Below are 144,179 nucleotides of genomic sequence, written 5' to 3'. Positions count from 1 at the left end.
AGTAAAGTCAAAACATCCAAAAAAAAGTGCCCACCGAGCCTGCCTGGAGTTCAATCTTTTAGCGGTTCTAATGTATTCCAAATTCTTATGCTCGGCCCAAATGATAAAAGTTACCCCCGACCCTTCTAACCAGTGACGCCATTCCTCCTATGCTAACTTGACTGCCAACAACTCTCAACCAATATCATAATTACGTTCGGCAGGGGACAAACGAGACAAAAACGCGCACGGATGCATCCTGTCATCTGCAGGAGAACGTTGGGATAGCACTGCACCTACCCCTACCTCTGACGCATCGACCTCCACCACGAACTGACATGATGGTTTGGGGGTAATTAAGATGGGGGCTGAAACAAAACGGCCCTTCAGTTTGGCAAACGCAGCCTCCGCTGCGTCTGACCACCTGAACGTCGTTCTGGGGGAGGTCAAGGCGGTCAGAGGCAAGTCTAGTTGGCTGAAATTGCGAATGAACCGCCGGTAGAAATTGGCAAACCCCAGAAACCTCTGTAGGGCCTTACGGGAATCTGGACTTGGCCAATCCACCACAGCCTTAACCTTCTCAGGATCCATACGCATTCCCTCAGATGACACGATGTACCCTAAGAAAGGGACAGCCTGTGCATGAAAAGCGAATTTCTCCGCCTTGACAAAAAGCCCATTCTCTAGCAGCCTCTGAAGCACTCGTTGAGCATGCTGCACATGCTCCAGGAGAGAAGAAGAAATAATCAATATATCATCCAGGTAGACATATATGAACTGATCGACCATATCTCGCAGCACGTCATTGACAAGTGCCTGGAAGACTGCTGGGGAGTTGGACAAGCCGAAGGGCATTACCAAGTATTCAAAGTGCCCCCTGGGGGTGTTAAAAGCAGTCTTCCATTCATCTCCCTTCCTGATGCGGACCAAATGATAAGCATTACGTAAGTCCAATTTAGTGAAGATCGACGCTCTCTGCAACCTCTCGAAGGCTGAAGACATCAGCGGCAAAGGATAAGTATTCTTTACCGTGATGCTGTTCAACCCCTGGTAATCAATACAAGGTCGCAGAGATCCGTCCTTCTTCCCCACAAAAAAGAACCCCGCCCCCGCTGGAGAAGAGGAAGGGCGAATGAACCCCGCTGCTAGAGAATCAGAAATATATTTCTCCATAGCCTCTCTTTCTGGGCAGAAAGTGAATATAACTTGCCCTTAGGCGGAGACGTACCTGGCAGTAACTCTATGGCACAGTCATAGGGACGATGCGGAGGCAGAGAAGCAGCTCGAGACTTACTTAACACTTCCCTCAGGTCCTGATACTCTGTGGGCACGTTTGACAAATCCACTGCTTTCTCCTGAAACGCAGAAACAGAAGAACAGGCAGACACAAGACAGGTCTCATGACATTTACTACTCCACTCCAACACTGATCTCTGCTGCCAGTCAATTTTAGGGTTGTGTCTTATGAGCCAAGGGTGTCCTAAAACAATGGGTGCGAGGGGGGAGTCCAGAATGTAGAAGGAGGTAGCCTCAGTGTGGTTGCCAGATACGATGAGTGAAACGGGTCCAGTGGTGAATGAAATGTCAGGTAGGGCTTGGCCGTTAAGGACGTGAACAGAAATGGTGCGGGTGAGAGGTAACAGGGGAATCTGAATTTTGAGTGCAAATGTGTAGTCCATGAAGTTACCTTCTGCCCCGGAGTCCAAGAGTGCTTGACAGCTGTGAGTGTTGGCTGACCATCTTAGTCTTACCGGGAGGAGCGTAGATGTTGATGAGGTCTTCTGAGCGGAGATCCCACCCGACAGTAGCCTCAGATTTACTGCCAGGCTTGCCCTTTTACCGGGCAGTTGTAAGCGAAATGTCCTGCCATGCCGCAGTAAAGGCAAAGGCCCTGGGATCTCCGCCTCTCCTTTTCCTCCCGGGAAAGCCGAGCTCGCCTGACCTGCATGGGCTCCTGATCGTAGACGGGGCTGACCGCATCCCCGCCGCTGGATCGCGTGCTCTCAGCTGCTCCAGAGAATCGAGTGGGTAATCCAAGCCGTTCGACTCGAGAGAGTCTGGAATCCACACGAAGTGCCAGTTCAATCAACCCATTGAGTGTGGTAGGTAAGTCCAGAGCGTAGATCTCTCTCAGAGTCCGGAACTCGATAGCATAATCCGATACAGATCTTCCACCTTGTTTGAGGTCTGCAAGGATCCGTGCCGCTTCTCTTCCCGCGGTCAAACACCTTCTTCATTTCGGTGGCGAGTGTCTGGAACAAGGCACAGCATGGATCTTGGTTCTCCCACACCGCCGTCCCCCATAGCGCTGCCCTCCCAGTCAGTAGTGGAAGTATGAATGCCACTTTGCTTTGTTCAGTGGCAAAGGTCCTGGGCTGCAAAGAGAAATGCATCGAACAGCGTGTTAGGGATGTTCTGCAATAGTTAGGCGCACCGTTGTATAACTCGGGGACCGGTAGGCGGGGCTCTGACTGGGAAGTGCTCTGTGATGGTCCAGGGGTGGCGCAGTGGAAGCTCTTAGATGTTGCAATTGCTGGGTGAGCTCGGACACCTGCACCACAAGAGCTTGAATGGCCCGACCCGACTCGACCCTCTCCTGGACATTCATCCGTGAAATGCTGGCCCTGATAAATTCCTCCAGAGGAGAAGAGGATCCGCTTGCTGCTTCCATCGTCAGTTCAGATCGTTCTGTCATGATACAAGAGGCGGAAGCAAAAATGCAAGTGAACTCTTTATTTTGAGTAGAATAAGTCACAGAGAAGTACTGGAGCTCAGGTGGGCTAGTGGTGCAGGGACTAGATGGTCAGCATGCTGGTGAAGACAGGTGACGGTGAACATCCAGACGAGACGACGAGAATCACAAGGACAGCGAACAGGAACTAGGAACCGGAACAGGACTGGAACAGCACATGACGAACACTGTGGACACCAAAACAACGATCTGACAAAGAGAGAAGAGTGCGATGAGTTTTTAAAGGTGAGTGAATTGGCAGCAGCTGGTGCGGTGAATGAGATCTGCTGGCGTGCTGATCAGTAGTAACGAGCGGTCACGCCCACTCACACACAGAACAACAAATACACAGGACACGAAGAAACCAGTGAATTCATGAACCGTGACACTTATAGAGTATTGACACCACAATGTTGGATTAATCATGCACGTTTTGTGGGCTTTACCTGTCCAGCATGCTTCTGGCACTGTCTTTGTGGTTTCTTCCTTCAGTTCTGCACAACTTTGATACCTGAAAAATACATGCCATAGTCAGGCGGGTAGTAGTATATGTGTCTGTGTACATGTGTTTACAAACCTTAAACATTGATGCCCACTGACCTGCAAGTTTTCTATCACTAACCCTTTAAAACTCTTTTTTACAGCAGTTTAAGTTTTTCCCTGTAGTGCCCCCCACTATCTGTCTATGCCTCCAAAATTGTCTGCCACAACTGACTTCATATCAGCACAGTGATAGCTGATGTAACTAAGTAGCCCAGTACACACATTAACGTACTCGCTTCGCGCCCTTCTTGCCACTTCCCGCCGAAATGGGTGTGGCCCAACCTATAAAAGGAGCTCGAAAAGGCTGACTCACCTGATTTATTTCATCGCCGAAGCGAACCAGAGTGAATCGTGCGCACGGCAGAGAACGCAGTACTCGTTCGCTCTTCTAGAGAGAACCGAGGTTACGTTTAGTAACCGAGTACGTTCTCTTACGAGAGCTCTCTCGTACTGCGTCTTTGCTAAGACGCTACGGGAACCCAGTGTAAAACGCCGTGCACGCAGGGATCACACACCAATAAACCTGAAGCAACGCCCAGGATTTACAGTGCACAGTCACCTGAGGGGCTCACAGAGAGTCCAGGACAGAAAAGGGAAAAAGCCCTCCGTCCCATATCTAGCAGCATCCGTAGATGCGGCAATATGATGTCACACAGCCGAGGCAAGGCCTGACCAATGTGGCAATGCGGGTCTTACGCAATACTGCCCATATAACAGTCGGCAGCGCATAGCGCTTGTGAACTCAGAATTCCCCTCAGGGCCCTGATTCGCCTATACCGACAGCAGCCTTGCTTGCAAGGCGGGAACCTCCAGGTTATAGAACCTGATAAATGTAGACTGCGAGGCCCAACCTGCCGCCATACATATATCCTGCAAGGAGATCCCAGTAGACCACGCCCACGACGAGGCGATGCCTCTTGTGGAGTGTGCTCTGACGCCCAACGGGCACTGAAGGCCCCTGGAAGCGTAAGCTAACGCTATGGCGTCAACTATCCATCTGGATAGAGTCTGTCTCGAAACAGCCATTCCCTTGGAACGCCCACCGAACGAGACAAATAGCTGCTCCGTCTGCCGAAAGGCAGCAGAGCGAGACACATAAGCTCTTATAACCCTGACAGGGCAAAGAAGACTCGAGTCTCCATCCTCCCCTGACACCGGCAGGGCAGACAGGGCAATAACCTGAGCCCGAAACGGTGTGTTGAGGGATTTCGGCACATAACCGTGCCTAGGTTTGAGTATGACCCTTGAGTCATTGGGCCCAAACTCCAAGCACGTCTGGCTCACCGAGAGCGCGTGCAAATCACCCACACACTTCACAGAAGCGAGAGCCAACAAGAATACTGTCTTGAACGACAGATGCTGAAGGCTAATCGATTGGATAGGCTTGAAAGGGGGACCTTTCAAGGCCTCCAAAACCGCCGCGAGGTCCCACATAGGGACTGACGGAGGTCTGGGAGGATTCAGCCTCCTAGCTCCTCTGAGGAACCGGATGACTAAATCATTCCTTCCTATTGACTGACCGGACGCCGTTTCAGAAAACGCCGCGATGGCAGCCACATAAACTTTGAGCGTGGATGGGGCTCTGCCCTTATCCAACAGCTCCTGAAGGAAGGAGAGGACCTCCGTCACCTCACAACTAAGGGGTGAATAACCTCGAGCTGTGCACCAGCTGGAGAACACCGACCACTTCGAGGCATACAGACGTCGTGTCGACGGAGCTCTAGCCTGAGTGATGGTATTTAGCACTCTCACTGCGAGATCAGCGGGTAACCATTGAGTGCCCATACATAGAGGGACCACAACTCCGGTTGAGGGTGCCAAATCGAGCCCCTGGCCTGCGAGAGGAGGTCTCTCCTCAATGGTACCGGCCACGGGGCGACATCTGCTAACTGCATCAAATCTGGGAACCATGGTTGGTTCTTCCAAAGAGGTGCTACAAGCAGTATTGAACATCTCGTTTCTCTCACCCGTTCTATCACCTGCGGAAGGAGGGAGACGGGAAGGAAAGCATAAAGCGGGCAGCACGGCCATCTCCGTGACAGCGCGCTTTCGTTCTTGGAAAAGAACGCGGGGCAGTGAGCGTCTTCGTGGGACGCAAAGAGGTCCACCTCCGCCATGCCAAATCTCTGCCACAACAGCCGGACTGTTTGCGGGTGTAGAGACCATTCGCCCGTAGGAACATTGCCTCTGGACAGCCTGTCTGGACCCAGATTCTGCAGTCCAGGCACATGCACTGCTCTCAGCGAGCACACGTTGCGCTGAGCCCAAATCAGGAGGCGTTCCGTCAGCCTGCACAGGTTTCGGGACCCGAGACCGACCTGGCGATTTATGTAGGACACCACGGACATGTTGTCCGAACGGACTATGACGTGGTGATCCTTGATATGGGGACAAAAGCGCGTCAGCGCGTTCTCCACTGCCAGCATTTCCAGGCAGTTGATATGATGGAGCTTTTCCCATTCTGACCCTAGGCCAAAGGACGGTCTGCCTTCGAGCAGCGCTCCCCATCCCGAAGTGGAGGCGTCCGTCGACACCATTTTCACACTCGGGGAAGTCCCCAGGCTTACACCTGATCGGTACCAGCCGTTCGCTGTCCAAGGTGCTAGAGCCGCAACACAGCTCTGATCGACCTTGAAATGCAGCCGGCCAGACGCCCACGCTCTGCGCGGCACCCGAGCCTTCAGCCAGAACTGCAGGGGGCGCATGCGGAGCAGGCCCAGCCGCAGAACCGGAGATGCTGAGGCCATGAAACCCAGCATCTTTTGACAGTGTTTGAGCGACACAGTCGCGCCACAGCGGAAAGAACTCGCTGCACGCTGAATGCCCATCGCGCGCTGTGGTGACAGCTGCGCCGTCATGGAACACGAGTTCAGAACTATACCCAGAAACAGGATCGTCTGACTGGGGTTCAGCGAACTCTTCACCCAATTGACACTGAGGCCGAGCTTCTCGAGGTGATCGAGTAAAACGGCTCTGTGGTCCATGAGCTCCGCTCATGATCGGGCCAGAACCAGCCAGTCGTCCAAATAATTCAGCACTCGTGTGCCTCTGAGTCTAAGAGGAGCGAGCGCTGCAGCCATGCACCTCGTAAACGTACGAGGAGCTACGGACAAGCCGAATGACAGGACTGCAAACTGGTATGCCTGGCCCTCGAAGGCGAATCTCAAATATCGCCTGTGGTTTGACGCTATCTGTATTTGAAAATACGCGTCCTTCAGATCTATTGACATGAACCAGTCCCCTCTGCGAATCTGCGCGAGGAGCTTCCTGGTCGTGAGCATTTTGAAACTGCGTTTCATCAATGCCTGTTCAGCTGTCTTAGATCCAGTATGGGCCGGAGACCCCCGTCTCTCTTGGGCACCAGAAAGTATCTGCTGTACAGCCCCCCCTCGCTTTGAGACACAGGCTCTACAGCCCCTTTGCTCAACAGTTTTGATATTTCGGCCCAAAGTATGTGTGCTACTTCTGTTTTGACCGTAGTTTCGACGCGCGCTGAAAAGCACGGTGGGCGTCGAGAAAACTGTAGCGTGTAGCCTCTCTTTATAATGCCTAGCACCCAATCCGAAACCCCTGGAAGCACTGACCATGCATTTGCATGAATGGCTAAGGGCTGGATGCGAAACGCGCTCTGTTGACTGGGCAACGGCGGCGCTCGAGTGTGCTGCGCATCTGAGGCGGGGAGCGCGTTGATCACAGCGGGCAGATCGCTCTTCCTCGACCCCGTTCCGGCGCTTAACCGACTGGAGGGAGGCTGAGCGGGTCCCGTGGGACTCGATATATCTGCGAGTAACCGTGGGCTGCATGTGTGCACTTTTACCACTTTAAACTCGCTGTCTGCCTGTGCAGAATGTACGTGCACGGGCCTCGTTTTTACAGAAGCCCCGCGCCGTATGTGACATAGTGTATGTGGGCACTGGGAAGTGGGCACGTTTACTATGCGGCGCGCTCGACCGATCTGTGTCGATCTTATGTGCGCTAGCCCTGTGTGCAGGGCTGTGCTTATATGTGGAGATGGGCACTGGGTAGTGGGCATCGTCACTGCATTTATAGCACCATCGGCCGTGGCCGGACGAGCACGCACAGGTTTCGTTTTTACAGAAACCACATGACGCGTGTGACATAGTAATAGTGGGCACTGAGGGGTGGGCACGTTTACTATGCAGTGTGCGCGACCGACTTGAGTCGACATTATGGGCGCAGGCCCTGTGTGCAGGGCTGTGCTTACATGTGGAGATGGGCACTGAGGAGTGGGCATCGTCACTACATTTATAGCACCATCGGCCGTGGCCGGACGAACGTGCACGGGTTTCGTTTTTACAGAAACCACATGACGCGTGTGACATAGTGATTGTGGGCACTGAGGAGTGGGCACGTCTACTATGTAGTGCGCGTGATCGACTTGAGTCGCTTTTATAGGCGCGAGCCCTGTGTGAAGGGCTGTGCTTATATGCGGAGATGGGCACTGAGCAGTGGGCATCGTCACTACATTTATAGCACCATCGGCCGTGGCCGGGACACCAGAAATTACACCTTTTTCGGGAAATATCTGGGTAGCCGTGATAACGGTTTTCGTGTGCAGGCAAGCGGGCAACCGTACAGGCTTGCGCATTGCAAACAACGCTGAAACAGTCACAATCTCTGGAAACTGAAACAGCGGCGCGCTTCGGTGACAGCCCGGCCGCAGCGGAACTCGTACACCGGCGCTTTGATGAAGCAGCCATCGTGTGTAGTGCCGACGCAGCGTCATGCAGCATGCGTAGATGGCTTTCCCAGGATGGCTTCGGGGCTCCCGGCCTCACCGTAATCCTCTGCCGCGGTCCCCGCGGCGCGGGGCGACGGCCAGTAGAGCGAGAACGGGGGTCTCGAGCTGCGTTGCTGAAGCTGTTGTGATAACGGCTTTTGTGTGCAGGCAAGCGGGCAACTGTGCAGGCTTGCGCATTGCAGAAAACGCTGAGACAGTCACAATTCCTGGAACTGAAACAGCGGCGCGCTTGGGTGAGAGCTCGGCCACAGCGGAACTCGTACACCTGCGCTTCGATGAAGCAGCCATCGTTAGTAGCGCCGACGCAGCGTCACACAGGAGGCTTTAGATGGCAACACCGCTTTTGCCGCCGTCCAGCAGAGGGCGGACAAAGGTGCGTCGCTATCGCCTGTTCCACCGGCGGAAGTGAGTGGTAGTTCCTGTTTTTAGCATCATCAGTGTGGAGAATGCTAGTGAGACAGACGAACGAGTTCGTGCTGAATATGGAGCGTTCCAAGCCTTCGCCACCTCTTCGTGAAGCTCAGGAAGAAATGAGGCGGGCTTTGAGAAGTACGCTCATCCGAAAGGGAAATACCATCCAGCCGGGAACGAGAGGGGGGGGCGCTGGTGCAAACCACTCGCGGCCGAGACTCATCGCGGCCAACACGATCATTCGCCCCGGCTCCTTCTCGATGTCAGCTCGTCTGCTGGGCTTCTGAGCAGAAGGCGCGAGATCCTCGGAGCTCGCCCAGCCCTCACTGCCCGAAGCTAGCAGAGAGCGCGTGTCCTCTTCCCCCGACGCGGCCCTGAGATCGACTTCCTCGGACGACGCGCCGGCAAACAGCGGGCGCTGCCCACCGGGAAGCGATGCAGGGGGGGCCGGTGAAGCAGGGCGAACCGGCGAGCTCGGTTGAGCTGAAGACGGTTCCGGAATCCGCTGGAAGCGATGCTTTTACGGCGCCTCAGCGCAGCGGAGAATGCAGGCTCAGAGAAAAAGGCCAGGCGAGTCCTCAGAGTCACCATGGCAACAGCTCGCAGTGGGGGCATCCGCCGTCAGCGAGCGAGCGCTGCATGATCTTCACCCAGGCAGGAGACACAGATGACGTACCGGTCTCCCTCGCTGAGTGGGGCTCTGACGAGCCGCAGGAAGGCATCTTAAAAAAGACGCGAGCTCTTTTACGAGTGTGTGTCGCAGGGCGAACACACACACACACACATAAAGAACAGCTTGTATATAACAGGATTGAAAGGATATAGGCGCCGGATAGCGCAGCAGGAACGGCAATGGAAGGCGGCGATGCCAGCAGCTTCAGAATGGCTCGTCCTGCTGATGTGCTTTCTCAGACGGCGCTTGCTTCCTCCGTGATCCAGCGATGCGTGAGCTTCGCTGAAGAGATGAAAAATCAGGTGAGTCAGCCTTTTCGAGCTCCTTTTATAGGTTGGGCCACACCCGTTTCGGCGGGAAGTGGCAAGGACCTTATTGGTCTGATGTTGCATCAGCCCGCGCTCGATAGGCTGTGCAGTTGCCGCAGAACAAGCCAATGAGCGAACGAGCCGTCTCGCCTATGGCTGTGTACTGCTGCAAATGCGCTTTACAAAAATACAAAATTAAGGATAATTTTTTGCTTCAGTATTTCGTGAAAAGAGACTTTTCCCGTAGCGTCTTAGCTAAGACGCAGTATGAGAGAGCTCTCGTAAGAGAACCTCAAATGTACATGGATTAATACATTCACCCTTACCATTTTATTATATTATGTTTTCTGTTTGTACTGTTTAGATTTGAATATTGCATTGCACATCTGAGCTATTTGCACTATTTTAAAACTGCTGCAACTTTTTATAATTGATCATTTTATATTGCCAATTTAATAATTTTTTATTCTTAAGCTATTCATTTTCTTAATACATCTTATTGCATTGGTACAATGACAAAGGTATTCTATTCAACTAGCTCATGCAAACTTCTGGCAGCATGTTACAACGTGTTTGGCAGTTCCTGTGGGAGTGCATTATACCCAGATTCATCTGAGGAACAATGACTTCGCTACCAGACTTAGACCAACAATGCTACAGCTCCGATATCGAAGAAACACCGAGCCAACAACACTCTGCAGACTCGAGACACTTCGGACATGCTGACAGCCCGTATTTCAACCGCTTACAGATCGACTATTCTCCAAACACTGAGATGCCTTTCCCAGTTCTCCAGATGGACTTTCTCACAAGGATCACACAACACACATTTTTTGGAACAAAGCAATTAATTTATGGCAAAGCTAAAATAATGTAACTGTATTTTTAACCTCTGGACCTGTAATCTTAAATTTCTTTGCACATTTTCAACATCTATTTCTATTCTGTGTGCTGTTTTCCACTCTTAATGTAATTTTTTTGTTTCTTTATGTGGATTTGGGAAGAAATACTGTATGACCTCATTGTAAAGGCTTAACAATTTTGTTGAATAAAACAAATGAAATCTTATTTAAATAGAGAGTCTGTCATTATGATTGTTGCTTTAATTGGGTTGGTCGCAAAAACCTGCAAATTTTTACAATCGTACAAAATGTGTAAGTTTCTAATATAATTAAGTTCTTTAATCTCTCTCTCTCTCTCTCTCTCTCTCTCTCTCTCTCTCTCTCTCTCCATAAAGTCTTATGGTTTGAAGTAGTTAAGATCAGATAAGTCAACAGTGATAGTAAAGCAATAGTGAGGCGCGGAATTAGGAAAAAAAAATTGTATAAGGGACTGTTCGTTATTTATTTAAGGGGCCACCGGAGGAGTTTTTATGGAATGATATTGCGGACATTATTCAAAAGGCATTGCAAATTGTATTTGCAATTGCGTTTTCAATTTGTGGACGCATAAAATGTGACATAATCCAAACGCAAATCGCGCATTACCGTTTTCATTTTCGATTAAGTGAACGCACAGTGTCTGCCAAATTTAAAATGGAAATGCAAAGTCCGTTTGCAATTGTGTTTTCCATATCTTACGAGCTATGAGCCTGTCATATTTAAATAGCAATATTAATTACCACATTTGCCTTTTCACTCTCTCTGCACTGTGCATGTAAACTGCCAAAACTCAAATGGAATCGCAATACCTTTTGCATTTGAATTTCCAACGTCTACATGGAAACCTGTCAATCAAGTGACAGGGGTGGGGCCATTTTATGGGGCTTGTTTGCATTGGGAAGTGACGATCGTACTAAAATGTACCATGTTTTTACTGGGGTAAATATGAGTTAACGATAGTGTTTATAATTAAGCCACAGTAGCCACAAATGTACAGTTGTCTGAGACGTTATGAAATGTTCTTTAATATCATGAACCATAAAATGTAGTCAGTGTTCTGCTATTGTTTATTTTCATAATAGGTAAACACAGGCCACAAGTTAAGATGGTCACAGATCTGGTGCTGACTCAGTGTAGCTTGATAGCTGAGTGGTTAGTGACTGTCATCTCCAACGGCATACCATCTTTTAGCGCGTGTTCGAAACCCGGGCCAACACAGACGTTCTTTATTTTTTTGTTTATCCTACTAACTTCAGCCGCTGATTTCGGACTTGCATCAGTAGTTCAGACTTTGTGCATTCGACTCAGGAGTGTGATGTCTGCGAGGACGCAGGTCCGGTAATTCTGCAAACAGCAGCGTACTTGATAACATGTCAGCTCGCCTTGACTACTGCAATTTTCCTCACTGTATGATCGCCCGTTTGGCGGCTGAAGTTAGTAGGATAAACAAAAAAAATAAAGAACGTCTGTGTTGGCCCAGGTTTCAAACACGCGCTAAAAGATGGTATGCCATTAGAGATGACAGTTACTAACCACTGAGCTACCAAGCTACACTGAATCAACACCAGGTCTGTGACCATCTTAACGTGTGGCCTGTGTTTACCTATTATGAAAATAAACAATAGCAGAACACTGACTACATTTTATGGTTCATGATATTAAAGAACATTTCAGAATGTCTCAGACAACTGTACATTTGTGGCTACTGTGGCTTAATTATAAACACTATCGTTAACTTATATTTACCCTAGTAAAAACATGGTACATTTTAGTACGATCTTCACTTCCCAATGCAAACACGCCCAATAAAATGGCCCCACCCCTGTCACTTGATTGACAGGTTTCAGTGTAGACGTTGGAAATTCAAATGCAAAAGGTATTGCGATTTCCATTTGAGTTTTGGCAGTTTACATGCACAGTGCAGAGAGAGTGAAAAGGCAAATGTGGTAATTAATATTGCTATTTAAATATGACGGGCTCATAGCTCGTAAGATATGGAAAACACAATTGCAAACGGACTTTGCATTTCCATTTTAAATTTGGCAGACACTGTGCGTTCACTTAATCGAAAATGAAAACGGTAATGCGCGATTTGCATTTGCGTTTGGATTATATCACATTTTATGCGTCCACAAATTGAAAACGCAATTGCAAATACAATTTGCAATGCCTTTTGAATAATGTCCGCAATATCATTCCATAAGTTATGAGATCTGTTGTCAAAAAAGACATGACCTTCCCTTCGCCACCAATAAATTTTTCTATGACCCTCCAAAATGATTGTGAAAAAATGCATGACCCTCCCCGATAATTAATTGATTTCTGTACTGGTTTGCGCTTGGCAAAGATGTTCAGAAGCCACTGTTTTTTAACAATGAAAAACGTCAAACCTCTGCGTACGTTACACATCGCACCCCACTGTTATTGTGGCCATTTCAGTAGATTTACTCGTTGTGGAAACACAATATAAGCAACACTTTCTGCATACTCATCTAACGTTACATGAAATATAACAAAACATTACCATTCAACAAAGCACATGGGTATAACAAATTCAACACATTAACTGGTTGCTATGGACTCGTAACTAGGCTTCCTCAGTCAGTATATTTACCTTTAAAAGCTGCCGAAGTTGAACATCCAAAACTCCATTTCTCAGACGCGCGTCAATTTGGGAGCTTGCATGTACTCCTTCCTTCTCAAATGCCTTGAAAATGATTTTTTTTACGAGCTTTTACGAGATTGTACGTGGGTCATGTGACATGTGGAGTATAAAGCATATTTGAAAATGTAATTCTAGCATTCGGTGTAATTCTATTCAAATTTAATAGTATCAATACTATTGTTAAAAAAAAACAGATTATTTTTTATTATTGTTTTAAATTAAACCGACCCATTTTTTAATTCTCGCGACTCACCCTGAGGGACAACCTCAGCAAGACAGGTAGACAAGGCTACCAGGTGGCTCCTCTCAGTTACCATGCAACATGTACGGGAGAGTGTGAGTCTGAAGACTGCCCCTTCTTTGAAAGAGCGGCAGCTCTTTTCCGCAGCCTTGGGGGCCAGACTCACCGGAACATGTATGCTCCCTCTGCTACAGGCTTGCCACAGCTGGGTATGGCAGAACGGGACAGAGAGGTCTTTGAGAATGCAGAGGGCACCGCAGAATTAGCCCACCCACATTCAGAGGGTTGCTTTGCAGAGGAAGTAGTACAGTTAATCAAAGCACTCTAAACTCAAGGTTTTGTTTCAGCATTTGTGTTTGTTAATGTCTTTTCGTTCATTTGAATGATACACTGTTTACAGTACTGCACTTTATATTTAGAGTTGAAAAAAATGAGGAGAGGGAAACCAGAAGAGCCCAAAGAAGTCTGGCCAGCGAGACTAAGCCCAAAGCAATGTTCATTATTAAAGTTATCTTTTTGTGATAGTAAAAATGAAGATGGTCTAACAGACAAAATGTTCTTTTGTTTTATTCACCGGTCAACTTTTTGCTGATTAAAGCCAGATGTCATGCATCTGTATGCCTATTGTTGTGTGAGAGTCCTCATCACTTTTGTTGTGAGTCTTGTGACAGTATGAGAATTTTGTATGCCATAAATATGGTCCACTCATGTCTATACATCAGGCAATCAGAGATGGAAAGCCTAGCTTCAGTGGAAAAAAAAAATAGCCTACAAACATTACTACAATACGCAGCAAGTGTTTAAATATATGAGATACAGCTCAAATAACTATTGGGAAACAGTAGTGCAGTAAAGCATATAGTTTTATTAAGAGGTAATGCATGTCTGGGAAAGATCTGTAGAAATACAGACAAATGCGTTCACAAACACAGCATAATGAACAATACAACAGTGCACAATGCACAAAGGTCTAACATCTTTTTTAAATTCTGAGGGCATTATAAGAGGTCTCAAAAAACCTTAGAAGATATAATCTGTGTTCACTACCTTCTGTCTCAGTCTACCAAATCTAGATACATTTGGCTCCTTTTCTACAACATCACTGTCAACATCAGCAGCATCACTGTCGCCAACCTCTAAAACTACTTCATCTTCACTCTCGTCACTAGACAAGTCCAACTCTGACTCAGTGTCTGAAGCAGGGTCATCAGTTGGAAGAGCTGCAAGATCACTGAGAACACTTGAGCAAACAGTTTTGCCTATGTGAGCTCCCACCATCTCTAGCTTGATGCTCTTTCTGCAAGTCTGTTGCATCCCATGTTTGGACAAATACTTGTCCAAGTCTGAAACGCGCAGTTTAGATAACTGACCCTGTCTGTATAGTTCCTCCCAGTCATAGTCATCATATGTTTTCGCATTTGACTGCACTTTTGTCATCTATTTCAGCAGATCGCTTGGCTTTCATCAAGTCCATGCGTTTTATATACTGCACATATTCACGTACACAACGCTCTTCGACCACATACTTCTGTGAGAATTCTGAGATGGAGACTGGATTGTCTAGCTGGACGTCCCTGCATCCAACAGCCTTCGTAAGTTGAGCACATGGTTGAAAGTCATCTGGCAGTCGACCATCAACTGGGGTTCTGTTGTAAGGGCAGTACTTCAGAGCTGGCAGTTGTTGGTGGTCTGGATAAGGTCTAGGGATCCTTGTAATTGGTGGTACAGAGAGGGGATTTGAAGAGCAGAAGTCACAGAGAGCCCCTGACCCTGATGAATGGGAAAAAGCAAATGTCAGTATAACATTCTCTTTACAAAACTCATGTTCAACAGAGTGTTTTCCACCTTATTTATAAACAAATTCATTTTTTCCCTCCAAGATTGTAAATAGTGTCTATAGGAAGAGATGGCAAACAAGAGACAGGGATGGGAAAATGCTGCAGCACTATTATTTTCATTATGACAATATAGACATTCCGAAATAGGCCTTGTTTGTTTTTTAGTTGCAATGTTAGATACGCATTTTGCAGTAAATAAACAAATGTCACTTCTGGTCCCCAATGGAATTCTAGAAAGAGAAAATAATGTACTTAACATTCAGACAAATGAAATTATGCAGCAAACTCACCTTTGCAACTTCCCTTGAGGAACTCCACGTACAGTTCACCAATCTCAAAATGTCTGTCAATGAAGCTTTCTATCTTCTGAAAGTAATTATGGCCTGGAACAGCTGATCTCTGGGTCTTGCCACTTGTCATGTAACGCTGTAGATACTCACGGTTGTAGAAGAACTGTAGTCCTGAAAAAGATGTACACACATATTGGTCCTTTACTTCTCACAGTCAATACATATGGGGCAGGGGACTGTAGTCCCCTGTCAATAATGAATAGCAGATTGTTGCAGAGTGCCCCAGACTTTTACTTTGGTAGTCAGTGAGCTGAAAAGCCCAGGTTTTACATTTACGCATTTGGCAGACGCTTTTATCCAAAGCGACTTACATTGCATTTCAACACACATTTTAAGTTCCTATCAGTTCTTGCTTTCCCTGGGAATTGAACCCATGACCTTGGTGTTGCAAACGTGAACACTCCGTTTAAGCTTTTATTACTTTATTGCTCCATGGTGAGCACCAAACTCATCTGTGAATCGAGGCTAAAGCGCAGTGTACCTCAAAGGTTTATTTTCCTTCTGGAAAAAAAAGGGAATTAATGAAGCTCATACCTGTTTTTTCCACAGTGAATGCTCTGGTAAATCCTGCTGGGGCAGGTGACTGGTCAATTCTGAGTCTGACTTCTTCTGCCACAGCCCAAGCATTGTTTTCCATCATCTTCTGTGCATGATCCTGAAGGGCTGATCTGGTCATTGTGGATATGTCGGTTCTGTCAAACCATGGGTCTCAGAAAAGATCTGCCACTGGATTGTACCTCCATCACATATTGCTTCACCTGCAATTAACAAAGTTCACTCTCAAAATGTACTTTTTTTTTTTTAAACACAATTTTAAATGCACCCCTTCACCAACTACCCTCTTCTGTCCACCACGCCTCTTTTCCTCCACAAACAATGAATTCCCCCTTGGTCTCAGGGAGCATGAACTGTTTGTAAAGGAAATTTGTATAGACCGTATAGACGGGCCCTTTTGCTTGAAAGGTCCATCAGGACGAAATGAGTTTTGTAGGATATGACTATAGCACATTTACCCAGGCAAGCATTCAGTCTTTCAGCTTCATTTTGCCCAGAATCCTCCCGAGCTCTGTGAATTCAACACCGTAGGTCCGTTGAATGAATCCGGATTTTTTCTGCTGCTCTGAAACGTACCTGAAAGACATTTCCATTTTCAAACTGTCAATATTTGTATTGAGGAAATTTTCACAGACATAGAAAATATGAAATAAATATGCATGTAGTCTGTTGACTGAAAAACGTACCTCAATTTGAAACACCAACTCCAGGTCCAGCATCTGTCAGCTCAATGATCTGGGGACAAACCATGGGCATTGGGGTGAGATCCAGATGTTTCAGCAAATCTTGGCAGGACTTCATTAATGGCCTGTAGCAGTCCCACGCATTCTTTTTTGAACTGGAAGCCAGTGTCGCTACAGCATTCTCAACTGCAGTCACTACACCAGATACCTGACTAATGACCTCACTCCCTAATGCAATGCAAGCAGCAGACAGACAGTCTTTGACTTGAAACCACTCCTGTGTGCCTTGTTCCAGTTGCTGTTTGAATGACTTCAATTGCAGGTTGGTGTATGAGCGGAAAGGGCAGTCTGGTCCCTTTGTAACACACTTTACATCAGCTTCCATTCCATTGTCAAGGAAGTATTTTGTGGCATCTCTGGTCCGACAGAAGAGCTTTCTCACATCCTTCTGGACCGCTGTCCCAGGAACCTCAAAATCATCCGGGCACTCCCTCCTGAGATGCATATAATTGGAGGCCCAAGTTGTCCCATGGGTCCCGATGTAGGCCTTTGGGTGGACTACTGCCATACTGGAATCATCTGAAGATACCAAGGTAGTGGCCTCCAACTGAGAAGGTTCTTTCTTGAGCAGACTGAAAGCAGAGGGTGTGATGTACATGGAAGGCTCTGGGAAGTCGTGAACTGGTAGCCTTTTTGCAACCTGATCATCTGTGGGTTGGAGAACCGATAGTCTCCTTGACCCATGAAATCCCTCTGAAAAAATAAGTAGTTGTGACTCACCCACCCATTTACAGTGGTGCACATTAATAATACTGTTTCAACACAACAAACCTGAGGTTCCAGGGCGAAGGTAAGCCTTGTCGTCCATGCTGATGGCCACAGCAAACTTTCTCATCTCCCCAGCCTCAACTCCAAACAGATGCTCTTTGGCAAGAGAAACGCGTTTCCTCTGATGGTGAGTGCATTCATTTTCTCTTTCCTCTGTTTTTGGAGGTTTCTTTGAGCACCAGAGTCCTAAACCCTTCTAAAGAAAACATTAAAACAAAAATATACTATCATATTTATCTGTAAAGAATTAAACATCACATAGTTTAATGAAAAATAGTGGCATACACCAACAATTTAAATGAATACACATTCTTTCAGTACTCGAACCACACATGCACTAACCAACAAACACACATACAGTCAGTCGCACATACACACTGACTCACATGTGCAGACAATAAAGCCCTAGAAATGTATATTGAGACCTACATGTCTCCTGCTCTGAAGGGATTTCAGACATCTTGCTCTGGCTCTGCTATGTACTGTGGACACAGCACGAATCAACGGTAGACCTAGTCTCAGCCTTCTGTAGTTGGTCAGTTTCAGCAGATCCCGCGACTTCACTCTATGATGGGTGTAGAGTACGCTTTCATGCAGACGACCATGAACTGTTGCTTTGTCCTCTGAAAATAGCAGAGAATACAAAAATCCTGGTTGCTAAGTCTTCCATTAATAGTTTTTAATAGCCATAGTTCACTATAAAAACAGTATTATGATAAAGGTTTACATTTCTTAGGAAAAAAAAAACAAATACGCATGTAATTTACTTACCTATACACTTAGCCAATCACTTCTCATCCTCCTCATCCATCATGCTTTTGTGACCCGCACCTCGTGCCCTCTTCTTGATACGCTCGTCTTCCGCAATCTGGTCTGCCTTCCTTTTCACGGCTTGTTTGAAACACTGCCTGGTGTACGGTGTCTCAGCTGCCTGTATATGGAAAAAATAGCACAAATGCTTAATACCACAACAGGTATTATATTGCATCAACTTTAAGCTGTAGTGAACGGCAACACATTACACTCAATAGGCATCATTATGAAATGGTGCTGATTATTCCACTTTAAATGTCTCTGAAGATGTAGGCTACTCACTTTGAGTTTTCACATTCTCTAATGTGTCCTGCAGAAAGCTCCTCTCATTCTCTAGATCACCAAACCTTTCTGGAGTCCATCTCATGGAAGCTATTTGTATCTGCTCCGTCAAAGCATTAACCCTGGCCTCCAGGGTCTCTATGCGGTGATCAAGCCTCTGGGAGACAAAGACCTCTGCAGCTGATTTGCTGGCCTCCCACTTGTCCAGTTGTTCCTCGAGATCTTGCAAGAGTTGTCTCGCTCTTATGGTAGTCATGCCATGCATTTTTCCAGCACAGACTAACAGAGCAGTGGCAACTCTTCGATCATACTCATTGGTCATTGATTCAATGAGCCAGTGTATCTAGTGGAGAGAATAACAATATCAATATTGAGTATTGTATGAATGCAGTAAAACCGGTACACTGATTTAATAGCACACATGCAGTGTTACTCATTTCTGTCATGTTTGAATTTCTAGGAACAATTTCATTTTGTATTTGCTGAGCTGCTTTTATACTAAATGCAAATGCGGAGGAAAAACTGTGCAGGGGTGTCAACACAGACAGGGCATGAAAGGAGGGAAAACTATGGGAGGCCGTTTGAGGCGAAACCCATCGAAAACTTGTGATACACACTGAAACACTTGCGATACACACTGAAACACTTGTGCGTATAAGTGAAACACTATATATCTGTGCAAATATATAAAAACTTTGAAACACTCTCGTGTGTGAGAGAGCATTAACATTTTCAGTGTGTCCGGAAGTCATTTCATTGCAACCGGAAGTTATACTTCTTCGGTTTTATGGCGGGTAGCACCAAAGTTAGGTGCATTATCGCCACCTACTGTATTGGAGTGTGAACCAGAGTTTACCCTTTCAAAACGTGAGAAAAATAATAATATAAAATAAGAAATATATATATATATTTTTTTTACATAAATACAATTACACCCACTAACCGGAAGTTATAGCTCAAATATTCTCCTCATATATTCTGACTAAATGAACTGAAGGACACGGGAAAGAAAATGTAAAAAAAAAAAAAAAAAAAAAGAAAAAAAAAAAACAGAATTGGCAATAACACACGAGTGATCACATACGAAAAAGCCTAGTGTAAAGAATAACAACAAATACCTCACTTTTTAAACAAGTTTGGAAGGAGCCATATATGTGGAGAATATTTGAGCTATAACTTCCTGTTGCAATGAAATGACTTCCGGACACACTGAAAATGTTTATGCTCTCTCACATGTGAGAATGTTTGAAAGTGCAGTCTTTGTGCAGGCACAACAGTACGTGGGCAATTACAGGGTATATGCAAAGAGTTTCTAAGTAACTGCATGTCTTTCATATATTTGCAAAGATAAATGGTGTTTCACATGTATGCGTAAGTGATTCACTTGTACGCACAAGTGCTTCAGTGTGTATGGCAAGTGTTTCAGTGTGTATGGCAAGTGTTTCAGTGTGTATGGCAAGTGTTTCAGTGTGTATGGCAAGTGTTTCAGTGTGTATCGCAAGTGATTCACTTGTACGCACAAGTGTTTCAGTGTGTATCACAAGTTTTCAATGGGTTTCACCTCAAACGGCCTCCCATAGAAAACAATCTGTATCCGTTTTATGTATTGTAGGAACGTCAGTATACATACAATTATCTCTCTCACACACACACACACACACACACACACTTTATCATCTAATGAAAATTAATGTGATCCCACAAGAGTTTTATATACATGGATACATTTAAGGATTTGTTCAAAGAAATGACTGATTCTTCACCCCATTGATCAGATCATATCTGAACACCGAGGCTGTATACGTCATCCATATACGTGCTTTGTCGTCTTTGACAAGCTGCAGGAAAATGTTTTCCATTGATGCAGACCCGTCGTTCAATATAATCCACTGCTTGCCCGTTCGCCTATATGTTAAAACAGGTATCCCATACTCGGGATTCAGTATGCAGTCCTGGAACCATTCTTTTTCGACTGTTTGTCTCTCAAAAATGACGCAAACAGTTCGAATGCAAAATCCATGTGCAGTACACCACCTGGCTTGTCTTCATAGGGTAACGTTACCAGCAACTCCTCCAACACCTCTGGACTCCCCGCAATTGTGGACTGTCAGATTTATCTATAAAATAATCTATTTTTTTTTAAGTTTCCTCACCAGAGAGCGTCTGGAGTGAAACCCTTAAGTTGTTGTGCTTCCAGCTTGCGGTAAGGATGGCTGAAGCGAAACAGTCGTTCCGAAGCTTTGCGAGATCCTGAAGCGCAGATGTGTCGAAACACTGATCCGAAGCGTGATTCGAAACACCCATGTCACGTGACTATGACCAAACGAAGCCTCGAAGTGTTTCACTAATTGTTTCATCAGGTGTGGTCCGCCGATTCAGCGTTTGATTGGAACGGTCGGGAACAGACCACACAATCGCACATCTGTATAAAAGTGAAATAAACGCATTTTGACCTCGTGGGTTTTTGTGAGAGGAGTTTGACTTTGAGATAGCGGATTTTTGGTGATATAGTGACATAGTGCGATTTGATTAGTTATAGGCAATTTAGACTTACATTTAAATTTACACAACACATTGACTGAGAGGCTAGAGACAGACAGAGTATACATATAGTGACACATTAATAGATACATAGATATAAATATATATAGACAGATTAATAGATAGATACATATATAGATAGATTACAGATACATATATAAATACATATATTATAGATAGATACATATATAGATAGATTATAGATACATATATAAATACATATATTATAGATAGATACATATATAGATAGATTATAGATACATATATAGATACATAGATTATAGATACATATCTAGATACATAGATCGATTCATATATAGATAGATAGATTTGGATAGATAGATAAAATGGAAGCTCCCCAGAAGAGATGCCGTACATCTGTGGTGTGGGAGCATTTCCATTTAGAAACCCCAAATAAAGTGAGATGTGTGTATTGTGATCGGCAGCTAGCCTACTGCAACAATACATCATCCATGATGCGCCATTAGAGGAGCACTCATCCTGCCATTTTGCAGGGTGCAGAGGATGGCATTCCCCCTGTACCTAGGCCTGCTACTGACACTGCTGGGCCATCTAAGCAAGGTATGCATTGTTTGGGATATAATTATAATTGAAATATAATTACAACCTTTTGGGACACTGTTTATAAAGTTTATAAGTTATATAAAGCACTGATTATAAACACTGGAAGGTTTCCAAATAATGAACCAGTAGTCTATACTTTTAATAGATGTGCACTAATTGAAGCTGTATTTTTCCAATGTATTTGTCTGAAAGTATGTTTTGTCTTCTCTTTTAAAAGTCAGACAGAGGGAATTGGATGAGGCTCTTATAAACATGGTGGTGAAGGATCTGCAGCCCTTCACCATCGTGGACGATGAGGGATTCAGGACATTTGTGAACAAGCTTGATCCAAGCTATGTCCTCCCATCCCGCAAGGTGCTTAAAATAATGGTCAGCGAAAAGTACAACAAAGCCAAGGAGAAGACAATGGAGGACCTACAAAAGGCCGAATTTGTTAGCCTTACAGCTGACATGTGGTCCTCCATTAATATGGATGGATATCTTGGTGTGACTTGCCATTACATAACACCAGAGGCAAAAATGGCAACTGTTGTACTGGGTGTAAGGAGGTTTTACCAAACCCACACAGCCCAGGATCTCATGGAGGCTAAAGCCTTGCTAATGGCTGAGTGGGGAATAACCTCCAAAGTTCAGTGCATGGTGACTGACAATGCATCTAACATGATCCTAAGTGCCCAGCTACTCCACCTTCGCCATGTCCCATGTTTTGCTCATACTTTAAATTTGATTGTGAAAAAGGCACTAGATCAAACCCCAGTCATCAATGAAATACGCCAGAAGGCCAGAAAGATAGTGGGGTTGTTCAGATCCAGCTGCAAAGCAAAGGACAAGCTTGTGGAGATGCAGAGCTTGATGGGAAGACCAACTCTGAAACTGATACAGGAGGTTGACACGAGATGGAACAGCACATTTGACATGCTACAGTGCTTGTATGACCAACGTGAACCAGTGGCTGCTGAACTTTCCAACTTAAACAATGATACTGCTCCCCTGACAAGTATTGATTATGACATTATTGAACAATCATTGTCAATACTGCAACCATTCAAACTCGCAACAACAGAGATGTCAGAGGAAAAGAGAGTGTCTGCTTCAAAGCTTATACCACTGTACAGGATGTTGCAGCACAAGCTTGCACGGAAAAAAGGAAATGCTACGCAGGAATCAACTGTTCAATTAGGTAGGCCACAATGACCATACTACCCATGTGATTGGCCATAACTGTCATATTATTGTCATTATTATAAATATGTGTTTCTCCTGTTTTGGCTCATAGGCTCACATCTGCAAGAAGGTCTGCACTCCAGATGTGGAGGTTATGAGAGTTTTAGAGCCTTGGCACTGGCTACATTGCTGGACCCAAGGTTCAAAAATGTGGCATTTGGAAATGCTGCCAAAGCCCAGGAAGCTGAAAAGCATATCACACTGGAGTGTGCTTCACTGATGCGTTCAAACACAAATCCTGGTGAGCAGTTTCAGTCTGTGTTATGTTATGTAATCTGAATCATGAAATATAATATATCCTTCATATATGCCGTCAGTTTAGGATTTGTTACTAATTGCTGTTTTCATTGTTATTCAGACCCAGAAATGTCAACATCACACCCATCATCATCATCATCATCATCACCATCACCATCAACACCAGTAGAAACACAGGACAGTTTATGGGAACTTTTTGATACTCGCATCCATCAAACCAAGATGATACACAATGCTACAGCTGATGCCACAGTGGAAGTGAAAAAATACATCAACGATGCGTATTTGCCCAGAACTCATGATCCACTAACTTACTGGAAAGAGAGAGCAGTAATCTTTCCTCATTTGTATCCCTTACGAAAAATAACCATGGTTTTATTATAGTAAAACTGTAGTAAACCATGGTTTTTTGGCGTATTGACTACCATTTGTATAACCACAGATTTACTACACATACCATGGTTAAACCATGGTTAATATAGCAAAACCATGGTTAATTTGTGGTTACCATGGTTTAACTATAGGAACCATGGTTTTTTGGTTTTATTTGTAGTAAGGGATGTCCTTGCAAAAAATATCTTTGTATGCCAGCAACAAGTGTCCCTTGTGAGAGGATTTTTTCAAAGGCTGGAGAAATTATCTGTAAAAAAAGAAGTAGGCTAAGTCCTTCCACAGCAGATAAATTAATATTTTTGAATAAAAATCTCTAAAAAAGTGAGACATTGTGGCTTGATTTCTTTTATTAATATTCATTTTTCATGACCAAAATAACATTATGCACAGTGAGGAGCCTATAGGTTACAAGCTTCACATATTAGAACATTATAATAATAAAAAAACAACACATTTTTTTAATGGCTCGTCAAGGTTGTTTCAGATCAACACCTGCAAGTGACCACTAGGTGTCACCGTTGAGACGGGTGTCGGATTGATTCGAAGCCTCGAAACAATATGGCACATTTGGTTCAACTGTTTCATTGGTTCACGAGGCCTCGATTTTGCCATCACTAGCTTGCGGTCCGTACTTTCGTCCTCAGAATGTTGTGATCCATTTTGAAATAAAGCGCAAGCAAACCTGATTGTTGGGGTGGGGTCAGGTGTTGTGCATCAATGGGTGGATGGTGCGATTTTTGTTGGGTCAGACCCATCTACTAGCGATTGGGGGGGGGGGGGGACTGAGGGGAGCTACATGAAGCTACATGGAAAATATGCACTGAAAAAGCCACTTTGAAATGTTGATTTTTTTTCATGAATACAAAAGTTGAGTGACCCTCCCCCTAGACTAAAAAAAAGTTTGATGACCCTCCCCTCAGCAAAGAAAAAAAAGACATGACCCTCCCCTATTTTCCTCCGGTGGCCCCTTCCATAAATACCGAACGGTCCCTAAGATGATTTCAACATCAAATCCTTCATATGAAGATGAAACAATGTAAATCAACCACATCAAAATAGTAAATGATAAAGTTTATAACATTGATAACACCAATGAAAGGAAACGTCAGAGTGTATTTTCAAATGAATGATTAACTTTATTGATTATTGATTTTATTTGCACAGTTTTAGGTCTTGCACTAATGCTTAACCCTGAAATATAATATTTAAAAACATGTCACAGAAAAGTGGTGGCCTGTAAGATGAAGAGTTGTTTTTTTATGTAAAAAAAAATTTATTAAAAAAAAATTATAGAGCCAAACTCTTTCATATAATTTAGTAATTAAATAATAAAATTATGTTATGAAAATACTTTTTCACAATTGAAAAGTCCAGCAAACCTATGTTTGTCTACAATCCACAAACATATGCTTTTCAGTTCTGTCTGGCAACAAGTTTTGCATTGCTTTTAAAACCTCCGATTGGCTTGTGTTTCTCATTTTGTTTGGCCTATGCATGCCTGTCAAATTGGATTTCTCCATTTTTTCCAAAAGTCATACTCAACTAGTTACATTCAATGAAACATTAAACTAAAATTAAAAAAAAAAAAGAGAGGGTAATGTGCACCTTGTCTCCAAAAATTTGATTGATGAGGGTCATAAAAGCCATATGTTCTGGACACCTGTTTGTACACCCCCCTCCCCTCCTTGTACAGCCCAGTGACCTAAATATGAACTTATGAACCCAAGAAGGAATTTCGGTGGGAGTTGTGTTGGGATCTATGTGCTTTTTAAACTCTGAAAAGGGGTGAAATCATGAAAATGGTATAAGGGAAGTTTTTATTAATGTTTTAAGTACACAGTGCATTTCAAGAAAAAGGTTATAAACACAAACAGAAATGGAAACAAAACCAGGTTGCTGGTTATTTATCTAAAACAACTAAACAAGTCAAAAAACTATCAGATACGTTTTGTTAAGCAACACGTGAAAAAGACGTGAGAGCTTGTAGCATTGCAGTTTAAAAAGGGAGAAAAACGTTGCTAAAGTTGTTACAAATTAAAAAGAAAACTAGGTTACTGGATATTTATGTAAAACGACTAAACAGGTCAAAAATATCAGAAAAAGGTTATAAACACAGATGAGACGGAAACAATGTAATGGTCGGTTTTTTTGTACTTGGTAGTGTAAAAACGGCGTTAAAGTTGTTACAAATTAAATAAAAAGAAAACCAGGTTACTGGTTATTTATCTAAAACAACTAAACAAGTCAAAAACTAACAGATACGTTTCGTTAAGCATCACGTGAAAAAGATGTGAGAGCTTGTAGTATTACAATTTAAAAAGCTTTTTTGTTACTAGTTAGAAAACTAGGTAACAGAGTTTTCGCATTTGTACCTTACCTCATACTAAAAAAAGAAGCAAATGTAAAGAAACGATACAAACCAGAAAAGTTGGCGTTTGTCGTGAGATCTTTTTTTCTTTTGTTTAACTCTCTGTCAGTAACAGTCTCGATTTTTAAAATTGTAGTTAGTGGTAAAGTACTGCATAGATTTGACAAGTATCTTGTCTGATGTATTTTCTTTGAGATCCGCGTAAATGCCTACCATATTTTTTCTTTTGTTTTAATTTTTCATCCCGACGTGACAAACGCCAACTTTTCTGGTTTGTATCGTTTCTTTACATTCGCTTCTTTTTTTAGTATGACGTAAGGTACAAATGCTAAAACTCTGTTACCTAGTTTTCTAACTAGTAACAAAACAGCTTTTTAAATTTTTAATACTACAAGCTCTCACATCTTTTTCACGTGATGCTTAACGAAACGTATCTGTTAGTTTTTGACTTGTTTAGTTGTTTTAGATAAATAACCAGTAACCTGGTTTTCTTTTTATTTAATTTGTAACAACTTTAACACCGTTTTTACACTACCAAGTACAAAAAAACCGACCATTACATTGTTTCCGTCTCGTCTGTGTTTATAACCTTTTTCTGATATTTTTGACCTGTTTAGTCGTTTTACATAAATATCCAGTAACCTAGTTTTCTTTTTAATCTGTAACAACTTTAGCAACGTTTTTCTCCCTTTTTAAACTGCAATGCTACAAGCTCTCACGTCTTTTTCACGTGTTGCTTAACAAAACGTATTGGATATTTTTTTGACTTGTTTAGTTGTTTTAGATAAATAACCAGCAACCTGGTTTTGTTTCCATTTCTGTTTGTGTTTATAACCTTTTTCTTGAAATGCACTGTGTACTTAAAACCTTAATAAAAACTTCCCTTATACCATTTTCATGATTTCACCCCTTTTCAGAGCTTAAAAAGCACATAGATCCCAACACAACTCCCACCGAAATTCCTTCTTGGGTTCATAAGTTCATATTTAGGTCACTGGGCTGTACAGGGGGGGGGGGGGGGGGGGGTTCAATTGCCAAGGAGTACAGCATTCCAGAGAGTGCACAACCTTGTTTAATGCCCCTGTTAACACTAAAAGGGGCGGGTAAACCACCATTGATTTTTAGCATACTTTGAATGTCTCTATATAACACTTTAATTGCTCCAATAAAACCTGGACCAAAACCAAAAACATCAAGGGTGTTCCAAAGATATTGGTGCTCAACCCTATCGAAAGCTTTTTCCTGATCAATGGAGATCAGCCCTAAATTAATGCCCAAAAGGCCAGCAACCTCCATTACATCTCGAACAAGAAATATGTTATCAGAAATAGACCTACCAGGCACACAATGTGTCTAGTCAGGATGTATAATGTCCCCCATCACTTCTCTTAATCTATTTGCCAGAGTTTTAGAAAAAGAATTCAGATCGGAGTACAACAGGCTCACTGGTCTCCAGTTCTTTATTTTCCTGAAGGTCACCTTTCTTGGGTAGGAGAGTAATCACAGCTCTCCTACAGCTCACTGGTAAAAGACCTTCAGCTATGCTCTTATTGAGAACATCCAAAAAATCCTCACCCAACACCTCCCAAAAGGCTTTATAAAACTCAATTGGGAGCCCATCAATTCCTGGAGCTTTTCCACTCTCCATAATCTGCAATGCTTTCCATTGCTCTTGTGCACACAAAGGCTTCTCTAGTGCCTCCTTTGACTTTTTTGGAAGCTTCTGTAAACCTTGATAAAAACTGGCAGACATTTCCTCATCATCTTTATATTCACTCCCATACAGATCATGATAGAACCTATATATATATATATGTTTGCATTCACAGAAATCTTATACAAAAACTACAGAAGTATTTTACAAAAAGTGGGTAAATTTTAAATGATTTCTTTTTTTCTTCATTTACAGACCTTGCTATTTTCACTGCATTCAAACTAAAGTTGATGTTGTCCTGTAGTTCCCTATCTGTCGGTCACTACGAGTTATGTCGAACGACATATGGGGTCTCACTTGGGAGGCCAATCATCTCTGAATTTAAGAGAAAACGCCAATGAAAATTGGCTAGTGGATTAACACGCCTGAGCCACTCCCCGTGCCAACGGGTATAAATAAGGCGACAGGTGCATCCACTTATTAGATTTTTGCTTCGGAGCCGAGTAGTCGATGAGAGCAGTCACTACAAAGCCATTCATCTTTGTTTTAAAGAAGCTGTTCCTGGTCGATGTGACGGCGCGGTACAGCGGTGTCCCTGTGACGGCGATTCCCCTGGGCGCTTCGGCTAAAAGAGACAGTTTTCTAAAAGAGCAAATCACGGACGATTCGCGTCTTTTTCAAGATGCCGTTTCGTCCGTGTCCTTCTGGATGCGGTCGTTTCCTGTCTTCGGTTGACGGTCACGAGCGTTGTCTGCAGTGTCTGGGCGTCCAACACGCTGAGGCTGCGCTCGTGGATGATTCATGCGTCTACTGTGGGCGTATGAACATGGCAGCACTGCGATCGCGTCTCTCACTCCTCAAGGGGAGTGCAGCAGACCCCTCTGCCGCCACCCGTCCCGGTTTCTCTGGCTCGAGCAGAGGACCGCCGGCTGGCGCTCTGGGAGATCTGAGGGTTACAGTGAGAGCTTCTCCTCCGGGCCAAGCCCCACGGACCTCTCGCTCCTCCCGCAGCGCCTGTCCCGTGCAGCTGCCGATTGATTCTGCTGGGCCGTCTCATGGCGGTCCCAGCGTGTCTTTCGGTGCGCCGCCCGAGGATCAGATGTCGATTGCTGCATCAGGGGATGGGTTATCGACCTCTGAGGATGAGGATTCGGCGGGGCTGCCCCCCTCAGGTGTTGTCGCTGCTGCCGAATCTGACTTGGAGTTGTCGGCCATGCTTGCCCGGGCAGCCGTGAGTATCGGGCTGGAGGTGACCACAACTCCCAGTCCCGAGCCCTCGCGGCTGGATGATTGGTTTCTCGGCGCGGAACGCGGCTCGCAACCTCGTTCTGCTCTGGTGCCTTTCTTCCCAGAGGTGCATGAAGAGGTGATGAAGTCGTGGACGGCCCCTTTCACGGCCAGAAGCCGCTCATCTCCCTCTTCCACCCTCACCACCCTCGATGGCGGGGCAGCCAGGGGGTACGTGGATGTTCCCAAGGTGGAGAGAGCGGTTGCGGTGCACCTGTGCCCGCAAAACGCCGCCACTTGGAGGAATCGTCTGTGTCTCCCATCCAAGGCCTGTAAGCTGTCCACCAGCTCCGCCCCGTGCTAAGAGTTCTTCGAGGCCGGTGCGTCGAGCCCCGCGCAGGAGAGCGGCACCCCCCGTGTCCCCACTCTGGGAAGTGGGCATCAGAATCCTCAACTATCTCGACGACTGGCTCATTATGGCCCGGTCCTGAGAGGAGTTGTGCGATCACAGGGACTTCGTGCTCCGGCACCTCAGTCAGTTGGGGCTTCAGGTCAACCGGGAGAAGAGCAAGCTCTCCCCTGTGCAGAGAATCTCTTATCTCGGTATGGAGTTAGACTCGGTGAGTATGATGGCACGTCTCACCAGCGAGCATGCCCAGTCAGTGCTGAACTGCCTGAGTTCCTTCAGAGGCAGGACAGTGGTACCACTGAAACACTTTGAGAGGCTCCTGGGGCATATGGCATCCGCAGCCGCGGTCACGCCGCTCGGGTTGCTTCATATGAGGCCACTTCAGCACTGGTTGCACTCCCGAGTCCCGAGATGGGCGTGGCGCCGCGGTACACATCGTGTCACCATCACACCGATGTGTCACCGCCTATTCAGCCGCTGGTCGGACCTTGCCTTTCTACGGGCCGGCGTGCCCTTAGAACAAGTGTCCCGGCACGTTGTTGTCACAACAGATGCCTCCAACTCGGGCTGGGGTGCGACATGCAACGGGCAGGCAGCTTCGGGGTCCTGGACAGGACCTCGACTGCTTTGGCACATCAACTGTCTGGAGTTGCTGGCAGTGCATCTACCTTTACGACGGTTTCGTCCGCTGTTGCTGGACAAGAAAGTGTTGGTCCGCACGGACAACACTGCGGCTGTTTCGTACATCAACCGACAGGGCGGTCTACGATCACGTCGCATGTCTCAACTCGCCCGCCATCTCCTCCTCTGGAGTCAGACGCGGCTCAAGTCGCTGCGCGCTATCCACATCCCGGGGGAGCTCAATCGTGCACCCGACGCGCTCTCACGACAGCTCACTTTCCCCGTGGAATGGCGACTCCATCCCCAGACGGTCCAGCTGATCTGGAGTCGATTCGTGGAAGCCCAGGTAGACCTGTTTGCTTCCACCAAGTCCTCCCACTGCCAGCTGTACTATTCCCTGTCCCAGGCCCCCCTGGGCACAGATGCACTGGCACACAGCTGGCCTCGGGCTTTACGCAAGTATGCGTTTCCCCCAGTGAGCCTGCTCGCACAGACACTGTGCAAGGTCAGGGAGGACGAGGAACAGGTCTTGTTGGTTGCGCTTTATTGGCCCACCCGGACCTGGTTTTCGGAACTCATGCTCCTCGTGACAGCCCCTCCCTGGCGCATCCCCCTGAGGAGAGACCTTCTCTCTCAGGGGCTTGGCACCATTTGGCACCCGCGTCCAGATCTCTGGAACCTCCACGTGTGGCTTCTGGACGGGATGAGGCAGACCTAAGTGATCTGCCCCCAGCGGTGGTAGACACTATCAATCAGGCTAGAGCCCCTTCTACGAGGCAGGCCTATGCTCTGAAGTGGAGTCTGTTCACGAATTGGTGTTCTTCTCACTGAGAAGACCCCCGGAGATGCCCGGTCAGAGTCGTGCTTTCTTTCCTGCAAGAAAGGTTGGAGCGTGGGCTGTCACCCTCCACCCTGAAAGTGTATGTGGCTGCCAATGCAGCCCATCACGATGCAGTGGACGGCCGGTCCCTGGGGAGGCATGACCTGATCGTTAGGTTCCTAAGGGGTGCCAGAAGGTTACATCCTCCTAGGACACCCCTGATTCCCTCCTGGGACCTCTCTATTGTCCTGGCGGGACTTCAGAGGGGTCCCTTTGAGCCGCTGGATTCAGTTGAGCTTAAGTTCCTGTCTCTCAAGACATTGCTCCTGATCGCGCTCACTTCCATCAAGAGGGTCGGGGACCTCCAAGCATTTTCGGTAAGTGAAGAGTGCCTTGTGTTCGGGCCGGCCTACTCTCACGTTGTCCTGAGACCCCGGCCTGGATACGTGCCCAAGGTTCCCACCACTCCCTTCCGAGACTAGGTGGTGAACCTGCAAGCGCTGCCACTGGAGGAGGCAGATCCAGCCTTGGCGTCGCTGTGTCCCGTAAGAGCGCTTCGCATATACGTGGACCGCACCCAGAGCTTTAGAAGCTCTGAGCAGCTCCTGGTCTGCTTTGGAGGTCAGCAGAAGGGGAAGGGTGTCTCTAAGCAGAGGTTGGCCCACTGGATAGTGGATGCCATCGCCTTGGCTTACCATACCCAAGGCGAGCCGTGCCCCCTGGGAGTGAGGGCCCACTCTACACGGAGAGTGGCCTCCTCCTATGCACTGGCGCACGGCGCCTCTCTGGCAGACATCTGTCGAGCTGCGGGCTGGGCGACACCTTACACCTTTGCGAGGTTTTACAACCTCCGTGTGGAGCCAGTTTCTTCCCGTGTGTTGGGTAACAGGTAATTGGCGGGAAGGGCTGGCTGGGAGTCACGCTTGCTGCGCCATTCCCCCTAACACAGGGATGTGAGCGCCTTTCTTCTCCCAGTAGAGTTCCCCGGTTGGCGTACCCTGGTCGAGCATCCTCCAGCACCCTTGGCAGTCAGACTTGGCGGAGCAGTCTGTCGCCAGGCCCAGTACTGGCGTTAGCATGCCCGGAGTTCCGGTCAGCCCCTGTACTGGGCTAGGTGTTCATATGGCTTGGTTCCCTATGGGTAATCCCATATGTGTATTCTTCCACGGTAAGGTTTCCCTCTTGGCAAACCCGTGTCTTCCCTTGACAGACCCGTTCTGTCAGTCTCTTCTGGCAGCCGTTCCATCCCTACTCCAAGGCAGGACCTGCCTCAGAGACCCCTTCCATATGTAGTACTGCCCCCTGGGTCAGTCCATATCGGTATATCCACATGTCACCTCCCTACGGGTAGGATGTGGTCTCCGTAGCGACCTTTTCCTAAGGCTCGCTTCCCCATTGTCTTGCCAGCTGAAAGAACAAATAGGGAAGATTTGAAGCAATCTTTCTCTGAAGGTTGAAATCCCTTCCATTAACTTCATGTGGGCGGAACAGCAGCGTGGCCTTCTCCAGCAGCGATGTACTCACCCTTTGGCCCCTTCGGTACCACGGTCAGTGAATTTGCGCTGGGGCTTTGGGAAGGTTACGACCTTAAGCGTAGCTTTTGTGACACGCCAGGGCTTGTCAACAATTACAGTGCCACAGGGTTGTGACGATGTTCAGGTTGTGGCGTTTTCCATAGGACCCCATATGTCGTTCGACATAACTCATAGTGACCGACAGATAGGGAACGTCTCGGTTACGTACGTAATCCTCGTTCCCTGATGGAGGGAACGGAGACGTTATGTCCCCATGCCACAACCTTGAACCGTTCGCTGTTGCCGGGACACGTTCTCGGCTCCTCAGCGTAAAACCTAATGAGTGGATGCACCCGTCGCCCTATTTATACCCGTTGGCACGGGGAGTGGCTCAGGTGTGTTAATCCACTAGCCAATTTTCATTGCTGTTTTCTCTTAAATTCAGAGATGATTGGCCTCCCAAGTGAGACCCCATATGTCATTCGACATAACGTCTCCGTTCCCTCCATCAGGGAACGAGGGTTACGTACGTAACCGAGACGTTTTCTCATTTTGAAAATCTGATCAAATATTCTAGAAAACCAACCAAATATTCAAATACCAACCAAAATGCATATATGTTGTGCAAACTTCGTAGCTAGACAGATCTAACTGTTTAAGGTTTAGGACTATAGGCTACTTGTGGACACAAAAAAAATTCTGAAATAAACCAAATAATGAGAAGTATTGGTCTGGCATAAGTATCATTGCAATGCTGCATTTATTGGTTGAAATGTCTAATAAAGTGTTGCTTGCCTAAAACCTCTAGTCATGTTCAAACAGTGTAAATAAGAATGATTTCCCTGATCAAATCTGTTGAGGTGGTAACACATTATAATAACAATTAGTCAAGTAGACACAGATAATAAATTGCATTACAGCAATAATTTGTAAGCACAAATATTTATGCCAGTTGCTTAAATAGTGTGATGTAAGTTAAAGTAACTAAAATACAACTCACAGCTCAAATTGTGCAATTAATAACCCAGAGGCCATTACAGAACATCAGGGAGATTATAAGGCTACACAAATAAGCATTATATGAACTTATATTTAAACAGAAAAGTTCTAAATAACATTAATAACAATTACTTAAATTGAGAGCAAACAAACATTTGCTTCTTTTTCATCAGGAACGCAAAATAACTTGCAGTGATCACAAGCTCACATGCTGGAATGATGAGTCAGGTGTATTGAAATGAGTGTATTGAATGTAAAGTGTCATATTTCATAATATAAAGACAACTATATTGTGAAACTTAGATACTAGTGGTGTAATAAAAGGGCAAAGACTCCGCTACACTACATAATATGAACTAATAATAAATAATACTTAAATATTTAGTTCATTCATATTAGATAAAGTGATTTTACATCTACTAGATTTGTAACATTTGTGTATGTTAGCAGTAATGCTCTATGAACTATCAATGAAGTATCAGTGAACACCAGTACAGTAGGCCAGTTGTAAATGAAAAAATTAAGCTTTGGTTAAATTACTCAAATTTCAAATTTTACTTCTCCGAAACTTAGGAACTCATTAGATCCTGGTAAAAGTCTTTACATAACTAATTACTTTAATTTTAATATATTTCAGACTAGTTGGCAGACAGCAAATTCATTCATTTCCAGTTGTTTTTAAATTGTTTAACTATTTATCTTCCATTGTCCATATATTAAATTACAGGGGCTTGATAAAAATACAGAGATTACAGATTTTATTTATGAATTTATGTTTTCGTTTTGTTTTCATTTTTGAAACCAGTAGCTATTCCTCGTTCTGGCCACCAGAGGGACACAATCAGCCATTCAGAAAGACTTCGAGGACTTTAAGATGTAGGCCTGAGTGAAAATTGCTTCGATTCGAAGCCATCTCTACATCTAGACAGAAATACATACATAGACTTTTAATATTTACAAATAGAGAAGTCATAATTTCTTTAATTAATTACATTTTTTATATCTCTTGCTGATTTCTGTCATTATGAATCCTCTTCTGGCATGGGATATTACAGTAACCTATACCCCACAATATTACAGCAGAAATATCCTGTGAATCTGAACCGGTGATGTCTGATTTGTGAATTAATCACTCTTTTGAGAGGGTTCTTTTGCATGAATAGGTCACATGAGTTCGGACAGACAGCACACTCACCCACTGAATCATTTGTAGCGGTTTCTCTGTACTAACAGGTTACTTCAGAGCGCAGAGGACAGACTGTTTGATGACGTGGATGTTGACCTGTACTCTATTAAAACCCCAAAGCGTCCAGTCTTCTGCCAGCGGTGACGAGGGTCTTGAAGTTCAACACCTGCGCGTGCAGCTTGTGGACCACTTAATACAGGTAAGACTTTTTCCTTCTAAGAGAGAGAACAGTGTTGGATTGCTCTTTCTTATGCGTATTGTTATGAATATTATTAATTAATACTATATCATGCACTTTGCTTGAAGTAGCCTAAAACTTTTATGGTACGAACTTCAATACAGGTTTAATGAGGTTTGACAAGTTGAGGACTTTTGGTCGGTTAACGGGCTCAATATGTCATCATGTCGTGTTAACTTGTAGATTAATAACATGACTCTTATTTTCGGATCTATTCATTTCTTAATAAAATAGTAAAAAGTGCAATTCAACTTATAATTTGATATTTGGGGCAGATAAAGTAAAAATGTCAAACTGAATCTCATAACAAATATCTGAATATCATAACAATTTTTTTTTTTAGTTTGGCATATCTTTTTGAAAATTATTTTTTATTTAATTTTATTTCTTGTTATTCTAATACTTGGAAAAACAATGGTCCACTAAATCAAAGTCATGTGGTGCCAACAACATTCATAAAAACACATAAATCTTAATATAATAGAGGACCTAAACCCTCATGACAAGGTCAAGTCTCTACCTTAAAAAAAATAATTATATATATATATATATATTAAAATAATGATTAAAGTTCCCGCTAACATGTACTGAAGGGATGATTACTCTTTCCTTGATGGTATAACATTTTCAATCATTATTAAACTTTTTCAAAACACACCAACATGATTGCAAATAGTACATTTCTGAGAATTTGACATTTTCACTTTAAACTAGAGTTAAATCGATTTTTCTATTTATTTTTCTTTTCTTTATCCTGGACACTCTTATTTGTATTTGTCCCATAAATTTAAGCTTGTGTGATTTGTTGCACTGAACAGAAAGGACTTGATTTGATGTAAGAGACTTTAAAGTTTGGAACACAAAAAAGCAAAATAATAATAATAATAATAATGTAAGCAGTTCTGTGAAAAAAAATATGACTCTTCCTCTCTTGTGATAAAACTAAAATAGAAAAAAATCCCATTAGAAAAAAATTAATTTAATTGAAAATAGGTCAGAATAACCTCAAATAAACTACGCACAAATGGGTTGTTTTACAAGGACTGTAACAAATGAACACATGAAAGCCTACAGACTCATTAAAATGCAGTGTTTTCACCCAAAGACATTGCACACTGAACAAACTTTTTGCCAACTTTCCTAAGAAAAGAACTTCACTATATGAACATTTCCCAGATGCTTGACACACTCAGAGCATCTTAAAAATAAGCACATAGCTGAAGTTTTGCACTTGGAGAATTGTGATGGTGCCTCATGGAGCTATTCATTGCTTCGTTCTGTCCTGATTATGCCAAGAACCGGACAATCTTTGAACAGTTCATACCAGTCCTGCAGTCAGCATGAGCACCAGCCCTCAAATACACCGGCAAACTGATCCAACCAATATCCAGCTCGGACAAAGGTATGTGTTTAATATAATTTTTTGAATTAACTTGCACTGTGATATCTTCATCATGTCTTCATTCTGCACATTGATATTTGAGTCATTTTATGTGAGTCAAAATGATTAAAAAAATCAATGCATTTGGTTAAAAAGAAAAAGGTTACAGGGTGGCATTTACAATGTATGTAAATTAGTTATTTATTTGATGATTTAAAAGCACAAATGTGAAACTTACAGTTTAGGAAAACATTAATTCAGCTTTTTCATGTTTATGGTGCTTCATGGCAAAAATGTAAAAAAAATTGAATATTCCTTTTAAAATGACAACCTTAGTTTGTGTGAAGTGATGTTCAACTAAGGTTGCCACAGACGAGAATAAGATGTATAATGTCTTTTTTTTTTTAAGAGTTTGGAATAACATTACATTGTCCTTTTCACCAAACACAGAATCAAAATGAGCAGCAGAAATTAAATCAGTCCATCTGCCAGTTCTGGCACTCTTGTTAAAAAAAGAACATTAAGTATCTTAATTAGTTTAAAGCAACCTAATGTGTCCACTCACTTGTGGCTGTTATGTCAAGAACTGAAGTGAAAGATAAAATAGAAGTTTCCACAACTGCTAAGAATTCACACATTTTGTGTGCCCCCGTTTGTCAACAAAGTTGGCAATGCTGTGGAGTGGTTACAGTACGTAATTCATGGGTATAGCACCAAGAGCGGGGTCTGACTGCAGGGAGAGCTGGTGTCCACTGCTATCTAACAGAGCAGAAATCTGTGTTTCAGCTTGGCCTGTTCATCCGTGACAGACCTTATGCAGCAGGATGTTGGAGATGGATTTTGTAAGTAGAGTAACTATTTGTTTAGCATATTTAGATTTGGAGATCAGGATTATGTTCTGAGCTTCTAATCCTGTTGTTCACATCATCACATTTTTAGTCATTGACCTTAGTCATTATCTATTCAATGCAGCAGAGAAAAGGAGCATTGAGGAGGTTCTGGCAGGTGCAGAATTGGCCCCAGCCCAATCTCTGTGGACTACAGAGCCCAGCGTATCAGTTCAGCTGAGAATGGATGAACTTTGTCCAGAACAGCCCATCACGGTGCATCAGATGTTTACCAACTCAGTTCAGAAGTACGGGAAGCTGACCGCTTTGGCAAGCAAAAAAGGAAACAAGTGGGAAAAAGTTACCTTTTTGGAATATTATCACCTCAGTCGAATGGCCGCCAAAGGCTTTCTAAAGGTGATCTCAGAGCAGTTTTTTAAACACTAATTTATACATAACATGTTCTTGTTACAATATTTATTTGCACAGCTCATTCTCATGTAAGTTATGAATCAGATATAATTAAATATTTGAACATTTTCCTAGCTTGGTCTGGAGCGGTTCCACAGTGTAGCCATCCTGGGATTCAATTCAGCAGAGTGGTTTACTGCTGCTGTTGGAACTGTCTTTGCAGGGTGAGAAAAAAACCTGTAGGTTTTTTAAATTTTATTTTAAGCTTAAAATTTCACACTTGTCATTTTTGGTTTTGCTAAATTTGAATTGTACTGCACAAATGAGGTGCATCTTCTTCTTCTTCTTCTTTTTGTTTTGTAGTAAGGGTCGGTTTCTCTGTCCAAGTTCACATAATAGAATGGTTAAATCGAGCATTTGAAGGATAAAACAAAACGTGCTGTGCATCACCTTTTGTCTTTTGGATCATGCACACAACACAGAGGCCAAATGTATTCTGATTAACACATGTTGGATGAAGCCAAGCTTTTGCTTTTTTGTGTTTCCATCATTTTACTGATGACTGCTTCTCTAATCTCAGAGAGTTCAACACAGGATTCACAAAACTCTTGCTGTTAAAAAAGATGGCTCAGTACCCAGTATATTTGAACCAGCTGGCTCCACTGAATCACAACCTACAAGTATGGTAAACAATAGACGTTTACATTTTCTGTCGAGTGTTCAAAATGGTCTCATCTACGTTAATGCTACCCGAGCATTGGAGTAAAGACTTTGTAAACCTCCTTCTTTGTCTTTGTGCTTTTGTGTGCAGTGTAGCTGTGACAGAAGCCTTTTATATTGTTTTATTTTTTCAGTTTGTCAGTGTTTTTTGTTTGTTTTGGTCAATGGATCACTTTGCCGCTGTCCACCTGCCCTGCCTTGAGCAGGGGAATCTCTCCCTCGAAAAGCATGTCTCTCCCATCAGACCATGTTTCCAGATGACTGTCTGTGCTCGTTCCTGCATGCAGGACTGAACACTGCCACATGAGCACAGTCGTCCAGGGAGAGTCTGCCTTAACCGTCTGCCTCGCGGATGAAGACGCCAGTCAAACTCCCAACCCAGTGCCCAGATAGTCACCACCCCATTGCACAGAGCGTCTACCTGAGCCCACCGCAGATAGAGTACAAGGGGATGGAATAAAGCCCCTCCCACACTTAGGGTTAACTACAATTGGCCTCTGAAAATATTTTGGATAATTTCTGGTATTGACCTGTGCCATCTGATTTTCCACTGGTTCCTTCCAGCCCTGATTTCTTGAATCTCCCGAATTTCCGGAGATTCTCTGGCTCCTCCTTCCCTTATAGCTCTACTTTAGTCCTCAGTCACTCCGGCTTCACCACGGTCTTCCATGTCGCCGCCTCTGCCTCAGTCCCCAGAGCCACTGACTCTGCCTTGACCCTCAGTGTCACCCTGGCACTTCACTCTGTCTCCTCCTGGGCCTTCTCTTCCATTGGCTTTGTCTCTGTCGGTCCCTGGTGTTGTCAGCCTTACCTCCAGCATAGCTCCTCCCTCCTTAAATGGGGTGCCACCGGGCATCTCCTTGGCTCCTACCACCACCAGCACCTCTCTCATTTCTTTCATTACCACCTTTGGATCTCTGTTCAGTACTCACAGTCACCAATCATCATCAACCTAAACCTCCTTCCATCAGTGAATTGTCGGCGCGGTGTTGCACCTTTTTAGGAGGGGGCATTCTGTCACAATTAAATTCATTGTAGTTTGTTGTAAAACATGGAACAAAATATCCCAAGATTGCTAAAAATACCCCTGGGTTAACAATCTCAAGTGTAAAAAGCTTGTTTACACATTGGTCAAGATGTTGCAGATGCCATTAACATCAAATATAACCTTAAATGAACTTATTAAAGTGGAAATAGAGTATTAGGTATAGGATCACTGCCCTCACATCTATATTTTTTGTTTGTGCTAGGGGTATAGTGGCAGGTATCTATACCACAAACTCACCAGATGCCTGCTTCTATGTTGCTAATGATTCAAGAGCCAACGTAATTGTTGTGGAAAATCAAAAGCAGCTGGATAAGATTTTAGAGGTAATATTAAATCTACTTTATTTTCTAAACATGGACCTCATTATAAACAGTGAACAAGCTGATTAATACTCCTGTTTGTCTTGTTAGGTAAAGAATGAGCTTCCACACTTGAAAGCCATAGTACAGTATTCTGGATCTTTGAAGGAGAAGTTGCCCAATCTCTATTCAGTGAGTGTATGATATATAGAGATCCACGTAAGTCAAAGTTACCCAAAGACTTACCTTAAATATTTGACTCTGAACAGTGGGAAGAGTTCATGGCACTAGGACTGGAAGTCTCTGATCAAGAACTAGATGAAGTCATTTGTAGCCAGAAAGCCAATCAATGCTGTGTACTTATTTACACCTCTGGAACAACCGGATCGCCAAAAGGAGTAATGCTAAGTCATGACAACGTAAGCTGCTATGGAAAATTACATTCACAATCTAGCAGCAATGTTGTGTTGCAGGTTATTGACAATTTTGAATTCTGGACTCTTACAGATCACATGGACAGCCCACCATGCAAGCAGGGCTGGAGATATGCAGCCAGCTGAAATCAGTCAAGAGTCTCTGGTCAGCTACCTTCCACTCAGCCATATTGCCGCTCAGATCTATGATCTCTGGACAGGGATCCAATGGGGGGAGCAAGTTACTTTTGCTCAGCCAGATGCTCTAAAGGTAAATGTTCAAGAACAGGACTTTTTTTTAGCTTTAGGTCAGGGCACACAGTCCTGCTCCTGGAGGGCCACCTTCCCATAGAGTTTAGCTCCATTCTGCCTGCCTTAACTTTTCTACTAATCTTGCACACTCTACTGGACAATGAAAACCCTGCTTTAGATGCTGTAACTGGTGTCATCATCAAATATTAGTGTTTTAGTCAAAACCAGGCCAGGACCTAAGTAGATCGACTCCAAATCAAAAAAGAGCCCTGAAGTTGTTTGAGATCCAAATACTTCTATAGACTAAAAAGAGATGGATAACGCATCTCCAGTTCCTCTTCTACTATAGAAACTGAAGCCAAAAAGTCCAAGTATGGCCACTGTCATCTAATGGCAAAAACATAATTTAGAGCCCAAGTCTGTGGAGTAGCATTTCATTTGGAGCCTGAGTCCCCTCGCCCAAACTCCAACAGACCCAATCATAGACACAAGCACTGTTTTTAAAGTATCAAATAACTAACAGCAAATAAATTAGAAAAATTAGCACTTGAACATCAGTGTGATAAGAACTATCTAAAATGTAAAATGTAATGTTCTCTTTTAGGGGAGTTTAGTAGACACCCTTCGAGAGGCAACCCCTACAGCCCAGATGGGCGTTCCACGTGTTTGGGAGAAAATTATGGAGAAAATCAAGGAAGGCATTTCACGGTGTGGATACATGAAAAGGAAACTAGTGACATGGGCCATGTCTGTTAGTCTGGAGGCTAATCAAAGGCCTACCAAGTATGTCAATCATTTTACAGTATATCTTTGTCTGTTATGTTACATTCATGTTATTTGAACTTTTCTTGTTTTTATAACCATTGTCATCAAATCAGGGATGAGAAGTCATTCCTCTTTACTCTTGCGGACAGCCTGGTCTTGCAGAAGCTTCGTGCCGAGCTGGGCTTCTCCAATTGTGTGAAGTTCTTCTCAGGAGCAGCCCCCATTGGAAGCGAAACTCTTCAGTTCTTCCTCGGCCTCAACATTCGGCTTTATGAAGCCTACGGGATGAGTGAAAGCTCAGGACCCCACTTTATGTCTGGGCCAAAAGCATACCAGTTTTCAAGGCAAGCCCTCTTACCTCAACTTACAGGCTGAGTACCTTCAATCCGAAGGCCAATAATCAACAAGTTTAATGTGTAACAATTCCTTAAACTCTTCTAGCTGTGGTAAGGTGGTTCCAGGCTGCCAATACAAACTAGTAAATATAGATGGTGATGGCATTGGAGAGGTGTGTTTCTGGGGCCGCAATGTCTTCATGGGATTCCTCAACCTGGAGGACAAAACAAAGGAGGCTTTGGATGAAGATGGATGGCTTCGGTCTGGAGACTTAGGAAGGGTAGATGAAGATGAGTTTCTTTACATCACTGGAAGAATAAAAGGTGAAGGATGTTATTTTGAATCATGAGCATTTTAACTAGCTTCAAGTTCTCTTTAAGTGGCATTTCCATTCAATCGCTTTCTATTCAGAGCTTATAATCACGGCTGGAGGAGAGAACATTCCCCCACTTCCCATAGAGGATGCTGTAAAACAGGAGTTACCAATCATCAGCAATGCCATGTTGATTGGAGACAAGAGGAAATTTCTGTCCATCCTGCTAACGCTAAAGGTAAACTATGCTTTGAGATAAAATCTGGCTTCAATGCCTCCAAAAGCATATAGGTTAATCCACTCTTCCTCCGCTTGGATAGTGCACAATCAATCCAGAAACTACAGAGCCCACTGACATTCTTAGCTTGGAGGCTGTGGAATTCTGTCAGCGGCTTGGTAGCCAATCGACAAAGGTGTCAGACATCATTGGTGGAAAAGACAAGCTAGTTTATCAGTCCATTGAAGAGGGCATTGCACAGGTCAATTCAAAAGCAACCTCAAATGCCCAGCGCATTCAAAAATGGACCATATTAGGGAAAGATTTCTCAATTGTTGGAGGAGAATTAGGTGAGTGCTGTGAACACTTCTCAACAGATATCCAATGTGAATAAACAATTATGTATTTCCTGATGGATCATAATTTCTATTGAACCTGGAACAATATTCATTACCAAAGATAATAGAATTTGTTACTTTTCAGGTCCTACAATGAAACTTCGTCGTCCAGTGGTGTTGCAGATATATCACAGTGAAATAGAGAGTTTTTACAGAGACTAGATTACCTTGACTTTTCTGTAACTCTGTTAAAGATAGTTTCTTTTTTTGGCCAATCATATTGTAGAAATTTATTTTTTAATCTAACACAAACTGCCCAATTTTTTTTTTCATTACTATCACTAAACATACTGTTAATTGTCTTCAATGTAAATTGGATGTTATACGTTTAATATTCCTGTTTTGACCAGATCTTAAAAATAAAACTTGTGCTTTGTCCATATACTTACTGTATATGGTAATCTAATCTAGTTTATGCAGTATTATAAGGATCATATAAAAAGTGTTCAGTAAAAAAAGACTTTGTCGTTTTGTCCATAAAATAGACATATGTATACACATATACACATATATATATATATATTCCATCCACAGTCATATCTCGATGGTACAGTCATTTCACAACTGACACAGCAAAGGTCAAGAGCTGTTTGAATTATATTAATTGTTAACCATAATGCAAAGTTCATACCTGATGTAAAAGCTTAAGCATAAAAATGTTAAGCATATTAGCATTAAACAGATTAACCACACTTTAAAGAAAAAATAACAATAAAATAATTCAAAATACCGTTATGTATTTAAGCACCTAATATTTTGATTCCGGTCATGTGACAGAAAGGCACATTTTCAAAACACATCAAACCAGAGTAAATGTCCAGGCAATAAATACAGATTATCTTAGATTATGTAGTTCCTTTTAGACAGTTTAAAACAGCTCACAAATAGTCACTGAAGGACAAGAATTTAAGACAAAAGAGAAACAAAAATGCAGACACCAAGTAGAATTGTGAGCAGATATCAGAATGATGCGAAGATTAAATCTTTTTTTTTTTTTTGACCATCAGTTCTTTAGGCATCAGATCCGAACATAGACACTAGATAAACCTCAATCCATGTCCTGCACTCTTCGGCAGATGTCAGCTGTGAACTCTGAGCACTTAGCATTTCCACCGAGGTCTTTGGTCAGAACCTGAAATATAAGATGGGCAATAAACATAAAAATATGTTCTGTCTTGATGGTAGAAGCTAAATTCATATTCATTTCCAAATGACTGATCCTACCTTCTCATCCCGAATGGTGTCGAAGCAGGCGGTCTCGATCTTTTTAGCGTGCCCGTGTAGTCCCATGTGGCGCAGCATCATGACAGCACTCAGCAAAAGAGCAGTGGGGTTCGCCAGGTCTTTGCCTGCGATGTCGGGGGCAGTTCCGTGTACCTAACATATACAATAAAAGGATTATGATACATGGAATATTTCTATTCATCATCAATCACTCCATTGTAAAGCTATTGCATCATCCTCCATAGTTCAATACATACTGATTCAAATATAGCAACACCATTGGCTCCGATGTTCCCACTGGGAGTGACTCCAAGACCCCCAATCAATCCAGCACACAGATCACTGAAACCCAAATCAAAGGCTGATGACACTTGCACTCCATAGATAATCATATCACATATACTTATATTATATGATGCTTCATAAAGTCTCACCTCAAGATGTCGCCATAAAGATTTGGCATTACCAGTACATCAAAATGAGATGGATCTTGCACCATCTAGTGGATAATCACAAGACAAAGCCATGTATGAAAGATTGTATTAAAATGAAAAGGTGATTTCTGAGTCACTACATTGAGTATTTCTTCTAATACCTCGGTTTGAGAATTATTACAAACTTGATCATCATGAAATTTAAATTTACATGTGGAGGGGGACCACATTTACTTGTAATTGTTGATGAAACTACAGGAAAGCCAAACCCAAAGTGTATTTACTGTGTGTGAAGCGACTTCCATTAAGCCCAAAATATAATTTTCAACAACTGAAAGCAATGCAAAAGATTTCTGTATATTCCAGATTTCACTAGATCTATTTAAAAAAAAATTCTGTAATTACAAGAAATAAAAAAAACTATCTATTTTATAAAATATTTTGGTTTAAATTTTATTTTAAAATTAGAAAAATTTAATAAGTCAAAGTTGAAGTACTAAAACTGAAATAAAAATGATGTAGTTATATAGAAAAATAAAAAAAATGAATAAATTGGCAAAAGCACTTTTCCTATGTTTTTTTACAGATGCAAGATGTGTACAACAGGCCTAATGAATTAAGTTGTCTTGTAAACATACATTGAGACAGACTGTATCCAGATACATCTCAGTGAATTTCACATCCTTGTAATTCTCAGCAACCTCTCTGCACTTCCTCAGGAACAGACCGTCAGACATTCGCCTAGAAGACATCACTGAATTAAGCAGTTTATCTTACTATTATTTTGTAGTTAGATACAAAACAAGACATTTGTGACCAGTAAAAATCTTCATAGCTACAGCGTTACTATGTGATTTGTAATGCTCACATGATGTTGGCTTTGTGAACGGCCGTGACACTGGTTCTTTGGTTATTCCTGGCGTACTCAAATGCATACTCAGCAATGCGTCTGCTGGCCTCCTCTGTGATCAGTTTGATACTCTGCACAACTCCATCCACAATCTGATTAAGAGTGAAAATAATATTGAGATAGAGCCAATTTTGTACAAATCACTTTATCTTGGCAAAACCATGTATAGGTTTCAAAAAACAGGGTCAGGTTAGTTCAAATGGTGGACTTGATCAGTAAACAAGGTTTTATGTACATCATGTACCATTTACTGTAAAGGTGTTTTTAGTTTACGTCCACAAAAAAAATTTAAGAAAAGTAAATGATTTTTAAATTTACAGTCCTCTTCAAATGTTTAGGGTCGGTATGATAAAAAAAAAAACGTTTTTAAAAGAAATCTCTCTCAAATGCTTCATTTGTTTGGTCAAAAACCACAGTAAAAACAATACAATTTTATCACAGTTTAAAACAACTGTTTTCCATTTGAATCTATTTTAAACTCGAACTCATTCCTGTGATGGTAAAGCTAAATTTTTTATAGTTTCCAGTGTCACATGATCCTTCAGAAATCATTCTAATATGCTGATTTGCAGCTCGAGAAATACTTCTTATCAATTATCAATGCTGAAACCACAATACATTTTTTCAGGATTCTTTGATGAATAGAAAGTACAAAAAAAAAAAACTGTTTATTTGAAACAAATCTTCTGTAACATTACAAATGTCTTTACTGTCACTTTCGATCAATTTACTGCATCCACGGATTAATTTTTCAAAAACAAAACATCCTACTGACCCCAAACTCTTAAATGGTATTGCATAAGTTCATAACGTGAACAGACAAAGGGAAGATCGTAGGGATGGAAGGACGACCTGAAGGTCATTTCACATAACAATTTGACACACTATGGACTGGGACCAGAGACAAGTGATTTACAGCAGCCATGTGGCACCTACCTAAAGAATAAACAGCACTGAAATATGAGCTGTGCCACTGAACTCCTGCTAGCACTGTGTGAGAAACTGGTTAAGACAGCATTAGATGGCAATAGCACGACCTTTGATATTTGTGAAGGGAGCCAATCAGCTGCTGAGGGCTTCAAAAGTCAAATGTCACTCTATTGTGCTATACTGGACCTAAAGGTCTAAAGACTAAATCTACATAGAGTTGCAGAAAAAGTATGTGAACCCCATAATCCTGATGTCAGGCTAATTTATATGCTCTGGCATGAGCTCAAAACAGCGATTAAAACCAATTCTCAAGAATTTTATTAAACTGAATCCATTTTGTAATGATGAATAGTCTAAATTCAGTTAATGCAGAACTCCAGTTAAATCCAAAGGGTTTAAATACTTATTCCTGCAAATGCAGATCCTGAAGCAGAAATCAAAAGAATACGATCAGCTATGCCTGGTTTGGCCGAGTTACAGGGTAAATAGTTTAAAATACATGGGACCACTCATATTTACCAAATGTTCGATTCCACTGTACTCTCCTTCTGTGTTTTCTCTGATGGTGACCAGATCCACATCGGTGTATGGTGTCTTATAGCCCTCGATTGACACGCAGGGACGCACATTAGCATAAAGGTCGAAGGTCTTCCTTAGCAGCAGGTTCATGGACGGGTGACCAGCAGCAATCGGTGTTTTCAGGGGTCCTGAAACATAGTTCAGTTTTGAGCATGCAAGTTTTATACACACTATGCCTGATATGAGACAAGGCGCGTTACCATAAAAAAATTGCGCAAAACTTTGACGATAAAAAAGTATTGCCAAATGACGCCATTTCCATTAACCGATGTTATGCGACTAAAATGTAATTTTGTCCTCTCGCAATAAGTCATGGCAACAAATTTTGACTACGCTTGCCATTTTATTTAATCGAAGGAGGTGTATGCATGTATCTTGACAGAAGCAGCTTCTGGGACGTGCCGTGGTGCGACTGGTAACAAGCGTTAACTAGAGTGGCCACAATCAGCTCCGGTAGCTGTTTCGGAGTCATAAAGCACTGCAGATGTGTACTGTGTACGTCGTCTAAGCATTAATGGCAGGGAAAGCCCCTTATACTTGAGAGCAACCACATATGAAGCGTTTCTTGGAGGATATTGTACATTGAGGAATGATCATATGATTTTTTTTACGTACGCCATGTGACCCGTTAATGTAAAAAAAAAAAAAATTCCATTGCAGTTTTGCGAATTATTACTTTTTTTGCATTGCCTGAAAAACCACGTCATGCAAGCATAAAACTTTTTTGTGATATACGGGCATTTTTGCAAAATTTACGTGTTTCCATTAGACGTATGTCCAATTCGCTATTTCAATTTGCGCAAGTTGTAGGGCAATGAAAACGTGCCTACATTCTGCAAATTTACCTTTTAATCCAATTTTGTTTTTGTTCATCGACTCTTTGGCCTCAGGAGGGATCATCCACCTGCCTCCGGGTCCTTTGATGGCAGTCACGTTTCTCTCTTCCCACTGAATAGGCGCCTGAGTGAGAAAATAAATTCATACCTAAGCCTTAAAGCAGTGTACAAAGAGGTTAAAAAAAACACAGTAGCTCAATTTTAAGCCTGACTCGTGTAGAAAACCTGCATAAAGCACTTGCTGCAACTTGCAGCCTAGGCTGCATTCCCCAAGAGTAAAACAACAGATACGTACCTTAGCTGCTTCAAATATCTTCATTACTGCAGTGGAGATCTCTGGACCGATTCCATCTCCAGGAATTAACGTTACCGTTTGAATCTGTCAAAATAAAGCACAAGTATCACAATCTGGCAACATTTTCCTGAGGCTTTCTACACAAAACAGAGGACTCAGAAAGGGAATTAGAAGATTTTACTACTATAGTACAAAACGTCATGAAGTTTGAACACTGCTGGCTGCTTTAACTGTCTCTAGAACAGAAGGACAACAAAGGCATCAGTTGAAGTTTTTCTGCAGTGTGTGTTTTGAATAGGTCTGACTCATTCTGGGTTTACTAATGCCAAAAAAAACAACAACGCCTATACGTGAACAATCTCGACTGAAGTAACTATTCATCTGTCACACCTACAGTTTCTTCAGGCTACAAAATTAATGTTTAAGACTACTTGTGTGATCTAAACTTTATACTCAAGGCTGTGCATTAAGCTCTTCCAAGTACTTGCCTGTCAGACAAGTAAAACTGACCTTTATGTACCACTTTGTTTCCCCCAAACTATATAGTATATAGTTTAAACTCAAAACTACTATAAAAATATTTTTATTTTATAATTTATTAATTTACTTGTCAAAATGTGTATATTTTCACACTTATGGTCATTTTATTGTTGAATCAAATTCCATTTTCCTACTATTTTTAACATATTAAAACATTTTATTTTGGGACAATTAAAACATTTTGGTTTTGGTCAAGTTTATTTCAAGTCCAACTTTATTTCTGAAATTCTGTTCATGTAAAAAAAGGTAAGAATTATAAATGGATCAAACTTGACCACAAACTACTTTCATTAACCATGGTGCTAAATTCTTATTATATTTGTGTACCACATTATATACACAGTGTATTTAAAAAATATTATACAGTCAAGAACATGGCGTCGCCCTTGGCAAGTGTCCAGAAACATGGAATTACCATGGTTAGATTACCATGGTGAGCTGATTCGCACTTACCCCTCTGTAGAAGGTTCTGCGCAGTGGGCTCTGAGTCTTTATGGCTCCCATTACATGGGACACCTGCAGAGACCATTTTAACAGGTACAAACAGATCAATAAGACTGGAAGATAGAGCCCAAGCCATCTAGTAAAAAGCAAGCAAATTACCCGTGTGCTTTTAAAAAGCAATTCAGGAATCATGTACAGGGTGAATTACACCAGGGACCATCCTGAAGTCAAAAGATTAAACAAATGCAAAACTTTTGCCAATTAGTTAGGTGATTAAATGTTAGTTAATAAATAAGTAAGGACATATCCTTGGTGTAGTTTCACAAACCTGCATGGTCAATTATATGAACATTCAATTTAAATCAGCCTAAAACAAAAGACTACGGGTCACTGATGATTAAACCGCTCAAAGAAGACAGCAGATCTGATGGGGACACTACCTATTTTTGGGAAAAAAAAGCAATGTATACTGTGAGAGTGGTGCCATAAAACTGTGAAGCAAGATATGCGGCCTCAAAAGAATTAGGACACTTTGCCAAAAAAAATAAAAAAAATTGTACATCTAAATTAATTTCCATTCAGAGTCATACTTAAAAGTATATGGGTGCCACTGCATTATAGATAACAAAATATCCAATAATATAAAAACTATCCAATATCCAAATATCCATAACCATTTTCTCTGTTCAACCCCAACATCATAACACCTATACATTAAAAACTGAGATGATTGTAAGTATCATAACACTTTTTGGATGTCACCTCAGATACCTTCTTAACAGATCCCTTCAGTAAGAAAAATTAAGTTAGTTTTGATGAAAGATCTAGTGTTTATCATTTTATTATTATTATTTTATCACCCCAATTACATTAATGCATTTTAAGTGGTGCATTAAGTGTCCAAACATATTTGGGGTCGCTGTATATCTGTGGAAACTATTTATTCTGATGTTATGGTTTGCAGAGCTCAGATCCCCCATCAATTACAACTATTGTATATTTCATCCATCCAATATCAGTAACATGACTCTAAACTACATGTGTAAAACACCAGTCTGAAGGACACCTAAGGATCTTCTGGATCTTCTCATGTCCTCATCACTTGAATCCATGATTGTCTAGATTAGAACATACAAACATTGAACTAATACCATGAACTAAAGGTCATCTGGTCTAGTTTAGTCTGGACATCAGTGAGCTCTTGTTCACTCAATCATCATGTCGAGGTGACCTTCATCCTCCAGACGGTTAGAGGTTTCCCCTAGCACATTTAAAACAGCTGTTTTACTAAACCGATTTTTAAACTATCTCAACCCTGACTATTTTAATGCCCATGTCAGATTTGCAATCTTTTAAGTCTAAAAGCCGCTGCGCGCTAACTGGACTTTCTTACTTCCGGAATCCCGCTCACGTCACTTCCGCACGCCGCATCTCTCTTTTTTATAAGCTGAAAAGGCAAGCCTGTAGTTTTAAACTGTACAGCCTGACCTTTCTGGTCTCTTAGTTGTTTACATACTCTTTGGGGCATTAAACAGCATCATGTGTGAACAGTGTTGGGGAGTAACTAGTTACATGTAACGGCGTTACGTAATTTAATTACAAAATTATTGTAACTGTAATTAGTTACAGTTACTACGAAAAAATGAGTAATTAAATTACAGTTACTTATGAAATTTTTAACGATTACAAAGGGGATTACATTTGAATATTTACACACATCCACATACAGATTTAACTGATTTCTTTCCCAAATTGCACTGACTATTCTGAGACATACCGCCCTAATAATTTCCGGGATGCGGAAACACAGTCTGGTTCGTAGAATCCAGTCATAAAAACGGAATGCCTAACGCGGACGGAATATGCCACATTTTGGATGACTAAATCAAAAGTAGGTCAGTACACTTGAATCAAAACATGACATCGACTAGTCTGTGAATATTAAGCCCCAAAAATGCAATATATGATTTGCACATTCTGCGTGTCTGTGGAAATCAGGCGCGGACTGGACACCGGGAGAACCGGGACAATTCCCGGTGGCCTGGCAGCCGATTTTACCCCACTATTTAATATCATTATTGTATACTAAAGCGATCATTTGCGAATCCGCCATTTGATAATTAAATCTCTAATAAGTCATGAAGTGTTAGTCATGACTCGCGCGCTCTCCGTGCCTCCGCCAAACAGTTTGGATCAGACTCAGAGTAATCAATGCGAGAGAGAGAGAGAGAGAGAGAGAGAGAGGACTGTGGAAGCGCACAGCTGGAGCAGAGAAGCAGAACTACTGTTCAGGGTTTCAGGTCAGTTTCATCTGTAAAGATGCTTTTTTGTCTTTGTTTTTTTATTTAATTAATCAAGCAGCAGCACGTTGCTCATCAGTCATCACTCAAAATACTATATAAAGGACATCATTATTATCTGTTGTAATGTTATAGTAGGAATTTAGCTGAAAAAAAATTCAGATTTTTTTTATAGGTTTAGGGGGAGCTACGACAGACAACAACACAACCCTTACGAAAATTAACATTTTAATATTTAACTATAAATCCAGAGAAAATGGTTACTATTGTTTAACTGTGGTTACCAAAAATGTAAAATTATTTTACAAATGTATTTATTTAAAAATAAATACAAATCCATTTGCAAAAAAACAAAACAAGGTTATTTTATATAGGCTAATAAAAGCATGGTAATTTTTTGTAAGGGAAAAACATGACTCGTGTACAGTATTAGGATTTTTCTATAAAGATATTGTAGTATTGTAGAGTATTGTATTGTAAAGTATAGTTTTGTTCAATCTTGAGTATTAAAGTCATGACAGAGATGGATAACAGGGCAAAATAAAGAGACTGAAGAGAAAAATAGAAGTGAAGGTGCAGTTCAGGAGAGAACTTTAAATTATTTTGCATGTCCCCAAATTAAAGATTTAAACCTTTTTTTATGTCAGGTCCATACAAAAAAATAGTTTTGTCCATGAATTTGTTTGTATGAGTTTGAATTTTCCAGTCTGAATTTTTTTCCCAGTCCGCCCCTCCTGTAAATTAATGGCAAAGACATGGTTTCATTTACTACACATTGGCCTACTGAAGCTCGCAGCGTTTTCAACCTCTGCCATCTCAATATACTGTAGGAGTACACGAGCACATAAACATAATTTCTAGAACTGCTCTGTCACTTCATGTGCATTTTACTTATTTTGAGAAAACTATCATCATATACAAAGAGACACCAATGTTTCAGGAGTTTATTACACAGAATATGTCACATGCTTATTAGATAACTGTATTTAAGTTCATGTATATGCTTTTATTTATTATTCTTTAATTTTCACAAATTTAGAAAAGTAATCAAAAAGTACTCAAAAGTAATTAGTTACATTACTTTAATAAAGTAATTGAAAAAGTTACACTACTATTACATTTTAAACAGGGTAACTTGTAATCTGTAACCTATTACATTTCCAAAGTAACCTTCCCAACACTGTGTGTGAACGCCGATGTTGAAAATCTGTGGCGTGATTCATCCACGCATTCAGCCGAGATCAACACGCATCGTGTCATTCTCTTAACTTTATTTATATTTGTTAAAAGACTCGTAGACGATTTGACTGATAAATGTTAAACGTGTAACGTTAAGTGCCTGTGTGAAGGACATTTAAAACAAGGCCGCTGTGGCATCTCTATTGCAACGTACCGTTTTCTGCGCCACAGAAGTATATACTTGCATTCATACTTTATAGTGATATTTGACATCACATAGCACAGACTGATATGATCTACGGTTTGTGCATATGATATAATCCTTACCGTTGACCTCCACGCGTTTCCAGCAGCCATCCTGTGCTACTCGTGTTCTAGGGACTACTAACTCAGTTCAGCTCTCCGTGTCTCATCCTCTGCTGTGAGGATCTGGGGTTGCCAGATTGTGCCTACACTACAGTACTAGGAAGCTAAACGTTACCTTACTGCAAAAGTTTTCATATGTGTGTGTGTGTGTGTGTGTATTATGTATTTGAGGTGTGTGTGTGTGTGTATAATATATATATATATATATATATATATATATATATATATATATATATATATATATATATTATATATTATATATATATATATATATATATATATATATATATATATATATATATATATATATATATAAAACACACACACACACATTTGCTAAATTTTTGGCGTAAATTTACTTTTATATACTTATATTATTATTGCTACATTATTACATTTTCCTAATCACCATGCAGTTGTTCAGAAAATATATATACTTTTAGTTTAACACACACACACACACACACACACATCTGCACTTATTATAGTATTACTTATACTATTATTGTTACATTATTAACTTTTCCTAATCACCATGAAATTGTTCAGAAATATACATATATACTTTTTTGAATATTTTTAAATTAAATTATTTAGGCCTATTTAGTTTAACACACACACACACACACCTATATATATATATATATATATATATATATATATATATAAGCAATATCAATTGATCAGAAGTACCTACAATTTAATTTATAAAAGGTATGCAATTTTTTATTTTTTTTTAATAAAAAAATGTCCCCAACAAGTTACATCCGTGATTTGCTTTTTATCAACATGTTAGAAAAAATTTTTTAAACCTGGCAACCCCATGTACTGTCCCACTCTTCTGCATTCGGCTGTGCAGTTGAGAACTCGGACATGCTGAACGCTGAACTCCCCCTACTGCATCGGATGCCACAGTCCATTCATACCTCCACATTTTCTTTAATGTGTTCGGAACGATATTTTCTGCAACATTAAATGTATAGTTCACTCAAAGAAAATTCTGGCAACATTCGGGTCATTTTTCTTTATGTATTCAATGGAAGAAAGAATGTCTGTTTGGAGCAACATATGGGTAAGTACATGATTTATATATTATTCTTGGGTAAACTAGCACTTTTTTACCAATGAAACACTTTTTGATAGTCTGCTTTTTCACATTATGTGTAAGATTAATAAACGCAGACACAAAGACGTTTTCTGGCATGAATAAATATTAGGCTATCAAACAAAATGTAAATACAAAGAGTCATTCTATCATATATAATTCAATTTATTGATGTATTTTAAAACAAAGGGCTGCTTGGGCGAATACAAGCAATATAGTATGAAACAAGCAATTTAGGGGGAAAAAAATCCACATTAGGCTTACAATAAAAATGCATGATGCATTCACTAAAAAATGTAAACAAGAATAGCAACATAGGAAAGCCTCAGAAGTGAACAATACAAGTGCTTCACCATTACGAAATATACAAATAGCAGCATTTGGAGCATAATTTAAAGCATAAGGTTAAATACAGCATTGTGTTAGGAGTGCAAAGAGGAATTGTCTTGATTCTGAACATCCTGAGACAGTGATCAAACCGGATTAAGGGTAACTACAGTATCGGTCTCTCTAAACGGTGGATAATCAGAAAGAACTCAAGTGTAGTTACAAAAATAAACTAAACCCTCACACTGCAGGCCACACAGAGCATTTTGGATTTCTGGCATCGGTTATGCATCAAGCTTATGGACTTAAAAACACATAGAAAAAAAATATGCATTCTTATGGAAACAAAATGAGCTTTAAACTGCATACTGCTTTGGTTGGCTCTTGAGGCTGACGGTCCATTCATTTTGTGAGATCACGTGGGCTGCTCGACTGTTCAGCAGCCTGCATTCATGAAGAACATCTGTTGAGATGATTTCCAAAAATATGTTAAATTAGGGCTTTGGAAATGTGACTGCTGATGTGTTTAAAGAATGCTTTAGAAAATGGTTTTGATTAATGAAGATAATTTTATTCCATACCACTGAATTGTTTATAGGCTTCATCAACTATGGCATTGTTTGATCTCTTTATCTCCCAGAAACCATCATCCACCCAAGGTTTGGTGTCTGGCAACTCAGGCATCTGGCCATTTTTATTCATGCCTGCTATAAATAAACAACATCAAAAACAGAGAAATATTAATGAATAGAAAGTTCAAAACAACTGTCAAAGTTAACATGCATTAATTTAAATTATTAGTTGTTTTAGCATTAAATGTGATTTTATCATACGGTAGTATACACAAAATTGCAAAGTATAATATAATACACAAGTGCACTGAGGTTTTCTCTTAAATTCTATTATATAGAACACGATTAAAATTCCAGCAAGTACCTTTAATGGTATCATCAATGTCTTTGCATAGTTGGTATAAGTCACTTCCACGTCCCACCACCCTTTCACCTGAAATTACACATGAAAAAAAAAAAAAGATAACTTGAAGATAAAATGAACAACTGTATGTGAAAAAAATTGTGTTTAGCAAAATACATTTACAAACTCACCATCCAACACTTTAATGTTTGGGAAAATGTCAAGAATAAGAGTCCGGTATAATGAATTCCTGCAGACTATAGCCAAACAGATGAGTAAGAATGAAGGACCAGATTTAGAGCTACAAAAACATTTAATCAAACAAACTAATAAAGCCAGAAACCCACTAACCTGGATTGGTGTAATTATAGGTGTTGTCCTTCAATCTGATGCTCTCCAGCTTCTTTAAAGCCTTGAGTGCATGAAGATTATCAACACTGTAGGTGCAATGCATCATGTGTTATATAGAAAGGAGGATAGCAGATAGATATGTGTAGCTAAAAATGCAGCTTACCTTGGTATCACATTACCAGCAACATTCAAACTCTGTAAACTTTCACAGCTGGAAAGGGGTTCTGAAAAGAAACATGTTCAACTCCAAAAGTCAGATATAATAGCACCAATATTATATATATATATATATATATATATATATATATATATGTGTGTGTGTGTGTGTGTGTGTGTGTGTGTGTGTGTGTGTGCATGTATGTACACAGTTTTAGTTGTATCCAGCTCTAATTAGATACAAGTGAAATAAATAACACCAACATGCCAGAAAAAAAAAACTAATTAAAACCATTATCACAGAGTTGGAAAAATGATCACCCCTTGTGTCAGAATTTTGCTGAACCTCCTTTTACTTTAATTACAACCTTTAGTGTGTTGGGATATATCTCGGTCTTTACTAACTTTGCACATCTAGACTTTGCAATATTTGCCCACTCTTCTTTGCAGAACTGTCACCGTTTGTGGACTGCAGTCTTCAGATCATTCCACAGATTTTGAAAGGAGGTTTAAGTCTTGGCTCTGGCTAGACCATGCAATGACATTCACCTATTTCTCCTTCAACCACTGTGTGCTCAGGTTTGCTCTGTGTTGTGGGTCATTGTCATGTTTGAAAGGTAAACCACCTTCCCGTTGACAACTATCTGACAAGTATTCCAGTCCCTGCTGCAGAGAAACACCTCATTACAGGATATCACCACCTCCATGCTTTACTGCAGGAATGCTGTTATTTGGGTGCTGAAGATGTTAAATGGCTTTGTGTGCCCTTGAGAAGGTGATTAGCTAAACCTGATACTAGGAGAGGGTGATCCTTTTTCCAGTGATTCTGGGTTGGTGTTTTTTTTTTGTTGGTGTTTTTTTTTCACTTTTTGGTTATATATTTTTCACTTAGATGTTATAAATTGCACTGAGTAAATACAGCTGGATAAAACAAAAACTGGGTTCGTCCTCATTTCAGGCTGTTCATATAAAAAAAGTTAAAAGCAAAAAAAAAGGAGGTGATTCTTTTCTAAAGCCACTGTTTATGTATAATCATATTAAAGGAATAGTTAATGTAAAAAAAATATATTTACTGACCCTCAGGTCATCCAAGACAGATTAGGGGAAATTTGACACCACGTCACTTGCTCACCAGTGGATGCTCTGTAGTGAATGGGTGCCATCAGAATCAGAGTCCAAACAGCTGATAAGAACATCACAGTAATCCACAACTAATCCCCACGACTACAATCAAGCAATTAACATATTGTGAAGTGAAATGCTGCATGTTTGTAAGAAACAAATCCATTAAGCTGTCTTTAACTTTAAACCTTTAATAGTCCTCTCTCCATAATATTGCCTTCTCCCTTGAAAAAGTCGTCTAGACTAAATAAGGAGAGAAATATGCACAAATCAAGCACTATTTACAAGCAAAAACAGTCTAAAACAGTTCTAAACAAATATGTTTGGTGGATTTTGATGCACAACGACAACAGGAGATGAACTTCTTTCAGTGGAGAAAATGTTATTATGGATTATGGACATAAATTCTGCCCAGAAGTGATGCATTAAGGTATAGATTTGTTTCTTTAAAAAAAGCAGCCTTTTACTTCATAAAATGTTAATTGATGGTCTGGAGTGGTTTGCATTACTTATGGTTTATTGTGATTTATTTATCAGCTGTTTGGACTCTCATTCTGACGGCATCCATTCACTGCACAGCATCCATTGGTGAACAAGTGATGTAATGTCAAATTTCCCCAAATCTGTTCTGAAAAAACAAACTCATCTATGCGTACATCTTGGATGGGTTGAGGGTGAGGAAATTTTCAGCAAATTAAATTTTTTAAGAAAACTATAACATTAAGATTGAAATAACATTACCTAAATTAGAGATTCTATTGGCTGACAAGTTAAGAACAAGAATTCTTCGTAGAGATGAAAGAGGCCCCAGATTTGTGATGTTATTTCCAAAGAGGTCCAGCCTCTCCAGGTTTATACACTCTCCTATACATCCAAGGTCATAAATTCCTGCAAAAAATAAAATAAAAACAAGATTGTGTTTTTGTGTATTTTGAGAATGTATTCTCCAGACACTAAATTCGGTATCATCTTACCTAAATTCCTTAGTTTAAGAAACATAATGGACTCCAAATCAAACTCCCCGGTGCGGGACTTCAGAAGCACAGTGGTAATCTTTCCACATTCTGTTTCTGGAATATGAGGAGAAAGTGTGTGATTACAATTCACGCAGCAGTTTTTGATAGTCTGTAGATTATTAAAGCTCTTTCTGGTCTGTTCAGTATTTTTCTGTGGAGAGATTATAAATGTGGCTCTACATGATTCCAAAGGTTCAAATGGAGATTACAGTTTTAATCTCGATTTATCTGTCGCTTTTGTTGAATTCTCAAAGACTGGATTACAGCTGCAGATCTCCTCCAAGTTTAATTGAATTGCCAGCAAATATTCTTTTTTTTATTATTCAAACATTTTTATCATTAAAATAAAACAACATCTTTGTGTCCTTCCATATTTGTTGTATCTTCTTCTTTAAAAAAATTATAATAATAACTTTAAAAAAGTAAATAAATAAACTAATTAACTAAATAAATAAATTAACAAATTATTGCAGATTGTAAATTTATATTTAAAAATGTAATAATAACAGCTTTGTAAAGTTTTTCCTGTAGTGGACTGAGTTTTTTATTTTATTCATTTTTATTTTTATTTTTTTTAATGTAGAAGACAAACCATTTAAAAAATACAGTTATAATTACTACAGACTATTATTAATGCAAAACCCTGCATTTTTAAATAAATGAAAAAATCATTATATTATTAAACAATATTACATTTTATTTAGGAATCATATGTCAGAACCTTTGACAAACATTTTGTCCATAAAATATGTCATTGATATTTTTATTGACATTATTTTAAGGTTAATATCGTAAAATAAAACTAAAACTGTTTGATTTTTTTTTATTGAAAAAAGCTGAAATAATACTTTAAAAAAGATGAAAAACTAACAAAAATTAGAAATTTTGCTCTGACTACTAATTTAAAAGACTTTAAAGCACTGAAATGACTAACTACAAATAAATTAAAGCTAAAATGAAAATGATAATAACAATAAAAAATTATTAAACCTAAATAGTAATATAAATATATAATGACTGAAGCAAATAACAAATTGACAATTCTGTGACTCAATTACCTTGGATAATAAAAATCTTAAAACAAAAATGACGACACACACAGCCCCCACTTGAAGGAGTTTTGCAGACTCAATCAGAATAGCTGAGATTACGAGGATCCATTAAAAGTTGTCGCAAACAACATTTGCTTTAATCAACGGAGCCAAAGCATGTGTTTAATGAACCAAAGTACGGAGCAACAAGCGATAGTTATGCCCTAAAAAGAGACCGTTTTACCGAGACAATAATGCAAGACTATATTTAATAGTATGCCAAAAAAAATAAACATCATTCAAATAATAAAAACACAACCCATTATAATCATAGAAGTCTGTTTGTTCTTCACATAGACAGTAAAAGAAGGTTCTTCAGCACCACAGTGTGTGGACAGCTACTGCGGCTAGCACGGGCTAACATTACAACACTGCTTTATAACTAACTTACCATTGTCCCTTTCCCTCTTCGAGTCCATTGTCGCTCAGCTTTATGCAGTCATTCGCAGGTTATAGCACGGGATGGATGTTTTGTTAATAAATGCTGGTGGACATGTACGGTACAGTATGCAGTAACGTTACAGGCGGCAGATGTGAGCGGCTGTGACTGTTAGCTCTGCGGCTAGCCTCACTGTAACCTCTGCTCTGGAGACTCGCGGTTTTAATGCGGACATTATTTGCCCCTCTGCTGTTTCATTGGTCCCAAGGTTGTTGTTTTACCTCGAGCGTTCTGTTTGTTTAATTAACGATTGGATACATTTATTATTTAAAGTTCAGCCCAGCCGGAAATAGCCCTTTTTATGTTAGTATGTTGTTTACAGTGGTTACTAGGATATTGTCATGGAGACAGGGACAAGAATGCAGAATTTGGAAATTCTGTCATGTAAAATTTGTATTAAAAGTTTGTTTTATAAATTGATTTTTTGACTTGGTGTTAAAAATACAAGTTATTTATTGGCAACAATGATTCATTCACGAATATAACTATAGTTTATACAGTATAATAAAAATAAATATAAATTAGGCAAGAAAATGCTGTTCTAAAAAGTGTTTATACATTCCTTTGTTTCTATCTATCTATCTATCTATCTATCTATCTATCTATCTATCTATCTATCTATCATCTATTTATCTATCTCTTTCTCTCTCTCTCTCTCTCTCTCTCTCTCCTTCTATTCTTAAATTATCTTAAAAATTATCTTAAATGTTCTTCATATTGCTCTTTAGAGTGGAAAAAGGTTATTATTGATCTTAACATTTATATTTTAGAAGTTTTATTTGTTTTAAAATGTACGTTTTTATTAGCTAGTAATTACCACACAAATAGTTTAAATAATAATGCCAGGCTATTATATATATATATATATATATATATATATATATATATGTATATAAAATAATAATAATAAATAAATAAAAATTTTGGGGTATATTAGAACGAAATAGTCTATACTGTTTTCAATGTGTTCGGTGCTGCCCTCTGGTGGTGTGACGTGTTAAAATCGGTTCTTAAATCGTTTCCATTGACAGTTCAGAGTGAGAGCGAACAGCGACAGGACGAGTATATGACGCGCGCGTCAGGAACGGTACGCGACAAACAAGTGTAACGTTTCTTGAGCTGTTAAAGTATTTATGGAGAGTGTCGCCTTTACCACCAACAGGCATAGGCTACTCCAGGAAAGACTGGAATTTCATGCTGCCTCCCAATTTTCTCGACTGGCCAAACCGTGGACATAAATGCCTAGAACAGAGAAGACCAATGTGATGCATCTGCACGAGAGGAAAATCACTCGATTAAGATGGGTAATAAGCAAACGATATTTACTGATGAACAGCTAGACGCCTATCAGGTAAGAGATTGTTTAGTCTTCAGCGTTAATTACAGACGAAAATCTGCAACAAAATCAAGTTTTGGGTTAAAGAATGAACAAATGTGTTTTCTTTCTTTCTTTCTTTCTTTCTTTCTTTCTTTCTATATATATATATATATATATATATATATATATACACACTCACACACACAAGCAAGAAAAAAAGAAGCTTATTTTGGATCATTAAAAAACAAAACAAAGCAAAAAAAAAAAATACTGGCATTTTATATGAGGCTTCTCCTTGTTCTTAGTTCAATGTCTGCAGCAATCAAGCGACTTTATTGTCTTTCACATTGCACCGTTTGTAGGATTTTGCAGGAAATTAGTTTAAAATGGATTGATACTAATCTTAGATATTAAGCTTGAGGTGGACTATTTCTAATTCAAGTATTTAGTTATATAAAATTCCTAATGTTCTTAAAACAAGTATTAATCATAATAGCCAGCACAGAGAAGTAAGGAATTATTATTTATAAATTGTATTATCATTATTATTTGCTTGTTGTGTGAATCCTAAGGTCTGAGCATCGAGACATTTCTGAGGACGTCTGATCATATTGTTCTTTATCCTCCTCATGCATGAACATGAGAGAAGGTCTTGCTTTTGTCTTCTGGCGAAACATCATCTCCAGTCTAAGGACCCAGTGAGACTTAAATATTAATACCAGTCTAAGAATATACTCAGAAACCGCTTTCTGATTAGTCAGCTGTTGGAGTTTCTTCTGCTGCTAGAAGCTTTATAGTCCTGTTTTAATATATATATATATATATATATATGTGTGTGTGTGTGTGTGTGTGTGTGTGTGTGTGTGTGATGTGAATGGTTTGAGTCAGATATTAATTACATTTGAATAGTAGGCTTCTGAGTTTCCCACTTGCCAATCAACGAAGTGCATTATGAAGATCAATGAATGTGTTGTACTACTTGGATCATTGAAGCTTGGCCATTTGGCTGATAGACTCGTTCCTTACAGCAGCCAAGTCTTATCAAGTCATTCATCGTGCTGTAAAACAGAATTAGGCTATTGGGGCATAATATTGTACAAAAATTAGATACTTTTTTTAAGGCATACAAAATGTGCCTCGGAAAAGGTATTCGCCACTATGTTGTAATATATAGCTCATAAAAATATGAATTTAATCCACTTCTAATTTGATTCAGTTCAGAATATTTTTTGGTATACTTGAGTTACTGTATGTGTTAATGTTTCTTACATATAAATTCTGTAAGTCTACAGTATAGTGTTTCAAATGGATTTAAGCTAATTTTTTCGTGAATTAATCATTAAAATAACTAGCTCATAAGAATTGTTAATTGCATAGTTGTATAGTAGTTGTATAGTTTTTTATTTTACTAACTATAAAAAAAGGTTCTTTAGAGTTGTTTGTCCATAAATTGGAATACACTAGTCTTGCTGGATGTTTTGGATACACTAAAAAGAACTGGTTCATCAGTGTCGTTTGTTCAGGAATCAAAATATACCGGTTGCGCTGCATGTTTCTGATTCACTTAAAATAACTGTCTCAAAAGTGCCATTTATTCATGACTCTGAATACACTGGCCACGATGTATGTTACTGATTACTAAAAAAGTGTCTGCTTTAATAGTGTAAGTTGTTTGTGAATCAGACTTCTATGGTTGCGTTTTTGGTTTTTGATTCACTAAAATTACTGTTTCATAAGAGTAATTTGTTTGTGAATCAGAATATGCTGATCCCGTTGTATTTTTGTTTTTGCATGCAGCCTGCCAGGCCTCTAATACTAGGATGTTTCGTACCATCATTTCACAGTACAGTCTTTTTATTCCATCCTGTTCAATACAGACTTAAAATTCACGTTCATAACTCAAGCAAAATATAATTTCTCTTCCTGTGAGGCTGAAGATTCAGTCAGTGCAGACTGGGTGATTTACTTTCTTTCCACCTCTACCAAAACTGAAAAGAAATCAACCAACCATAGAAGTACCATAAAATATCGCCATACAAATATTAATAGAGTGCTTTGTAACAACGCAGCAGTGAGAAGTATTTTACTAAATGCCAGCTGCTCTCGTAACTTTATGACGTGATTATAAGAAGTTATGAAGAAGCTATTTCTTTCTCCGAGGATGTAATGTCATTATTAGATATGTGGGCTTACGTTTCTGGTAACAATTTAACACCCTTTGTGCTAATAACTCACAGCTGTGGCCTTACCTCACATCTCATAGATGCAAGCCTCAATATTTCAAATTAATGAGCAATTAACAGTACTCAAACGCTAATGCGTGTATATCACAAAACGGTCTTCCGAGCTGCTCCTCTGATTTGGGGGATGGGCTTTTTTTAAGCATATAGTTAGCTGGCTGGGTGTTACATCATAAAAGAGAGCTTAATCATTAGTTAATAAATCTGTCAGCTTGGGTTGGCACCGCTACAGTAAATGCAGAGGTAAGAAAGGAGCCACAGATCTGTGAACAGTTTTATAATGGGTTTTTAGGCGATTCGTGCTACAGTTGGTCAACAGCTGTTGCTGTTTCCTGCGGTCATATTGCCAGGCCTCATTTGGCAGGCTGTTTTTTGTGATGGGTAACACTTATCAAACACCGTGAAACATAAGAGGCATTGTGGGTTAATACAAAAAGCTGTCAAGGAGCTCAGGTGTTGATCCACGTGCAGTCATGCAGTGTGAATGCAAAAGTGTTGCATAACATGCCAGAGATGTGGCCTGACAAGAGAACATGAATTATTTCCTTTGCTTTTATTATTTTTCAAATTTAAAATAACTCAAAATAACTCAAAGGCGCTTTACACTACCTTTCATAAGTTCGGGTCAGTAAGATTATAATTTATCTCATTTTTAATTTATTAAGAATTTAAAAGTAAGAAATTAAGAATTTAATTCAACAAGGGCACTTTAAATTAAACAAATTTAAAGTTATGCATATGTGTGCTCAGAGAAGTAATTTTGTTTCCTTTTTCGTCTTAGGACTGCACCTTCTTTACACGCAAGGAAATTCTTCGGTGAGTATAGACATTTTTTTTTACATTTTCTGAGCTTATTTTAGTAAACAATTCTTTAGAATTCTGCAGAATTAATTTAAACATGGTATCATTTGTTAATCGAAAGTCCAATATGAATATGAAAGCTCTTTCATGATCAGTGTGGGCATAATTTAGCAAACTATTCCTTTTGCAGCTATTGTGTTATGGTATTGTGTGTTCTACCAGTTCATTCAACTCTGCTGCGCTCCACTGGCTCTTGCTAACCTAAGATCTATAAATCTCTCTCGCCCCATTCATACATCTCATTTTCCCCTATCAGCAGTTCAGCTCCAGTGATATTCATCCACGCTCATTCATACAGACCAGTCTGATTTTAACAGTCCGCTGGCTTCATTAGTATTCCATTCACAGGCTGTGCGCTATTTGTTTGAGTGAAATTCAAACGGTTGCTCAGATGAGACCTGAGATCAAATAAAGAGAACCTGACCATTATAAAGGTTCTTTTTATGGGAAAAGTACTTTATGTGAGCCACCATTTATGCAAATTTCTAAACTCAAATCTAAAGCTCTGTTCCAAAGCATACCTTTCTGTCCTAAGTAATTTGAGTAATTTGGAAGACTTCACATCAGCAACAAAACAAATACTGGATAAAACTTGGGTGGTCCAATTTTTTTCTCGACTTTGTCATTTGGAACATACAAAGCTTCGTAAATGACACGCAGAAAAGAAAAATAAGTATATTGTTAGCATGATTTACTTATTCGTCCCTCGTTTTACTAAATTGTGTGCACAATTGACTATTTACTAATTATTTACTAACACAATTTACGTTACGCTACAATATAAAAATCGGCGTCACTTTGACAGTGAATAACTTTACATCTGAGGCGTTTAAATACTCCATTTGTCCATTATTTTTATTTCTAAAGATACACGACAATGTATAAAGGGCTCCATTACCTTCTATGTTACATTATGGCCCCGTAGAAACAGTTTTTGTAAAAATAGGCTAACGATTGCGTCATAACCACTCGACTCTCTGTCGCACAGTAGAGAAATTACCGTACAGACAGAAGGAGAAGCTCGCAGGCAATCGGGGAGACGTCAAGAGAGAAGCCCATAGATACAAGCCCTGGCGTTACATTTTAAAATACTATACAAAATAATTAATCAGAATAATTACTCCTGCTCACTCGCGCCAAAGAACTCCCTGCTCAAGCTAGCCGTCTCTGCAAGATTAACGATGGCAGTTTGAACGCACAGCTACTAGAAGATTTACATCTGTCAGACAGGTTGCTGACGTCATCAATCTTAGTTTGAGTCTGCGCGTCAGAAATGGAAGTGCTAAAAATCGCTAAAAATGGGCTTCACTTGTCTCAATTGAGTTCCAATGGGGTCGCTGTGTCCATTTCTTTTACTGTCTATGGTTGCAACACTTGTGTGTATCGGAGCGTCTGTTAGCAGCTTCCTATTTCATTTTAGTAATATAAAGTATAAAGGAAGTTTTGTTTTTGAATTTTACTGTATTTATCTGCTGCTACTACTGCTGCTATTGCTTTTATCATGCTGATAATTTTTTGTTATTTTATTTTGTAAACATTATCAAATTGGATATACATATTTTAATAATCATCACCTCTTTCAATAGTGACTTTTATAAACCAGTTGAAATTAATGTAATTGAAAATATGCATTAATTCAAATACATTTACCATCTTTGTTGTCACTATAGCATATTCACAAGTATCAAAGTGCAGTTATGTTGTGACAGGAAAGATCAGAATCCACAAAACACTAATTGCATTGTATACATGTAATGTACAGTATTCCCATAATTTACATTAACATAGAAAATGCACAAATGCAATATATACAGAATAAAATTCATAAATGTTTTAAAAGCTGCGATTATCCTTTGAATAGTTCCTTTTACAGTACAAGTAACAAAACAGTGATTGAGTACGTTATGTAATGGAGTGCAATATCAGTTTTTACATGGATAGTAGTAACAATGGTCGTTTGGAGTGCTCTGGTTTTCCACTAAAGGGCACTCTATTCTGCGTCACAGTGTCATGGACTTCATTTCCCACAAGCCACCTCCTGATTGAACACACCTGTTCCTTATTCTATTGTTACCTCTGCCTATTTAAGTCTGTTTATTTGTGCTATTATGTTCTGCTAGTCTTAACATAATAGGTTTGTTTTTTAAGCCTGATAACCAAGATTGCTGTTTCCTGAGCTCCTTACTATGCCAAAGTTTGTCTGATTTTGCGTATGACCTTGTGCTTGCCTGACTGCAATTGCGGATTACTCCTTGTACACCATTAAACTTCTGCTTTTGGATCCTAACCTTTGGCTTCCTTGCAGTTTTGTGACAAAACTTCGCTGTTTCATGGATCCAGCAGTTAAAGGATTAGTTAACTTTCAAATTAAAACTTCATTATAATTTACTTACCCCCATGTCATCCGAGATGTTTACATCTTTCTTTTAGTCAAAAAGAAATTAAGGTTTTTGATGAAAACATTCCAGGATTATTCTCCCTATAATGGATATCAACGACTACCAACAGACTCCACACGATACCAGACGAGGAATAAGGGTCTGAAAAGTCTCTAGTCTGGACACAGAAAAAGTGTTGTAAAAATGCCTTACATTGCCATATTAGCATGTAGCTAATTTATTTAGCTGTTGTTAAATCATTTTTAATGATCTCTTTTACAGCGTTCTCAAAATGCATCTTTGATTAATAGCATTTGATGTCCTGTCTTCTACCAACAACCCACAGGAAGCATTTTGTATCAGAAGCCAGTGTTCTTTGGTGAGAATCATTTGTCCTGCTAAACAAAGGAGAGAGAGAGATTACATCCCATCCAGCTGAGATTTACAGCCTCGCTTTGTCTGCAAGAATGTGATTTCTTTTTTGCTTTTTTGTGGCTCTATCAGAATCTTTCCCTGATAGGCCATGCAGCAAGCAACAAATCGTGTAATTGTCTTTAGCCACCAACACAACATTGCCTCGGTTGTAAGTCCTTGTTATATACATAACGCTGTTCTATTGGCCTAATGCTGCAGCGATCAGTGTAGCTGTACTAATTGGCTTTCAATCAGAAAAGTTTGTTCATATGATTAATCGCTAAACTAGAGTCCCATCACTAAGTTTATCTGCCAGCCTCAATTAGACAACATGGCTGCGCTCCAAAACCAGAATTTTCTGTACTTATCTTGTATGTTCTGAGTTTTTAAATAAAATATAGCATATATAAATCTATATGTTGTTAAATATTATGTACTTATAATTATTTAGCATATAAACAAAGAAAACGATGGTAACAGGATAGTTAAACCGTAGATTAAAATGCGTCATTGCACACGACTGCAGTGAGCACACACATTATAGTACTGTTAAATAATCTTATCATGTTGTTTATGAGACCGGTTTTATGTCACCCTGGCCGCTGAAGTTGTATCGAATGGAATTATTGGTCTCAAGTTGCAGCAACTGTAGCTTGATCTGAATTACAATTAGAGGCTGTTCACACAGAATGTTTTTGTTTTGCATAGCGCTTTTCCAATGTTTTTAGAACCATAAGCATATGATAGATATACGCTTGCATCTCACATCTTTTGCAGCATCTCGCATGATGCAGCATTCTACACCGAAATCTATTTTTATAACTATATGTGCATAAATTGACATCACATGTGCATTTTTATTTATTTGACACTAATATGTATAATATTAACATAAACTGCAATGTAAATATATATACTTTAAAGATGTAAAAATCTTTTTGAATCCTCTGACGACTGATTGGAACTGGAATTGAAGAAATATTTAGAAACATTGCAGATTTAATGCTTATAATGTCAAATTAGTTAAGTGCATAAACTGTGTTGAATGAGTGTGATGGCATTAAACATTTAATCTTATAATAAATACAATCAAATCTATATATGTGAATTTTTATACATTTGTACAAGACATAGTCATATTATAATGTAGAACATAGATCATAAAGAAACATCCACCGTCGAGGTTAAGTTTGGGTCATACACTTTTCTACAATTTCGTCATCTCATAAAAATGAATTTACTACTCAAAGAACCTACTTATAATGCCATGTTGAAAGTCTGTATGTGAAAGGGTTCGGATTAAGATGCTCATGTACTAGAACATGTAAGAAAATCCAAATCTGATTTTATGAGAATATATTGTTTTATGAATTAGCAATTGATTGGTTGAAACTGAGACTTTCTGTGTAAACACTGTTACCTGCGTATAGGATCGCTTTTCAAACCTTACGAAAGACCTGGAACCCAATTTCTTGATTAGGCGCAGACTTGTAAAGTATAGCATCAGGTCTGCTTCTTTCCTGTCCATGATAACATAAAGAAATAAAGCCTTGTGTTTGTTATTTGACCTGGCTGTTGTCCATTCCCTATGTGCATTAGGTATAAATAAAACAAATTGCCTGCTTTCTGTTCTAATAGGATTGACATAATGCTCTCGGGTTTCAGGATATGCTGTTAATCGCTGTCGTTTGAAGATCAAGTGTCTACTTTAAGAAATTGACAGCAGATACAGGAGAAAGGGGCACAGTGTCATCTTACAGTCAAACAAACAAATTACGGTAAAACAGAAGCCTAACAACAGGCTCTCATTGGCTGAGCTGTAGTTAGTGTATTTTCCCCAGTCTGACTCACGAGGACATTTCCAATGCTGTGTACAGAATACGACTTACATTTTCTGTCTGTCAGAGACAGAACTGTGTAGGAAATTCAGTAGGTATCTTCCTACTTTGCTGTGTTTTTCTCTCAGTGACTCAGTGAGCTTTGAGATTTGACGAGTTGGTATGAAAGTATCAGTGTTTTGATGTTTGAATTACTGGCTATGACATATTGATAATGAGAAATATGGGTTATCTTTAATCATCAGCAACTCTATGCCACTTGTCCCAACTACAAAGTTTCTATTGATGTTCCTTACATGTTGAAAGCTTTCATTACCCAAAGCAATCGTCCTTCTATTCCAGTGGCCTTTTTGAGACATTTTGTGTGATGTGAGATTAATAGATTGGTCAATGACCCCTCATGATGTTTGCTCTGGTGTGTAAAGCTTGAAAGGATAATAGATATGATTCAGGATGCTGCGCTGCATCACGTACAAATGATTTACTGCTGTTTTCTTGGCCAAGTCTGTCTGAGTCCCTGGTTGTGGATGTAGCGACAGTTCAATGAGATTTTATTATTATCCAGGGGATGCTTTTCTACAATGCAGTCTTTAAAAACGTGCATGACCGTCTTTAAAAAACTATAGAATAAGATGAATAATAATCAGAAGAATACAGTGGATTTTCACAAATAGAATACATTTGGTGACTTGTTGCTTTTTTAAGGTGCCAATCTCATGTTTTTTTTATAAACCATTAACAACATGTCTCAATCTTCTGAACTGTACCCAACATTTAAAATGATACAGCATTTACTAATATTTCTAGTTACTGATTCTGTTTAAGTAATAGTTATTCCAGAAATAGTTGTCTCATCTGAATCAGGAGAGATAAATGCACAGATCAAGCACTGTTTACAAGTAAAAGCAGCCCAAAACAGTTCTAAACGAATATGTCAGTGGATTTTGATGTGAAATAATAACAGCGGATGGACTTTTTCATTGTATGAAACATTATGGATTTTGGACTTGAAAGTCTTAATAATGGATTTGTTTCTTACAAACACATTTTCAGAGTTTCAGAACCAACTTACCTATGATACTACCTAGTACCCAGAATTGCTTCTCTAAAGTTATTTTGCTAAGATCACATGAGCAGCTGGTAAAGGTCTTCTTGTTGTTGTTGTTTTTGCTTTGTGGCTGTAATACCCATCTAATGATGAAAACCCTCAGTTTTCATAATGAAACCCATCCTACAGTCCCCTGGTGACTCATGATGGGTCATGGACTTCCCTGGGAAAGTGAATAAGCCTCACCGTGATGTGTAGGTGCCCTTTTCATGTATGCATTGCATGTGGTGGGTTAAAATGCATTTATTAACAGGGCTGAAGCATAACAAAGAGTCTGCATCCTTGAAAGGGGTTAATGAGATGTTTAATGCATTACTTTCTAATGGTCATTATAGGCTCTGCTTATTCTTCAGCAATGAACCATTACTGGCTTTTATCTCATGTGCCCAGAGAGCTTTGTAACCCTCTGCTTTCATTACCAATTCACTGGGTGCTTTAATGCACCAGGATGCTTTGAGCAAACTGCAACATATTCCACATAAAAATTAGCTTGTTGGTGTTAAACACGTGGGTCTCTGGAATACCATACAGCTACTGCTGGTCAAGTCAAATAAAATATAATGCCTGTGTCTCTTTGACAATGCATCATATATCTGAATGAGATTGTTGGAGATGATTTGTCTAGGGCTTACTCGTGCAACAAATAGGGTGCTGTAATTGGTTGCTACTTGGTCACAACGGTGTTTTGAGTGTTTTTGCGTGTTGCTGTGTACTTTTTTATGATGCACTCTTGTTTTTTCAAACAGTTTGCAAACCTTATTTGCATACAACTTCTGACAACTCTATCAGTGATGTTGTTTTTCATTTCAGTAGTGCCAAGCTGCCATCCAGTGTTTCGTAAGTACTTCCAGCTCTTACATAAGATGTGTCAGCCTGAGTTGATTCATGTGGATGGGTTGTCCCTCTGCAATGACACTGAGATTGGTTTTGATAACAGGGCCAGTGGAGCACGAGAAACAAAATGGACAATCACTGGCAAATCTAATGAAGTCTTGCACTTTATCACCTTCATAAAACACTCCGTTTCTCATGTTCCTCACACATACCCACACAATCCACCTAGCTGTTATAGGTTAGCGTATAGTTATCAGCAATCGTTATGGATTGGCTTGTATTTCCTTGCATCCTGATTGGAAGCCTGTGGTGCAACAAGAGATGTTTCTCTTTTCTTGTTATTACGGTTGGTACAAGGTATCATATGTACTGTACAGTCGTCAATACTAGATATTTTTCTACAGCCTCTGCTAATAACACGTCTAGCAAAGCTTTTTGTCTGAAAACATGTTATAACGTGCCATAATATAGATGTAATGGGCTGCAGTTGAATGGGCTTTTCTATTGACTTCTGCGAGCTTAAGTAATCACTGATCATACTGAATCACATGTTTAATCACCTCAGTGTAGTGCAAAGTAGTGTTTCATATTAAGTATATTATTGGTTTAAAATTTCATATTTACTGGTGTTGGAAAAAAATACAATTTTTGACTATCAGTGCAAATTATTAATTGTTTTCTTTCCTCCCCAAAGCTTCATCAGCTGTCTACATTGTCGTTTGTCCCTGTGGTACTGAACTTATATCTTATATTTTTTATTACTGCTTCAAAGGCCTGTTACAGTGTCCACTTCCCTCTCTTGTTGCCACGCTCAGACTGAGTCGTCAGTTCACCGCTGACTGGCAAGTCTCCAGAATGTGCAAAACAAATAAACAGAACGGGCTTGTGAAATCTGCATTACTAATTCCTCTTATGCTGATTCCTTAATTATACTGGGTTTGTGAGTGTGGTTAACAAGTGAATTTTTACAGAATTTATTACATGCATTTATTTGTTAAATGCATTTAGTTTCATCAATTGAGATGATTTAGGGATTAAACATAAACCAGTGCTGATAAAAACTGGTGAACCTTTTTTTATGTTTAGATGTCAACGAAGAAACAAAACAAAAATGGGTTAAATAAATGGGCTTTTGTTTTGTTTTGTTATTGCCTCACCAAACAACATTTTCTATTGTTGTTTATTTGTTTTTTACTTTTCTTTTCATGCTTATGTTTGTTTTGCTTTTTGTTTCATTTCATTTTGTTTTGCTTTTTGTTTTTCTTTTGTGTTAAAAGATTATAATTTCTCCCCAAATATGTAATTTTAACTTGATTATTGTTAACTAAAATTAAAAATCATATTAAAATTAAACTACATACATTAAAGCTAATAAATAAAACTGTATACAATTTGCTTTATATATATATATATATATAAAGCTTTTAACAATACACATTGTTTATACATTACATAAATTACATTTTCAAAATAGTGTGTCAATGCAAAAGTACAATAGTTAACACTCTATTTTCAGTTAAAGGCAGTTCATCATTGAATTCAATGATGTCATCATCCAGCTGTTCAGTTTAAATAGTGTCTGTTCAATCAAGTCAACGATAACGCTGAAATTAAGTGTCCACAAAAAAGCAAGCCAGAGGTGACAGCGGCAAGGAACCAAAACTCCATCTGTGACAGAATGGAGGAAAAAAACCTTGGGAGAAACCAGGCTCAGTCGGGGGGCCAGACGTCCTAGAAGTCAAAGGAACAATGATGAACGGGAGTAACCAGTTTTCACTTGTTTCTGCATTGCAGCTTGCATGGAAGATACCACGAGCTGGCTCCACATTTGGTTCCAATGGACTACACCAATGACCCTGATGTTAAAGTCCCTTTAGCCCTCATAGTCAACATGCCGGAACTGAAGGTAATGTTAACTATTCACTATAGAATTCCACTTCCAATTCACATACAACAGCATAAGGGGTGCAGAAATATGCTGGTGCCTTGTTTAAGCAACATGATGCTTGTGCAATGACCCTCTCTGCACTTTTAGTTTATATCATATATAATAGACACTTGTTTTTATAGGACAAAATTGGTTTTTAATGGGCACACTGGCTGGGCTGTTTATATGACATAGCACAAGCGGAGGAAGTGAGGGATATTACACCACTAGTTTTTTGAAAGTTAACGCTCCATGAGATGGTGCCATTTCAGCAAATTATGTTAGCGCTTTAGATTTTCCATTGTTGTAAAGACACATACGTTTAATCGGACTAGAGTGCCTAGAGATCATTTATAGGATTAGCCAATAAGAGCATTAGCATTATACTAGCATTAAAGTTATAATGATGTTATAGAGGTAACTCTTTATTACCACCATTCCTGAGCTGTTTCTATAAAACTTTTTCATATTATCTCCTTTCAAAGATGATCTTCTACCTTTTTAAAACGTTTTAAAGCCTACTGTATCTTATTTGATATGCAAATTTCAGAGGCCTCTAAATGATCAGTATGATCAAAACTTTGCTGAAAAAAATGATCTTCAATCTACTACATGCCTTATATCATCTGATTTATAGTTTATGTTTTTTTTTGCAATTAAAGGGACTTCAAACATCCCACTTCAGGTTTGGCTCATGTCTTTTTGCCGTGAAGTAAACATAAGAAAAACTTATATCCCCCCACACACAATAAAAATACAAAACTTTTATCATAAATCTATTCTTTTTTTTAACATCATCCTACTAAGACATTATTGGGAGATAAAGAGTGACAACTGATATTTATATGTATTTTATGTAAGTAGTCTATTATACTGTTATTGGAGCAAAATGTGCAAATTTACATGTTTTTTTCCCCTCAGAGTATGAGCTCCAAATTCTCACTATATCATACTTAATGGTCCAAAAGCCTGATGTATCAAATATGTTACTCAGAAAAAAAACCTTAAGACCAAACATAAAAAAGAGAGATTCTGTTATTTTATATGACAGGTTTACGGGGTTAAAGAAAAAGTTCACTCAAGCCAAAAATGTATTATTACAGTCATATCGCAGGTCAAATCTCACCTTTCCTTAATAATTCAGAGCCAACCCTCAGTCAGACACAATGTGTCAGATGTTACAGTTCCAGATTCAGAATGAGCCCCATTATGTCCCTCTTGCTGGAGAGATATTTTTACCACCCTGTAAAGCCGTCAGATGGATGAAGGAGCTATAAACCCAACCCTAGGAGGTGGATGATTCTGATGGAGACCACTCAAGCTGAGATTGATGAGGCTACGACAGCTTCCAGTTCGTAAAGATCCTCTCAGCCTTCATAAACATAAATCTCCGCCCCCTTCAGTCTGATAATTAGCCTTTTTGTGCAAAAGTGGACATCTACTAGTACAAAGGAGTTTTTTTTTCATTACTCATGGATGGATGTTTTCTGTGAAGTTACCCATAAGGCAATCTAATCAAATTTTCTTCGATTCGAATTAATTCAATCCAATTTCAGATTCGGAAAGTTCCTAAACCTTGCAACCCGATTTTATGTTCAATAACATTTGCATTACATGTATTTCAAACAAAACAGTGCATTCAGAAATAATGTCAATAATCAAGGTTTTTGCCTTGATGACATATCTAAAAAAGAAATAAAAAAATAAGATAAAATGTATGTCAGACAAGATTTTTTTTTTTTGTCAAATAGATATAAATGTTAATATTCAATCTCCTCAAATGACCAGTTTGGAGTATGTAAGACATAAAACAGATAAAACAGGCACTGCACATATAGGCAAATTATTTTTGAAACAAATTAGGAAAATAGTAAGATTCTAGATTTTACCTGCTTGATTTCTTTATGATCTTCACCGTCTAATCCAACTGAAGTTTCATTTGATAGTGGTATTTACATGAAGACTATTCAGTCCGATTAAATCATTAATCCAATTACTAAAAGATTATTTGGTGCATGTAAGTTGTAGCTGACGTGAAATCATGCCTGAAGTTTCTTCAAATTGAACAAGGACTTGAACAAATCCCTAATCTGCAGCAACATATTCTGAACTGTTTGTGCTACTAACATAACATAAACCTCAAATCCTATGTGTAATATTTGCTCTTTTGACTGTGTGATAGTAAAACGGGCACAAAAATATCACTTGGGATGGTTGTGTTTATAATTATGCAAAGGGTGGTGAGTTTTTAAAGCAGAACTGAGACATCAGGGTTGATCCTGATCTGCTGTGTTCATGTTACTGTTACCAGACCTGTTGAGTCATCTAGTAGCACAAGGCATAAAAATTCTTGTAGGCCAATAGACGGTAAGAAATATATGGGCGCCAGTTTGAGGAGTCAGCCTTTCTACATTTTATACATGACTCACTCAGCAAAACTGCCTCTGCTGCACACATGCTTATGTACAGCCAAACATTTGTACTCAGTGGCCAGGCCTACACATAATCTGCAGATGTTTTCTGCATCTACTTAAATTTTTAAGGGAAAATATATTAATTAATTAATTAATTAATTAATTACTAGTTTGTAAAATATAAAAAAATAGCTTGGTATTATATGGTTTCCATGGTATTTTTATGGTGACAACATTCTACCTTTTTTCTTGTTCTATAAAATTAAAAATCACAGATTTCCATGCAAATATCCAGATAAATTTTGCACAGGGTTGTTTCTGTTAACTAAAAATATTGCAGTCATTGAAATTAAGCTAAAATAAAATAGATGAAAAACCTTTTTGAAACTGAAGTAATGAAAATACTAAAACTAAAATAAAAATTAAAAGTTGAATTTAAAATTCTCAAAAAGAAAAACCAATAAAAATGACAAAATAACAAATTTGCTAAAACTTAAAAACTAAAATTAAAATGAAAACTTTTAAAATATATCGAAATATTACTAAATACAAAATTCTGTCGTGAAACTCTAGTTGGTGCAGGACGTCAAGTTCTCAATCTGACATAATTACATCATTGTTCAGATGGCACAGCTGATTGGTTCTTTACGTTTCAGCAGCCAATGAGCTTGCTGCTCAACTTTTAAATACTCTGCAAGTGCTTACTGTAGCCATTGCAGCACGCTTCAGAAATCCTCCACCTTCCCCAGCTCCACCTCTATAGATCTGTGATGGGGTGATTTCATCTGTTGTATATGAGGTTATTTCATATTTGTTATATGTGCAGCAGCAGTGTTTCCAACATGCTCACAGCAGCATGTCTGTGGATGTATTGGCAGTAGAAAGTCTGCCACAGCAGAATCAGCATAGAAGATCTATTCTGCCGAGACCAAACACAATAACACTGCCATGTATATTGTCAGGGTTTTGCACTGACACTGTTTGTCTTATGTTTTTCTTTCTTGTGTCTATGTCTTGTTTCAACGTACAGTATGGGATTTTTGGCCACCAGGGGTCACTCAATCAAAATAATAACATAAGACGTACTTTGATGACGTCGGGAAAGAGCGTAGGCTCATGGGAGTTGTTGTTCATAGGAACACGCGCTCTGTCGCTCCCCACATTCCTCACTCATTTTAACTGAGGCCGGCGACACACTGGATGCGTGGCGCAAGCGTCTCAGCTGCGTGGCGTGTCAGTTTTTAATTCGGCTCCCATGTAAACAGGTTAGAGCTTGCAGACTGCCTGCGTGAGACGGCGTCTCAGGCGCGGCTCGAGCCGCGCGGAAAACGCGTGCATGCTAGAAATAGAACCGACGCCTATTTTTCACGCAACACACAAGCGTGTTGGAAGCGTTTCCAGGCAAAATATAATAGGAAAATATGTTTATATGTAATTTTGTACACAAATACATATTAATGACAGTTTGATGTTTGAAAGTCTATAGGTTGACATGAATTCCGATATAAATGTAATTTAAAAAATAAATAAATAATTATCGATTTTCAAATATTGAACCTGTCAAACATAGTCTATTTTGCCGTCAATACTGTTGACGGTGTCCTTTATCAGTAGGCTTTATATTTATGTTCAACATGAAGTATAGATATTGTTGTCATGAAGACAAGAGCCTGGTCTGTCAGCGGTCTCCCTCTATGTCACCTACAGCAGCAGCAGCGCGCCGCGCCGCGTCAGGCATGGTTCTGGTGTGTAAAGACCTATGGTAAAGACACAGAAAACGCGAGGCAGCCGCCACGCTTCTGGCACGCAGCAGAGACGCCACGCAGCCAGTGTGTCACCGGCCTTAGTATTTTGGCAATCACGTATTTTCGAACGGAGAGATATATGAATTATCAGACCCCTATCAAATCAATATTCCATCTAGCTAGTATTAATAAATGTTAAAAAAACACTGTTGCCTTTCGTTAATAATTATAATTACGTTTATACTATGATATCGAACAAGATAGTGAACTGCATTTGAAGCTACTTTATCCAGCTAGATATAGAACAAATGTAGATTTACATTATACTCTACATGAGAGCTAGTCCGTCTGCGTTTTACACAAGACATCATCGTTTCACAAAATATACAGATAGATACAGTTAGCTGAATGGATGCATACCTGTTTATTAGAATGCAAGCATCTCTCTGTAGTTTCAGCTTGTCACGAAGCTCTCTCTATCTTGGAAATGCAACTCCAATATTTACCCGTGTCTCGTTTCTTCTCTTGTCCCAAAACCTTCTCAGGTCATTTATTTCACCCGTACGTTTGCGATTCACAGAACGTGCAGGCAAAGCATAATCATGATCCATAACTAAGTTATTGATTGAGGTATAAAAACTAATATAAACAATATAAATATAAAATATAATAGTCTCGATCAAGGCTAGCTACTACTTTTTCTTCTTCGTCTCGTCTTTGCTTTTGTTCACCTTTGTATTTGGCGGTACCGCAGGAAGTTAGATAAACTAGAGGGGTCAAAGTTTATATGACGCCATAGACGGGCGACAAAACGGAAATAAAGAAACGTGCCGTGTCTTCTAATTAAACTATAATTTTCTAAACTATAACTTGGATTTGAAAGTTCGTGGAAACTGTCGGGATAATGTAAGTACACAACTAAAAAATATATATAACATAGATATAGTGATATCTGCTATTTTTAAAGCAGAAAAATTACATATTGCGCCTTTCAGCTCTGTCTCTATCTGTGGCTGAATATGTGTCTGTGTCTCCATCTCCGTCTCCCTGTCTGGTTGGTCTTGTGCCCTTGTTTTGTCTAGTCCTTGTAATTCCATGTTCTTGTCTTGTCTTGTTTGTTCGTGCCTTTTTGCTTTTATTTGTAATATTTTAGTTTTTCTATTTCTGATTCTTGGTTTTGTTTGATCATTCTCTTAAGTTGGTTAAATTGGTAATTATTTTGTTACTTTACTTTTATTAGTTCATTGGTTTATATTCTTTGTCTTGGATTTAACTTGTGTTTTGTGGAGCTTTGTCCTGTCTAGTCTTGTGTTTGAGTTCCTGACCTGTCCCCATGTGTCCTGTCCCGGTTCTACCTGCCTGGCATCTGGTCTGTCTCCAAAGTCGGTGGTCAAGTTTCTGAGCTCTGCTCTATGGTGCCTTGTGTGGTCTTCTCTATCAGCCTGGTCTTGCTGCCCTCTCTGTTGCCAAAGTATTCTACCAGTTGTTTCCTGAAGCCTTCCCAGTGGCCTTCCTTAGCTGTTCCTGTTTATTGTCTTCCTGTTGTGGTATCTTGTGTACTTCACTACCTCCTTGTATCAGTCTGTCTTGTAAATAAAACCTTGTTATATCTCACTGCAATTGGGTCCTCCTTCCCAGATCCCTGATAGTATATGACCACGCTAAACTCCCCAAGAGATGTCATGACAGAAAAACTATAATAGTAAATAAATCATACTAAAATTACACTGATATTGGAGCCTTTCTAGTTCTTTTTATATTATAAACCTAATAAAACATAACATTTTTGTTTTCTAGGAGAATCCATTCAGGAATCGTATTGTGGAATCGTTTTCTGAAGACGGCCAGGGAAACCTCAGCTTCAACGACTTTGTGGACATGTTTTCGGTTCTCAGCGAAATGGCTCCCAGAGAACTGAAAGCCATTTATGCGTTTAAAATATATGGTAAAAGTAATTTTTCATGTACAGTCCACAATAACAAAATATTTGACTAAATTAACAATGTGATTGTCACAATTCACAGTTTTAGGGGATGTAATAAATATATATATTGCAACTTTAATAAACGATGCAGCAAATTTATAACATGAACGCCTTTTGTGGTTCATTCTTATCTTCTTGTTTTGTTCTTAGACTTCAATGTGGATAATTACATCTGCAAGGAGGACTTAGAAAAGACTCTGAACAGGTTAACGAAGGAAGAGCTAACACCAGAGGAGGTTAATCTGGTGTGTGAGAAGGCCATCGAGGAGGCCGACCTGGATGGAGACAACAAACTCTCCTTTGCCGACTTTGAGAACATGATCTCAAGGGCTCCTGACTTTTTAAGGTAAGAACAATGGATATGAAGTGACTTATTTCCACAGATGTATTCTAAAAAAATTAGTTCAGTTTTGATGTTATTACTATAAATGATAGTAACCAAGATGGTGGAGAATACGGGCAAAATTCTCATTATAAATATTTCATTCATCACTGACATATACTGAATAAAACAGTCAAATCTAATTCGAAAAATTACAATTTAATGCTTGTTAGAGTACTGTGGTTTTAGCTTAGCAACATGCTAACATCAAACTCACTGACATAAATTTATTAAATCTATTAAAGTGAATTGCGTGTTGAGTCTACACTATTGATGTATGATGTATAGATTTGCTGCTTATTTAGATTTTTCCAAATCTTTTTTTTTCAGTTAGCATAATGCCTTAGCATAATGCCTGCTGCTTACTAGATTGTACTCACTAGATTTGAACACTAATGATGCTCATCATCTTAGTTGGAGTTAATGTGTTCATATCAGACATACAAAGTCCTTATCAGTGTAAAGCCAGTTATGCTACTTGCTAACATTCTAGTACGATCTTTAATCTGGAGGCACACAACTATAATTTGGATTATACAGGACTTTTTGTTCTGCACAGCTGTGCCTCACTGACCACATGACTGAGAGGGTCAGGAAGGTTTTGTACCAGTTTTGACCTGAATGCCAAACAAACCTATTATTGCTTTCATCAGCTTTCAGTCAAATAGAGAATTACTTTCTTGAACTCTCATAGAAAGATAATGTGGAAGGGATTTAGGCCCGCAGCATTCTGCTGACTGTACTTTTGTGTTACTTAAAGGTGAAGTGTGTCATTTCTGCACTATTGAATTACAAAAAAACAACGGTGCTTGTATGAATCAGCAATTTACCACTTTAACAGGACCTTGTACCCCTAAATCAGATCTCATAGACTCATTCATTATAGGGTTTGAGGATAAACGTGCTACAAGAGACACATTTAATTATGTTTCAGTTTGTTTTAATCTGTTGTGCTTCTTACCTCAAATAATTAATTGAAGTGCTGTTGCATAATCACTGAGTAGCCAATTCACTAAAAACTTTTGCACATAGTATTTCAACACAAAAACCTGTGTCTTATTCACTATCCACTCACAGTCCAGCTTAAAGGTGCTCTAAGTGATGTCACACATTTTTTTAGGCCTAAACATTTTTTGTCACATCCAGCAAACATCTCCTCACTATCCGCTAGCTGCTTGTCCCCTGAACACACTGTAAAAAAACGGGGTCTCTCTAGACACCACAGGCTCCACAAACAACAAGAAAAACAAACTGGGCTGTAATGAAGAAAAAAAAAACTAGAAAACATAAATAAACCAATAGGCACAAATCTTTGTAAATTCCTCCCTCACTGGCTATGTTTACATGGAAACGTTTTCTTTCAATCGGAATTAAATCATTCTGATTGATGAGTCTTTTAATTTAAATTTAAACAGTCGTTCAAATAAGTTAAGTTATACTGTATTCTCCTTTACAGGAAGTTTGTCTTTGACTCAAAAGCTTCAGTAGTACACAACAACCACACAATAGCAACAACAACATTATTAAGTAAAAAAAATAAATGACAGTAAAGGGTGACATGCTGTAAAAACGGTCCTTTTAAGAGAATGACACAGCACTTCCCCCTAATGACACATGCACAGGTGGTTAATGTCAGTTGTTGAAGATGTATGACAAAGGTTTGGATCTCTTTCTGCTATCTGGTGGAATTCCAAATTCATTTTAGAATCAATTTTATTATCAAAATGCCATCTGCGCCTCATCCTAGTTCTTCAAACTTTTTAATATCACATTGCTCAATTTTTATCAGTTACCGGTGAGACGGCAAAAATCGACTTTCATGGCGAAGACTATAAAATGCAAATCCTAAGAAATATATCCTGGGTTTGTTACTTTTTTGGAATTAGAAATGATTCCGTCACTTCAAGGACATGAAAAGGCATAATTTGATTTCGACTGCTCCTTAGTCTAATATGTTGTTTCTCTCTTTGTCATCTTTCTGTACTGCAGCACCTTCCATATACGAATCTAGAATGGCTTCAGTGGAAGACACCAATGCTGATGTTCCTTGAACAGACATGTCCACATCGGGGGATAATTGTCTGCTGTTGGTTTCCTTCATTTTTGGAATCACACTTGACAGGTTTACAGACTAATGCATAGCTGTTTCTTCACCAATGAAAAGTTTGGATCAGAAATCCCTTGTGTTTTCAGAGAGAGGAAATGGAAGGTTGAGGCCTTTTGTGGGTTTGACCCATGCACCTCGTCCTGGAGTAAAACTAATACGGATGTAAACCACTTTTATGGGCTTCTATCAATGTCCGTGGCACATTGGACGCCAATTTAACTTACTCTCCCACTTCTAAAACTCTTATTTGGGAATCATGGGCTGTTTTCATTAAGGAAGCGGCAAACAAACTGGACAAGATAGTGAGAGAGAGGGCCACAAGCACATTATTGGTATCAGCGCCACTGAGACAGTTTTTTTTCTACAGCTATGCAATCTTTGTCTATAAAATTTAAAATGCATGAATTATATTACGCTCCCCACTTTTTCTTGTTCCTTAATGTCCCTACAGCCTCACCATTTCACAGACTAAATACTTATAGAACTGGAGCATGACGACAATCATATCTAAATGTTCTCCAGTTGAATGAAGGGCTCTTCCATCATATGTTCTCTAATTGTCTCTGCCATTTACTCTCCATGTATTTGTCCCGCCCGCTTATCCCTCTATCCCTTCTGTCCTAACTTGAGGTGTTGGCGTCAAACTGTCTCTTACCTTTTTTCGATATTTGATGTGATAGAGGGCATTTGACTTTTAATAAAGATTTTCTGTCAGTTGTTGACTAAGTGCATCTATTGATATTTTGAGGTTAATGCTTGAATTTGGTAACAACGTATATTATTTAAAGGGACAGTTCGCCCAAAATTTCCGTCATCATTTACTCACCCTCATGTCATTTCAAACCCGTATCATGTTCTTTCTGCAGGAGAAATTAAGTAGAATGTTCATGCCACTCTTTTCCAGAAAGGACAAAAATCACCACAAAGAGTAGTCTATGTGACTTCTGCAATAAATTGCAGTGTTCAGAAGCTTTTTTGAGGGACAGCTCATAATTCATGATTAGCAGACAATTTTGACATCTGCTGTAGCTCTCAAATCTGGTTTGTGTTCCATTTTGACAATTAAAGGGATAGTTGACCCCAAAATGAAAATCATTTTTATTCATCATTTACTCACCCTCACATTTATTTTTTGTTTATGTATATGTTTATATATATTTGTTTATGTTATGTTATATATATATATATATATATATATATATATATATATATATATATATATATATATAAATGTTTATATATATATATATATATATATATATATATATATATATATATATATATATATACAATGAAAGTTGGAACAACATGGGTGAGTAAATGATCACAGAGATGTAAAATTGTTGCATATTTGAATATAATTTTAGCAGGACCCCAGTCGTGGCCCTGTTTTTTTTTTTTTTTTTTTGTCCTCTCCTTGTTCTTGTTCAAGCCCCACCCAGCTGTGAGCCAGCCTTAACAATAAAGACGGGCAGACATCCTGTCGTATTCCACTTTAATGACTCTTTAAGCTGAATGAGATAGTTAGGAGCGGCGCTGCCTCAGCACTCGTATGATTATACACAGCATGCTCTGAGCCCGGTAAATCTCTACCCAGAGATGCACAGAGCTGTCCTTGGCCATATTAGTTCAACTGATGATTTACTGGGTCAGACACTTTCTGTCCTTTTATGAGGGTACAACACCATTTCAAATGCATTACATTGTTTTTGCAAGGAGGTATGGCTTAAAATGTAAATGTATATGTTGTGCTTTGTTTTGGTGGATTCTTTTATTTATTTTTTTATTACTCTTTGGGTTGCCAGGGGATTGCTTTTTGGTTGCCAGAATAGCGTTTGCTATGGCATAGCTATTTGGATGCTAGGCTGTTTTGGATGGTTGCTAGGCCAGAGTCCCACTTGAAGTCACCATATATGTATATATATATATATATATATATATATATATATATATATATATATATATATATATATATATATATATGGAACCCCATTTGAGCCACATATGAAAAAGAAATCATGCTTTTATTGCATAAAAATAAGTCATGAAAGACTGCATCATAATTATCAGATCAAATAGTAGATTTGTCATAATGTGGATCTCATAATTTTGACTTTATGACTTGTTACAATTGACTTTTTATCTACATTTTTGTCATCATTGTTTCTCATAAGTTATGCTTTTATCATGATGACTTTTATCTCATAAGTTCAACTGTTATTGGCATTATCTCATAATTTTGATTTTGACTAGTCACTTTACTTTGACTTCATTGTCATCACTGACTTTTTATCTGATTAATTTCAACTTTGATCATCTTGACTTGACATTTCTCATAACTATCTCATTATTGTTTTAGTCATAAAATGACTTTTTAATCTGATCATTTCAACTTTTTGTCATTGATTTGTTGTCTTCATATCATAATTATGAATTTATCTCAGATTTCTTTTCTTTTTTTTTTTTTTGTAAAAACATCTCGTAATAAAAGTCTAGGGAATGGAACCCATTTTACCATCCTCTGGGGTAATATCTGAATTCTTATTAAGTTTATAGATGATCTGTTCTCAATAAACCATACAGATTAGAGATATGATTCAGTCTAATAAAAGTTTAATTGGAGCACGCATATAGCAGCTAAAAAGAAAACAATTCACCAAAATGACCCGGAAATTAAAATCATTTAGACACTATTATGTTGTTCCAAACATGTATGAAGTTCTCTGTTTTGTTGAACACAAACGAACATAGTTTGGGAATTTGCTGTGTTTTGTTTTATCCATTCAATGAAAGTCAGTGGGTTCAGGGTGAATAAATGAAGGCAGAGTTTTAATTTTGTGGTAAGCAATCCCTTTACATGCTAAAAAGTATCCATTATCTGAAATAGTATGGTGTTTCACAATTGTTTTCATCATTAGACAATAATTTTGACACACATACCAGAAACAATTAAAATGGACTTTAAAATAAATACAAATGCACTTAGACCTGTTAATGGTCCAAAGATCCCATTTGCTAGACTTACGTAAACCATGAAAATGCTTCTCAAACATAAAACATATCGTGCCGTTTTGGTGATATCACAGCAGTGTGCAGTCATTAGGGATAACACCGCCTGCGCTAATATGCGGTTTATTCCTCATCCCGTTACCTCCAACTCTCTTTATGAGGACTGTATTAAAAACTACAGTGGGATGTAAGTGCTGATGATGCGCCTCCGTTAATTACACCTCACACCCTGAGCATCTGTTGATTTAGATGTGCTTCTGTTCCAGTCTGATATAGCCACTCAGGCTGCTGACAGTAATGTAGGCATTAGAGCATTGATTCTTCTGGGCGTGGGGAATAAAATGGGACGACGGTGACTCACACATACGCAGCGGTTCATGCACACACTCACTGTGCTGGCCTTGGCTGCCCACTAATCTTATTAGCCCACTGATGTTTGCCAGTATGGCATCCCAATAGTTTCAAAACAATCAATGTTGGTGTTTTTTTAGGAGCAGGTTCGATAACAAAGGCAAGGTTTATATCAGTGTTACTGGATGTGTTCAAGTAATGGCTTTTTTTTTCATTTAAACACGATATGCTAATCTCTTGATCAATAACGATAAGCAAGGAAACACAATACCTTTGTTTGAGTCTGCAAAAACAACATCCTAAGTTTAACAGTGCTTCTACATCCAATTTTGGAACTTTAGCATTAGCATTCCAAATGTCCATTTTGCCACTGTAGATATACCTGTATTCTAACAAGATTTGGCATAGTAGCATGTGTTTCTGGATAAGTGGTGCAACACTCACGGTGCATTATGGGTATTCTCAAACCGTTGAGTCTAAATTGGATGTTATTGTCATGATTTGTGTGATTGAATGAATGCACTCAATAATATCCACTTTTTTCGGGGAAAACTACAAATGGTTGTCCTATTAAATAGTGCACTATATAAGGCAGTGATTTTGGTCACAGCTGTAATACCATTTCTATCGACCAATCAGATTTTAGGTTCACAGATAAGCGTAGCATTACGATGGTCAAGAGCTGCATCCAAAATCACATAATGAATAATGAATAATGTAGTGTACTACATTTAATGCGGAACAAACTTTGCAAGAAGCTTGTTCTATGTACTGTAGTATGAATGTGTGTAGTAGGAAAGCAATTTAGACGTGCTACATTCATTATGCTGTCAATATCATGTGAGACACCAGTGTCAAGGTTTATGTTAACAGATAAGCATTGCATTATGGTACTCAAGAGCTACGTCCGAAATCGTTTGTAGTATGGAGTGAAATTTGGACGTACTTTAATCAACATGTTGACCTACAAATGTTTTTCTTTACTGCCATTCACATTTCTTCTCCCATGGCCTCAGGGGATATTAAAGTGTCCATTGGATGTGAATTTCATAATGTCAGTGGAAGTAGTAAGTACTGCATTTCACCTACTGTAAAGTAGGGATAGGGAAGTACTGTATGCATATTTGGCTACAAGGTTTAACTGGTTAGCTTAGCCACATTAGCTCTGCTGGATGCTATTCATTATACAAACAGTGTATGTGTGGTTCAGAGGAAACATTTTGTAGACCATATCTTGTCTGGTTGCCTAATTCTACCTAAAGTTCTGCTGTCTGTGTGATGACTTTCTTATTTACGATTTCTGCTGGCCACAAAAAAAACAGATCAGTCACTGCTGGCAGCTTTATTGTCCTCTTTTACATGAAGATGTTGTCCGACACCATTTGGTACCTTGAGTTTGTGCCTAAGCGTGCAAATCACAGTCTTGCTTCTCCGAGGAGTCAGAATGGTCGCTATAAATTTTTTTTCCAGTGATAAATCACATGTGAGGATATCACCTACTGTATACTCTCTGTAGAAAGTCAGGAAGTATTTTTATTTTATAAATTTTTTTGATGCGTGTAAGTTTCTAGGAAATAATAATTAATATGTAGTAGTGCCTGATTATTGTGATCAATAGTCCTATAATTTAAATCCATATACAGTTATCCATACAGTTATGCGTAATGTAGCCTACTATATACACAATTTGGCTTTTTTATTTTTAAAAATACTCTGACCAGTCACAGTTGTTTTATGTTACCCAAGCTTATTCTTCTACAGGATGTGACATACGATAGCTAGCAGTGTTGTCGAGACCAGCTCATTTAAGTCGGAAAACAAGATGGTTTCTAGCTGGTCTTAGCTGATCATTAGTTGTTGCTAATAGCTTAGCAAGCACCATTAATGAGTAAATGGAAAGCTAAATCTGTTTATGACTCACCTTGATCATGTCATGAGTATTAGCTGGTTGTCAATAGCTTAGCAAGAAACATTAATGAACAAACAGAAAGCTAAACAGTTTATAGATAATGTGACTCATCAAGTCATGTTATGAGTATTAGCTGGTTGATAATAGCTTGGCAAGAAACATTAATGAATAAGTGGATTATATAACAGTGTGTATGTGGGCAGTCATGGCCAGGGACGGACTGGCCATCTGTGTGATCTGGAGAATCACAGAACGGCCGGTACTCCAGGACGGCCGGCGGGTCTGCACACCACCCGCCAAGCATGCAGTCATCACCGTTTTTTCCCCCCACTAATCTGTTTTACACTCCAGTACTGTAGGTGGCAGCAATGCGCCTTTAAGTTGGATGCCAGCTGCACTGGCCATGGCCGCCAAGTAAGGAGAAGAAGAAGTGGAAGAGTAGGAAGAAACCAACAGCAAAGACTTTAACATTAGATAGAAGAAGCATAGAAACAAACAAACAATATGCATAACGCGACCGTGTGTAAAAAACGGAAAGAAAAGGGTGCGGCTGAGAAGGCGAGAGATAAAAAATGCGGAATTTAGATACTGAAGCCGCTAAATGTCCCAAACTAACTGAAATATATAGCAATATTTTCCAGCAGCAGCACCTATATATAATATAATATTAGCAGCAGTGAAGAAGTGAGCCACAACTATGCAGCAACATGCCATCAGTGATGATGAGGGACAGAAAGATGAGCTGGTTCCACAGGCAGATCCAGATCCAAGTATGGAACATGAGAGGAGAAAGAGAGTTACTTGCTAGGGATGATGTTAGGAAGTGATATTCAGGTTGCTACATTTTTAATGATTACAGTAGTTAAAACAGCTAAACTTCAACATTTTAGCTGTAAAATGTAACATGCAGTAGCTAATATTAAGAAATATGTTGTGCTTTTAAAAATTTTGTGTTTTTAAAAATGTTGGTAACATTACAATACTTACAAACTTTGAAGATTTTGAATACAGATGTTACATTTGTAATGGTGTATTTTCATTTAGATGTGTTATTATTATCTGTGCAGTAAGATTAATTACTGCATAAATTAAGATTATTAAGTAATAAATTCATTTTAAGACAGCATGAAATAGATTGTATAATATGCTGTTATAACAACATATTATATAAACTATTCCATGCTATCTTGGAATAAAACCTGTTTTTTTTTTTTTAATCCATTCCATCGTTTGTTTATTCAGGTTGAGCTTAGACCAAGAGCAGAGAAAGACACCCACTCCAGCTCAACATCTAGTCAACATCAGTGCTATTGCTATAATTTGGATGGTATAGTATCATGAGCCACAATTGAAGACTTGTGACACTCATGCCAGGCGTTATTGTTGCTGTTGTCGAGTTTACGCGCGCCGGTTGCTTTGGGCGGGGCCGGGCCTAGTCAAAGTCCAGGGCCGTTTTTTAGTCCCAGTCCGTCCCTGGTCATGGCCTAATGGTTAGAGAGTTGGACTTGTAATACAGTATGTGTCTGTGTTTGTGTGTGCATCTACTCACTGCTGTGTGTGTGCACTTGGATGGGTTAAATGCAGGGCACATATTCCGAGTATGGATCACCATTTTTGGCCACACGTCACTTCAGTTCACTTCACATTTGTATTAAGTACTTGTAATAATTAGCTGCTAGTTGTAGCTATTTAGCCTACACAAGAATTTTGAATTCTGTTTTATATATTATTTATTTATGTGTAAAGTGTTTCTGCTGGAAATTTGTCGTTCATCATTAATAATATTAAGTGAAAGACCATAAAAGCAGGAAACACAGTGACATAATTTGTTTTAACGGTTCCAAAAGTTGTACCAAGTCTCGTAAAGACAGAAATGCACCTTCACAGATGGTCTCTGTTACTAAGGTAATTTTGAAGACTGTAAGGTTTCCAGCTTCATTCCCACTCTGTGTATTAATAATCATGTTCATGGTCAATAAAGTTGAGATGAAACAAATATTGTTGTACAGTAGGCCTAGAGGTGCTTTTTATCAAGAAAATATGATAAACCCCTAAAGTCACCTAAAATGCCACAGGCTGACTATTCAAAATATAATAATTTTATTACATATCATATACATAAAATTCCTTTTCTTAAAAGAAAAGTTCCAATAAACTGCTGTTATTCTAGTCTACATCACAAAAAAAGACACTCTAGATATTTTTATTAAGTTAATAAATATTTTTTGACCATTATTTTCTAAGTAACACATTTTTCATAAATAGACATACAAAAATCCAGTGGAAACAAAAAAGCTGTACTATTCTAGTATTCAAAATTTAGAAATAGCTTCAGTGGATGGAAGTAGATTTTGTTAACTGTTCTTCATTAGTGTAATTTTATGATTCACAGCAGTGGGGATGTTCATCTGAGGAGGTTATTTTTTCCAGTATTCAGGGGACAGCCATTTCCATTTCTCAGTCTGTAGGAAACAACATGCAGGTTATTAAAATCATTATCAGATAACTGGTCATAATCATCACAGTGTTTCTTAATATGAAATATTATGTTCCACAAAGCATTTTGAAATGGAAGCATTAACGTGTTTATGCCGAGCAATTATCTATATATCACGTCAACACTCACCTTGAGGGGCCGGGCAGATATAATCTGCTTGGGTTTTAAGTCTGTTAGCATTTCGTAGGTATTAGTGTGTGATGTCTCCTCTGCTCTCACTGTAGACCGTGAGTCGGGAATCTGCTCGTATGTGTCGTCAACCCGAAAGGGATTTGGGACGGGTTCAAGAGGCAACTCGGCATACATAACATTGCTTTCCTGCACATTGACCTTTGACATTCTGCTCCCTGCCATGTTTTGGTTGCCTTGTGTTCCAGCTAACTGATAAACAGACGAATTACATAATATTTCCAGGCTGTTGCTAAACCCTGGATTGCGGAGCTGTTCTCTCTGCATGTGGGAAGAGAGTTGAGGTTGGCTTCTTCTATTAAAGTGTCCTTCTACTTCACTGTCGTCATCCAGGAATGGCAGGGATTGGCTTCTGCAGTTTGGCACTAGGAGCTCAGAGTAAATGGTTCCTTGGTTTGCAGCAGGACCTTTCTGTGGCCTCAGGGCTCGGGGTTCCCCTCGAGAAGACGTAAGTGAAATGTCTTTACCCTCTGTGGGCATTCGGGCCTTTTCTCTGGGCTTCTGCAGGTCTACTGCTGTGTACAGGACATTTTCTGGGCTGACCTTTCCTTCAAAGGAGGCGGCTTTCAGAGGAGGGCATTTTCTTGGCAATGGCGGCACTGTCTGCAGAAAGCAACCATAATTATCCAGATGTGAAGCCATAGTCAGATGTTTAAATGAAGTGTTAAATAAATGTAGTATTCATATAAAAAAAAAAAAAAAAAATATATATATATATATATATATATATATATATATATATATATATATATCAATTAAATCAAACACACAATAATTTCAAATTGAATGAAATGGCAAATGTGACATACGGGTGTGTTTCTGTGTCCTTTGGGCGGCAGGGCAGGTGGTTGCTCTTGTGTCTCCTGGGGTTTTTTGTTTGGATCGTCCCAAATATGCTTCGCAGCTTTAACACTCACTCCTGGCTTCTCCCTGACGTCAAAATTAATCACATCATACAGCTCGCTTGTGGACGACTGCAACACAACAGCACATTCAAGATCAGACATGCAAAGAAAAATAAAGAAATAAATAATATGTTTGCCTTAGCAATTATTTAAGGAGGGACTGATAAAACAAAAATTTTGATCAATTTAATGCATAACGCATAATGCAAATGCATTTAATGCAATCATTATTTTTTTAAGTTCACCTCAAAGCATGAGAGTGTCAGATATTCTCCAAACGGTTCAATGGGTCTGGTCTTGTAATATTCGATGAGGCTGGTGAGAGTATCATGCATCTCTGTGTCGCCCGTCACAATAAAACGCCCATCTTTATTCTGATTGATGACAAAGTGCCGACATCGATCACGACCTCTGTAAAACAATCATTTACACTGTTAAAATGAATTAAATAAAATACAGTATATTCAGTTAAATAACATTTGTAAACATTTTAAAGGATTATTTACATTAAGCTAAAGATTAACCCAAGAAATAGCTGATATTCAACCAGAATTTTGCATTTTAAAAGTTTCCTCCTGTACGTAAAGGAAATGCAAATATCTGGGTCATTTGTGAAAAAAAACCCAATGCTAAATGATACTCCAGCAAGTAACCAATGACTTTTGCAGCCCTTATTTTGTTTCTAAGTGTGAAGACACACTCACTTATAAGACAGAATGTATCCAGTGGCTTTATCACTGAGCCGAATGAGGAAACAGCCCAGTTCCTTGTCTTTCAGATGCTCCTCTGCATCCCTGTGAAACACAAAACCACAGGGAATTATGAAAGCGGCCCAGCTTTGAATATTGCTTACATAACAAGATAAGTACACATACTGTATAACACTTCCGAAACGTAAAAACTTGTGATCCACTCTCAAAGATGAAGGTTCCAAAAGGGGATTTTACAGCAATACCATGATAGAACCATTTTGGTTCCCCAAGTAACTTTTTTTCTTATTGTGAAGAACATTTAAAAAATCTGAAGAACCTTTTTCTAGGTTCCATGCATGTTAAAAGTTCCTCATGGAACCAGATACCAATAACGGACCTTTGTTTTCAAGAGGCTATAGATTCAAATAACCTCATATTTTTAATCGACTAGACAACTTCTGAAAAAAACAAGCACCTAAAACGAGTTCTTCTCAGAAGAGATAGCATGTTATGTTTTAAAAAGTTAAATAAAGCTGTCGTAGCATCACATAACAGATAGCATCTATTGCCCCTTCCAGATTTTCTCAGAAACGCTTCTTACTTTCTGCTGATAAATCCTTGGAACCATTCTGGGAAGTTGCCGTTGTGGAGAATTAGAGGCGCCTGGGTCTCTGTAAACCATTTGAGGGCCAGTTCCCTCAGTCTGCTCTCAGTGCTCTCCTGGACGTCTCCCCCAGGCTGGCTGTGCTCCATTCTCACACGCTCCTGTGTCGATATAGAAAGGCAGATGAGACAATGCACTGGACGGCCAATGCCACCAGTTTGACTCTGCAGGTACACACCGACAGCCTCATTTGCCTATTTTCCCGGCGACGTCATAAAACAACCGCAGCAGTTTCAACAGAGCCATTGTTCTTGTTTATCATGCCAGAGCCGAGTCAGTACTGCAGCAGGTACCTTTCTCAGGGGAAGCGAGAAGTAAGCCTGAGGTCATGTAAATTTCCCATGAATTTTTGTGTATCTCTACATCTGTGCTTGCCAACCCACTTTTATTGTAATTTTAGATGATCTCGGAAGTTTAAATTAGATCACAATACATGCAGTACAGCTGTGTAAAAATAGATGATGATCTGTGTGAGCCTGATGGGAAATGACATCATGCATCCAGTAAAAGACACCTTGACTGATGGATTCCATTGCAGTGACATTAAAGCATGATTTAAGTGTCCAAATGCCATTTACCTTTAAGCGAAACATCAGGCAGGAGTGGAACCTGTGAGGTTTGGGCCTCCTCTGGTCCATCGGATGTGTTCTTGTGAGGTAGTTAAGCTGCGATTTAGAGCTGTACTGTCTTTTGCAGTGTCCGCTGGTCCATAGAGATCCTGTGAATGGACAAAATGGAAAACTGTCAGTCCACTTCACTTTTTTTGCAGGTTCTTTTTTTACTGTTTCTGTCAGGTAATATTCATTAAGTATTTAAAAAAGACACAAAATCTTCTCATCGATTGATTGACTGATTGAGTTATTGCTTTTTGCTTTGATAGATTTTTTTAAGACATCCAGAATGACTCAATGACAGAATAGCAGGTTCTTTTTTCTTTTTCTTATTTATGTGTGTTTATATTTAAACATTAAATTATTGAATGTAATTATTTTTGTGGTCATGCATTAAATTGTTTATGTACTTAAAGTTATGTGGAAGATTTTTTGTAGTACTTTTGAGGGTTTTTTTTTCAGTGTTTTTAGAATTTTTGTTTATTTAATGCTTAGATTTTTCTATGCATTTTTATTTTTTATTTTTAGTGTCCTTAACTTACTTAATTTGTTTGTTTGTTAAAATGTGTTTGTTTGTAAAATGTATGTGCCTAAACATATGTGAATTATTTTTAGTATCTTTATATATGTATTTATTTAATGCTTAAAATAAATTAAATAATACATTTTATGTAAAGTTATGTGAATTATTTATGTTTTTTGTAAATTAAATTAAATTAAATTAAATTAAATTAAATTAAATTAAATTAAATTAAATTAAATTAAATTAAATTAAATTAAATTAAATTAAATTAAATTAAATTAAATTAAATTAAATTTTTTAGTCTTTTTTGTTTCTTTAATTTCACACTACACAATTTATTGCTATATTCACAAGCAATAGGTGAACAAAAATTAAACATACCATCACACCTAAATAATTCATAAAATAAAATGTAGATAAAAAAATACTTTAAACCCTCATATGGTCTGCTATGTAGAAAGACATGCGTACCTGTTGGTGTGTGTTGATCCGTGCAGTGTGATTTGAGTGTCATGTTGCTGAAGATTAAAACTCTCCTCAGCCTCTCACGCGCCTGATATAGTTCTGAAAAGCAGGAGGACGTTCTGAAGGTGTGTTGACTGTTATATCTCGCTGACATTCACCTCACAAATTGTTCCGCACAGAGTTTGGAAAAACAGTGTTATAGAGAGGTTAAGACACTCAGCTCACGGATGAATGACAGCGCGAGGGAGGGAAGGAAAAAAACACAAACATTCTCACACAGCTTACAGTTTCCTGAAGAGAAATGGAACACACAGAGGAAATAAATGTGGTCTCACTGCACACACACACACACACACACACACTTTCTGTTTGTATGGTGGGTTATATATTTGCAGGAAGTCATGTAAACTTCAAGAAGCTGCATAGTGGCATATGTATTTGCTTATATATCTATATGTACTTAAAAAAATTATATATAATTAAGAATGTTTTTAATGTAAATATAAATTAATTTTGATACTTCAGCCACATTTGAGAGTAAACTAAATTAATATAATATAATATAATATAATATAATATAATATAATATAATATAATATAATATAATATAATATAATGAAAAAATATATATATTTTATTAATCTGTAATGTTTATTACTTTTTAATAGTATTTTAAATACATTTTATATAGATTTAAATGCATGTATATAATATAATTATTTAGAATACAATAAAATATATAGTTATCACACTGTTTATGGCTGAAAGTACTACATAAGATCTATAAATCAGTTTTTGAAATCAGTGTCCCCGGTGGCTTCATCATGTTGGTCCAGAGGTCGTCAGTGTGGTAGCGCAGGATCAATAACTGAGTCATCGGGGTTAAAGTGTGTGTACTGTAGCGCTGTGGTTTTTGGCCAGGCTGGTCTGTTCTGCTCTCTCCACCCCTCACACGTGGGACAACAGCCTCCTCAGAAACAGTGTGTGTCACGCTGGTGGACAGGGTTTTCCTGAGACCTTCCATGCAGTGTCTCACTGTCACAGAGTGGTACTCTACAGTATATTAGTGGTTTGATCTGTCATAGTTTAGGGACTGTACTTGTTTTCCTTATTTGGTGTTGGTGAATCACTTATAATAACATATAAACAACAATACGGTTTGGGATGGTTCAAACAAAAAAAAAAATATATATATATTCTGTCATTTACTCACCCTTGTATCATTTCAACCCCAGTTTTTTTTTTCTCTTCCATGAGGCACTTTAGCCTTTCGTTTCTAACTTTGAGACTGAGTTTGTGTGACAGCAGACACCTACAGTCCTTCCTGACTTCCTGTAATGTTGAAAACATGGAATTGTTCTTCTGACTAATAAGCCCTGTTTCAAAAAGCCTTCCTCAGTTGTGCTGTGGAGGAGTTGCTTTGAACGATTTTTCTGTTGACTGTCAAAATCATTTCTGTATATATAATTTGTCTTCAGTCAAATCAGTTTAGTGAATCACCGCGGCTTTGAACTTCAGATAAAAACGTGGTTGATAGTTTTATAAAAGATCAATGCTGAAACACTTCTGTTCAAAGGTTTGGCGTTGGTAAGTCTCTTATGGTCATCATTTAATAAAAAATAAATTAATAAAAAATGTATATGGTGGAGTTCTAAAAAGCTGTGTTCTGTTTTCATAAATTTTCAAATGTAATTTATTCCTGTGAATAAAGCTGAATTTTCAGCATCATGACTCCAATCTTCAGTGTCACATGATCCTCCAGAAATCATTATTAATATGCTGATTTGCTGCTAAAGAAACATTTATTATTATTTCAAGATAGAAAGTTCAAAAGAACAACATTTATTTGAAAGCAAAATCTTTCATGACGATATAAATGTCTTTACTTTTGATCAATTGAATGCATCCTTGCTGAATAAAATTATTAATATTTTTAAAATCTTTAAATCTTTAAAGAAATTTCTCTAATTTAAGATCAGGATTTGTATTGTCCTTGAAGTTTGTACTTGCTGAAAGGATAATGATTCCGTTATGATAAAGTTTTTTTATTTAGGAAATAGTTAAAAATAAACACATGATGTTAGAAGGGTCCGTTAGCCTATATCAAATAAAATCAATTAATAAATCAAATAAATAAATGGTTATATTCACGTGTAACTTGACATTTCTCTGTAATTAATGGTGAAATTTACTAGCAATTTCTGAATGAAAATAACCAGAATACAACAACCCAGACAGCAAACAGTTTCGGCCCAAGAACCGGCCCACATCTGGCCCCCGTGAAATCCATGCAGCCCAAATGTGGGCCAGATCTGGGCCGAAACTGCTCGCTGTCTGGGAATAGAAATAATAATAATAATATTAATAAAATTAAGGACCAGCTATTTTAAGTCATTAAAGTCATGTATACAGTATTATGAGGGCAACAAGTGACACACTTGTTGTTGAATGACCCACTTGAACCTCAGCGGATCGAGGCCAGAAGTTTAAACATGAAGGTAAAAGGAAAAAGACACTTATCTGCGAGACACTGTGGAGGAATAGAAGTCAGACAGAGTGACATTTCAGAAAGGTCAGACAGATGGAGAATGTCAGAGTGACGGTTACATCTGTTTGCTGCAGATTTGTGTGCAACAGCTTTAAAGATCTGAATCTTATAAGACAAGCATAAAAGGAAAAACAAGCTAAAAATAATTTTCCGTTACAAAGTAGCATTTAAAGTGTGCATTTTAACAACAAACAAACAAATAAACAATATGGTAGCCTATTATGTAAAAAAAAAAAAAAGATTAATTAATGCATGCATTCACGCTAAAAACAACAGCCAATAAGAATCGACTGACCTTATATATAGAGCTTGAAATTTATCACGCGTTGTTGTGTTTTATTATTCATTATGGAAAACGTTTTGGTGAAAATGCTAAAATATTTTGTTATAGTTATCGTCCATAATGTGAACGGTCCTTTATTCTGTGAACTGATCTACTGTTTATGCAAAATAAATAATTAGGTTGGCTTGAGAAAGCCAGATAATCTACTTAAGGCTGGAATAAACTACACAACTTTTAAAAACTGACAGATTTTTAAAACACTAAGCATCATACTCTTGGAAAACTATCTATCTATTTCAAACTTTTGAAACTTTTAAAACTAGGCTACTTCAAATTTCCAGGCTAGGTTTTCTCGATCCAACCTAAATTTTGTCTTGACTCTTTCTTATCAGGTGTTTAAATTGTTTCCCATTTTAATAGGCTATGGGTTTCTGTTTTTCCTGCGTTGAATATACCAGTTTGTAATTTGCGTCAGTGACAGATATCACCTTCAGGAAAGCTCGTGAGAGACTCGCGCTGCAGGAGACCAAAGTGTTTCCCCCTCTCTCTCTCTTTTCATCTCAGACAAACTGCAGATAGTTCGTCGACATGGAAACACACAGTTTAACTGATTACAAGCGAAAGGTAATGTTTCATCATTCTGACAAAGTGAAGTGTGAAGCTACGAAGAAATGGAGGCTCTGCTGAAAGTGTGTCAGACTTCTTGCCCACGGTCCGAACCATTAAATGGTTTCAGTCTCATCATGTGATGCGCGCGCTCATCTCTTTCACTGAGGAGAGAGGGAGGTGAGCAAAAAACAAGAGGGGAAGTTTGCAGAAGATAAATGCTAGCCTGTCTTTGCTGCAATCACGCTAATATCACACAGTAAAATGTGATTTTGTAATATAGTGTGTACACACACACATACATATATGTGCACACAAACTGTATTACAAAAGCACATTTTACTGTGTGAACATTTTTGTGCATCATGCATGCATAACTTTGACTATAATTAACTAAAGCTAAAACCATAAATACAAATAAAAATGTTGCCAACTGCGCCAACACATAAGACACACGTCTTTGGTGTGAGAGACCCGGGTTCGAATCCACTGTGAGACACCAGTGTGTCCCAGAGCAAGACACTTAACCCCTAGTTGCTCCAGAGGCGTGCGACCTCTGACAAATATAGCAATTGTAAGTCACTTTGGATAAAAGCGTCAGCTAAATGAATAACTGTAAAAATACAATTAAACCAGCGTATCAATTGAATGTAATTAAAATATATGGACACATAAAAAAATCCACTATATTATGGTTTTTATAATAAATAAAAATGATTAAAAATGTATTTCAAAAATATGTTTCGACGTAAAATAATAAAACAAATAAAATGACAAAACACAACAGAATAACTCAAATGAAAACAAAAACAGAAAATATAAAGGTAACAACAAATATCGTATTTTTTATGAATTTAATTTAATGTATAGCCTATTGTAAATAAACGTATAGTGTATAGTCTATACACACACACACACACACACACACACACACACATAACATGTTTTTACTGGACAGTTGTGCAGTACATTTGCAGTAGCATTTATTTAATACATTTAAATATATACTTTTGTAATAATTTAAATATATAGCCTACATATAAATAAAATATTGGGTAACATGCAGGCAAAAAAACAGCACACAGCAGCAGGGTAAAACCATATTATGAAATATATGACTCTTTTGCCCCACCTAACGGTTATCTTGAGAGACAACATCAAATATGCTTGCGAATTATGCTTCATTATAAAGCAAAATATAATAACAGTGTCCGGCTTCACACTTCACTTTGTCAGAATGATGAAACATAAACTTTCGCTTGTAATCCGTTAAACCATGTGTTTCCATCATAACTACAGTCAAACCACATGTCCCATCATCCCCTGCGGTAGTAGCACGAGAATGGGAGTCACGTGACGTCATGCGGGTGGAAACTTCGTGTCCGCTGCTAGATAGAGGAGAAGAAAGTCCAGAGAAAGATGCATGAAGAGGATGACAGCGCTGCCAACCCCAGCAGGAGCTCCCGGATCCTGGCGACCAGGTCTTTCGATGTTTCCGACTGCGAGGGCTCGACGGAGCAGAGCGTCAAATTGTGCGGCTACCTGAACAAGCTGACAGGGAAAGGGCCCCTGAGAGGCTTCAAGACGCGCTGGTTTGTGTACGACCCCAGGAAATGTTACTTGTATTATTTTAAGACTCCTCAAGACGTCCTTCCACTGGGACACATTGAGATAGCGGATGCTTGTTTCAACTATGATGTGGAGGTGGAAGAGGGGCTCTTTGAGATCCACACCGAGGGGAAGGAGTTCCTGCTCAAGGTATGTTATTGATATTAAACATCTAACAAAAGCTAATAAAAATCAAATGCATGAGACCTATGTCCATATGAATATTAATTGCATTGAATAAATTGGCCTAGATTATTTTAATGCACTTTAATATTGTGATATTATTTAATATACGTGGTTACAGACCATCCTTATAATGTCAAAAGCTTATATATATATATATATATATACTTGAGTGTAAATTCATATTTTCCATTTTAGGTTAAATTATGCATGTGATTTTTGTTGACCATGCATGCATAATTTGATTTCTTTTTTGACTCTATAGTTAAAGCTAATATCATAATTACAAATAAAAATAAAATGAAAACAACGTATCAAATGAATGTAATTAAAATATATGGACATATTAAAAATATGTAAAAAAATAAATAAAAATGTTTTGACATGTTATAATGAAAAAAATAAAAAATGACAAAACAACAACATAACTAAAATGAAAAAAAAAAAACCAACAATATAAAGGTAACAACAAATATTGTATTTTTAATCCCTTTAATTTCATGTATACTATATATGAATGTGTAATGTAGCCTCAACATTAAAATAAAATTATGGATTCCAGATTTTGCTGCATTTATTTAAGGAAACATGTATTCAGAAGGGAAGGTTTCTTTACACAATGCACAATGGCTCAGTCATTCAGCTGTTGTCAGGATACAATATAACACACTGGACTCTTCAGTGCTCTGAACACCTTGCCTGAGAATGTAGAACTATAACACATGATTGTTTCTGTTTCTGTGCTGTCTTTGCAAGCTCTGCAGGTCCTTTCACTGGACACAGAAAGTAGTTAAGAAAGTAGTTAGATCTGAAACTGTTTAGTAATGTAACAAGATGTCGCTTTCTCAACATCAAGTTAAATTTCTAGAAAATGTATTTCACACTACTGTGGTTTCAGGCCCTCATGATGCTACAGTGTAGCTCTTTGGTATCAGGATCTAGGTTGAAGGGAATGTCTTCAAACAGATCTTCAGTGAGACGGCATTGGCGTGGTTCCCAGCATGCCTGTACTGACTGAAGATGAGCCCTGTACCCCTTGACTAAATGCGTTATGGGTTTTGCATTAAGGTTGCATAATGCATACCAAATGTAATTTAACATTGTGGGGTCAATTACATAATTTGTTTATTAATTTAGTCAAAACTGTATTAAAAATGCAATTCATGAGCGTATATATGTTCTTAATTCTCTGAATTCAAATTATTTACTTATTTTTATATTTTGCAGGAACATAGTCAACAATGACAGGGCTATATAACTTTCCTGACAAAAGTCTAATTAAAAGAGAGTAATTAAAAATTAATAACTGCTTTACTACTTTACTATAGTGCTAAATATATATATATATATATATATATATATATATATATATATATATATATATATATATATATATTCAGTTTCAGTCTCAGTCAAGTCAAGTGGTGCAACCAAATTCAATAAATAAATAATTAAATAATAAAATAAAATAAAATAATCAGAACATATATATGTGTGTGTGTGTGTGTGTGTGTGTTTATGATTATTTTTGTGTTTGTGGGTGGGTGTGTGTGTGTGTATAAATATTTATTTATGTAAATAAGGGAAAGTAAAAATATTATGTTCTCCAAAAATGGTATTTACACTGAAATGTTTTTTTGAAAATGATAATTAAGATATGTATGTACACATATATAGGTTACAGAAAAATCTGATTTTTTTCCGACGCATTAAGTATAAACTATTCTTGAAAATGTTTTCAAAGCCATGTGCATCCAAAATGAACACAAAGAGGACATTTTTACAAGTACACAAGGACTTTCTGTTTCAAACTAGATTTTTTAAAATCATTTTTCTTATTTCTTGATTGTGGACAGTCATTGACTGTTTATTAGTGTTAAACTGGCTGTTGTTTTTAAATGTATTTTGTTTCTCGTTCTCACAGTTAAAGAGAAGCTTCATCACTGAAGTGTAAACTGGAACTGAGAATGAAACCAGCGTGATGATTCTCAAAGGGGCCAGTCACATTCACACCTGACCCTGTTCCTCCCAAGACTGCTGTTATACCACAAAAACAATAGAGCAAAAATAGACCCTTGGTTTCACACTACTTTTCTTTTCCTTTTTTACGTGCAGGCGCCCAACAGGCAGGTGATGCATTACTGGCTGCAGCAGTTACAGCAGAAACGATGGGACTTTTGCAAAATGTCTGGCCACAGAGACAGCTGGTGCTCCTCCACCCCGCTTTTTCCACATACAGGCCTGGTGGCTAAAGATGCAGGTGAGATACATGGAGAAGTCAGCAGACTGTGACATACACTCAGTGCACTGAAAGAGAGAACGATAATAATCAGTTGTTGGTCATGGCCTCTCTCTCTCTCTCTCTCTCTCTCTCTCTCTCTCTCTCTCTCGCGCGAATGTTTTATTGTCAACCTATAGTTTGTTTGCTGTCTTTCACGCAAGATGAGTCAAATATCATAAATGTGCATGATTGCTCAGCCATGTGTCACCATTTTACATAGTTTCCTGTTTTTAGAAAGCATATGAGTAAATATAAAGTAGAATGTTATTTGTATCTCTAAATATGTACTGTTCTGGATATTATATTGTTGTGAAAGCAGCCAACGAACAGATCTTAGTAATGGTTCGAGTTTTTTTCATAAAGGATCTTCAAACCCCCAGACAGTTCTGTGGTTTCTGCTGTATGTGAATAGCTGTAGCATTTCGGATTATTTTTTAGAAGTTGAAAAGGCAGAACCAAAACAAAAAGCCAGTGTGCTTCTTCCTTATTACTGGCACTTAGCGATTCGTTTTTTTTTTTTTTTCATTAACATAAAACAAATGCACCTGTGAGCCTTTAGTCATTTCATTCAGCACAACATAGTTGTTACTGACCTTTGTATTGATAACCGTAGTACAGTAAAGCAAAATTATTGGAAAGTGTCTTGTCACATTAACGTTTGTCCCATTTAGTGGTAGTACAGCTATATTTAAAACTGTAAATGCTTTACGCTTGCAAAAATGTAGATATTAGTCAGCAACATTATTACTACTCCCAGAATCAGAGAGTAATCTATGTAGTGGTTTCTGATACTTCCTTACTATATTTTCATTGTATGAAGATTATAGCTCAGCATGTAAACAGACTGATTTACTGGGGAGTAATTAACTCAGAAATCTAAATTTGCTGAAAAGTTACTCACCTTCAGGTCACCAAAGATGTAGATGAGTTTGTTTCTTCGTTCAAAAACAGATTTGGTGAAATTTAGCATTAAAGCACTTGCTCGCCGATGGATCCTCTGCAGTGAATGGGTGCCGTCAGAATGAGAGTTGATAAAAACAAGTAATTCACCCAACTCCAGTCCATCGGTTAACATCTTGTGAAGTGAAAAGCTGCATGTTTGTCATAAACAAATGTATCATTAAGGGGTTTTAACTTAAACATCACTTTTTGGCCAAACTACGAGTCCGTAATTCATAACAATGCTTCCTCCGTGTCCATTCTCTCTTGTCCTCTCGCATCAAAATCCACTTACATATTTGTTTAAAACCGACGATATATATTCATACTCAAATTAATACACATATATGCAGCAAAATAATAACATGGTTGACCATTTTAGAGTTTACTTGCAACTACAAGGTGTTTATTAGAAAGTGAATTTAGTTTCTATAAATATCTGCTTTACTGTGATCAGTTCTTTAATTTAATAAATCACAGTAACAGGGTGGATCATGTAAGATTGTCCATGAATACAAAAACACATGGATTAACAACTGTATTAAAAAAAGAGAAGACATTTGTCTTTGCAGAGTTCACTTCCTAAAAAGACGATGATGCAATTTTGACAAGGCCAAGCAATTGTAGTTTAATTAAATAAGGGGGGTTGAATGATAACACGGTTGTATAACCTGGGGAACACCTGTGATTTATTTAAAAAAAAATGCATTATGTAAATCTAATGTAATATACAGAAAAAATACAAATCATCATTTTACATTTCTTTTCATTTCTTTTAATCAGACACATACACTACATACAGGATTTATTCATGCAACTAACTGTCAACCCTATTACCACTGTTAGTTGGAAACACCCATCAAGAAATATTAAATGTTGATGAAAGAAATATTGTTCTAATTCGAAAAGTCGGCTATTTATGAATGAAATAATTATTTGTACATATGTTAATGAGGGATACAAAAGACCTTTTGTACAATGAAATTACGTGTTTCTCTGCAGTGCAGACATATCTTAGATTGATGAAAAGTAACTGTAACTCAAACTGTGACTGTGTTGTTTTAGAAGCAGTGGTCTATGAGAAGCCCAACGAGAGCATGGAAAGTGTTCGGAGTGACTTTGCTGTGGAGATGGACAATGATGGGCTGGTCGGTCCTCAGTCGGCGCGTAACCCTGTGGCACAACCCAGCGCAGCTCTCAACTCCCTCCGACACTGGGGCTCTGAGATCAGGTAGGATCCTGGGAGAATCACAATAGGATGACCGCTATTGAGCATCGTTTTTTTTTAAGGGTTTAATTGGACTGTATTTAATTGAAATTCTGCATGTAGAGCAAGAATTATGAATTTTATATACAGTATATATAAGAACAACTGTAATTATGTAAATAATAATGATTAATCGCGATTAATCGCATCCAAAATAAACGTTTTTGTTTACATGATATTTGTGTGTTTATTGTGTATATTTATTATGTGTATATATAAATACTCATACATACAGCATATACTAAAAGAATATTTACATATTATTATTTATTATTTAATATATAAACGTAACATATTTTTCTCAAATATACATGCCCGTGTGTGTGTATTTATATACATAATAAATATACACCGTAAACACATATATTATGTAACCGTCTATCAGAAATAGCATGTCTCACCTGCGAGCCAGCCGAGGAGTAGAAAACAGACGCAGTGTGTTTCACACAGCCAGCAGTGAGGACTGGGAGATCGTCGATCCTCCAACCAAAGACACAACCGAGCACAAACCCCCACCTGACAGCCAGCGCCGGGAAAGCCCATCTCAGGTTCAACGATGTAAGATAATCGTTCAATCATTTTAATGACACACAAGTGATTCAGTTAAACAGAATGCCTTTGAAACTGTGTCTGTCTTGTCACTCTTGACTGTCCATAGACTCCATTGGCTCAGCATTCACGTTTGACTTCCGCAACCCCTCCAGAATGAAACGGCCCTTTCACATGGGCTCTGGGAAACCCAACCGCAGCGCAGAGAGCTCGCCGGTTGAATGTAACGGGACCAAGACCTCCGAACTGCAGCTCCGCTTTCAGAGCCAGCAGGAGGAGATCAGTCGCCTGCAGGAGCAAGAGAACCAGCTCAGAGAAGAGCTCACCAGTCAGAAGGTACGATATGAATAAAGCTATCAAGTCTCTTAAGTTTCATCCTTGATGGCCATGAACTGTATTTTATTTCTTTGGTGTGTTTAAGCAAGCTGGTGTTAGTGTAAAATTTGAATTTGCAATCTTGTATTTGTAATCTAGAATTTGCTTGAGGGATGGGAGCCTTTAAATGTGTATCTACAATCATTTTTTCATTATGTTGTACCATGCTGACATACAGTAGTCTTACTGCAAAGGCAGGCTGCAGTTCGAAACAGTTATAGGAATTTCATAGCTGTTTGCTTATAGTTCCTCATTCCTTGTAACACTTATTCATGGGGATTTCCCATGTGAAAAGTTAATAATCAGACAGTAACTGATTATTCTACACATCCTCACATACTTGCACAGACTTTTCTTATATCCACGTTCAGGCTTTGGTGCAGTAAGCCATTTTTTTTACATCAGCCATATATTTCTGTGTGCTTTTCTATAAAGGTGTCAGCACATCTTAAGCAATGGCCTTGAGAACCACAAAATGGGTACTGTTGTTGTTCTTTCCCTTTAAAGTTCCCCTTTGGCCCCTGGTTGTGCTTTTAACACATTAACAGCTCTTAATAATGATTCTGTTTAACATATAGAAACAATACAGTGTTTATTCATTATTACAACATTATTGATAATATTTTATTAACATGTTTTCTTTGCGATTTGCATATTCCCCAAAATTTGCTCAATACCTCACTAAATTAGGTGTGATGAGAATGATTCATTAATGGCTGAAAATAATGTTTCATTTTATTAAAACATGCTGAGAAACTTACTTACTAAAACTTTCATTTAAAAACATGCTGAGGAAAGTATCTATCAAAAATGAAAACTAAAACTTGATCCAGAGCCAACAAATTGCAATGGGTCTTTCTTTGTACCTGCATTTCAGTTCCTTGTCTTAGTTCAGGTTGCATCATTGCAGACTTTTGAAACTGTTTAAATGTATTTTTGCAAGGTAAACTGAATGTTTGTACAGAAAAATGATGAACTGTATTTGATCTCCAGGTTTCTTTTTTTATATCAGTTTGGTGATAATTCACCAGTCCATGAAGATCAATGACATTTGATAGCTGAAGAATATCAAAACCTTTCTCCAAAATATTGATCTGATTAGGTATTACAGTACATAATACAATACCAGGCAATTCTAGGGTCAGAACGTAACACAAATTACTTCATCCCGGACAAGCCCCTGACTTATTTTTACCCCAGTTAAGAGTGCTAAGTGTTCTGAGTTCCCTTGATATTTATTGTGCCAAGCTGAAGTAAAAAATAAAATAAAATGAGTAATTTAGTCAACATCATGAAAAGACAAGTGTCAGCTGACTAAGGTATACATTTTTGCAACCAGTTCTAGTGCAGGGGTAACCAACCCTGCTTCTGGAGGGCTACGTTTCTGTGGACTTCAGTTCCAATTCTGCTTCATTACCCCTGCCTATTATTTAAGTAATTCAGAACACATTGATTAGTTGGTCCTGGTAAACTCTATAGGATAGTAAGATAGTAGGCGTTCAGTAGAAGATTTGGCTACCACTGCAAACTTTGACCTCAGGACTGTAAAGACTAATCAGTGACTATGAAGGATCCCCATTTTGCTTGATAAGTTGGTGTTTTTGAGTACTTTATCTAAGTAATTGATTGATCGCTGAGGTCTGCTGATCTCACACAGTATTCTCTTCTACCAGGAGTTGGTTCATCTTCTCCAACAAGCACTACGTAGCTCCCAATGTGATTGGCGTTCCACAGTGTCTCCTGTGAACATGGGGCCTGACAGTCAGGACCAAGCTGAGAATGAGGTGGACAAAGCCCTGGCAGAGAGGGACACCCAGATCAAAGACCTCTGTGGACACATGGAGAAGCTAGCCTTGGAGAAGGAGAGTCTCCAACAGGAGTTGAAGAGTTTAAAGATCAAAGTTGGGGAGATAAATGAACAGCTGGGCATGCTCATGGAGACCATTCAGGCCAAGGATGAAGTCATCATGAAACTTTCCCAGCAGAGTGGTAATGAAGGAACCCAGTCGGCTGAATGCAACTCACCTAGTGCAACTAGGGAACAGCAAGAGTTGGACAACCTGAAGGTAGCACAAGAACATACTAATATATGTACTTTCTAATCACTATATCTGAATATGTATATAAATGTGTGAATGGGTGCTCAGTGAGAGCTAAGGGTGAAATGCATCTGACATAGTCAAGAGTTGCATGTAAGACTAAGGGGCCGTTTACAAGACAAAGTTTTCAGCAAGAAACGGGAAACTTTTTATTCGTTTTGCCTGTTCGTTTACATGACAATGGCGTTTTGGGGACTGAAAACGCATATTTTCAAGTTGCATGTTTTTGAAAACGCCACTGTTATCGTTTCCATGCAAACACCTAATACGCCAATCTTTGAAAAAGATGACGTTTTGCGCGTGCATAGTACGTGTTAGGTATGTAGACATGATTTTAAAGACAAGCGCGAACAAACATGCACAACAGTGGTGGAGAACATGGTACTGTTGTTGCTGCTCAAGAGTTTGCTAACGCTTCTTCAACAAAGTGTGGATTTACTTCAAAATTACAACCAACAGCGGAGACGCATCGTATACAACATATAATTGTCACTTTCCTACGGGTACTGTTTACTAACAAGGTGACAGCGCCAACTACTGGCCTGGCATACGTAATACGGTGTTTTTGGCTATTTTGCGGATACGCAAATATTTTAGAAAACGTTGTGTATTTATTTGTGAAATTTTTTTTAAACGCAAGGGAAATACTTTTCCGTTTTTGACTGCATCATTGTCGTGTAAACGTAGCCTAAGTCATGTTAGAAGTCCTTGATGTTGAGTCCAAGACAAGTCTTGAGTCTTTTTTCACAAAACCAATTAAATTCTCATATCCTTATGCAGTAGGTTTCTGTTTATTGCATGTTAGATTAAAAAACACTTCAAGACTGTTTTGTGCATTATTTTTGGTGTCTAACGTACAACCTTTTGGCTTTTTTACACTTTTCCAGGACAGCCTTCAGGGCTACAAATCCCAAAATAACTTCTTAAACAAAGAAATTCTGGAGTTGACGGTCTTAAGAAGAAATGCTGAATCCAGAGAAAAAGCACTAGAGGCGAAGGTCTGTGACTTTAGCTACTCACTGCACACAAACCACCCTGGATGTTGTGTTTGCAGATTCTTTCTTATGTGTCATGTTAACATTTCCTTTTCCCTAGCATTCCAAACGTTGCAAGCTTGCCTGTGCATGTTTGGATAGCTGAGGAATCATTTCTGTTCTTCACATGTTCTTTCTTCCTTCGTTGTGTGTTCTACAGTGCACCAGTTTGGAAGCCAAGCTGTGTCAGGTGGAGAGTAAGTACCTGGTTTTACTACAGGAAGTGAAGACTCCCGTTTGCTCCTCCTCTGAGCAGACCCGTAGCGGAGAGGTCATTAGCCGCTTACTAGAAGATGCACTACAGGTGGAGAGCACAGACCAGCAGGAACACCCTATCCTCAAACCCAACGCTGTCAGGTATCATGTCACAAAAAATAGTATTTCCCTAGCTTTTTTTATGTACAGATACTCCTCCCTAGTTAGGTCACTTATGTGTATTCGGTTGCAAAAATACTTATACAAAAGTTGACATGGCAATAGGGCCTTTCGCAACGCTTTAGTTTCAGAACTTAATGTACAGTATTAAAGTTCAGGGACGATTTTGCGCGAAATATTTCCCAGTACCATTTAAAGGGTTGCATTTGCACCGACAGTGTGTACTAGGATGTGATGTAAGCCGGTCGACAGCGATGTCATTTGTGCGCGGCGTTCAACAACGTTAACAAAGAAGAATAACATTAACAACAGAAGGATGGAGGACGCTGTGATCAGAGCTGTGTTTTTATTGTGTCTTGCGGGTTTCACAATAATGGACATGGACTGTTGACGTATACGTAAAGCCGTTGAAAGAATGGAAAGGTCAACTGGCAGTGCTACATTTGCTACAAGTGCCTGCACTTCAGCGTCCGTATATTTATCGCTGTTCATCATACTTGCGAAATAAGTTGACACAATGTTTACAGTATGTTTACACAGCATTTTAAATCATGGCAGGTGAGGGCGTTTTGCCGTCTGGCCAATCAAGTGTTTACTTATGTCACGGATAGTACCGGTTGTGCTGGTTAGACCCTGCTCTGGAGTAGGAGCTAATCTGGTTCTCGAAAAATGCAGTCTGGTACTAAATTCCCACTCAGTTCCAGCGGTGCGAAAACACCCAAAAGTGGGTAGTTCCACAATTAGTTCTGGTACTATGAAAAGGCTCCTGTGGTGCGAAAGGCCCTAATGAATATATAGCCTCTTAAAGCTTTCTGTTACCAAAACAAAGAGAAGAACTAGCTCACCACTCAATATGAATTTTCTTTTGAGTTTACTTTCAGTTTTGTTTAGCCTCCCTTTCTAAAGATACCTTCTTCAAACATGTTTGATCTTGTTAGCATTCTTCAAATGCTACTTGTTATAGGACCAGGATGTTTTCCTGGTTCTGCAAAACATGTCATGTTCTTCTTTAGTGGAACCATGTTTGGTTTCCATTAGTTGTTTTAACAACAACCCAACTAGTTGTTTATTACTTAGGCTGAATCAACTAATTGATAAAATCGATTATTATCGATAATGAGAATCATCAACAATGATTCTTAATATCGATTATTCGGGTCTGCCCACAGTGCACGTACAACTGCAGCTGAAACATGATAATTCTTTATTTTAAGCTTCAAGCTGATCCATTAGCGTAATGGCTTGTCTTTCAGGTGCCTCGGCACAAAACACTTTGTTAACGGTCATATCCTTATCTGTAAATGCCACAAATTCATGCAAACCTTTCCATTTTTGCATAAAGGCCCTCCCAAACAGTCCACGTTTAGTTAAAATATTTACTGACACAGTGCCAGTGCGGCGGGTGCGTGCGTTAAACAGACAGAACACAGAGAGGAGAGGGAGAAGATATTCAGCGCAAAAACATTTATTGTGCTGAAATATCTGTTGTAGAACATTTATATTTAGGTTTAAAAGTCAACATTCAGTGCGAGTAGCTTATGAGAGTACAAACTGTGAAGAGACCGCAGCGTATAATTGTCTGAATGTAAATATCAGATGCTTTTACAGGATGAAGAAATGACAGTAAGAGGAGACTGAATTGTGATCAAAGTGCATGCAAATTTATGGAAAGTTTTTAACCAATTTTGTAAGGTTTGTGCCACTGCTGCTCTTAACTAACAGTATTGGTAAATACCAAAATATTTTTTTTTGCTTTCTGTATTGGTTTGACATCCAATATGCATAAGCTTTTTAGTAACAGTAGTAAGCTATTTTTAATGGTATAATATAATTATTGCTGTTATCTGTGGAAGGCAGAAAAAATGTGTCAAGTGCTTTATAGTATTTTTTTTATTCAGATACCCAATTAGTCTAAAAGTACATAAACAATGCCAGCAAGCAAGCTGTTATCAAAGATGAAGGAGGCCATTTTTTTATGTGAATTAATACTATTTAGTTGTTTCAGTTTGTTATTTGTACAAAAATTACAATAACATTTTTAGATTTTTTTTTTTTAGATTCCTAAAATATTTGTTTTTTCTTATGAGAGGTGGTGTAATAAATTAAGCATTGTATGTTTTCCAAGCATTCAGTTGGCACATTTGTTTTAAAGACATTGGGCAGAATGTGGAATAGTGTGTTTTTATCAGTAAAATTAAAATAAAGAAAATAGGGGTTTAATCCGATTAATCGGTTAATCGAAAAATAATCGGTCAACTAATCGGTTATCAAAATAATCATTAGTTGCAGCCCTAATTATTACTGTTAAATTTTGCTTTATACTTTGAAGATTGTCTTTTGTTACAAATAAACCAAATAACCCAGTGATGCTGTTTGCTTTCTCATGTAGTGAGTATGACATTTATGGCTTCAAAACTGTCCCGGAGGAAGAGGATGAGGAGGAAAAGCTTGAAGCCAAAAAGAGAGCACTAGACCTGAAGTCCCTCTCCCTGACAGACCAGGAGACCTCAGTCAGGGTGAAGTGGGACAACTACATGGCCATCACCATGAACAGAGAGATGGTTCGTTCGCCAGAACTTAAGGCACTGATGCGAAGTGGGGTTCCCCATAACCACCGTTCCAAGGTGTGGAGCTGGTGCGTGAACTTCCATGTGAAGAAGATGCGTGAAGATGTGTCAAAAGACTATTACCAGAACCTTCTGTCCACGGCAAATGAAAAACCAAACCCAGCCTGTAAGCAGATAGAGCTGGATCTTCTCCGGACGTTTCCTAACAACAAGCACTATGCCTCTCCTGACTCGGATGGCATCCAGAAACTCAGGAATGTGCTGGTGGCTTTCTCCTGGAGGAATCCAGTTATCGGCTACTGCCAAGGCCTCAACAGGTAGCAAACGATTCCATCAGCTCTAGTGTGGGGTGTTTTTGTTTCTTCATGTCTGAAATGACATCTACATCTTAAAATATATGGATCTGAAATCTGATTGTTTCAGGCTGGCAGCTATCGCTCTTCTGTATTTGGAGCAAGAGGACGCTTTCTGGTGTCTTGTGGCCATTGTTGAGGTTTTCATGCCACATGACTATTACACTAAAACACTGCTAGGCTCACAGGTACTGTTTCAAGATCTGTTTTTCACAGATAAGAAAAGCCCCCCAAAAACTCTGGCAATCGGAGCACGGGGCTTTGTGAATGTCTTTGTTTGCTGGATATGACTCACTAGCAGCAGGCTAACAGCACATCTCTTTTCTGTTCTGTCATCTGTCACAATGAGCTCCTTCCCATCGACAAGACATTATTAACATGCTTGTTGAACTAACTTTACCACAGTTTGGCCTCATGCAACTTTCCTTTGTTTAGTTTCCAGTTACTAACTACATGTTCATATGCAGGGTAACTAGCAAAGTGATTTTTAATTGAAACCACATTATTGGCACGCTGCTAGTTATGGCTTTTCATTGCTGACATGTGACTGCAGCAGGCTTTTTGCCAGACCTGCCAATGGAGACTAATATATACTGGCCCATAAATAAGTCCATGAAATGGTGTTCTGGTATTTTCTATCACAAAATTTGCTTTGTCTGTCAATTGTTTTTGACTGTATCTTGTTTTCGATGTAGGTAGATCAGCGTGTTTTGAAGGACCTGATGTACGAGAAGTTACCCAGGCTTCATGCTCATTTTGAGCTTTATAAGGTGGACACCTCTCTCATCACCTTCAACTGGTTCCTGGTTGTGTTTGTGGACAGCGTGGTCAGTGACATCCTCTTCAAGATCTGGGACGCTTTTCTCTATGAGGGACCCAAGGTATGGAGAGTTGTGTAGACATGGTCCTTCAACATAGAATTGTTGTCTAAGTAATAGTTTATTTAACAAAGACACAGATGACTTGAAAGATTTACTGACAAATCTAAAATGAGCATTGCAAATCCTCAGACACTTAGATAATACTTTATTACTCACCTTCTTATTATTCATTTCCACAATGAGTCATAATTATGAGTCTAGTTGTGTGCTGATGTCTCTTTTTGCCTCGGCAGATAATTTTCAGATTTGCTCTTGCCCTCTTCAAATACAAAGAAGAGGAATTTCTAAAGCTTCAGGATCCCATGACCATTTTCAAGTACCTTCGGTACTTCACACGTACAATCTTGGATGCAAGGTTTGTGCTTCTGCTGTAAGGCAGCGGTCCCCAACCTTTCTAGCGCCAAGGACCGGTTTAATGTCAGACTATTTTCACGGACCGGGCTTTAAGGTGTGACGGAAAAATACAACAAAATAAAATGATGCGATTGGCATAAAAACTGTGGTATATTGCAAATATAGTAATAACATGAATCCACTGTGTATTCGTATGCAACTTTATTAGCAGCGTCCTCATAACATCACGCCAACAACATAGCATGAATAACATCCTCTCTGCCCCTAACGCTCACTGACTCTGTGACGTTTAAACATGCCTGAAAAATATAAGATACCACAAAAATCCACCGCTCCCGGCTCTACTGGTTCAATCAGTGCAGGGCTGTGCCACAGTGTTGTTTTGTGTCGAAAATGTAAAAAATATATATAATGAGCAAGTACATCATGAATCCATTTTCCAAACCGTGTTTTTGTCTTTTCCTTAATCACTACGTTACCCTTATAATAAGTGTTTATATTAGGACTATTTTAGTCTGGTTGGGGTCGGCAACGCTGCAGAGTAGCGCAGTACCTGCGTGACTCGCCATAGATGTAAACAGAGAGAAGTAGCTCCGGCTACAATGTTCTTCCGCCAGACGCGAGCGCCAAAAGTTACAGACTGCAGCTTTAATGTAAGTTATTTATTCTTTCTTGTGCGGCCCAGTACTAAATGACGCACGGACCGGTACCGGTCCGCAGCCCGGGGGTTGGGGACCACTGCTTTAAGGGACCGCAATAAATGATCATGAAACACTTTCAGAAACGTTTTAAAATTTGTATTTTGACTTTGAGAAAATATGACAATTTATAGTGGCTACATTTTATTTCTTTATTTATAATTTAATATTTTATTAATAATAATAATAATGAATAATCAAATAATATTCTGTTATTAGTATTTTATATTATATATATTTATTATATTCTCTTTTTTAAAATATTTTGTAATTTCAGTTTGATTTATCAGCGGTGGGAATACAACTTGATACACATCAGCTGCTTTACTAATAATATAATTAAATCATTTACTGGTGTAAATCATTACACCAGTAATATCTAATTTTATTGTATAATTAAAAAAATTAAAATGATGCATTTAGCAGACCCTTTTATCCAAAGCGACTTACAGTGCATGCAGGCCAACATTTTTTACCTAACGTGTGTTCCGGGGGAATCGAACCCACAAACTTGTGCTGCTAACGCAATGCTCTACCACTGAGCCATAGGAACACTGTATTATATTATATATCATACAGTATATATTACTATCACCATATTATACATATTATGTTTATTTTTTTTACATTTGGGAGCCTTTTTGAAGGAATATTGTCTATTATTTTGCTGTATAGTTATTTCTTTATATGTGATCTTGTGTTTCTCACAGGAAGTTGATGAGCTTGGCCTTTGTGGACATGAACCCGTTCCCACTGAGGCAGATCCAGAACCGTCGCACGTTCCACCTGGAGAAGGTCCGTCTGGAGCTCACCGAGCTGGAAGCCATCCGTCAGACTTTCCTGCGGGAGAGAGACAATACCCTGGACGGCCGCACACTCATCAGTGACGACGAGGAGGACAGCTGAGCCACGGCCAATAAGGGACCAGACCTGAAAAGCTGATTAGCCAATCACATCGTGCCTTATACTTTTCAATGTATTTCACTCAACAAATTGTGACTTCGAGAGACCAAACACCAGTATTTCTTTTGATGACTCAAAATGGACGCCTTTTTCATTGTTTTGTCCAGTGTTTCATCCATTTGTACATTGACCGAAATCAGTATTAAAGTAACTAAAGTAATTTGCATTTAAGTATTAATGACTGTGCTGTGGATTGGACAAGTGACAAAATTCTGATACACTTACATTATGCTGGACATATTGGGATGTACAATCCTGAACACCAACAGTTTTTTTTTCTTTATGCCTTACTTATTAAAACTTAATTTGTTTACGTACTCTTAGTAATCATATCAGTACTTGTATTTTATTGTAAGAATCAAATTCAAGTGCAGTCTTTCTAAACCTTCAGTACTTTTACTAACCTTCGATCTAACCACAAGTACTTCCTGTCTGCTCAGGACATGATTAGCAAACCCTGCCATATCATGTGATTTTTCACGTTTCACAAGCATCAGTTCTTGTGTGCTTAGGCTCTAGAAGCAAAATGCACAATTGGTGTCTGTTGAGGTGTCTCAATGGTCCCTTTATTGTTTAAATTCAGGCGTATCCTTTGTTTTCTGAACTTTTTCTCTTCCATTTTAAATATGATACAGTGTAAAATCACACAGTGGTCCCTGAAGCTGCTCAAAATGAAAATAATAATGTGGAAAATATGAGTTTTTTTTGTTTTTGTCAAGGGATTCAAGAAAGTGTTAATGTTGTATGTTGTTGCTGAAATTCACAGACAATTGAAAATGGAATAACATCCTATAAGCGCCTGTGTAATGAGGGAATGGATATCTGAATTACTAGCACTTTTCTTAACTTTCAGTGTCAAATTTTGCTTAAGTCATGTATAACACATTCATATGTATGCTTGGAAAAGCTGTACTGCTTTTTAATATCAGTGCAATTAAATCTACTTTTCATTCAGTGCAGTTAATATATCTTTTACTACATTTCAGCATAGATATTAGATATCCTGCTAGTATGACTGCAAATGTCAAGACGAACAAAAAGTCTGATGGTCCGTGAGAGCCGGTCTCTCACAATGACCACGTTTTTGCATTTGGTCACACTGCCCATAAAAAGGAACGTGTTATTCTTTTTGAAAGATGTCATTTTAAGTCGAACTACTGTAGGCCCATATTTACATTTGTTTTCTGTTTTTAAAAATTGCAGTCTCAGACTTGTTAGGACTTTCAGTTAGCTGGTTCAGATAATCTTTCATTTTACCATGTTATTTAGCGGTCAAGTATGTTATGTGAGCTAGAGTAGTTTTCTTATGTCTTCAGTGAGTAAGCTATGATTTCAAACAATCTTTGATACTGTTTTGTTCAATTCTTTATGTTTCTGAAACTTGTCTGTTGACAATATAATCCTGCAAATCTTTTTTTTTTATACTTGTGCATGATCATCCAATAAATTTCAATGGCATACAATGGTTTTAGATTTGTTTGTGTAGTTCTTATACATCTCAGTTGCTTCCTCCATAAAAAATAAAATGGTTACATGAAAAATAATGTTTTACAAGGCTGCAACAATAGAGAGGTGTAACCATATCTTAGTTCCTTCCTGTTTTTGTTATGGTTGTATAATATTAAAATATTAAATCTTACGGCATCTAAAATATACTGTTCAGCCACATATAATTTTTAAGTAGAAAAAAAAATACAATACCTATTTTATTTGTCGACTATTTTCAAGTCTCACTATTTTAGTCTTTACTCTCGTACATATGCAACGACTGTTGTTGATTACCATGTACAGCAGATGGCGCTAATAGTGCATAAACAATGGATCAAACAAAAGCAATAGAGAATAAATAAGAGGGTTTTTTTTATCTATATCCCCGACCCCAACTTTTACAGCGTGTTCTATCAAGTCCTTCAAATTATTTGATAGATTTGAACGAAACACTATAAAGGAATCGAATCAAATGAACAACTCATTTGCGAATCGGACATGACTGATGTGTTCAATAATAATGAAATAAAATCCGACTCTTTCCTCAACTCGGTTCTTTTGAACTGAACTTGTCTTAAATCCCTATTTACAGTAACGTCACATAGCTACTTGTAACATTTCCGCTATTATGATAACTTTTTACCGCATTAGTCTAACTCTTAGGTCTCTCTCCTAACGTAGGTTGCTAAATTCACTTGGTTCTCAGTTTTCCGAAAGTCAGTAGTGTGTAAGTTTACACACGCACTTGTTTATTTATTTACTTAGGCTAACGTTACTAACTTTTCTTCCTCTGTCTGTTCAAGTATCGTATTAGCTTGATTGGTGTAAACATGCTGAATGAAGCCGAGATACAATCGGGTCGGGACGTTTTCAGACTAAAATGTTCATTAGTTTAAAACGATGAAGTAACTGCTTTGATTAGACTGAAATCAAACTCTTAAAGTGCATTTGGATGTGATCACAGTTTTAAAGCTTTCCGAAAGGACTCGTTTACACCGGTGTGTTTGAACGAGATGATCATTATTTATAATTATATTATTATCATAGGTCTGAAGCAGTTCAATGATTCACTGAAAAGCATCGCCGTTCTGACGTCACCGCTGCCCGTGAGCGCGCTTGTGATTGACAGCATAAGCGCGAGCGCTCCTCCAGACTCCAGTTCAACAGGAGAGACGCGCTCAAACCCAGGAATGCGCTAGCAATTTCTGCCGAATACAGTAAAATGAGTGTTTTCTCTTAAAAGAAAAGGTAAGACGACCCACATTTTCATACTAATTTAAAGTGTCAAATTTACGCCTTCTTGTAGTCCAGTGTCTTGCAAAACTTGTGAGCAATATAGGAAGAGATGTTAGGGTGTGAATATTTCTCATGGTTATCACTTTGCGCTTAGTTGTAGAGTACAACAAACATCAGTACAGTATGTTTAACTACACCTGTAAAGTAAATATCATCACGGTATTATCAATATACTTATATAACAATGAAACAGTAAGTGAAGTCAGTGTGTCATGAACAAATGCTGCCCTAACGTGTTTGCCACTTTTTTTGCTAAATCAAATAGACAGCAGTCTCCATTTCACCTGTTAATTCTTGTTACATTCCACACTCATTTTATTTTAAAGAAATGATTTTGATCTAATCACTTGATACATCAATTTTAGTCTGCATGAGACTCTTTTTGTCTGGTTCCTTCCTACCTTACATCAACTTCAGTAAGCAAAACTATATTTTGTGGCATTCTCACATTGCCTTATATGTCCAAACAAGAAAGATGTGATGCATGCTCTTACACCTTTTTGGAAGTGAAGGAATGCAGTGCAGCATGCTGGAACATGTGCTGATGTGAGTGTATGTGACTTACAGAGCTGCACACAGATCCACACAACCTCCCCAAGCTTATGTGCTTTTCGAGGGACACCGTAAGACAGATTTGACCTGCTGTCCCCTGTTTACCGAAACACAATCATCATCATCATCATCAATGAGGACATTAGGAATGGCTGTGTTCAAGCAACAAAAAGTGGAGGATTTCTATGATATTGGTGAAGATCTTGGAAGGTAAGTGATATGATGGGTTGCCTGAGGCTTTTTTGTAATCGCTTCCAGCTTTTGTGGATTGTTGACTTGCTGGTAAAGTTCTATGGATGGTCCCCGAGGGTATTTACTGGACAGGTTAACAGCTGGCGAGCTAGAGTTTATGAACAAAAAGTTTTACCTGACAACTGCCAAGCTTCTCTGATTTTTCATGTCACTGGACAATAACAAAATGCATCCGAGGTATTATATCAAAACTGTATTTAAGGGTATAGTTTAACCTATAATGTTGTTTCCATTTTATTTCTTCTTCTTCTGCAGAACACAAAAGAAGCTATTTTTAAGAATGTTTCAATTATTTTGGTTCACACACACTTAAAACTAAAGGTTATTTATTGCCACAGAACCTTTTCATTCTACAAATGGTTCTTTATAGAGAAAAAGGTTATTTCGATTTTTTAAATGTTCTTCACTCAAAAAAAGTGGTTCTTTTAGGAAGTTTTCAGTGAAAGGTTCTGAAAGGAACCAAAAATTGTTCTTCTTCAGCACTGCTCCAAAAACCCTCTTCTGGAACCTTTATTTTATTCGACTGTCACTGGGGTCCAACATTGATTTGGACCCCACTGACTTTCATTTTATGCACAAACAAAACAGCTGTCATTTTTCAATCACTTTAACATATCATATTGTAACAATAATCTTAAAAAACACATAGTAGTTGGAAAATATAGGAAGGATCTACAGTACACTGAACATAAACGTGAGGGCCCCTCACCCTCCTTTTCCCTCACACCAGTTCTCATTCTTGAGTCATGTTTTATTCTCTCTTACAAAGCACACTCCCCTTAAAAGCTGCCCAAACAGGCAAGCCTACACTTATTAATAACAACATTTCTACCATTTCAGCAGAAGGAAGTTGGAAATCCATCCAGACAGGAAGTGCTAAACTGCGTGAACATTCAGGAAAGGTGTAGTCTCACACCCAGGTGACTGCCGTGTCTCTCCTCTGGCTTTAGGTTGCAAGTGCAAGTCACCCTTTGGCGTGTATCTGTCATCAGTTGATCTTATAAAAACTTGAATATGGCCATAAAACTGTTTTCAGGGCAGCTTGGAAAAGCATCCTCCTGTAATTCAGAAAGGTTGTTCCCTCCTATGAGGTACCATGGGTTACGGCAAAAAGACAGATGTTGGTTATTGTTTGCAATATGGAATAGGCTCAGCCATCTGCCTGTATGGCTTTGTGTCCCACTCAAAGCCACAGTTTCTATGACACACCCTAGATTACATGAGATACCTGACCTCCCTTGCAGGCCTGTAACTGAGATCGGGATTGATAGTGCTGTGTTTACGGGGAGTCACTTTATATGAATGAAGTACCAGCATTATTTGTTCAAACTTTTAATGGTACTAGAATTTTAGGCTACATTTTCTGAAGAACTCAGCACAGAACACAAAACAGAGTTTTAAGTTAGGGTAAAATTTAGATTTGTATTTGATTTTTTTTTATGACACTGTACAATTTTCTGAAGAAAAAGTAGTCAAAGCATTCTAGTGTGTTTCTAGGTTGTTCATACTGGTCTAAAGGCCTATTCAAACCCAAAATGATAACTAGTAGAAACTCTAATGATATAAGCATCCACATCAACAGACAATTGTGTTGTGCTTATTATAAGCAAGCAGTTTTGCCATCTGCCGCAATAAATGCTTGAGCTCTTAAAAGGTGCTGTCTGATTGACTGTCAGTGTTTTTATTGTTCATCAGCTAGAAAGAATTGGTCTGAAAGTGATCCCAATGATATTGTTCCTCTGTGTCATTATCGTTAGAATTAGTTCATACAGAATAGTTATAGTTGTCATTGTAGATATTGTCCTTTGTGTTAAAGGCACTTAAATCAAAATAACCAATCACTAATTCTTTGTGATGTTCTTGTCTCCAGAAATGGTGTGTCCTGCTTCTGTGGGATATTTATATTTTAATTTTTTAATTTTTTTTGCCCATTTAATTATCAACAAGCATTCGATAAGCCATCTCATCATAGTTTTGGCCAAATTCAAGTCAAACTGAATCCAAAATGGTGGAGAAAGTAGGTGAAATGTTGATATACTGAGTACTGAGAATTTTTTTGAGTATTTTATCTAATAATTATGTGAGTTGTGTATTTTTTAAGTATTGTGCCATTAGCTTAGCAATTTGCTAACTTGAGTCTTCTGTGCAGAGCTCTTTTTGTGTGTTGAGTTGAGTTGAGTTGAGTTGAGTAGTCAGCGCTGCAGCTCTGGCGGTTTTGCGACACAGCTTTACTGTTAGGTTATATATACTTTGTATACATTTAATAGCCTAAATATGAGCCGATTTTTTTATTTTTTTGCAGCATGGGACATACAGTACAATAAACCTAATTTTGCTGAGATGACTTCAGCACTAAGTACAAAAGCTAAAGGTTGTTAGCTTAGCAATGCATTTAAAACATATTCCTATCCTCTGCATACTCAGAAAGCCTTGAACTCTAGAAGAAGAGTTTTCTTGTTTTAACGTCTATGTACCCATAGACATGTCATGGAGCATCAAATGTGTGATACTCACACAGACTGACACGTATCTTGTGTGTGAAAGAGGAAATAGCTCATGTGTGGTTTTACAGAGCTGTGTGTGATGATCAATAACACATTAGCAGCTGCAAACATATCTATCAGAAAAGGACAGCAAGAGAGAGAATGAAGGAAAGAATAAAGACACACTTAAACACAAAGAATTGTCCACACTCACAAACTCCCACCGGCATTCATGTTCAGTGTGGGAGTGGCTGTCACACCACTGCATGAATCACCTGCTTCAAAGGTTGACAGTGTGGGACAAATGAGACCATTTGAGACCTTTTTGAGACCATTTTGTTCCCTGGAGGTGGGGGCTTGCTGCTGAAAGGAGCTTTATTCAGAGATGATTGGAATCTCTATAATGGACTGATGACAGTGCACAAAGTTGGCCATATTTGTCTCAGTCATTAAACATGTTTGTTACAGACAATTTAATTCTAAAATATGCTGATGTATATACAACATTATTGCAACACACTGAAAAAAAATAATTTAAATAATTTTCACTAAGAAATTGCTAGTAAATAAAAAAGACAAGCATTGTAAACAAAGAAACGACAGGTTGCACACTGAATTAAACAAAACTATTTTCTTGTACAACATGCTCCAGCAACCTTTAATTTACAAACTAAACCACCTTAACTTATAAAATATGGCTGTATTGATAATATATTCACAATATGACACGGCCTTGAGTGTCTTATTGCTTTTTTGCAGTGTTTTCTATGTAAATAATAATTAAAAAGCATTAAATTGAAAATGATCATTATTTTAGATATTTTTTTAACACAGACTGACTAAAGGTCATAAGTCTATTTATTTTTTATTTTTTTTACCACTGCAAGGTTTAATGTTCACTGGAAACAGGACGTATGTGAAGTATGACATAATGACCTAATGAAACATAAGCATAACCTCATTATGTAAAGGTGACAGTTTAAGTAGCAATGGTTTTACGTGTGATTTACACAAAAGATTGACTTGTTTGTGCACTGTAAGATCGATTTTTTAAGATCGAAGTTGTAAATAAAACAAAGATTTTTGGAGTATGTTTCAGAAAGAAAAATTTGGTGTATTTTATGAATCAAGCACATTGATCAGATTATACTTCTGTCGTGCATAGCCTCACTTTCATATTTCACGTAAAATTAAGTATGGAGTCTAAAGGTCTATAAGATCCAGTCAGTTTATAACAGTTACAGCTAGTCTATTAGTCGACAGGTAAGAAGAACTCTTATGTAACTCATTATTCATAGTGATCCTGTTACTTTGCTTAACTGTAGTTTTAAGTCAGTGGGCTTTGGCAAATCTGTCTCTTTCATGAGAAAACCTATATTTGGTTAAAGCATTCAGTTTATAAATTTGACATGTGCTAATGAGCTCAGGGATGCGCAGACGGATGATGCTGGATTGCTCTACATGAACAGCATTTAAAAACTTTAAATTCAGCCTGTTTTACGAGAAAAACAACTCATGCCATCTTCCCCTTCATCGTCTTGAGGTTAAGCAATAGGAGGAAGTGATGAAAGCCACCTAAGATGTGCAGATATGTGCATTTCTTTTAGAGCTGATGTATTTGGTAATTTTGTGCATGTTTTGACTGGCCTCTTGATGCAATATGATAGATGGTATTTTATAAATATATGAACTGCATGACATACTGTATACTATGTGTATGTAAATCATAGCATAGCAACAGACTATACGCACAGCTGTCGGTTTGTGAGTTTGTTGGGGTTTTTTCCATAACATCGTACCATTTGTTCCTGGTCTGTATCTTTATTGGCTGCTCGCTTATCTGTGAGTCATGATATACTCTATATAGGGCTGTCTTCATGGGGACAACCAGGGGGACAAGAGGGAGTCGTTTAGCATGATTACATATCAAGGTATAACGCAATAATCTACTAACTGAGCTACACGAAACGCAAACCAGAGGGCAAATAAAAGAGTACAAAACATTAATATGAAAACGACCTTTTGCCGATAGGGGGCGCAATTGTAGTATACGCTCAGATGGGTCGTATTTCAGGGATTTGGACAAACGACCTATACAAGCATATTGGTTGGAGGACAGGTTGTAATATTAATAATGTCCCCACCCATAAATCTGTTGTTACAGGCCTCTGTTAATTTGATTATGATATTAATGGAGAATCATGTCAGAGAGTGAAAGTAACTTTATGAGTCATAGAGCAATGCAACATTGCAATAATTAATAATATATGTAATCACCCCAGACATTTGATAACACACCAGTAAAGATATATTTTGACTTATATTTAAGCAAGTCATGTAAGATGAGACATCTGCCTGCAGACTTTAGTCAGAGTGGACGTCATGTTTAATTTTTTTATAATTTGAAATGAGCAGAATCTAGTCTGTAAAAAAAAACTGTGCTTTATGAATATTTTAATAAGACATGTGACCTTAAGACATTATAACCAATATAAATGTATCATCTGGGTCATTTAACTGTCCTATATTTATCAATAGTGGCATGCATTTTTTGTGTGTGTGAATTTTGACTAAATGTTGTGTAAAATAATTTTATTTTTATTTCTGGAGGTTTGTGCTTAACTCATTTGCTATCATTGCATTTTATATGTACATAGTGTTTAAAAGGTTGGGTGTTTCAGTGTTTTTGAGTGTTTTTACTGAAACCGTTGTAGTGATAAATATTTTTTATAAATAGAAATTATTATATATTTTTTGATGAATAAAAGTATAATTAAAAAAAGAAATCTGATCAGCTCCAAACTTTTTAACAGTTTTGTATATATATTATATCTAGCTATCAGTATCAGCTAATAAAAACTGTAAATGAATAAATGCAACACTATATAAATTGCTGCAATATTTATCAAACATTTTTTTTGCAAAAAATTGGTTTTGCCTGTGTTTAATGAAGTCAAAGCTTCAAAAGCTTCAAAGCTTAAGGCCAGGTATGTAGGTGTCTGGCTGCTGAAGTGAACGACAGGTGCCATTGATCCCCACACAGAGCTGATCCAGGGGTATCTGGGTAAAGTTGGCTATGTTAAGCATGGACTGTTGCAGTCCTCACAAAATTTCAAGTGCAATTATAGCAATTTTTTTGTGCATGTCAACAAATTTGAAATAGGTTTGATTTTTCAAGGGTTAGAGGGGTGGTGATCTGTCTGAACATCAATGCACATTCCTAGCATTCTTCCCCCCACTGCTGTTTTGCCCAGTACTGCCCAAACAAGATGCTTTAATAAAGCATCTGTTAATATTTTATAAAAAAAAAAAACTAAAAAAAAAACATCTGCGCAAATTGCTGAAAAGCAAGTATTCTGCAGCTGTGAAACGAAGGAGTTGAAAAGCTGTTATGATTGTGTGGGAGGAGTGACTAACAGAGGAACTCACTGGCAGGATTTCAAAGAAATTACACCCATAATGCAAAAATGTTTTATTGTTTTTACACAAAATGGACACTTCCGGTCCTGAAAGCTGATTGGTCAATGAAATATGCATATTTTCCATTGTGGTGGAAATAAAAACACACACTCTGTTGTTTTAAACTTTCTATTTAAATGAGACCTAGTGCAGATAACGAATGCATTAACATCTGTTTCACCATGTTGCTTTTACATATACACATATGGATACAATGAAACTCAGTGTCATAATGCCCACTCTGGACCTGCATTTGAATATTGGACTGGCACCATTCGGTCAAGCACATGGCCAGTAAGGCACTCTGGCTAATAACCAGCAGCTGTTGTGAGTGGAAATCCACTGAGACCTCCAGTCGTCAAAAACACAAGTGGGCTTAGCACAGAGACTAGTGGCACGCCTGCAGTGGAATGCCTCTATCCAGCCTCAGATTTTTCGGTAAATCACACCTCTGACAAAGCAAGTAATACAGCTTAAAAAAACCTTTGTGAAGGCTATTTGAATGTAAGGTCAGTTTGTGAAGCAGTGGTTTAGTTTGAAAGAATGTCTTATACAGTGAGTCAATCCTGATAAGGAAGTAAATCAGTAAAAAATTTTCATGTGAAATCCAGTCATTTCAATTATTACAAACTGAAGGTAAATTGATTTTTCGTCTTAATACAACCATATGATTTGAAAGAAGATTTCAATCTTCATCTTTCAATCAATCTTTTTTTTTATGTATTCCTTTTTTTTGTATCCTTCTATATCTCCCCTTGATATATTTGTAAATTTTCAATGAAGTAAATGACCTGTTACTGATTCATTAATTGAATTGATTAGATGAATTAAATAGAACAATGAATCGTTTTTAATAGTACTGTATGTGAACACTGAGGAAGGTCCTGCGCGACCGAAATGTTTTGTTGATTTTAACATGCACTGTGTCCTTTTTTCGCACTTTATAAGAATAAGATTGCTAGTATCTCGGCATGTAATACTTTGATTTGGTTTTCCACGCCTGTGCCTTGTGTGTATGTGTACAGGGGAAATCCTCTTATCTTATAGGCCCCTCTGAGCCCTTTGCGGACAGCCAGACCTGTGTTTGGCGTCCTCGTATCTCTGTGGGTTATGGGTTGTTAAGCAAACATCATTATTGGTGTGGTTAATTTAGCAATCAAACATGTACGGTTCTACTTCTAAGGCACTGAACTGAAACGCAAATCTTCTCTTCATTTTAATGCATTATGTAAACAGAAAACCACATTAGAGACAGTGGAAAAAAAACTCTTGAGTGAAATAAAAGTTGTTTTCTTTAAATCAGTGTTTCTTGTCCTAGCAGACACATTTCTCTGTATTTATTATGTCTGTGTTTTGCAATGGAACAAACAGAAAGGTCAGGAAAATTGCACTTGGCCTTGATGCCATGTGCCTTCTGGAAAGAAAAAAATAAAGTACCATTTCTGTGGCAAAAGAAGGACAGCAAAGTAGAATGGATGAGAATGTGAGAATGAATGGGTGAATTTGACATACATTTAAATTGTAATTCACCTAAAATAAAATGAAAAAACACCTTTTTCAAACCATTAAAATTATTTGAATTTAAAATAATTTCATCACAGTCAAGCACATTTTCATTTAATTTGTATTTTACTTTTGATTACCTTTTCAATCTCATTATTTTAATGTTAGTGATGATTTTTCAGCTGGTTTGAATATATATACGTGTGTTGAGGCATCTTCTCTTGATAACCCCGATAAGAACTTAAATTACACTTTCAGTTTTGATTGTACAGTTAAGAGCAATACATCAATCGAATCTGTAAAGGGTCTACTTTTAAAGTGAGTGAGTGACGTGAAAGTGACATACAGCCAAGTATGGTGATCCATACTCAGAATTTATGCTCTGCATTTAACCCATCCAAAGTGCGCACACACACGCTGTGAACACACACCCGGAGCAGTGGGCAGCCATTAATGCTGCGGCGCCCGGGGAGCAGTTGGGGGTTCGGTGCCTTGACTCGAACCCACAACTTTAGGGTTAGGAGTCAAACTCTCTAACCACTAGGCCACAACTTCCTCAACTTTATTTCTATACACACATAATTACAACAAAACTTTGACATTTACAAATTAAAGAAAACAAACAAGGTGCGCTGTCAGCAGCCTTGGTCTGCGGTGATCTTCATTTAGAAACATGTCATTAAAATGAACTGTAACTCAGTGAATACTCAACGAAGAGACATGAGAGAGATATCTATAGAAAGCTTATAACATTTATATTTATATTTAACATATATATTCATTAATCTGTAGCACTCCCCCTCATCACTAAAAATACTAGCAGGTAGAAGAGGAATAGACTGGAGTCTAAAATTAGCCCAGCTACACTGATAACACACACACACACAAACACACACAGATATATATATATATACACACACAGCTTATCACAGCCTTATGGAAGCTCTCAGTGGGGTTTCATGTGAAACACAGGAAATAATGTAACTGTGCTGTAATCATGGTCTGATAATCTGCTCGCTGCGCATTACCCACACGGCCCATTCTTACAGCGCATTCAGTACTCGATGCATGAACAAGAAGAGCAGGTGTCACACAGAACTTTAGCCTGAGCATCATATTTTCATATACTTCCCATGTGAGACCAGAGAAAAGGGAACAGGAACGCAGAAGTACAGTTCTTTGAAGAATCAAAGACCCACAAAGTTGTTGCATGATATTGTTATCTATAACTGAACTAACTGTCAACATGAAACGTTTATTGTGACATTTAATAGCATGTGACACAAAACTGAAACACGCTCCACATATTTCCAAAGTCTGATGTGGTCAGCTGGAAGACATTCCTACAGATGACCATGTCCAGAAACCTTGATAAACATCTTGTGCATTTCAGAGTGAAGACATCACCCCCCGTTGTTCTTTTCCTCCTCAGCCTGCTGTCTGTTTCCTCTTAATCCCTCTTCTCTGTTATGGTACAGTTCGTCTGGCACGAACACCAGAGGAGTTGGACAGTGTTTTCTGGTCACAGCTGATAGTGAGCCAGGCCAAATGTACATCCCACAGACGTGAGTCATGATGTCAAGTGCGGCCGGATTAGTCAGTTTACATGCAGTCCGTCTAGATCTGCAGTCTTGTAAGACTCATAGTAGGATTTAGTCGTGATTCATAGACCCTTCCTAAATCTGTTGACTTCATGTGTTGCCCGACCATGTGCATCAGGATTGCATTTCTGTATTAAGATAAATAAAGGAGTATAAACTAAAGTCCACTGATCATTTTTCACCCAATCTGTTATATTTAGAATTAACTGTATGTAATAACCTCTGTTATTACTGGCCAAGTTAATAAATACTGAGAAGGCCATTATATACATTAATATTGTACAAAATTTGGGGTCAAGATTCTTGTTTGTTTGTTTGTTTATTTATTTATTTAATGAATTAATACCTTATTTCCAACTTAGAATAAATAAATTAATTTAAAAAAAGATAATTGTGATTTTTTTTTTTTTTTTTTGCAATTCAAGTCCTTTTCAGAATTGTTGCACAATTCAGTTATTTTTTTTCTCAGAATTGTGAGATAAAAAGTCACTATCATATTTTTTATTTTGTGGGAGAAATAAGATTCCATATTATACAGTAAGGATGCATTTAATTTACCAAAAGTGACAGCAAAGATATGTATAATGTTCAGAAATGTTACGGAAATTATTTGAAACTTTCTATCGATAAAAAATAAAATATAATAGAAATTTAGCTTTACATCAGAGGAATATTAAATTACTTTTAAAAATATATTAAATTAGATAACAATATTATTTCAAAATATTCCAGTTTTTACTGTATTTTTGATTAAAAAATGAATAAAATAAATGCAGCCTTGAAGAAACTTTTAAAAGCATTGAACAAATCTTACAACTCAAACTTTAAACAGTAGTGCATGTGCTTTCACTTTCAGAGGTTTAGAAATTACTAATTGTTTTATCAGCTGTTAGATTTAGCATTTAAAGGTTTAGTTCACTGATAATACATGTCAACAAGTCTGAAATTATAGTACATGATAATATGGTTGCTAGGCCAAAATCATGGTGATTTGTTGCCCAATGTTAGAATGAATGAATGAATGAAGAATAGATTATGTCTGTGATTGGTTGGCGTACATCTACAGAACTTGATAAATTGAACACTTTTTATTTTATAACAGCAGTTGTATTTTTTTTCCTATTGAATGACCCCCTTCAAAACCTTTTAAACTTTCTTCTTGGCCTGGAAATTGGAATCATGAATCATTATCTGTGCATCCCTACTTGAACTTATCCTTTCTACACGCTGTCTACACAAACCAACAGATAACATAAGCAGCAGTCATATTTCATGTGTCAGGAGATATTGTTTGAAATGTTCAAAGCGTGTGTGAGGAAGCGAAAGCGTCTTTGATACAGAAGCCGTGGGTGGTTGGGTGGCATTCCTCTTCTCTGTCTCTCCTCTCTGAGAGTGTTTTCCTCCCACACCGTGATCCCAGTTGGCACACGCTTCCCTGTGGCAGGACTCCTCTCAGGCTCTCGCTATGCAAGAAATGTACAAACCATCCTTGTTAGACATATTGCAGCATTAAAGATCCAACACGTAATTGATTGTTCAATGCAACAGCGCAAACCCTGTGGGTTTCACAGGATAAAAGCCAAATTACTAAATACTGAATATGCATTGATATGTAAACGTTGACGTTCATATGTTAATGCACTTGGGATGTTATATGTATGTAGTATTGCAAAATAGTCTCTGTAATTAAACTGCAACATGCTGATTTATGTTATGTACTTTAGTATTTTCTCTTATTTCTAATGTTACTGCCCGTTTGTGTCGAAGGGTTTTAAGCATTTCTGTTTAATTTAAGGAAATGTAAAGAAACAATGTCTCAGTGGTTAAGTGGTCAACTTTTGCGATGAAGAAGTTTGTTAGTCTAGTGTACACTGAAAACCCTAATAAGTTGACTCGACTCAAACTGAGTAATCTCGTAAAACTTGTATGTTTAAGTTTACTCAACTTGATTTGTTGTTCATATATTGTGCTTAAAATCTAGTCACTGCAAAGATAAGAAATCAGATTAATGCATTTATTGTAGTCAGTATTTTGACATTATTCATTATTATTATTATTCAACTACCAACATTTATAAAATAAAAGGTATAAATAAAATCAAAAAATCTGTAAATGTTTTTTGTTACTTTTTAATTTAACTTTTAATTTATGTTTCGTTACTAAAACTTTGAAAAAATAAATAAACGAAATGTCATTAACATTATTAATGCCTTTACTTTTGATCAGTTTATAAAAGGGCATTTTAAAATAGTCTTGGGGCTATTAACAATAAACCAATATTATAATATTTTTGTATGTTTATATTATATTTATTAAAACACAATCACATCAAAATCAGATTTATGCTTTTTTTTGCTTATTTTTTATTGTAGTCATTGTTTTGAATCAAAGGCAGTTGCAATTTTAAAAAGCAAAAAAACTTATATAATTTGTAAAGTTTTATATAAAATTTGCATGCATTTTGTTGTTACGATAGCATCTACTTCACATATAAAGATCTGAATGAGCACACAGTGAGCTCGAGGGAGAGAAAAAAGGAAAGCACTACCTTCTACTGAAACTAAATCCACTAGTGTGTCCTTGTGCAGTCGATTATTTTCTCAGCAAAATGTTTTGAGGAAACTATGAAACGTTTTACTCCCCTAATGTTTTTAACCTTCAAAAAACCTGACAGATACGATGTGAAAGTTTTTTATACTACTGCATTATTAACCATATCATATATTAAATGTGATTACTCAAATGATTTATCATCTTAGAACTGAAAGTTTTTCTCTGTCTCTCTCTCTTTTACTCAGTGGGCAGTTTGCTATTGTGAAGCGCTGTAAGGAGAAGAGTACGGGTGTGGAATATGCTGCAAAGTTCATAAAGAAGCGGAATAGTCGGGTGAGCCGGAGAGGCGTTCGTCGAGAGGAGATCGAGAGAGAGGTGGACATCCTACAGGAGCTCCAGCATCCCAACATCATCTCGTTGCACGACGTTTACGAGAACCGCACTGACGTGGTGCTCATCCTGGAGCTGTGAGTGAGAACACGCTACAGTTATACACTCACACAGCTGTCCTCACTCTATAGGGGCCATATCCTGAACCTTTTTATCTGCTTCCCTAAGAAAAATTCAGTTTTATGTAAAAAAAAACAACAACAAAAAAAACACAATTTAATTTAAGTTTACATGACCACTTCCATTTTTTCTCTACTGAACCCTATTTCCAACACAGAATTATATAAATAAAACCAAGATAATAGCGACTTCACAGTTCTGAGAAATGTATCTAGATATAAATAAATATATATCTGGGAAATATGTAAATCAGGTCGGTTCACAATTCTGTCGTTTTCTTGCAGTTGCAGTTTATATCTCACAGTTCTGACATTATAACAATTGAGAGTTCATATCATGCAATTCTGAGAAAAGGCCAGACGTTAGAGATATAAACTTGCAATTACAAGTAAAAAGTCAGACTTGTGAGATGTTTTATTGCAGAAACAAGCTTCCATATCTCTCACCCAGAACTACAGTATAAGGCTGTTTTTTACAGCACCTTTAAGATTTCTTGACCTAAATGAAAGTCAGTCGCAATAATAGCAGCATTTAAAGGCCATTTTCAGAAATGTGGTAGGAAATCCATTCAAACTATAGCAAACCAGGTGTTACCTTTAAATCAATTTGAGCCACTGCTTCCTTTCAAGTGCTAGCCCTCAAAAAAAGGCATTTCTCTTTAGTTGAATAATGCCTGCCGCCCTCGTCCAGTAGTTTTCCACTTCAGTCTCTTAAGACTTTCTCGAAAGAATGCCATCCAATAGTCCTGATCTATAATAGCTGCTTCATCTACCATTAAACATAACAAACATCTGATTCATTGGGTCAGGTGCATTAGTGGGCAAAAAAACTGTCTTCATGGTGCAGTCTGCATCCCATTTCACATATTCTCCATCCTAACTAGTATGTGGCATTAGGATTAGTGCAGGGCTATTCAATTAGTTTCATTCGAGGGCCGCATTATCAAATCGAAAAGTTGAGGTGGGCCGGTGGGTTGGTTTGGGGGTTTATCTTATTTATTGAAACATAACAGTTTCAATAAATAAGCTAAAGTAACCCTAAAGAAGTGTGGTATTTACTTGGAAATGTGGTACCCAACAGTATGCAAATATATAAAACCATAATAAATAAAAACTTGATAATTTACAGCTGTGTACAACTATTTTCCTTGGAACAAATAAATTATTTATACAAACTTATAGCTGTTGGTGAGAAATAATAATAATTTTATTTATAATTGTTATGCTTAAATGAAAATATTCTGACAGTGAGACTTGTTAACCACAGGCTCCCACTGTATAAAAAATGCCTAAACACAAGTTAAAAACTATACGCACCTTTACAAAGAAACTGACATAATTTCATAACAAGCATTAAATATATATTCCTCTACCCACCTAATAAAACTAATGCAATATAAATCACTATATTTACTATTAAACTATATAATATTATAGTATATATTTACTATATTTATTTATTACTACATAGTATTCAATATAAATATTGCACATTTCTGCCCAACCATGGTAAATTACTACAGTAAATGTGGTAAATGTTTGTAAGGGTGATTAGGGGATTTAAAGTCTTCTAATTTCGGTCATGCCACAATGTTTCTCCTGCTTTCCTCATCAGTCTTGTTGGGAATGTTGAGGCTGTTTCATCCGATTTAATACTAATTAAATCATCGAGTGATTTGTGGTTTGTAACAGAAATGTTTCTGTCGAACTGAAACGCTTCCACTGGTTGTCGCAACGCTGTTTAATATTAGTGTGTCCGGGACCGGGAGTAAACGCAACTCCGCGCTGGGCCGTGTTTAAACAACTAGTGAAACAACTGAAAACATCGCTATTTGTTGTAACTGTACTGAACGAGAAACCGCTTCAGATGATTCAGTTACGGAGCGGTCCGAATGAATCCGAATAGTTTTAGACCGTTATGCAAGCGCGTTTAGAAAGAATCGAACCAAAAGAATGATTCATTCACGAAGGATTGGTAGCCTATCGCTGGTTCAGTCGACATAAATTCGGGACACATATAATAACTGCTGAAATATTCACACGTAAAACGTTTCTCAGGTCAATCGGAGCGAAAAGAGGAGGAGGGAGGTTGGTGCCGTCGGGCCGCATGGAGATGATTGGCGGGCCGCATGTGGCCCGCGGGCCGCCAATTGAATAGCCCTGGATTAGTGCATCCCAAATCATTGTACATTGTAAATATATGCCAAAGGTGCCAAGGTGGCATAAAACTTAACTTGAGTTTCCTCATAATGCATACTTTTATGGCTAATGGAGTTGAATCTATAACACTAACCATTTTTAAATGCATAAAAATGAAATTATAATTGGATATAAATATAATGGTTATAAATTATTGTATTTTTAATAATTATGGTGTATGTTATAAATAAGAATAACAATAATACATTTAAAAAGTATTATATAGATGGTCTCATTAGCATATGCAATTATGTGGTAGCATGTGCCAATGCCTGATATATATTTCAAATGTATTAATAATAATTATAATATACAATTTTATAATAGCACATCTAGAATGTATTAAAATATATAATAAAAAAATATATAATAAATAATTGATAAATTAAAAAAATTATAATACATTTTGCTAGATGATAATAATTACATACATTATGCAAATTACATGGTAGTATGTCCCAGTACTGTCTACTACTTGATATATATATATATATATATATATATATATATATATATATATATATATATATATATATATATATATATATATATATATATTTATATATATATATAACTTATCATATCATATTAATTAATGTACAATTTATAAGTAATATAAATTAATTAAATCATATATAATTTTTAAGTTATAGAAATTTAGCTAGATGGTAACACTTGTATTCACAAATTATGTGGTAATATGTCCCAATACTGGCGTAAATATCATCTTTGCCAGTAAGCAGCATGTGTTGTTGACTGTTCCCTTGCATCATTTTAAAGTGAACAAACTGCCACACACTGTATCTGTGTGAATGTATGTGTTTGTACAGTATCTGGTGGTCTGGAGGCCTGTGTGGTTGTCATTCTCTTAATGTGTAGGGGAAGCTGTAGGAAATGTCAGAGCTCTAGAGTTGCTGGGAGGCCCAGCTCAGGTTTACCCTGTCTGTAATTTGTGCATGGGAGCATAGAAGCACAATTAGAACTAATTGTGGCCTGAATCCAATCGGAGCTATGACTGAATGCACTGGCTGTGACGTTCAGCTACACTGTAAAAAATAATTCTGTGGCTTAGTAAATATTACAGAAATTTTTAACTTTATTAACTTAATAAAATCTCTGAATATCGTGTACTTGATTGTTTGAGTTAAACATACCAAAATAATTGAGTAAAAATCCAACAGTTCATTTTATCTAAAATTTACAGATATATTTAAGTTGTTTTCAATAAAATTATTTAGTATTTGACTAACCAATTATTTCTTTATAATATACTTAATATATTTGTGAAATTTCTATCAAAATATTTGAGAATGTTGAATTAAACTGATCTGTTTCAAGAAACAAAAATATTACTTAATTCAAATCAATATTATTAATATATTTAGCACACTCTTAAAATTTGAGTAAGTTTACTCAATTAAAACAATGCACCCCTCCCCCACCCTCTGACGTGACGACAACTCGACGGTTGGTTGAGTCAGTGAGCGCTGGCAGTTTGAACTCTCCAGTCTCCAGACAACAGCTCTCTTCTCAGCGTCGCAGATTTGGTGCATTTCCTCTGTGAAATTCAGGTTTGTGTATGTTTTATTTTATCTATAAAATCATTACTGTGCTTTAAATCATATTTAATGCAAAACAACATACAGAGGCGTAATTCGACACCTAAACGAGAGTCGCGCCTGTCTTTTTGCATGATTGAAACGCTTTGCATAAACACATGACTTCATTCCTAATGATAATAAATATAATTATTATCATTTGGATAATAAAATGTCCTCAGAACTGTCACTGTTTGTTTATTGGCAGGTTATGTCAGTCACTCGCTGTATCTATCGGCTGTGAGTGAAACGCAGGACAGCGGTATGAAGTTCAAAGTTCACCCGCAGAGGCGAGTCCGTCTCCGGCACGAGGACCAGCACTGATGCGGTGGATATTGGGTTGATTTGATTACACTTGAATTAGGCTACCTGAATTTTTAAATATTTAATTTTTACTTATAAAATGTTTGTTAAATGAGTTTAAATGTAGGCAATATTGTATACAGTGTAAAATGTGCTGTATTGCTGTACTCATTGACAATAAAGGCCAATGTCATGTATACTGGTGGTTGTATGGAGTACTATTTTACAAAGGTTTAGAGAAAATAAAAAGTTTATATTACTCATTAAAAAAAACAGTTAATATTACTCATAAATATTGTTTTTAAATGTTTAAATGTTCAATTATTTCTACTCAATTTTATTTGTTAATGTACCAGATGCAGTTACTCAGATTTACTTAATATTTTTACTTGCATTTACTCAATTCATACAGTATATTTCATTGATTTCACAGCTTTAAAATTTACTCAATTTTTTTGAGTGTAAAAATGTTTCACCAATAAAATTGAGTAAATAATAGTTAAACTTTTTACAGTGTACTCTGCATTTTAGGTGATCAAATACTGATAAATTGTACTGAAATGTCTGTGAGTGTATGGAAAAGAGATTTCTGCAGAGCTCCGATAAAGTGGTCTGATGTTAATGATAAAAAGAGCTACAAGCTGTTTTAAGTGCTGCTGTGGTTATATGTCACAGTCTGAGAGGAAGTTTACTATTGAGATTAACATCTCTGTCTGTATGTGTGAGTGCACTAGATACAACCTGTCAGGAGAGCTTTTTTGTTTAGACTAATAAATAGGTTTTTAATAAAGATTGTTAATACGATTTCATTAGAAATTATTATTAGAAATATTCAAATAATTACATTACAGTATACAAATTATGTCCAATTCTAAAAGCAATAGCAAGGGTTCCACAGGGATGGATGGAATAAATTAATATATACAGTAGATAAATTAATAATTATATAAATTAAAGTCAATAAATATCTATATAAATAAACATGAATTAAATGCATATTATATACATAACATAATATTATACAATATAAATATTACACTGACAAATACATATTCTTCAAACAAAAATATTTTAAGCACTTTTTTCTGATCTTTATTAGAAATATATATAATTTCATTGCTGTATACAAATATTATCCAATTTTTTAAAAAGATTAAAATGTCATTGGGGAAAATAAATTAATAAATATTAACCTGAATTAATCAGATAAATTAATAATAATAATAAATCAGATATGTATTTGTTTATTTATCAAACAAAATTTTTTTTAGAAATGTAATGCTTTATTAGGACCTCAAATTATTATACGCAGAAGTCAGCTTCTTACGGTAAATGGATGCATCTTTGAATATGTCTGTTGGTTTGTGTGTTAGACAGGTAAACCACCTCTAACCATTGGAAATGTCATTTTTTAGTGTTTCAGGAGGCGAACTCTTCGACTTCCTGGCTCGGAAGGAGTCGCTGAGTGAAGAGGAAGCCACCGAATTCATTAAACAGATCCTCGACGGAGTTCAGTACCTGCACTCCAAGAAAATTGCACATTTTGACCTGAAGGTACAAAACAAGTTTTGTCCTACGCCTGTCTAAGTGATCCAGAGTCGGTCGTGTAGCTTCCTGTTGTGGAGGCGAGACACAGCTATAATGTTTGCCATGGCAACAGTGTAGCACTTCCTCAAGCAGAGGTGAATTGGTCTTTTTGGAAGAACAGTCGGGTCTGCTGCATGGCAACACCTGAAATTTTGCATGACAAAATAGCTATTCACTTTTCTTAGACCTGCCATTGTACTGTTTCTTGGGAATGCATGCATGACCCTGTTTCTGTCAACCGTTTGGAAATTCCTTCCTTTCAGTCTTTTCAGCTCATAAACAGCTTCCTCTGCTATTGACAGCTCTTACTAATCACTGTGCTGAACACCGTCCCATCATGGGCTGAGAGCGTACATACCCCATTCACACATGCTTTTCATCCTGGCTGGCCCGGGTCCAGACATTCTAACACATGATTATCCGCAGCACATGATGAGACATCTCCATCCTGTTTTTCTGAGTACTGCATCTCCATAGTCGCCAGTGCACGCTTGACCTCTAGGCCAGGCGGTGACACTCAAAAGATATTACTATGGTTAACTCCCTCTCTTGCTCTAGTCAACACATGCTAACTGCTATGTAAACAAACATTTCCATACTTAAATAACTGTTAATAAAAATAGTCGGGACGTAGCAGTGACTAATTACAGTAGATCACTGGATGTTTGCTTATTTTGCAACAACACAAATATTCGGGATGAAATGTATTTATATGCTAACTGCTATGTAAAGAATATTGGCTTGGTTTATTCAAATTAATATGTTTATCGCACTGAATATTCATCTTCATCTGTGAATAGGCCTTTTCTCCCAAAGGCACTCAAATATATTAGTTTAATAACTGTATTGCTTACTTCAATGAGCATTCATAAAAATCCTGTTAAAGATGGCTTCATCTGGAACGCATCTGCTGTGTACAAACATCTGATGGATTGCTTTAAGACGTCAGTTTTACATACATTATAAATAATAAACTCCCCCTCTTGCTTAAAACAACATATGAACGAAATGTGTCATTCTATGCTTATGAAATATTTGTTAATAAAAAGATATTTTAGCTAATTAGCCAGCTAATTAGGTCACTGGATATCAGCTTGGCTTAGCACAACACACTCTCATGTTCAAAACAACATAACTGATATGTAAACAAAACATGTCCTTCCATGCTCAAGAAAAGAGTTGTTCTTTAAAATTGAATGTAGGTTTAATATAAATTTTATATGGAGATTTACTATAGACACTAATTAGTTCACTGGATTAGCTTATCTTAGCTCAGCATAATACTCAAAGTCTCACACTAAAAAAGATATTAGCATAGCAGAACTTTCTTAATCAAAACAATGTTTTCTGATATTTTAACAAAATGCACCATATCATGCTCACAAAAGGACTGTTTCTAACAAGTAGCTAATTTAGCTATCAGCTAAATGTAGAGATTTTGCAAGTAGTCAGTAAATATTTAGGGTGTTTTCTCACCTTTCTTTTCACATCGACTAGGAGGCAAATATCTGTACTTGTAAATCCTAGACATGGCACAATTTTTGCGAGAACACAGTGTCCTCCTTCACACTTGAAGTCAGCTGGTGCCTCTTTTCACCTCTTGTGTATGTAGAGGCATTAATATGAGAACATGACAGGTGTTGCATCCCACGCAACATCCCTCAGAATCACATGAAACCTTCAGCCACTTCATCAGCAAACTACTGAGGTGGAGGTTAACGTGGATTAGCCAGACACACGTTATGACAAGTAGCATTTACTGAGATGGACTTGAAAAATAGAAAGCTTGTGTATCTCCATTGCTGTTTTCATTGTCATGAACAATACAAACCAGTTTGCAAGGCTGCAGTGTATTTTGTGAACTCAAGACATTTCAGTTTCACTTTTTCACATTTCAATCAATAATTATTTCCTTCCAGTCATAGAACTGAAGCGTTTCCCATTTGAATGTAGAATAATATATAATAGAACAATCAATATCCAATTATAAAAATATCAAACATTCCATGCATGGGGATTTCATTTCATTTAATGGCAAATAATTGAAAAATATGAATCGGATAAACAAGTAAATAAATATGAAATTAACAGTTCACATATTCACATAATCATTTGAAATTATAAAGGTAATCAAATGTAGGAATAATCAAGAGTTGTGGATAATGAATGACCGGTTCTATGTTGTCATACAGTGACACCTATAATGTCAATCGAAATGGGCTGTAAATTGATAAAATTTTAATTGCTTATGTTTTTACATAGTTTGGGAGACTGCTCATGGTTTTAATTGGCTGTTAATTTGTTTTTTTTTTAGCCTGAAAATATCATGCTGCTGGATAACAATGTCCTCCGGCCACGGATCAAACTTATCGACTTCGGTTTGGCACGTAGGATCAAGGACGGAGTGGAGTTCAAAAACATTTTTGGGACTCCAGAATTTGTTGGTAAGTTCAAAAGTTCATTATGTAAAATGTAGTGATTCATTTCCATATATCTGGAAAGGCACTGATGTGTCAAATACTGCCGACATTCTCTTCCATCTTTGCACATACCATATTGGTTGTTTTGAATGAAATGTGTCTGATGCCTCGAACCTGGTTTATTTTCAGCTCCAGAGATAGTCAACTATGAGCAGCTGGGATTAGAGGCAGACATGTGGTGAGAACTCTAAAGCACCTCACGCTTTGTACTTTACATACAGCAAGCGTCAATACTTGGCTTTGGCTTAACCGTGTGCTCTCTTCCGCCCCTCTGTTTCCTCCAGGAGCATCGGAGTCATCACATACATCCTGTGAGTGTGAATGGAGGAATGTGGATTCCTTCTTCTCTGACAGGACATCCAGACATTCATAGACATTCATGTCACATGCTGAACAAATATAGTGATGAAGCAAAGTGGTGAATAATGAATGAGAGGTTCACAATTAAACAATTATATTACACAATAACACCCATAATTTCACAGCCATTGCCAATGTGAACATAATCAGGCTGTTTTTATTAGTCCTAATAATGTACACGTCTGCAATGGGTGTAACATTACTTTTTATTAAAGAGATGAATATCTAATTGCACACAGGATATTATTTAGATTAATAAATCTGGCAATAATTTTGTAGATTTTAGATTATTTCCTATCTTAACTTCTTTATTTTAAATATACATCACCTAAAAATTTTTTATAATAGAATAAACAATATATAAGTTATAAAAATAGCTTAAAATGCCATGGGGCATTTAAAATGTCAATTATTTGAAATGTAATAAAAAATGTAATCAAATATGAAATGAAAATAATTTATTTGAAATATAAATAAAAATGTAAAAGTCTTTGCTGAATAAAAAGTATGAATGGCTTTCCAAAAAATGTAAGAATTATTACATAAATCAGTATTATTAAACAAATAAATAGGAATTATTAACTAAATAAATGTAAAATTAAATAAAAACTGAATAAATGGGGAGATAAATTAATACAGATGAATGACAGAAATTATATATATATGGAATTAACAGTTCAAATGCGTATATAAACTTTAAGAATTGTGAAGGTAATTAAATATAGCAATAAACCATTAAAGTGAATAATAAAAGACAGGCTGAGCCTTAGGCTGTCAGACAGTGGCACCCATACTGTTACACCCATCGTCATTATGAACATAATTATGGCATTTGACAACTGTCTGATGTATGAACTATGGGAGCACGTGTTTGGATTCCACTGTCAGATCAGTTTCAGGAATTAATTAGCAGGAATTTCAGTGTGCTTCTACATAGGTCAAGTATTTGTCTTTCTGTTTCAGATTAAGCGGGGCATCACCGTTCCTGGGCGACTCCAACCAGGAAACTCTTGCAAACATCTCAGCATTGGAATTCGAATTTGATGAGGAGTTTTTTGGCAGCACCAGTGAACTGGCCAAAAACTTCATCAGACAGCTGCTGGTGAAAGATACCAGGTGAGAGGTCAAATCAGGGTTCAGCATAACTTCAGGGCCTTTTTTGGGGATTCTTTTACTGCAGGAAATCCTATTTTTAAGTAGTTTTCTAATAAACAAACACATCATTTTTATTTATTTTTTTATTAAATGTATTAACATGCACTTTAATAAGCCAAATAAGATTCTGAAACCAGTGGCCTTTAAAAAATTGTTTTAATTTACACTATTGGGCAAATATGAACATACAATTGTCACTACTGTTAAGTTTAATGTTAAATTATGTCTCTATTCTATATAGAACAATATTCTATACATTGCTCTATATATGTCATGCTCTACGATAATGTCTCGCAGATTAAGGCATGAGTAGACTTGCTATATTTCGAAATGAAGTTTCTACCTCACATTTTTCTTAGTTTCTTTATTTATCTTTTTACATTTACCTTCAGTTTGCTTTGTGTTTGTTTTCTTTGCAGAAAGAGGCTTAAAATACAAGATGCACTCAACCACCCTTGGATTAAGGTAACCACTTGGATTAAGTCAGAAACATGCACAGTTGAAAGCATGTTTATCTACTTTTATGTGGCTTTTGTGAAATGAATGCTTCATACTGCCATTATAACATACACAAGTGTTTACTCTGCTGTTGTGTACAGAATAAACTGACATCAGGCTTCACACACTTCATTAAGACACATATGGCAGGAAAACTACTGTAAACATGTAATGTCACATATGCCTCTTCTACTCTATATGAATTGTGCAGTTAAATGCAAAGTTCACTCAAAAGTGAAAATTGTTATCATTTACTCATACTCATGTGTTTCAAACCCGTAAGACTTTCTTTATTTCTTCTGTGGAACACAGACAGATGTGTCTCAGTGTTTTATTTTTATCTGTAAAGATTTGTAACGACACAAGGGGTGAATAAATGATGGCAAAAATATAATTTTGGGGTGAACTATCCCAAAACCAAATACCTAATCTTGGTATTGCCATGTTGGCCAACTACTATATGCACATATCCATGCACGTCTTCATCATGGAAGCCATCGCATGTTGATGAATTCTTCTAATCGACGTCTGATTCCAGTGTGTATCATGCTGTTCACCTCATCCTAACATCCCGAGACCAGCATTAACTCCACTTCCTCCTGCCTGGATCAGCTGCTTACCTGTGCATGAGTCGAGTGTTTTGTCTTCCTGGTGAAAAATCGAACTAGCTTCTTACTCATTCTTCCTCCCAATTTCTCTATGCGAAGACCCACGAACAGCCGGAGGACAACAGCGCCACCGTAGAGATGCAGATGACAGTGGAATCTCAGCAACTGAAGACCAAATGCTTAAAAGAGTACACCATTCAATCCCACTTCAGCATGCCACCCAACAACACCTATGTCAACTTTGAGCGTTTCGCCAGCGTTCTGGAGGACATCTCGTTAGTGGAAACGGGTCTCGAAAAAGTGGCTCAGAATCGCGAATCCCTTCAGGATGACGTTGAGGCTCTTCTTTCCATCTACTGTGAGAAGGAAGCGTGGTATAAAGAGGAAAGCGAACGCATTCGGCAGGAGCTCTCGCAGGTGCGCTATGAGTTCCACAAAGCGGAGGAGTTGAGGAAAGGCCTCCAGGAACACTTGAGGACAACTGAAGCCAGCTTAGCCAGCATCGACAGTCGCTACCTGACTAGAGAACCCCACCTGAGTTCCCTCAGACAGGAGCTGAGCGCAGAACTCAGATGGTTGCAGGAGGTTATGGGGTCACTAAACGGAGAGGCTAGGGACCTGGGGTTGGGATCCATCTCAGCTCTGGACAACGAGGTGAACGAGGCCCTGAAGGAGCTGCTGAGCAGGGCCTGTGGTGGCGAACTAAGTCCTCAAGCACAGCCAGACATCTCTGAATCTAGCTAGTGGAGATTAGACTGCAGCTGTATACACTGGGGTTAGGAGCATTGCAGGATGTGTAGTCAGAGCCATGGCTGATCGCAACCACTGTAAAATAAATGTAAAAAATGTTTGTTCCCCCACATTTTGGGTGATATTTTAAAAGCATTAATAATATAATTAAAGGAAAAGTCACTCAAAAATGAATATTTTGTTATTTACTCATCCTTACGTTGTGAAATGGTGAATGTGCAACCAGCAAGTCAGAATACTGCAACAAACATTGCTACCTTGTTAATATATTCATGAGCCAAGCTAAGAAGGTTTATATCCCAAGACTTAAATTAAAATTAAAAGATCATTATCTCAACAAAACATTCTTTTTAGACACTTTTGAGACATGTTTGGATTTAAAAGCACTGTAGTACCTCAAAATCAGAGTTTTCTTGCAAAAGTCAAGAGTTTAAAAAATTGTGTTGTTTATTTGTAACTTGTTTTGTATTTACTTGAATTGTCATGCACATGCTGGTGCACTACAGCAGCTCATTGCCTGTTTTTTTTTTCTTTCTTGCACATGTAATTTAGTTTATAATCCTCTTACTTTATACTTTAATTTCTATTAGAAAATCATGTTTGTGATATGTGTATTGATTTGTGAACTTCAGCACTTGTTGTTTTCTCCAGCATGTCATGACAGGATTGATGTAAAAACTGATGTTATTTATTTCCATACTGAATAAAGCACTGGAATGATGATTACAGTACATACTGTACCTCACACTGATTATTAGTCTTGCAGCTGGCTTTGGTGCATTGTGGGAAAGAGAGAGGTGAAGTGTACTCAGTCCCTTGGGGTGTGTTTCATGGAACTTGTGAAATTATGTGCTAAAGGCATCACATATTACTTGTAAAGGCATCACATATTACTTGCGGGAAGTCGTGGCCTAATGGTTAGAGAGTCGGACTCCCAATTGAAAGGTTGTGAGTTCGAGTCCTGGGCCGGCAGGAATTGTGGGTGGGGGGAGTGCATGTACAGTTCTCTCTCCACCTTCAATACCACGACTTAGGTGCCCTTGAGCAAGGCATCGAACCCCCAACTGCTCCCCGGGCGCTGCAGCATAAATGGCTGCCCACTGCTCTGGGTGTGTGCTCACAGTGTGTGTGTGTGTTCACTGCTCTGTGTGTGTGCATTTCGGATGGGTTAAATGCAGAGCACAAATTCTGAGTATGGGTCACCATACTTGGCTGAATTTCACGTCACTTTCACGTCACTTTTATATTGAACAGTTATGACAATGTGTGAAATTGTGAAATTATGTGCTAAAGGCATCACTTATATTACTTATATTGAACAGTTATGACAATGTGATTATTTTTCCTTTAGCCTGTAAACCCCAAACAAGCCCTGGTGCGACGACAATCTGTGGTGAACATTGAGAACTTCAGGAAACAATATGCCCGGAGGAGATGGCAGGTAGGACTCATGGCTTTGCCATCAATTTCCTAAATGGTTATGGAAATGGTGTTATGTATGTCCCCAATAAATTTTTACACATAATTTGAATATGTTTCCCTGCACTTTCTGTTCAATCCTGTTGAGATGTAGGGAGTGGTGCAGTGGCCTTTTTGATTTTTCTCATTCAGTATTAATTTTGGACACAAAGAACAAGAATAATGACTCTAATTGTGACCTGATGCAATTATATTTCATAGCTAAGGCATTTTTTTTTTTTACATTGTAGGTTACAGATTTTATTTAGTAAGTATCTACGGTATACTCTAATGCTCAGCAAGGCTGTATTTACGTCATCAAAAATACTGTAGAAGCATTAATATTGTGAAATATTATTACAATTTAAAATGACATTTTTCTATTCCAGTATATTTTACTAAATTTTTTATTCCTGTGATGCAAAGCTGTATTTTCTTCCTTCCGAAGTCATTCTAATATGCTAAAATGGTGCTCAATAATAGTTCCTATTGTTATCAGTGATAAAAACAGTTGTGCTGTTTAATATTTTTATAGAAACAGTTACACTTTTCAGGATTCTTTGGTTGAAGTTCAGAAGTGTCACAGTGTCTGGTCTGTGTTTCCCTGGTTGTCCACTAGTGGTCTCACTTCCCCATAGGCACCTCACTGCAGGCACTACATTTCCCACAAAGCCTTGTCCCTTCATCACGGTTAATTGCACACCTGTTAATTGCCCTCAGCTGTCTCCACTTTGATCGTCTTCACCCATCTATATAACCGGTCTGTTTTCTATCTGTGTTATGGAGTCCTTCTGTAGCGAATGCACACCAGAAACGAGAGATCCAAAAGCAGAGCAGTGTTTTAATAGGGTAATCCAAAAATCATAATCCAAAAAACAGGCAAGAGGTCATAACACAAAATCAGTCCAGAAACAAGAAAAACACAAGGGAACACGAGAAAGCCGGGTGACGGAAAACAATGACTCCATGACACAGATAGAAAACAGACCGGTTATATAGATAGGTGAAGACGATCAAAGTGTACACAGCTGAGTGCATTTAAAAAGGTGTGCAATTAACCGTGATGAAGGGACAAGGCTTTGTGGGAAATGTAGTGCCTGCAGTGTGGTGCCTATGGGGAAGTGAGACCACTAGTGGACACCCAGGGAAACACAGACCAGACACTGTGACAACAAGATAACATTTTAAATGTCCTTACTGTCAATTTTGATCAATTTAATGTATCCTTGCTGAAATAAAAAAGTTCACTTCTTCCAAAATATTTAATAAAAACATCTTACTGTCTCCAAACTTTGGAATATTTGTATTTAGTCTAAAACTTGACTTGAAATTTTCTCCCTGCTCTCCAATAGCTTTCTATCAGAATCGTGGCCCTCTGCAACCACTTGACTCGCATGATGAAGAAAGGTCACTCCAAACCACAGGTACAGTATTTCATGAATCCTGCTCAGTTATACTCCATTAATCATTTCCAAAAAAAGATAACTGTCTGACTGTAGTACGTCCAGCAGTCTCCAGGCAAATCACGAAATAACATGAGCAGTTAAACCACACTCTAAAAAATGCTGGGTTAAAGACATCCCAGCGCTGGGTGAACTATGTACAAACTGGTTATATTTAACCCAGCATTTTTTAGTGTGCATGAAAGTGCCCCTGATATCTTACCCAAGATCACATATTCTGGCATGTTGGTATCATTCAAATCTTGTTTCAGAAATGCATGTCAATATCATTTACAGGACAAACCCGAAATGCGCTATGAAAGTCGAGCAGTGGCCGTGTTCAAAAGAGAGTGTGACAGTGATAAAGAGGAGGAGGTGATCATGAGGAGACCCCAAACCAGGAAAAGAAGTAACACTTCCTGAAACTCCCTACTGCTGCTTCAACAGACCACAATACAAACATCCCAGCTGCATGCTGTTTTTGAGGAGAAACAGCAGCGCGTTTGCCGTTTCCAAATGCACACAAGTTGAGTTGTTTTTAGAAAGTGTGTTGAGGTCTGAATGTGGCTTGTTTGTCTTCATAAAGATGCATGTAAACATGATGCAAGAAGTGCAATTGTGGCAAATATAGAAAGAAAACATTTGTTCAGGTTTTAAAGCCAGGTATAAATGTATTAATGTACATAGAGGGATAAGTAAGAGTTTACTGGATATATTACAAGTGTGTATGTAAAGTTTATTTGTATGTTTATATTCACCGTTACTTGCACCACTTTGCCTTAATATGTGCCACAACACATTAACTGTCTTTATTAAAATGTCTTGAGATTTAATTTGACTTTCAAAAGTGCATGACTGATATAGCCATCTTCATTTGTTCTGTATGATATTTGTTAATTTTATGTTTTTTGTTTTTGGCGCACATTGTTGTCTCAAGTTGTGATCACATTTACTGTCGTTTGGCAAAAGATTTTCCTGCTAAGATTTCGCAACAGGTAAAATTTTCTCATGCAAATTAAGATAGCTGCTTGGTTTGAACATTACTTTTGTATCAGCCAAGCTTTATATATTGCAACTATTAACAATTCACGATGGACTTTTTTTGGCTGCGAAAATTCGCTAACGTGATCAGGTATTTGCATGCAGGTGAAAGATTTCCTCATGAAGATTCTGCATCGGGTTTAAATTTGTCACGGAAATTCATCGCTATGACTCAACAAAAACCCAAAAGAAAACAGCTTGGTTTAAAATTGATTTTGCTGAAATTTCGCTAATGTTGCTTCAGCTTTTTAAGTTTGCATTTTGCAGCGCAAGTCAGTGCAAAATGGGCTGGATTTGAAATCCAGTTTAAAACAGTGTAATACTCAATGTGTTTGCTCTTAAGTGTATTAAAATTTGGTCACTTATCAAGCCTGTGTTGACAATGACTTGTAAAGCTCTCAAGATATTAATAATGTATCAGATGACATTAATTTTGATTTCAAAAATGTGTTTCTTTTGGCATGTCTGAATCTCTGTCAGGGAAGGACGAGTGGGAACTGTTGGTAATGCTATTGAAAAACTATCATTTGGGACATTAAGGTACTTGAGACGTTTCAGGCCTGTGCCACCTATTTGTCAAAAGTTTAAAGAAAATCACAGGTGCTAATATGCAAATTATTTGTAATACAGTGCCTTGAGCTTGAATGTTATTGTTGGTATGCTTCACATATACCACCATCAGAAGAGGTTGTATTCTAAATAAATGTATTCTGAACAATGGGTTTATAAATGAGAGGGCTCAAACATTCTCATACCAATTTCATTAAAACATTGTTAAAAATGCAGTGCATATTTATACGTTACATACATGTTTACTTATTTGTTTATGTGTATAAACAGGACTATGCATGTTAATGTACAAACACATCACTTCCTGTGCATCAGTCACATGATTGGTGTTAGGGGATTAAACAGTATTGTTTACCTGTATAAAAGAAAATATTCATGAAATGTGCCTCAAAAAAAAAAAAACCTTAAATCTATTTATTTTATACTCTCGATATGACACTGTACTTGTGTTGTTCAGTTAATGTAAAATGAAAAAAAGTTTACTAAGAATAAAAAAATGCCCCTTTTATACAAAACAGTATAAGTAATAAATGATTCATATATTTATTGGTGTTCTTGTTTGGTTATTTATGATCCACTAATAAGGT

General features: G+C 38.1%; 7 protein-coding genes across 11 annotated transcripts; 4 read left to right on the top strand and 3 right to left on the bottom strand.

Annotated features, from left to right (window-relative positions):
- The first annotated feature begins 34,235 nt into the window (after window positions 1-34,235).
- LOC132133035 (long-chain-fatty-acid--CoA ligase ACSBG1-like) lies at window positions 34,236-42,353 on the top strand. 3 transcript variants are annotated; one of them, XM_059545696.1, is made up of 15 exons: window positions 34,236-34,541; window positions 35,877-35,982; window positions 36,748-36,803; window positions 36,934-37,205; window positions 37,335-37,423; window positions 39,170-39,290; window positions 39,378-39,458; window positions 39,536-39,685; window positions 39,774-39,950; window positions 40,536-40,714; window positions 40,846-41,040; window positions 41,138-41,355; window positions 41,444-41,583; window positions 41,666-41,912; window positions 42,046-42,353. In XM_059545696.1, the coding sequence occupies exons 2-15, from the start codon at window positions 35,921-35,923 to the stop codon at window positions 42,120-42,122; spliced, it is 2,064 nt and encodes a 687-aa protein (XP_059401679.1). In that variant the 5' UTR covers window positions 34,236-34,541; window positions 35,877-35,920; the 3' UTR covers window positions 42,123-42,353. The 3 variants fall into 3 exon arrangements, with proteins under 3 accessions (XP_059401679.1, XP_059401678.1, XP_059401676.1); XM_059545695.1 differs by having other exon boundaries at window positions 34,238-34,547; window positions 35,905-35,982; window positions 40,810-41,040; XM_059545693.1 differs by having other exon boundaries at window positions 34,239-34,541; window positions 40,810-41,040.
- Window positions 42,354-42,539: 186 nt separating this feature from the next.
- On the bottom strand, window positions 42,540-52,094 carry LOC132133036 (isocitrate dehydrogenase [NAD] subunit alpha, mitochondrial). Its single transcript, XM_059545697.1, has 11 exons — window positions 51,959-52,094; window positions 48,162-48,224; window positions 47,169-47,252; window positions 46,883-46,997; window positions 45,978-46,165; window positions 44,487-44,620; window positions 44,257-44,359; window positions 43,619-43,683; window positions 43,442-43,526; window positions 43,185-43,337; window positions 42,540-43,092 (listed from the first exon to the last, which is right to left on the bottom strand). The coding sequence occupies exons 1-11, from the start codon at window positions 51,986-51,988 to the stop codon at window positions 43,009-43,011; spliced, it is 1,104 nt and encodes a 367-aa protein (XP_059401680.1). The 5' UTR covers window positions 51,989-52,094; the 3' UTR covers window positions 42,540-43,008.
- Window positions 52,095-53,785: 1,691 nt separating this feature from the next.
- On the bottom strand, window positions 53,786-58,846 carry LOC132133281 (leucine-rich repeat-containing protein 61-like). Its single transcript, XM_059546087.1, has 9 exons — window positions 58,472-58,846; window positions 56,948-57,043; window positions 56,715-56,861; window positions 54,859-54,919; window positions 54,696-54,781; window positions 54,536-54,601; window positions 54,366-54,434; window positions 54,011-54,136; window positions 53,786-53,892 (listed from the first exon to the last, which is right to left on the bottom strand). The coding sequence occupies exons 1-9, from the start codon at window positions 58,497-58,499 to the stop codon at window positions 53,786-53,788; spliced, it is 786 nt and encodes a 261-aa protein (XP_059402070.1). The 5' UTR covers window positions 58,500-58,846.
- Window positions 58,847-59,557: 711 nt separating this feature from the next.
- Window positions 59,558-81,120, top strand: LOC132133248 (calcium and integrin-binding family member 2-like). The gene is made up of 6 exons (XM_059546044.1): window positions 59,558-59,870; window positions 62,859-62,893; window positions 71,305-71,416; window positions 77,394-77,541; window positions 77,731-77,926; window positions 79,952-81,120. The coding sequence occupies exons 1-6, from the start codon at window positions 59,820-59,822 to the stop codon at window positions 79,971-79,973; spliced, it is 564 nt and encodes a 187-aa protein (XP_059402027.1). The 5' UTR covers window positions 59,558-59,819; the 3' UTR covers window positions 79,974-81,120.
- A 6,342-nt stretch (window positions 81,121-87,462) lies between these two features.
- LOC132133448 (uncharacterized) lies at window positions 87,463-92,062 on the bottom strand. The gene is made up of 8 exons (XM_059546275.1): window positions 91,891-92,062; window positions 90,864-91,003; window positions 90,223-90,386; window positions 89,634-89,723; window positions 89,175-89,340; window positions 88,834-88,998; window positions 87,965-88,627; window positions 87,463-87,800 (listed from the first exon to the last, which is right to left on the bottom strand). The coding sequence occupies exons 1-8, from the start codon at window positions 92,036-92,038 to the stop codon at window positions 87,756-87,758; spliced, it is 1,581 nt and encodes a 526-aa protein (XP_059402258.1). The 5' UTR covers window positions 92,039-92,062; the 3' UTR covers window positions 87,463-87,755.
- Window positions 92,063-96,663: 4,601 nt separating this feature from the next.
- Window positions 96,664-112,018, top strand: LOC132133023 (TBC1 domain family member 2B-like). Of its 2 annotated transcripts, none has more exons than XM_059545679.1 (13): window positions 96,664-97,079; window positions 99,228-99,372; window positions 101,401-101,563; window positions 101,985-102,157; window positions 102,258-102,484; window positions 104,197-104,589; window positions 105,510-105,620; window positions 105,817-106,013; window positions 108,421-108,915; window positions 109,022-109,139; window positions 109,647-109,832; window positions 110,066-110,187; window positions 111,595-112,018. In XM_059545679.1, exons 1-13 carry the CDS (start codon window positions 96,741-96,743, stop codon window positions 111,788-111,790), a joined length of 2,865 nt encoding a protein of 954 aa, XP_059401662.1. In that variant the 5' UTR covers window positions 96,664-96,740; the 3' UTR covers window positions 111,791-112,018. The 2 variants fall into 2 exon arrangements, with proteins under 2 accessions (XP_059401662.1, XP_059401661.1); XM_059545678.1 differs by having other exon boundaries at window positions 96,665-97,079; window positions 101,398-101,563.
- A 2,424-nt stretch (window positions 112,019-114,442) lies between these two features.
- LOC132133219 (death-associated protein kinase 2-like) lies at window positions 114,443-143,755 on the top strand. 2 transcript variants are annotated; one of them, XM_059545997.1, is made up of 12 exons: window positions 114,443-114,583; window positions 115,199-115,393; window positions 127,280-127,501; window positions 133,059-133,197; window positions 135,545-135,674; window positions 135,840-135,888; window positions 135,995-136,021; window positions 137,034-137,186; window positions 137,645-137,690; window positions 140,433-140,522; window positions 141,892-141,963; window positions 142,279-143,755. In XM_059545997.1, exons 2-12 carry the CDS (start codon window positions 115,317-115,319, stop codon window positions 142,402-142,404), a joined length of 1,131 nt encoding a protein of 376 aa, XP_059401980.1. In that variant the 5' UTR covers window positions 114,443-114,583; window positions 115,199-115,316; the 3' UTR covers window positions 142,405-143,755. The 2 variants fall into 2 exon arrangements, with proteins under 2 accessions (XP_059401980.1, XP_059401979.1); XM_059545996.1 differs by having other exon boundaries at window positions 114,456-114,583; window positions 115,211-115,393.
- The last annotated feature ends 424 nt before the right edge of the window (window positions 143,756-144,179 follow it).

The sequence above is a fragment of the Carassius carassius genome, chromosome 50 (genome assembly GCF_963082965.1).
Source record: "Carassius carassius chromosome 50, fCarCar2.1, whole genome shotgun sequence".
Taxonomy (NCBI): Eukaryota; Metazoa; Chordata; class Actinopteri; order Cypriniformes; family Cyprinidae; genus Carassius; species Carassius carassius.
This window is presented reverse-complemented; position numbering and strand designations above follow the sequence as displayed.

Coding starts and splice junctions, on each gene's coding strand:
- LOC132133036 (XM_059545697.1), bottom strand. CDS start 51,988: ATGGCTGCTGGAAACGCGTGGAGGTCAACG. Junction 46,998..47,168: donor AGATATTTGAAGCAGCTAAG/GTACGTATCTGT, acceptor TTTCTCACTCAG/GCGCCTATTCAGTGGGAAGA. Junction 46,166..46,882: donor AAACAAAATTGGATTAAAAG/GTAAATTTGCAG, acceptor ACTATGTTTCAG/GACCCCTGAAAACACCGATT.
- LOC132133035 (XM_059545695.1), top strand. CDS start 35,921: ATGAGCACCAGCCCTCAAATACACCGGCAAACTGATCCAACCAATATC. Junction 37,424..39,169: donor GTTGGAACTGTCTTTGCAGG/GTGAGAAAAAAA, acceptor TGTTTGTGCTAG/GGGTATAGTGGCAGGTATCT. Junction 39,459..39,535: donor AGTTGCCCAATCTCTATTCA/GTGAGTGTATGA, acceptor GACTCTGAACAG/TGGGAAGAGTTCATGGCACT.
- LOC132133448 (XM_059546275.1), bottom strand. CDS start 92,038: ATGTCAGCGAGATATAACAGTCAACACACCTTCAGAACGTCCTCCTGC. Junction 89,341..89,633: donor GGATACATTCTGTCTTATAA/GTGAGTGTGTCT, acceptor ATTGTTTTACAG/AGGTCGTGATCGATGTCGGC. Junction 88,999..89,174: donor TGACACTCTCATGCTTTGAG/GTGAACTTAAAA, acceptor GTTGTGTTGCAG/TCGTCCACAAGCGAGCTGTA.
- LOC132133281 (XM_059546087.1), bottom strand. CDS start 58,499: ATGGACTCGAAGAGGGAAAGGGACAATG. Junction 57,044..58,471: donor GAAGAGGGAAAGGGACAATG/GTAAGTTAGTTA, acceptor CTCATATTCCAG/AAACAGAATGTGGAAAGATT. Junction 54,137..54,365: donor CATTGATGATACCATTAAAG/GTACTTGCTGGA, acceptor GTTTATTTATAG/CAGGCATGAATAAAAATGGC.
- LOC132133248 (XM_059546044.1), top strand. CDS start 59,820: ATGGGTAATAAGCAAACGATATTTACTGATGAACAGCTAGACGCCTAT. Junction 71,417..77,393: donor TCAACATGCCGGAACTGAAG/GTAATGTTAACT, acceptor TTTGTTTTCTAG/GAGAATCCATTCAGGAATCG. Junction 77,542..77,730: donor TTATGCGTTTAAAATATATG/GTAAAAGTAATT, acceptor TTTTGTTCTTAG/ACTTCAATGTGGATAATTAC.
- LOC132133023 (XM_059545678.1), top strand. CDS start 96,741: ATGCATGAAGAGGATGACAGCGCTGCCAACCCCAGCAGGAGCTCCCGG. Junction 99,373..101,397: donor CCTGGTGGCTAAAGATGCAG/GTGAGATACATG, acceptor GTGTTGTTTTAG/AAGCAGTGGTCTATGAGAAG. Junction 106,014..108,420: donor CTCAAACCCAACGCTGTCAG/GTATCATGTCAC, acceptor TTTCTCATGTAG/TGAGTATGACATTTATGGCT.
- LOC132133219 (XM_059545997.1), top strand. CDS start 115,317: ATGAGGACATTAGGAATGGCTGTGTTCAAGCAACAAAAAGTGGAGGAT. Junction 140,523..141,891: donor ATGCCCGGAGGAGATGGCAG/GTAGGACTCATG, acceptor GCTCTCCAATAG/CTTTCTATCAGAATCGTGGC. Junction 141,964..142,278: donor AAGGTCACTCCAAACCACAG/GTACAGTATTTC, acceptor TATCATTTACAG/GACAAACCCGAAATGCGCTA.